General features: G+C 40.4%; 2 protein-coding genes, 1 long non-coding RNA gene and 1 pseudogene across 6 annotated transcripts; 2 read left to right on the top strand and 2 right to left on the bottom strand.

Moving 5' to 3' along the window:
• Window positions 1-1,384: 1,384 nt before the first annotated feature.
• ldlrad4b (low density lipoprotein receptor class A domain containing 4b) lies at window positions 1,385-48,086 on the top strand. The gene is made up of 4 exons (XM_015000461.2): window positions 1,385-1,985; window positions 31,495-31,649; window positions 34,003-34,053; window positions 39,321-48,086. Exons 1-4 carry the CDS (start codon window positions 1,892-1,894, stop codon window positions 39,921-39,923), a joined length of 903 nt encoding a protein of 300 aa, XP_014855947.1. The 5' UTR covers window positions 1,385-1,891; the 3' UTR covers window positions 39,924-48,086.
• Window positions 48,087-55,763: 7,677 nt separating this feature from the next.
• Window positions 55,764-61,194, bottom strand: mims1a (mitochondrial inner membrane scaffold 1a). 2 transcript variants are annotated; one of them, XM_015000460.2, is made up of 4 exons: window positions 61,045-61,194; window positions 57,954-58,436; window positions 57,689-57,800; window positions 55,764-57,583 (listed from the first exon to the last, which is right to left on the bottom strand). In XM_015000460.2, exons 2-4 carry the CDS (start codon window positions 58,385-58,387, stop codon window positions 57,302-57,304), a joined length of 828 nt encoding a protein of 275 aa, XP_014855946.1. In that variant the 5' UTR covers window positions 58,388-58,436; window positions 61,045-61,194; the 3' UTR covers window positions 55,764-57,301. The 2 variants fall into 2 exon arrangements, with proteins under 2 accessions (XP_014855946.1, XP_087862172.1); XM_088006046.1 differs by lacking the exon at window positions 61,045-61,194 and adding an exon at window positions 59,645-59,931.
• A 28,599-nt stretch (window positions 61,195-89,793) lies between these two features.
• Window positions 89,794-115,059, bottom strand: LOC106925899 (NLR family CARD domain-containing protein 3-like; annotated as a pseudogene). Its single transcript, XR_015763130.1, has 7 exons — window positions 114,943-115,059; window positions 113,301-113,634; window positions 110,887-112,693; window positions 103,610-103,783; window positions 93,603-93,761; window positions 92,361-92,404; window positions 89,794-92,220 (listed from the first exon to the last, which is right to left on the bottom strand). The product of XR_015763130.1 is annotated as an NLR family CARD domain-containing protein 3-like (transcript).
• On the top strand, window positions 109,744-110,326 carry LOC148158506 (uncharacterized). 2 transcript variants are annotated; one of them, XR_015762983.1, is made up of 3 exons: window positions 109,744-109,879; window positions 109,971-110,173; window positions 110,251-110,326. It is a non-coding gene; the product is annotated as an uncharacterized LOC148158506 (long non-coding RNA). The 2 variants fall into 2 exon arrangements; XR_015762982.1 differs by having other exon boundaries at window positions 109,971-110,326.
• Window positions 115,060-121,896: the final 6,837 nt, after the last annotated feature.

Genomic DNA, 121,896 nt, shown 5'->3' with positions numbered 1-121,896 from the left:
TATATTCTTATGGTCATTGTTCTACTGAAGCATAAAGCCGTATCAAAGTCTAAAATGTCTGGGAGACTCCAACAGGTCTCATTTAAGAATTTACTTATGATTTGCACTGGTCATCTTTCTCAGTCTCCGCTATGAAGAACATGACCTCAGGATGATGTTCCACCACCATGTTTCAATGTTTGGATTGATTCATTTAAAAGAAGATGAAAACTGTGATTTTCTAATTACTGAGAGAATTGCAATCTAAAACCAAATTTAATCTCAGCAAGTTTTGCATTCAAACCCGAAACATGCTCGCGATAGGAAGGTGTCAATATAGTTGAGTAAAAATACATAAACTACCAGACGAGTTGATAACTGATTTATTTTTAGTGCAGAAATAAATCATTTCAAATGCATGGCAGCCATGTTTGATTTTAAGGTTGATGTTGGTGAGAATATTATGTTATTCCATTGGTCGAACTCTTTGACAGCTCTTCATGTTTTCTCTGGATTGTAGTTTGGGTACTTTGATCCAGAGCCTTTCTGCAGATATGGCTGACCTATTTTTTTATTTTTTTTTAATTTTTTTTCAGACTGCAAACTCCAGATTGATGATTGAGTTTAAATATTTTTGGTTCAGAGTTGTGCTTATTTGTTTGGTTACATTAGCAGGGACTGTGTTTTGGTGAAGATTCTTCCCTCTCAGCTGCACATGTGCCACTGAACCGCAAGACCAGCACTGGTGGGGGCCAGAGGGGGTCACCTCAAGGTTAGATCCCTAAAACAAGCATCTCCATTGGCTGTGGTCTGCTGTAACAAGGGATTGAAACTTGAAACGCTCTCCCCACCCTCTCTAAATAACACACCAGACCAACTAGTTCTCCTTCCCCCTCCTCATCTCCCCTGTTCTGCTCTCACACAGCCATTGTCAGTTGTGACCCGGCCGTCTGCCGGTTTTCTGTGTCAGGTCAACCTTCCCACAACCCCAAGCACTGACACACACTCACACCAATACAAATACTTACACTTTTGAAAAAAAAAAAAAAAAAAAGAAAAAAAAAATGGCTAAGGCACACAAACATGCCCCTTCACCCAGACATCCTCAGGAGAACTAGCGTTACCCTGGTGGTGCTTTCACGTACTCTTCACGCATTACTGCATAGTGTAGTGATGAATGTCAGCAGCACACATTGGGGTGCTTTTGATATTGGGTTATAATTGTATGAACGTTGCGACAATAATAGTATTCGAGCATGCCAGGTTGTCACACAAGCCTAGACTTTATTAAACAACCAATTTCTGCTTAAATAGTTATTATTTAAATATATCTTTCATCACCTAAGCAAACATGAAAAATAAATGTAAAAAAAAAAATTCTATGCCATAATGAGTCATGCTGCAGTGATTTTATTTTATTTTTTGTTTAGGAATGCTTTTTCTCAACTATGTCAAAATTCTGACTTCTTTTCAGTACTTGAAGGTAGCGGCTTCTGAGCCATTGAGTCCCTCCCTTGCAGAAATGTGATTGGCCCCAGTGAAAATCTGTCTGTTGTGGGCGGGGCCAAAACCCTCTGTGTCTGCTCCGCACTAACAGAGGAAGGACAGCTGCCCTCAGCAGCGGAGGAAGGGAAAGAAGAGCTGTTGCCAGAATGCGTTAAGCGATGGCTCGAACCCGTATTTTAGCTCCAATTCTCCGTCTGAGCCGCCCTGGAAGAAACATGGCGTGAGACGAGACGTGTGACACTAAGTGCGAAGGCTGTCGGGGGAGTTTACTCGTAGCGGCAGACTGCGTGCTGCCGCTGCCTGGAAGTTTTTCCTCCTGTTGTTTCTCCGTCGGGTTGTCCCGACGGCGGCGGCGGAGGTGGCGGCGGCTCTCTCCCCGGAGCGGTGTCCCGGTCTGCCCAGCCCCATGCAAAACGTAACGGCCCCTGGCGGCCCTGGCAACTCCAATGTCACCTGCTCCTGCAACTGCACCGCTTCCCAACCACAGGGAATGGAGATATGTGAGTAACATTCGCTGCTCCTCTCACGGTCTCCTGACCTTAAAAAGCTGCCGAGAGACTTTAGTGCTTAATGCGTTTTGTGTAGCCACAGAAGGACAACATGTTAGACTTAATCTTTAACAGCTACACGGTGGGTTGAAAATTCCTCTCATTAAACCTATAAGTCCTCTTTAAGGAGCTCCAGTTTGTTTACGCTGTCTGGAGCAAACTTTTCGCTAACTTCATGCAAACCTACGGTTTTCAATGCGTGTATTTCAACGAAAGTGACATTGTCTGCTATATTAAAGACGCTTTCGAAAAATAAAGGCTCTAAACATGTAATAGCTGGCTTATGGTTGAAATAGTTCCGTAACTTAACATTCGGGGTTACTTTAACGAGTTGCTATAGTTTTATTGTAGTTTTCTAGAAGTATTCCTTGTCCTCCAAGCAGCAGCGCATATGCTGAGGAGGAATGACCACAGAGGGTTAAATAGTTTGCCTGTCAGCACAGACAGGAAACGCTGGAATGGTATGTTATGTCTGTCTGCTCTCCCGAGTAGCCCAGAGAGAAACTATCATTATCAGCTCTGCCCTGCTGCTGGCTGCCTGCTTGATCCACTGCAGATGTTCCTCTTTATGGCCGAGGCAGGGGCGTTTAGGAGAGCAGACAGGGCTGCTAGCAATACAGGGGACAGACAGACAGACAGACAGACAGCCATGGGATGGGGGTATTTGTTGGCAGTGTGGCAGATCCACTGACAGACAAAGACAAACAAACAGTAGAGGACCACATAGCAGACAGAGCAGACAAGGCGGGTGGATTCATAACCAGTCAGCCAGACAAGTACCGACAAAGATATAAACAGAGAGGCACAGACACCTCCTAAGCCAGACAGGCGTATGTACTTACTGACAGACAGACAGACAGACAGACAGACAGACAGACCCACTGACAGTCTACAGACAGACAGACGGACAGAGTTACTGTGATGTGTAATTTCCATAGGTGCTGAGGCCAGAGCTGGGCAACATGAGATGAACACAGGATATTAGATTTAGATCTGGCAGCTGAGTGTGGTTGTGCTGACGCCACATTGTAACCAAGAAGTGTGTTTGCTTACTTGTGTGTGTGTGTGTGTGTGTGTGTGTGTGTGTGTGTGTGTGTGTGTGTGTGTGTGTGGTAGAAAGGACGGTGTTCCACTATTCTGTGGCTCCACGGTGATGCTAGCCAGGAAAAATACACATAGCCGGGCTTGGACTATGTGATACAACAGGGCGCCTAATTAGCTCACCAAGGGATGGATGGATGGGAGGATGGGAGGTTCATGAAGATTGTGCTGATTGACTACTGTGCCAACATGAAACAGAAAAGCAAACCCTGCAGCATTTTGGGTTAACACACGCGTGCGTGTGTGTGTGTGTGTTCTCAGAGATAAACGACAGGCGGCTGATTTTTCACTAAGTTTGCTCGTCCCCAACGTCTCACTAGTCGGAGGGAGCTCCATTCACAAGTGGTTGGAAATAGCTCTGCCCTACTGTAGTGGCCGTCTGGTTTGAAAAGAGCTCTTGTTTGTCGGCTGTGTTGTCATGCAGACTCTGCAGGGCTGAATAATGCAGCTCATGCTTTGATGATTTATCTGGCTAAAGAAAAGAGCTACAGTCAGGCTCTTCTCTCCTTTTTTTTCCTTTTCTTCTTTCCTCCCTCCCTTTTTTTCTCTTCCTTCCTTTAAACCAGAGTGAGCCGTCTTGCTTGTGCGTTCCCTCTTTTATTTCGACAAGAGGGGAATTGAAAGAGACCTCAAACACAGAAGGATCACAGCTCAGACGGCGTGTCACGGCCAGGAACCGAACCCCGTCCCACACGTTGGGATTTTCATGTAGGATTTGAAAGGCAGGAACCCTTTAACAAGTGTTCTTCCCCTCGCTGTTGCTACGTTCTTATTGTAGTTGTAACGTAATGGAGCCTCGAAGTCGGAACAGTTGTAGGCGCGCTTTCTCTGCTGTTAACTTGCACTCACTCGTCAGATGGGGGGGAAGGCTTTTAACTAGATGCCCGGCTGCTGTGTTTTGTGAACATCCGGTGCCCACAGGGTGAGTTTACAAGCCCGTGTTCTGCAAACATTTTCCACTCTGAAGCCATTTAATCTAGAATTGATTCTATCGCCTTGTGTGACTCTACAGCCTTGTCTTTCTGTTACCCTGCAGGGAAATGCTGTGAGGGCGTTTCACTTAAAGCTAATGCAAATTGCCCCTTTCATTTCCATCAGGCAATGTCACATTCAACACAGTGCAGCAGGGTTGTTTTGTAATGTGGATCCTGGTGGACTCTGGGATGGAGGGAAAAGTAAACTGACATTCAGGAAAATGTAGGATTTGACTCAATGCTCTGGGTGGAGAAAGTTTGCAGCAGAGTTGTGCAGCTCAACAGGTTGAAGTGAGCCACTTATTCAGTTTAAATGTCCTGCGTGGTAAAACCCAAACCATATTGTCAACAGTTATGACGGGTTCATTTTCTGTGTGGAAAACAACTAGGGAACTAGGGGTGCACCGATTGTAGTTTTCTTTCTGATTGAAGATCAGTTATAAATCTGATGATGATCAATAAGCCTGCAGATGGAAATTTTGTCCAACATTGATTTTTTTCTTTTTATTATAATTTTTTTTTGTTTGTTTGAAATGTTGCTAAATATAGCAAGAAAGTTGCTGAGTTGGCAGTGGCTTCACATTTATGTATCGGTCGGTCACCCAAAATGAAGGAAATTGGGGCTGATTTATCTGTGCACCACTAGTTCAGACTGTGACTATTTTTTAGTGAGGAAAGTAACAATGCTCTCACATCTTCTTAAAATAAAAAGTAAAAGCACTCAGTAATATTTTTATATCATTGATATTACTGAAGTATGACACATACAGTAGTAATGTTGGTGAGTGTTGCAGTCATATGACTTGTGTGGTAAATAATTAGTGTTTATCTTCTTTCTTTGGGTTTATTCAGGGTGTCTGAGTATCCTTAGAAAGTCTTGAATTTGTGTATCTAAAATGTCTTGCATTCTTAAAACGTAAGTTGGCCTGAAATAGTTAATCACAGGTCATACATTTTGTCCTCACGTGACAATTTAATCTTCTGTATTGTGCGTAGTTGTTTTTCTCACAGGACTTTTCTATGAGGCGAAACATTGTATAAAGATTCGGTTACTTCAGACTACCACTAACTAACTGCTAATATACCCTTGCTAGGTACATAGCTAGCTTTTATACATTTTTGGCAAAAGTGTAAATTTATTGCTAGTTGGCTGGATGAGGTTTCATTACTGGCTCTGTTGCCCACCAACCTCATGCAGCATGAGAAGCACAAAGCTGCAGCCAAAGGCCACAAACAGAACCCAGAAGTGTCACTGCTTTTGTTTTGCTTGACTGTAATACAGTAGGATCTCCCATCCATCTCCAATATTTATGTTTTTTTGGTCTTAAATTTAGTTTAAAGGTCTTAAAAAGTTTTAGATTTGATTTGATGTAACTTGTAGGTATGCTGTTATCGGATACATAGAGTCCAGGTAAGGAGTTGTCTATCTTGCTACTGGAAAAAAAAAAAAATTCATCTCAAAAACAAGAGTTTTATTGTTGTTTTGGCAATAAAACCACTTGGTTATAATTCTTTAATGACTTCACCAGTTCAAAATCTATATCTCAACAACAAACACAACATCTATTATTGCACAGTGGGGCTGATTGCCAAATACTTGAATAATTAGCTAGCAGTTACTGCAGCGCTAGCAGTCCTTTGTTATATGCATGTTACGCTAATGATAAATTAACAATATATTGTGCAGTCTACCAAATCATATTTCAAACTTTTTCCAGCATCATCTCTTTAGGCGTTATAGTAAACACGTCACCCTTCACCCCCTGCGTCCTGGTAGCCTTTTTTTTTTTTTTTTCCTTAGACGTATGACTGTCTTTGTGTCTGCAAATGGAACCATTAAGTCTGCAGCAATCAGATTATCCACCTGAAACTCAGTGAGGTATTATAAGACATTTCCATCCAGATACATACAGCCTGAGCTATTTATTACTGTAGTTTCCTGCCAGAAAGCTACATTTCAGTACTCTGAGAACATTCTTGCTCTGTGGTTTGGGTTGATTTGGTGCGTTTACAAAAGTAACTTTTCAAGTTTTTATTCAGTTTCATTATTAATTAAAGCTAAGATAAGCTTTTGTTTAAGAGAAGTTCATTATGACTTTGGGTATGAATGGAAAGTTTTGCACCTTTTGTGAAGGGAAGCTTTTGACTTTTTTTTTTGTTTGTTTTTTTGCAGAAAAAAAATTTCCTTTCTCTTGTAAGTAATTTGAAGACACGGGGATTTCTGCACATATTTGGTGGGTCTCTCTGGAGCCTTAAATAATCCACCACATCTCCTGAGCGGACGGCTTGTTGCAATGAGTTGGCAGTTCATAAAATTTGAGCAATAAGGAGTTCCTTGTTAAACATCAGGATGTAGTGGTGCGCAGTTCCACATTTCTGGGTCCTCAGGGGTTACATAGAGTCACACTGTTGGCCTGAGGAAGTTGTGACTTTTTATTCTTTTTTTTTTTTTTCTACAAACATGTTCAAGACGGGGAGATTATTTACAGAAAGAGTTTGTGACAGTTGTTTCGTTCTAACTTGAGTAAAATCAATATTTAGTTTTTACTGTTATGTTTGAAAACTTTGGGCTTATTGTATATTGGATGGGATCAGATTCTGACTGAATGAAGACCTAAATGCTGGAAATACCAGATGAATTGAAAAAAAATCCATTATTTCACAGTATTTAAAGAAAAGTTTCAAACAAAAATTATTAACATGGTTAAATTTTTCTTATTCAAAGCAAATATTTTACACACTGTTACAAAAAAAATTACAATATTTTGATTCTAACAATATTTTTAATTCAATTTAGTTGTCATTGTTTTATCTTATAAACTAATGCAAATAATAGAATAAACACACAACAAATGTTAGTAGTAGTAGTTCCCAATAGTCTGAGTTGGGTAAAGCCTTTTTCTAGGTTCTAGTCCGTGTTGTTTTGGACTAAAACTGTTATTTGGGAGTCTTCTGTGAGCCAATTGACCGGCAGTTTGCAGCAACAGGTGGGGAGGGGGCAGTACTGTGTTATTCTATGCTCCATACAGATAGAGAAAACTCTAGTCTCTTGTAGTTTATCTGGAGTCACAGGAACAGTGATGAAAAGTTTTTGCTGGTTGAAACTGTAATTTCTTTTGAAAAAAAAAGAAAAAAAAAAGCACAAAAAAAAGATAAATATTTGTATACCTCTACGGAGCCCCCCAGGGGACATGGGGAATTTTTTTTCTTTTGCGTTCCCTCGCAAAACTTTTGCGTTCCCTCGCAAAACTTTTGCGTTCCCTCGCAATACTTTTGCGTTCCCTCGCAAAACCTTTTGCGTTCCCTCGCAAAACCTTTTGCGTTCCCTCGCAATACTTTTGCGTTCCCTCGCAAAACCTTTTGCGTTCCCTCGCAAAACTTTTGCGTTCCCTCGCAATAATCTACTGATCAGTTCATGCGGCATAATTGATACTATAAGCCTTTTTTACGGTGGAAGCCGTACTTTCTGCTTTAATACAAGCTTATAAGGTTTTTCAATGGACTATTGAGTTATTATCGCGGGGTAATAAGTCATCTGATTGTGTCTCTATTGTGTTCGTGTCTGAATGGTTTAAAGGGCTGCTTTCTGTGCCGTTCCATCTGAGCCTTAACAGACATAAACATGCAGTAAATAAATCGATTTTCAATCAGTTTTTTGCACCAAAGCGTTAATAATAATAAACACGTTTTATTATTATAAAACACAGCAAACTAATGGTGGTAGACGGCCGCACTGGATTAACTTGGGGAATCTCATCTGTCCGTGTATCAATCAACTCCTAACCTCTTCTTTGTTCTGTCACAATTATCGATTTTTTAAATTTTTATTATGCTCCAAACTTTGCGAGGACTGACCCCCCAGCTCACCCGCTGCCTCACACACCGAGCCAGCAACGTCACCTTCCCATTCATACTTCATGACAGTCACTCCCACATCGACACGCCCACCACCAGGTGTCAAAGCCGCTGCTCCTGTCATATCAATAATTACTTATTTCATTCATATTGCTCTTATAGAGCCTCAGTGAAAACGTGTTTATTATTATTAACGCTTTGGTGCAAAAAACTGATTGAAAATCGATTTATTTACTGCATGTTTATGTCTGTTAAGGCTCAGATGGAACGGCACAGAAAGCAGCCCTTTAAACCATTCAGACACGAACACAATAGAGACACAATCAGATGACTTATTACCCCGCGATAATAACTCAATAGTCCATTGAAAAACCTTATAAGCTTGTATTAAAGCAGAAAGTACGGCTTCCACCGTAAAAAAGGCTTATAGTATCAATTATGCCGCATGAACTTATCAGTAGATTATTGCGAGGGAACGCAAAAGTTTTGCGAGGGAACGCAAAACCTTTTGCGAGGGAACGCAAAAGTATTGCGAGGGAACGCAAAAGTTTTGCGAGGGAACGCAAAAGAAAAAAAATTCCCAATGTCCCCTGGGGGGCTCCGTATACCTCAATCCTAGGGATGCACAATTGGAGAAAAAAATATTACTGAAATAGTAATTAACCCTCATTTTAATGATTGTTTTCTTTCTTTAACATGACTCAGCATCCCCACTTCTCTGTATGAGCTTTAGGGTATCAGCCACTAACATGAGGTATGAGCAGATAGCATATCCAACTGGCAAACATAAAAGTGTGATACCCTACCAAATAATCCAAGCTGACCCCTAGAATTGTGATATTGCAATCATGGTTCAATATAACACAGATTCTACAGTACAGTTCTACTACATTAGATTTAATTCAAGTAGATATTTTCAAGTTTTTTCTGTTTTGTGAATAACTGGTCGACTTGTATAAACACTGCCGATGCTTATGTGGTGTTTTCATACAGGTGTTTGGCTTTCCAAAAAATGTAGAGGAAGAAACTTGACGTTCCTATATTGTGTACTGTGTCAGTTGGTGTTTTGTGAACTGGATGTGACACCCCTGGCAGCTCTGAACCCCACCAGAGCTTACCTACTCTCACTTTTCCATTCAGGCTAACTTTAGTCAATGCTTAAACTCTATTCAATGTAAGAAATTGCACTTGGTTAGCTCTGGTCTCTCTGCTCAGCACTCCAGTGTCATCACTGTCTGCTGGGACTCCCTTTGTGTCTAGATTTTGCACCCCCAACACACTCTCAGCCATGGCCCAGACCTACTCCCTGAGTTCCCAAAATGCCCTTGGGACTGGGACAGATTTGTATTTGTAGTGTGTTTGAGGACATGCCCATCCGTCAAGGACGAGAACGACACTGATGGCTGTTGGAGGAGGATGGTGGTGGTGGTGGAAGTTGGGGGGGTAGAGGGAGTGTAGAGGTCTGATGTCTCGGTCAGCATCTATTTACACACAGTTGGACTGTCTGAGATGTTAAAGAGCTCCTTTCTTCTGACTCCATGTTTGTGGGCCTGGATTGGAGCTATTACAGTCAAACAAGATGCTGCTCTGCAGACATGCTGGCAGACAGTACAAAGGCAGCTCCCCCCACCCCCACCCCTGCTTGTTGTTGATTAGTTTTTCCCAGCATTCAGACAAATGAAATGGTTGGCGTGTTTATTAGCCTCGGCGAACCTCCGTGCTTTGAAATTACTAATGGTGCATCGTATGAAACAATGCAAGCTCCAAATGATAAAAAAATAAATAAAAAAATGCTGCACCACCCGCTGTTTGTCACATTTCTGTTAATCTGTTTGTTTATGTGAGCTGGAACACCCAGACAGAGGAATAACAGCATGTCTCTTCAAGTGGTTAGAAGGGTTTTCCTTGGATTTTAGGGGGCTTACATGGAAAAGATTCCAGTGGCATGGCGCTGGGGTGGGGACGGTTCGGAAGCCTCTGTGATTACAGCAGTACAGGACCTCGAGTGTTTTAAGCAGAATTTAAAAAATTTAGAGAGGCACCAAAAGCCAACCATTTTCATATCACTTCCAAGGAAATGTTTTGCATGAGTCCTTTACAGTCAAATAGCCCGATATGGGTGAGTGGACTCGGACAGAAAGACCGATGGTTTAGCAACTTCTTAATAGTGAGAACAGAGCGCCTTGCACAAGTGTTCATACCCCTTAAACCTTTTCACATTATGCCACAGTACAACAAACTTTAACTTTAGTTGGTATATTTTGTGGTAGACTAACATGATTGTGAAGGGGAAAGAAAATGTTTTAAATGTTTTTAAAACAGCCAATTTTTAAGATTTACATAATGTTATAATTTTATTCCCTCACCAAAAATATGCCAGGATTGTTGGCTTAATTCTTTTATGCATGTTTAAGAAATTCTATCATCTCCATGGCAACCATTCAGCTGTGCAAAACGCCTGGATGGACCTAGCACCTCCTTTAAGGACAAAGCTCCTCCTCAGAGCTGCAATTTCCAAGTTTCCAATCTTCCACCTCACAGAGCACCACCCCCTCTTCTAGAACTCCCCCAGTAAGCTCCTTAAGACTAGCCAGCAGCAATTAGCAAACACCTGGTGGAACTACACATCTGCTGAGCTCATTACAAGTGTTCCTTCTCAGTGAAACGCTGGTTGTAGTATTTTGTAGAGAAATGCATGCTTGACCCTTGGAAGTTCTTGGGTTACTCTTAAACATCCTATCCAGATGTCTTTGATCATAGGCTGACAGTTTGGGTCAGCTGGTTGAAACCTGAAAGGGATTGTCTAAGATATAAATTCCGCTCTGTTGGTATGCTGCAGTAACCACAGAAAGGCACTGGAGTAGTTATTAATCTCACTAATATATATTTGTTTCAGAATTTGACCCAGTTTAACCACACGGCAGGGAGTCAAGTGGCTCAGGACAAATGTGGGAGACAGGAAGAGAAACCACAGCCTTGTTGTTGTCTAGTCGCTCCTCTCTGTTCATTAGCAATTCAGATGGCTGTCTGTCTGTCTGTCTGTCTGTCTGTCTGTCTGTCTGTCTGTCTGTCTGTCTGTGTGTGTGTGTGTGTGTGTGTGTGTGTGTGTGTGTGTGTGTGTGTGTGTGTGTGTGTGTGTGTGTGTGTGTGTGTGTGTGTGTGTGTGTGTGTGTGTGTGTGTGTGTGTGTGTGTGTGTGTTTTTTAAGTCTGTCATCGTCCAAGTCCAGACACACAAGTCAGACAGTGGTGTCTGATATGTACCTCCCACCCCCATCTCCCTCTGCTACCACCGCCTCCTCCTCCACCCTTCGGCAGCCACCAGCTGACCCCAATCAGGCACAGGGCCTTCCCTATTGTCTGGCTTGGGGATAGGGGGACACACTGTTGGACACATGCATACACAGACTCAGACGGGGGTCAGGAAGATAAGAGGCTGTCTGGTCTAGTCTAGCCTGCTGTGCTGACTCCCAACCCCCAACCATAACGCAGCATTTCTTTCTTTCCACCTCAGTCTTTGCTTCTTCCTCCCCTCTTGGCAAGTGCATCTGATGCTTGTTGTACAAAGTGTTACGGATCGGCATTATGTTTGGAAAGAACATCAGGGTTAAAGGTGCTGACACTGAATACTCGGTATACCAACACAGCACCAAAAATACAGACTGGTGCACTGGTTGCAGATGCATCCACACCTGAAAGCAGCCCCTGGTAAACTGACTGTTTTCAGTCTGTGTGATTATGTAATCATGTCGACTTGAAAGTTATGTGGGGAACAAGTTTAGTGTTCACCCTGAAGCTGGTTGTCATGGAAATAATTGATCACTGAGTAAAAGGAAGTTGTAGATTTTGTAGCAGTTCCTCTGTCGTTTTGCGTGGGACATCTTGACGAGGAAAGGGACGGCAAAGGGTTTGTCCCTCTGTGACAGCTTCCTGGAGGCTTACATGTGTGTCTTCTGGCTAGTGTTGCTAATGATAATTAGGGCTCCCAGTCTGAGCAGCATGGAGATCCTGTGTGTAAATTATTAATATAGGTCATAGTCACAGCATCCGGCTTGGCCCGGCCCAGTGCCCGTCCCAGCACTATTACAGTACATGGCCCCTGCTTACCCTCTGCTTACCCACGGCCTGCCCCATCTGTCAGCCAGATTAACCCAGCGGATCACAAACACCCGTGTCTGCAGTGGGTGTGGATTCTGAACGGTGACTTCACCGACTACCGTCGGGATAGTTTTCCTCCCGTAGTAGACCACAAACGTGAACCGGTGTGGTTAAATATCAAGGAGCTGGATCACATGTCCGCTGTTGGACTCCAGCAGAGTCTGCAGCAACATTCAGCCAATGAACCAGGGATTAGTGTTGTTTTTAAAGTGTCTCCTGAGGTCAGTGCTAAAGCATGGCCTCCATCTGACCTCTGCCCTCTTGACACCAGCCAAAATTCTCTGCTTTAAACAAATAAAGGCAACAGGTATTACAGTGTGGATCATACTTGAGTGACATTTAAAACAGAGATGCACCAGTTTGATATTAAGATCTAGAGCAATCCTGATATTGAAGAAGAAATATGACAGTGTGCTCAATTCATAAGGGCAGATCTAGTCAGTCTAATTGTAAAGCACATCATACTTTATCTATTTTACATTATATTTGGAATTCCTAGTTGCAGTTTTTCAATCACATGAAAGAAGATATGTTAGTTTATTTTTACTAAGGTAGTCAACCTATTGTTTTTGTCCCTTTCAGTTTCTTTATTATTTATTTTCCATTGGCTGTTCCACTTCTAGTTGCACTGACTGAACAGATTAAAGTTGTATTGTTTTTACATGTTTGACCAAGCTTGTGAAGCTATTGGTGTATTTAAGTGTGCTGTACTGGTGCAGGGTTATCAATCAATTTGTAATTCAGTACATTTAAGTCAAGAAAGACATGCTTTAAGTGAATTCACCACTGTTTTTTGGTATTGACTGATGCTAAACTGCAAATATCAGTATCAGAAATGAAAACAGTGGATGGGTGCATCCCTAATTTAAAGACAACTAACTAAATGCTGAATTGTGGACAGTTAAGAACTGAAGTGGAACTGGGCCTTCTGGGCTCTAGTCGAGAAATAAAAAAACAAGAAAACCTTCATTTAGTGGTTTTCTCTGTGCTATTCCCAGATGAGGACAGTAGAGTTATAAAAATAATACAATAATACACTTGGTAAAGATCCACCATTCATGGTAAAGCATACAAGTAAGGCCAGAACATGATTCCACTGCTTGCAAAACGGCCTTTGCAGAGAGTAATCTGCTTAGTGTCTGCAGAAGAACTTTGGTCTACTATTCTTTACAACATTGCTTCAGTTGACTGAGTTTTGCAGCCATTTGACTCCCTTGCAGTCCCACCACAGTGACAGGTTGAGGTGTGGACTTTGACTGGGCCAACACCTACACCTGATAGCACCCTCAGTATGTGGTACAGTAATTGCCAACAGGGTGGAAAAACCATACCAACATCAGACTGAGTTGGGTAAACATTTCTGGGATATTAGCGGAGAAGTTTTACAGTCTTGAATGTTTTCTACTTGTCATTCTCACTGTACAATAGTGAAGCTGGAAAAGTTTTAAAAACCCTCTACAACTGCTGTTTCTCTAAGATCATTGCTGATTGCCCTTCCACATTGCTAACATTATGGCAACTGTCAGTGCTTAGTTTTCAAAAAATTGACTGGTTTAATGTTGCTCTTTGCATCCAGCAAAATGAAGTGACATTTATTTATAACTTAAAAATCTTGAAAAGGCTGGGTATTCAGATGGCATATGTTAATATTAGGAATGAACTGATGTGAAATGTTTTGGCCCATACCGATATCTGACGTTAATATTGCAGTTATGGCTGATGGTTGATATTTACCTATTTTATCTATACCTTTCAACCTCCCACCTACTTTCAGTTCAACACAAATCCCACATCCTGCATTGCATCACTGTCACATGACCAAACATGACCAGCCCCTCCTCCACCCAAAAGATATTTACAAACAGCAATAAGATGGAGATAAATATCTGCTGTTACTTATTATTAGTAGTATTATCACTATTTTTGTTGGGCCGATGCCGATATGTTAAAAAATAACTAACAGCTGCCGTACCCATGTTAATATTGCTACTTAATATAGATATTAAAGTGGTCTGTTTCAGTGGAACTCCAGAGAATATAAATGAGTGTTTTAGTTAAAGTGTAATAAAAGAAACTGTAACTTAACTGTATGTATCATTTAGGATGTTTTGCTCAATGTCTTCATATTGACACTATATATTCAGGTAATTAATCAACCGAACATGCAGGAGAAAATAGGGGAGCAGTTGATGTGTCTACATCAGCAGCTTAAAGCCATGAATCCTACATCTGGGTTCATCCCTGCTGTTTCTAATGCTGGTCGCTGGGCTGCTGAGGGTCGTTATGAAACCTTCCAGACTTTTATATTCCCACTCTCGTTATAGAGCTATGAAACGGTACATCTGGCAGGCTTTTTGTGAAACGGCAACACAGACGACTGGAACCAAAGCCCTGACTGAATTAAAGGCATAGACGCGATGAAGGACTCTCTGCACACACAGCGTTTAGAGGAAGCTGCGATTTTTCTGGTAGAAATTTTGAGAAAATAAAGATGAGAATCTAAAAACAGTGTGTGGAGTAAAAATATTGATGTTGACAGATTTCTTTGGCAGCATCAAGGTCAGCACACCTGAACACTCCATCAAACTGCTTTCCTGCAGTCACTCCAACCTGCTGCAGATCTTCTGATCGATACATCTGTTTGGTGCTCCCTGACTGCTGCTAACTCACCCCTAGTCCTGGTTTTGTTCCTGTGAGTTTGTTCTTGTGGAGGTTTGGGAAGCGTTCGGAACCAGACGGGTCGGTTTACCTTCCCACCTCACACTTTATGGAGTATCTCTCTCCTCACCTTTTCACAGGGCAGCAAAACTTGTGCCTCCAGAAGTCTTTCATTCGCCAAAATACAGCTGAAAGACCAGCATGACCAAACCCTCCTCCAGTGATGTCATGACCTATATACAACTTGTAAATTCCTGCATCGGGGCTGTAAAATTCCCTTCGTTCCTGCCCCGGTGCCAGCTGTGTGAAGCTGTCAGCTGCCGAGGCATCACTTACACCATGTTTCTGCACCGTCTGGCTGGCAGGGTGGACTCTTTCCTTTCTTTCTTTCTTTCTTTTTTCCCTGGAGTGTGCCAGGTTTGCTTTTTTTTTTTTTTTCCTCAGAAAGACACAAGTTGTTCTTCACCTTCTAACGGTCTTCCCTTCTGTTTTGAACTCACTCTGTTCCGCTGGCGCGCTTCATCTGTGTATCGTTGCTGTCAACAACGCTAAAACATCCCGACACGTGAAGAAACCAGCGCTATCATTAGTGTGGGGTGCTTCCTTCACCCCTCCCACCGCAGGTCTTGCCAGCCTGTCTACCTTTTCTTCTTTGTGTGCGCGTGTGTGTGTGTGCAGTTCTCTCTGTTGTCGGCAGCTGTTGCTCAGCACCGCTCTAAAGTTCAGCTTGCGGTCATGGCAAAGTGTTCCAGCGAGGGGAAAACTTTTTCTATTTTTTCCCCCCTTCCCTCTCCTACTTATACATTCCTTAATCTTGCTTTGTAGAACTTAGCACTTGCACACTACTCCCTCTTTTCTGCTTTCCTCCCAGACTCTTTATCCCTGCTTCACTTTCACTGTCTTTTTGCTCTTGCTTTCTTTTTCTGTTCCTTCCCCTCCTTTCTGCCTCTGTCCCGCTCCTGCCTAATCCTGCCTGCCAGGCATTGCTTCATGGTTGTTATGCATCTCAACCCGAAGGGGCCGCAGAAAAAAAAAAAAAAGCCAGAGCGACTAACGGCAGGACGAGGAGGTTCTAGTCATCTGCCGAAGCCTATTGAGCAACTTAAGCGTGGTTGTTTTGCTCTGTTGGCTCAGCACAATGAGACCGCATGTGGAAGACATGTTTACACCCCTTCATCTCCGAGTTGGAGGGACTGGGAGAGGTGGAAGAAGTGGGAGACGGAGGAGGAGGTGGGATTCAAAGTGAGGGAGGCAGAAATAATGACAAAAGTGTGTGTATATATAGTGAATGGAAAAGAGAAGAGGTGGGATACAGAAAAGGCTGAAAGGGAAAGAAGAGGAGGAGGAGGAGAAGAGCAATAGATGATGAAAGGGAAGGATAGATGGGTTGAACCAAAAAAATGCAGATGGAATAGAGTGAGAGGAGTGTGACAAACACAGAGAGGGACAGACATAATGAGAGAGAAAGAGGACAGACTAAAATAGAGAGTCAGAGAGACGGTCCCCGTTGGAGGAGAGAAAGCCAGTGTGACAGTGAGTCATAGCTGAAAAACTGCCACACAAGCATATGCTGCGGCTGAGGGGCCGTTTTTCTTTAAAATGGAAGTTAGGAACGTTGTAGACAGGGATGCAAAAATAAAACCTTTGCGTGTATCATGGTAGAGTTATTACAACTAATGGGAATGTGGGATTTTTTTCTGACACCTAAAACTTTTCATTTCCTAATGATTAATTCTGGATGTTGAAAATGTATCAAAGTTTCTCTCGTGGCTTTGTGCCAATTGTGAACTAAAGCTGATGACTTTAACTGTCGTGTTTAGGGCATGGGTGTCCAAAGTGCAAGCATAGGTGGTTGACATTTTTTCATTTTGTACAGCAAGAATTTTTTTTTTTTTTTTTTTTTTTACAGATAAGTAACATCATCTTAAAAGAAATATGAAATACAAAAAAACAGATTCCTGTTTATTAACGAAGTCATGTTAGCTTTTGGAGTAACTAGAACCACAAAAACCGATCTTTCTGAACTGTTTCAAACAGTTCATATTCAAACCTTTTTCAACGAAGGTCAAAGTTTGGCCCCACCCCTTTCTGATGCTGCCCTGGGCAACTGCCCATATAAAAAACTGCCACTGTGTGCACGTTTTCTAAAAATGTTTAATTGACCAAACATGTCTGAATGTTCTCAGTTATCCAGGGTTTTTGTATTAAGGAAGGTTTAAAGGAAGTCATTTAGTTTTAAACATTCATTTAGAAATGCCCCTCCATTCATTTCCTACAGAACTTGTGCGATGAGGTGACTCTTCTGTCCTCATCCAGCCCGGCGTCCAGCCTAATTCATGCAACTTTGAGCTCGTACACGTAGATATGCACACGAGGGCTAGCGACGCAACATGAGAAAGTTGAAAAATATTCAGCCTTTGCTGCTGTCATGGAAAAGTTTCATCTTTTGCTGTAGTTTGTCACTCTGTGTGTATAGCTACTGTGAACTAGATAACCCCCTGATGGAGAGAGGCTTTTAGGTCAAGATAGGTAGTTTGATTTCACTGCGTTATGTACTATTAATGTGTGATTAATCTCATGCGTTAAAGTTGACAGCCTTAGTTAATACCTGATCACGTAGCTTTAGTTAAAGCTGGTTTAAACTCCCCCCGCTGTCCCAGCAGCAGCCTGTCTGGTGTGATCCCAGTACCTCCCCGTTACCCCAGGAGACGGCTCGGCTCCGGTCCGTTCCCATGTTCCACCCACAGCCTCTCCTGCCGTCTAGCTTCAGCTGCTCACAGCAGCCACCCAGGGTTTGCAGCACATATGCAGCATGCAGCCTACGTCTGTGAGGTGTCTGCTCACCCCCCTGATGTTGAAAACCTGTTTCAGAGTTGCGCCATGAATCCGAGAGTGGAGGTGTGTGGTAACTGGAGAGCAACGGAGGGGGGGCCGGAGGGGTTCCTGTTTCTCTGCCAATCTCTCCGTCTCCCTCCATTCTGAGTTATGTTCTCTATTTCCATGGCTAATTCTCTCTGCCTCTGTGCCAGTCTGGCTGCTATTGGCTGCCGCTTTCAAATTATTTTTGTGTCGCTTAGCTTTTTTCTTTTTTTCCCCTCTCTTTTTGGTTCTGTTCTGCCAGATCATAATTTCACATTTTGGCCTTCACCAGCAGCAACACTGCAAAAATACAGGAGCTCTGCAGCTTGACTAGGCCTGATACTTAGCCACTCCTCTGAAGTTTATCTCAGATGTAAAACTCGTGAGCTCAAACAGTCCAAAGAAAACTGTCCACCAAATGTAGATGATTAAACTTTCTTACAAACGTATTCACACCCCTGGAGCTTTGATTCTTTACAACAACAAAATTCAGTTGGGACTTCATGTGATTGGCCAACTCGGAGTTGTGCACAATTTGGAAGTGACACATGGGTTTTCACAGAAAATCTTTTAATTTAAATTTTTTAAAAACAACCAAAAAAACACACACACACAAAATCAAGATCATAAAAAAAAAAAAAAAAAAATGAATCGGACGACTCCGTAAATGAAATTGCCCATCAAAAAAATATTAGTCGTAAGAATGGAAAATTATCAAGCTATTAATTGATTAATTGAATAATTGCTCATTGTGACATAGTTGGATGTTTTTTGGGTGGAAAGCAACCAGAACTGCATAAGTACGGAGTGGTGAAATGAGCAGCGGTCCAAAATGTGACTCAGTGCCTCCAGTAGGAGAGACCAGTCAACTCTTCCTGCAGCTGATGGAACTTTCTGCACACAGAGAAGATGAATTGTCTCCACAGTGTTACTAAACAGCTTTATGTTCCATCAGACTGCGGTTTACATTTCAGCAGCTCACCATCCTGCTGCATACAGAGCTCTAATTGTAAACACACACATTCTCCTCCGACGCCCTCCTGCACAGCGACCCCAGCTGACCCTGATTACCATCCTACACACACACAAGCACACACACACACACACACACACACACACACACACACACACACACACACACACACACACACACACACACACACACAAATACACACGCACACATACACTAGCGCGTGTGCACTTTGACCCTGACATCAGTCTGACCCTCCAGTCTGGTTCAGACATTCAGAGTGCAGTCAGTCTGGCTTCATGGCAGAGGAGTGGGATGGGGGGAGGGGTTGGTGTTTCAGACACTCTCCTGTCTGGCTCTGATCATGTCCACCAGTCACACATTCACCTGAGAAACTGCAGACCAAGAGCATGTGACAGCTCAGCCAATGAATTCTTTAACACTGCCCCCCTCTCCCCTTTTACCGCTCTTCATGAATATTACAGCACTGGAATATTGATCATATTAGACGACACTGTAATATTCATGATATGTTATCACAGCCTAGCCTTTTCCCTGTCTTATTAATGTTATATTCATGCAACTGGAGATGATACGACTACGTCAGGCCTCCTCACCAGCCAAAGTAACCATTTATTGCCGCCTCAGCATTAGGTCTGATCATTATGGGCCCCATCAGCAGTAATCAAAGTTCAGCTTTTTTTGAGAAAGGGGTAGAAGAGACGACGTGTTGGTATGCAGAATGAGGGATTCATGTGGTGGATAAAATGGCCGAGCTGGTCTGTTGGAATCTGAGAATAGAAATATTATTGTCCCTCAATGTGGAAATTTCTGCGACAGGCAACAAAAGCAAGTAGATTCACACAAAGACGTATGAAAACTCAATAAGAAGCAAAATACTGTAAGTAACTTGGGAAATATTTCAAATTACTGTGTAGTTCTGTATTCCGGTCCACAGGAATGTGCAACAGAGTAGGTTAATTCAAAAATGTACAAAATGTGAATGTGTATTTGATATGGCTGGAAATTTAGCACATTTATTTCGATTCACTAATTACTTAGATTAAAAAGTTTGGTAACACTTTATTTGAAGGGGGTTGAATAAGACTGCCATGACACTGTCATAAACATGACATAACACCTGTCATGAACATGAATAAGCCTTCATGAATATTTATGACTGTTGTCATAAAGCGTCATTCGGTAAATTATGACACTTTTAATACAAAGTTGACATTATTCAAAATGTCTTTGTTATGACAACTTGACATTAACCAATAAATCATTACTGTTTAAACTTTACCTTTAATAACATAAAGATACCTAATTTTTAAAGTGCAATCAATAATACTTTTATAACAAATTTATATCAGTAATGATTTCTTGGTATAAAAAAAAACTATATACAATAACTGACAAAAAATAAATAAATCTGCAACAACAAGGATATAAACACTTATCGGGTTGATGGTTCTAGAGGTGGAATGGAAGGATCTCCTGTACACCTGTAACACTCCTTTGTACACCTAGGATGTGAGTAGCAAACTGTGTAATCTAGGGCTGAAACGATTCCTCGAATGATTCGAGTACCTCGATTACTAAAATTCCTCGAGGAAAATTTACCTGCCTCGAAGCTTCGTTAATTTATGTTTAATTAGTTAGCGCACGTGTTCCGGCCGGGACTTCATTTGCGTTGCGCGGAGCTCTCACTTCCGCCTCTGAGTTGTTGACAAAAGCTAAGTCTCAGCGGCATAAAGTCCAATCTTCAAGATTGGCCCGTGGGGATTTTATTGATTGATGATAATGCCCGACTTTTTATCGTTTTTGGGGAACCAATAAGCATCCTTAAAATGACTGGGGGAATGCCTGGAGTACGGCAGCATTTCTCCTCCGGGGCTGCTGGTTGAAAGCGAACGGCGGGAAGAGCCCTGAGGTGAGCGGATAGACTGAACAGGGCGGGCGGCTGAGTAGCTGATGCTTACCGTGTAAATGTAGCTTTACCGACGAACCGCACAATAAATTTCATATCCCGGTCTGAAGAAACGGGTGGCGGAGCGCATCGTACATGGCTGGTAGATGAGTTTCTGAGTGTGACCAGTGAAGGTGTCGTAAATATCCCGTATTGCTTCCCCCCGTGTTCGTCCCCCGGTCTAACGGTTCGTCAGTCCGCTGGTCTATTTCCTCCCCTCCACCCCATGTTCGTTCATTCGCCCTCTCCTCCCACTCCAGGCGGCATTTCCCGTATTTTCAAACCCAAAGCGTGACAGGTTAGGTGGCAAGGTGAGTTTAATTAATCTATTAAACTCACTGAAGATGAATACATAAACTAAAAGCTGGATTGTTGACATTTTTTATAAGCATATTTGTGAGCCTGCCTCTTTGTTATTAAATTCAATATAATTTCAGATTTTTCTATAACTTTTCTTCTGGTTAACTTAGAAAGTGAGCTATTATTGTTACAGGTTAGTTTTCTAAACTACAAAAAAAGCAACTGTTAGGGATGCTCAAATATGAAAAATTGGACTGATATTGATATCTGATAGTAACACCGGTATTATGCCAGATTTACCAATATTTCATTTTATAATTTTTTTTTTATCCGATTACTCGATTAATCGTAAGAATAATCGATAGATTACTCGATTACTAAAATATTCGTTTACAACAGCCCTAGTGTAATCAGAGTAATGCTTTAACTCCACTCTGATGGATCATAACAGCTTGAGATGATAATGGCAGAATTCTTTGACTATTTTCAACAGCCTTCAGCTGGTTAGTCTAAATCCTGTGGCGCCCTGAATCCAGCTCCATTTTTTAGTTCACTAATGATAAAATGGATGTGTTGTCATCGAGCGAGAACAAGTCAGAGGCAGTGTGTTCTGTAATCCAGACAGCCTAGAGCTGGTGCTGTGTGTGTGTCCCCTGTGCTGTGTGAGCACGAGAAGAAGGTCTGGATAGACGGAGGGGGGAAAGAGACGGAGCTGCAGAGCTGTAATTGTTTTTTCTCTTGTTGCCCTAAGTCCCCACAGCCCGTCTGGCACCTCGCTCGCTCGCTCTCTTCTTCTCCTCCATTCTTTGTCGCCGTCTCTCCGTTCTTCTCACTCATTACATCCACCCTACCTTTTTGTCCTCACCGTCTCCTTCTCTTTCCCTGACTCCGAGCTGCGTGTCTAATGGGTGGAAGACGCACACGCACAAGTGGGCAGCCCTCTTCTTGGGGTTAATCACAACTAAACTAGTTCACTTGTTTCCACAGAGAGGGCTGGCCGACTGTAGCAGAGCGCCGCCTCGGCAGCGGCTGTAGCACATCCATCCGGACTGGCCTGGGTTTCACCACCGTCTAGACGTCGCAGAACTCAGCGTGTGTTTGTTGCATCATTTCTTCCTTTTCGACCAACTCTTTCTGTCTCCTCATTACTGAGAACTCTTCCTCCTTCCAGCCTTTTCAAGTCTGTCCCTTTCCATCTTTCTCTGTGCCACAGCATACTTGTGTGTGTGTGTGTGTGTGTGTGTGTGTGTGTGTGTGTGTGTGTGTGTGTGTGTGTATGTGTGCCAGCCAGGTCGCTGCCATGGCGCCCCAGCAGCTCCGGGCCTTGTTGATCACGGCACCGTGCCCAGGGGTTCCCATGGCAACGGCAGTGGCAGCAGACAGGGTTCTGTGTAGAACTGTGTGTGTGTGTGTGTGCGCGTGTGTGTGGGCCCAGTGTGGTGGGCAGCAGGCTGTGAACTCAGCAGGCCTCTATCTGGGCAGCAGGAGAAGGACGAGCGAGTCGGAGCAAACAAAGCGCCCTCTATTCGCTCATCTTCCTTCTCTTTTCGCTCAACACACACATCACTGCACAAGCTATCACCGAAATGCACACGCACAAACACACACACACACACACACACACACACACACACACACACACACACACACACACGCACACACACACACACACACACACACACACACCCCCACACACACGGCGGCTCAACGTGAAAACCCGGGCGTTGTAAGGCACAGGGACATGGGCACCCCCGCCACCCATCACATCTGCAAAAGTGCTGCGTTTTACAGCCAAGTGCGCTCTGGATTGCCAGGTGTGGCTGAGAATGTAACAGTTTTTCTTTTTTTCTTTTTTTTTCTCTCTTTTTGCTCATGACTGAGATCTGGAGAGCAGCAGGAAACTGTAAACGGCAACAGAGGAAATGAGGCAGCTGCGGGGTTTTGATGAGTGGGTTGTGTTGTATGCAGAAATCCAATCTGAACTCAAGACAGAAGCTCAGCTTTAGATAAAGTTTTGTGTCATTCCTAAGCTGCTTCCTGTTGTCCTGTGGCCTCCCAAGGCAGCAGCCAGTCAGAATGGGAGTTTTTCCTCTTTTAGATTATTTAAAGTGTGTTTTTTTGTTGTTTTTTTTTGTCCAGCCACACAGGTTCCTGACAGCTGAAGCTTAGAGGGACGGCATTTCCTTTTGCTGGTAGAAGGAAGGCTCCTAGTCCAAATTAGCAAGCAGCTAGCGTGCTCTTCCTCCTGGCTGTCAGCTAAATCTGCTTTCAAACCTGCATCTCAGAACGCAGCCTGCTAGCTGCAGATAAAGCAACGTTTCCAGTGTGCAAACTAAACCAGACGCCCCTGATTCCTTTACCAAAGCGTCTAAGGTCGGCCCATCTCAGATGTGAAGTTTATTGAGCAATAACAATGTTAGAGGCCCCAGCTGAGTGAACGCAGTCTCCATAGATGGCCATTAGCCTGATTCTTGTTTCAGGGCCAAACAGAGTAAGTGTGCATGCCCTCATTATTCACAGAAGGAAGTTTTCCCTGGCATTAACTGTCTGGTTACCAGCAGGAAGGAATCTGCACATATCCAGACTGAGGCTGAGCCGGTTCACTCACTTCAAACTGCGACTCACCGCATCATTATCATCATCACTTTCCTGACCTTCATCTTGGTGTTTTATTTTCAATACTTTGTGTATTTCGAGAGGAAACACATTTTTGATTCCTAAGTGGTATTAAATATGTATTTCCTGATCTATAGATGCTGAATTCCTACCCTGTTTCTCTGGGTGCTTTCATCCCTGATAGTCCCATAGACTCTGTTCAATTGGGGACCAAACATGCAACATTTGTTCCACTTTTAGCTGCTGTGGTTCTCTTTCACATTGGACCGTGTCGAACCATCCAAACCTTTTCGCCTCCTCACCTGTGGTGGCGCTGCACCAAGAATCACTGAAGGAAATGACATAGAAACCTCTGAAGAAGTCACTGAGCGCAACTTTCTTCTTCATGAAATGTAAACAAAAATGGGGTGGGATGAGATCTTAGCGATTGTAGGATTTCTCTTTTCTCTTTGGCAAAAGCCCATGAACCATTTCTCCCTTTTATCGCTAGACTCATTGTTTTATTTTTTTGATTACATTTACCCACAATGCCCTGCGCTGTTAACTTCTTGGTTTTGAAGCGGTCTCCAGTCTGGTTGGCATTAATATGTCCATTCAAACCATAGAAACGTTGACTTCATCCAAGCCCAGACCTGGATTTTTAGGTGGACCAGAGTTTGCTTTTTTGGTCCACATCAGAGTTCGATTCCGCATCCCCAAACCAACCAGACTTTGTAGCCAAAAGGACTGGAGTTGAATAAAAGCGGTCTAAACGGGGCTGATGTGAATGCGACCTAAATCTTCCCACTGGCTCCACCCATATGTTTACATTTTAATTTGTTAAATCTGTTGAGGCATTTGAATCTTTTCCTATACAATAGTTTGAGATCATCATATAATCAAAGGACTCATGTATTACAGGAGGCCTCTGCCATCACAGACTTACGTTTTGATTCAGTTTCAGAGTGTCTTCAGACAGAGCTATGCCCTGATATTGTTGCTGATGTTTGCCATGTGTCTGACGGGAGGTTTTCACCAGCAGGTCAGCTGAACTGTCTGACTTCTTGCTGGCCCCTTTTTTTAATCTCTCTTTATAATACACACACACACACACACACACACACACACACTGACTCATAGAACAATCATTGGATCACTGTCTCTGTGTGATGATCTTTCAGCCTCTAATTGCACATTATTTAATTCAATTGTTTTTCTCTTTTTTAATGTGCTGCTAGACTTTGTTGAGAAAAAACGTTACTAAGGCATTAAAACATTCTGACATTTTAGGCTGGCACAGCAAGGGCTGCTGGGGATTGTATTTCCTGGTTGTTATATAGTTATTAACCATCATTGGCTGTTGATTCTAGTTCTAATTTGTAGTTAAAAGTACAAATTATACAGAAAATGTCAAAACTCAATAGGGTTAACAATACATGAGGCTTTGTTCACAGTATGGACGGTCACCACTGAAGCATTTTTACATTTTGGAGAAGAGATTGGAAACCTCATGCTTGTGCTCATAACTTATTTCCACTATTTAATTTCCACATCATATTCAGTATATATTAAGTTGAGAAAGTGTCTAGGTTTTCATAAGGGAATTTAACGTTTAGTTTATAAACGTTTTTAAAATAAATTTCATAAGTTATTTTTAGTGGTGGGACTCAATTAAAAAATTTTAATCGAGTTAATTTCAGGGTTTGTAATTAACCACAATTAATTGTATTTTAATTGAAAACTACATATCGAGGAAAAAAAGCAACATTTTCAATTTAAAACTTCTTTTGCTGCAAATTTATTGACTAGATATATCAGCTCAACAACAAAAATATTTGTTGATTTGAATCTGTTACATAGATTATTCTACCATCAGCTTGGTACATAGTGCTAAATACTCTGTGGACGCAGACGTTAGCGTTGGGGACGTCTGCTGCATATGAATGTTTATCATTCATATGCTATTTTAGGCTGCTTTTAGCACAATTTGAACTCAACAATAATCTTTCACAGCATTCCATCATATTGTTTTTTGAAGCAAAAATTAACCTCCAGTGGGTTAAGAAAACGGCTGTGCCGTCCATTGCTGTTTGTGGATGTTGCTTGTGCGTCAGATTTACGACTACCGAGAAACACAAAAATACTAAGAACCTGGTCGGAAACCTCAGGTGTGCGTTTGTTTGGTTGTAACCACACCAGGGTTCACTTCAATCGAACAGAGAATAGGTTTTCGGGCAGACCACAGTTTGCTTTTTTGCTCCGCATCAGAGTTCAGCTATCCATTCACACCTGCTCAAACAAACCAGACTTTGTGGGCAAATTAACTAGACTTCAACAACAGCAGATTAAACAGAACTGGTGGGAATACATCCTAAGACTTTATATTCATGTGGAAGGGTGAGCTAGCCTGTGTCCAAACCTAAATCTAATTGAGATTTTGTGACATGACTTGAAAAGTGATTGGAGATGCTCTGTATCTGTTTTGCAAAGAGGAATGAGTAAAGATGGTGCAGACATGCCCTAAAAGACTCCCAGCTGTCAATGGAATGAAACGAGGTTCTTCAGTGTCAACTTAATACAAATGTGTTTCACACTTTTAAGCGTCATTTTTGTAAAGCCTTTTTTTTCCCTTTCATTTCATTTATGTTGTACTTTGTTCTGTCAGAATGTGGAGAAGTTTCAGAGGAGGTGTTTACAGAGTTTTGCTTCCAGATGAGTAATCATATGTAATCATATGAACGGCTTCCAGTAAATTTTTAGCATTTCTGTGTAAAGATCTCACAAAGACATAACTAGTTGGTCCCCGTTTCCCCTGACCAAAGCAGAGGAAACCGTGAAAAGGGGAGGCAGGTTTTCAATGCAAATGATTCAGCCCGCTTAAGGAAAAAGGAGGCTGCAGACAGTTGGTTGATATTGTTTTGACAAGCGGATTACAGTAGTAATAACATCAGACTGCTGCTGGTAATGCAGACTGTAAGCGCACACTGTTCTCCATGCATGGTGTTCTGCATCTTCTGAACTTCAGCAACACAGACCTCATCTTTCCTCCTCCTCCTCCTCCTCACATTTCCTTCAGTTCTATCAGCCTCACCCCTCCTCGTGGTTTCTTCCTCGCTGACATTCAGAGAGCAAGCTGTTAGCTAAGTCAGGTAACTTATTTTGCTTGAACAGTAACCTGCAGGAGGTAAAAAAAAAACCCCCAAAAAACAAATTAATAGCTAAATTCGGCTCACAGGTTAGCTTGGTTCCTCAGCATGGTGCTGTCTGAGTAAACCTCTCTCCGTCTCCTTCCTGTGGCTGCCAGGACAAACTCACCATCCCAGGCTGCTGGTGGCAACAAGCAGTCTGCCAACAAAACATTTAACATTTTCTGTTGTATTTATTTTATATCCTAGTTGCAATGTAAGTATATGGATTGTGTATCATTAAACCTGATAAATGTAACTTTTATAGAAAATGTTTTTCTACGTCAGAGGGAACCCTCACACACCGTACCAAACACTGTGCAGCATTTTAGCCGACTTAAAGTTGTTTCAGATGAGTAATTTACTACACTGTGGAATGAGCCGTATACCTTATTGCTGTTGAGAAATGTGGACATGAAGTTATAATTCAGTTCACCTTTCTTTCCCTCATCATCTCTGTGGCTGAGTGACGGCCTTTAATGTCCCCACACTTCGGTCTACACATACATTCTCGGAGCAGAGATATGGAAACTATCAGAGAGAACTTTGGACTTTCCAAGTGCAGAAGGAAGACTTTCTGAAGATGTTTTGTTTCCAGTAAATGCTGAGGGAAACTACAGCAGCAGCAGCAGGACACTTCTGTTTGGAACTCACTAACATGCAGCTACTCTAGTTCATCTCTTAACTACTTAGCTGTGATTGCTAGCATTACAACAGAGGCTCTGATTACACCGAACAGAATGGCTAAAACAATAACATGATGGTCTATGGCTCTATTTATAGCATCAATACTGCAAACCTTTTACAATAACATCCTTATCCAGATATAAAGCGCTCTGAACTTCAAATAGCATAAAGCTAATTAAAGCCGCTTACAATACCATCTTCTCTAATAACAGCACAGTGAATGCAGTGTTCATTGTGTGTTCGGGCTGCAGGCTGTAATTTATTCATGCCACATATTTAATACTGAAGACTTTCTAAGTGTGATAAAATGATAAAAAAAACTCCGCAAATACTACTGCTACCAACGGTGATTGTAACACTGATGGTTACAAACTGATAACATTTTCACACAATACCTATACTAATCAGTTTTGGCTTTACATGCATGTTGTTTTTTATTTTCAAATTACAAGTAGAGCTCTGACTAAGGTTTTTTTTTTTTGCTATCAATTAATCTATCATTCTGACAATTAATTGGATAAAGAATTGGCACATTATGCAGATTTTTCATTAAAGCCTTTCTTATGCAGTCTTAGTAATAATACATTAGAATATGCAAATACAACAATAATTCAATTCCCTTCATAAATTTGAAAATAGACATTTAATTGCCTAAATTTAAATTACAGGATTCCTTTAGTGAATGTGTGATTTGTAACAAAGCATGCATCTACAGTCAACACAATACTTCTAACATCAACATGTGAAAAGATCAGTTCTTCTGCTTAGCATCAATACAGGACTGTAGGACTGATATGGTGATTATATTTTGGATTAGCTGATTAATAAATGAATAACACAAAGTGCTTACTCAGACTTTATTTATTTTGCAGAATTTGAACCAGGTAAAACGTCTACCTGTTTTTGTTTTTGTTGTTGTTGTTGTTTTTGTCTTTTTATCTATATTTTCTTTACAGTTTTGGCTTAATTATGGCTTTAAATATATCATTCTTTAGGTAGCTGGCCTTTTTTTGAGTCGGTGCACTCCAGTTAATCTTTCTTCAATTTCTAAATTGGTTGACGATAATTTCAATAATCAATTCATCACGACCAATACGATTAATTATTTCACACCTCTGCAAATACTTTTTCAAAGCGCTGTCTAGGTTATATGTGAAAACATTTGGCTGAAGTTTTTTTCTTTTCTAAACCTGACCCTGAAGTAAAAAATTAACACTGACTAGTGTTTAATAAAAGGACATTTTCCATTAGTTTTCTCTGTATTTGCTGTTTAGACTTGGCAACTAAGTTAAAATTGAATTTAGCATTGCAACCAGCTAGACTTTGTTTCATTGAAGGACTTTGAAAACATCTGGCCTTATTGTGAATAGTCTTACATTATTTCTTTGGGAATGAAGCAGTTCGTTTGCTGGAGAAAAGATTCATTTGGGCATTAGCACCCGGTTGTTTATGGGGCTTCAACCGGAAGAAACCAGGTAGTGACAGTTATGAGTTTTGTGAACTTCCGGATCAAGTCCTGTTCCTCAAGGCTTCGCAGGATCATCTAAAGTTTTATTCAGCACTGATTTGTCAGTGAGTTTGCTCTTCTGAAAGTTAAGGAAGCCATATTCTGATCCAGTATTTTCAGTTGCTCAACATTTGCTTCTCCACTAAAAGACAGATGTGAGGATCTCGTGTTGCTGGTTTCCACATGGTACCACATTCCTAAACGTTTTGTCTGTGGTTGGTTTTTATCTCATTTTTCCTCCTACTTCAGTGTGGCTGGTTTTATTCCTGCCAGACCTTCCCCTACGGCTGTTGTTGAAGAATGCAGGCACGTTTTTGGGTCGCATTATGTTTCAACTGAATTGTTGCCAGTTTTTCAAAACTTCAAACTATGTTGCTAAAGCTTTCCTGGTGGACTGTGGATGATGTGCTCAAGAAATGTGTTTTTTTGGAGAAAATATGCACCAGAATGAAGCCTTAGTAAGTCAGATTGCTGCATGTGAAATGTGTCATCCACACAGAGACACAAAGAAAGTCACTTGAAATGCACAGTTTCCAGAAGGGAGTCAGAGTGTGAGTCAGAGATCAGACTGCAGGCTAAGATGAGGTCAAAGTGAGGCAAAGGAGAGAAACTGGTAGAAAGAGAAACTGAAGGAGAGATTGTAGGCAAGAGAAGGATGAAAGGCAGCTGATGAAGATTGTGGAGTAAGGAAGATGATAGAGAATGGATGGGAACCGTTGGAGGGAATGTGGATGAAGAGGCAGCAGGCAAGTGAGGCAAATCACAAACCAGTGGAAAATGACAAAATGCAGACTTGACTGGTGGGCAGTTCTACCCTGATCGGGAAGGTCATCCCAGATGTGTGTGTTGCCTGTTTGACACATACACACACACTCGCACGCACGCACGCACGCACACACACACACACACACACACACACACACACACACACACACACACACACACACGTGCACACACAGTCATTCAGCATTCTGACAAAGAACCACTGTATGGTGGGACAGTCACTACACATTCAGATCTCTGGGTTGGAGCTCTCCCCTGTGAAGTCTTTCTGAGTGTACACACACATACACACAAACACAATTTTTATTAGAGCTGAATCGATTAATCGGTTACATTGTGATGAATAATTACTGAAATAACAGTCAACTAATTTAGTAATTTGATTAAAGAAAGTCAGTAATTAAGACAAAATGGTACAGAAAATATTTTTTTTTCATTTATGATGATGATGATGATAATAATAATAACAATAATAATAATCTTTGTATGTAAATTTGTTCTACTCAGAACTCCTCAAATGGCAGTTTTGCTTCACTTGGTTCATATTGTGTTAAATAAATAAAAATCTCCTATTAAGCACCTTTTGCTACTCAATTATAAATTGGTTTATCCAGAAAATAATTAGCAGATCAGCTCTGCTCTGTATTGACAATAAGTCAAGCAGAAAGGGCTTTTCACATGTTGATGTTAGAAATATTTTTTAGCTGCAGATGCATCTTTTTCTTTACATGATCAAGTGTTCACTTGAGGATTGCTGTTACTGCATTTGAGATAATAAAATGTTTATTTTCTTATTTAAAAAAGGAATCAAATTGCTTGCATTTTAATGCATTTTTAATATTGTGTAAAACAAGCGTAAGTGGTTAAATTAATTGATTTGATTAATCAATATGTCATCAGAATAATTAATAGAATAGTCAATTACTAAACTAATCATGCAGTCCTGGTTTGTGTTTCTACCCATATTAGGACTTATTTATTTTAGAAACTGAAGTTATGCTTCATTTATGCTAACCATTACCTGTATATTCCTAACCCTGACCTCAAAAATTAATTTGCACCATGCTTATAATCTAACCCTAAATTAGGCGGTTCATTTCACTAAGACTGGGCTTTGGGCACCATGTGACCCCATGTGGCCCCATGAGGCCCCTCTGTCTCCAGAAGGTTAGAGAATATGCCAGAAAAGGTCCAAAATAGGTAACATACATGAGTACACACACACACATGCATACACACTATTACTGAGTTTGACCTGTGCTACCCCCTGCTGGTAAACAAACGCTACAGCACTTTTCCAGAGTAGGATTCAAAGTGAAAATGGTAGTCTATAGTGTGCTGCATCTGTGAAATCAAAATATAGAGATACAACACTGACTTATTTTTATGGTTAAAAAGCTTTTTTGTTTTACTGTCTATATCTGTGAATTGAAATTGAGTCCCCAAAGTTCAGCTGTTGTTCTGAACAGGCAGCCTCACTGGGGGAAGATGATTGCTGCAACAAGATCCAGCCCCATTTTTCCCAACAAGTTGACGCATTTAGCACTAATTTCAAGTAAATCCGTGTGCTGTGGAGCTTTCACTTAGCACCAGTTAAGAGTTGTAGAGATTCTGCTTTAGCATGTTTAGCAGACAAGAGGGCATGCATCAGTTTCCTTGTGAAACAAAAGTTATCAGAATGACTTGATACAAACTGTCCGTCAGAATGTACCGTGTGTCCGGACTGCCAAAAAAATGTTTCTCTTAAGCTTGTCCTGTAAATGTCACACCTGGCCTGGAAGAATGGTGTCCCATCAGCAACTCAAAGATCATCACCGAATATTTAGTTCTAATCTCTTCCCTCTCTCTGTGTCTTTGTGCAGCTGAACTGGAGTTTGTTCAGATTGTCATCATCATCGTGGTGATGACAGTGATGGTGGTGGTGATCATCTGCCTGCTCAACCACTACAAGCTCTCCACCTGGTCCTTCATAACACGGCAGAGCCAGGCCCGCAGGCACGACCACGCCCTGCAGCAGGTCAGGACCGCTGCTTCTCACTCTACAGCTAACCTGCTGATCTTACTATCACCATTCAGTTCACATCAGTTCAGTTTATTTCAAAAGTACTGATTCATAACATACATCTTCTCAAGACACTTTATAAGATAACCATCCAGTTTATATACTGATGTACAGAATAGAATACTGTCTTGTCTTTTAAATCACATCTTTGAGAAGAATCCACACCTAGCTCATTGTAAGCAGCTGTCTGCCGCGATCAAGTGGGAGTTTGAGAAAACAGAATGGACGCATAAAAAACAGAAGCACTTCTGGATGTTAAAGAAAAAGAGAAGAGTTAATGACAGCAGTAGCTGCTCTGGTAGGATCTTCTTTAGTTACAGCAATATCTCCTTCATCTGCATCTATTAGAAGAGTTAACAGGAAGCTATCTGAGCCGCTGGTCCCCTCCAAAAATGTACCACAGCTTAAACTGAAATGCATAAAAACAGAGAGAGAACATGATGTTAGTGACAGCAGTAATGTAAAGTAGTAGAAGAAAGTAGCAGAGGTAAATGTGGTCAGTATGCCCTCCACCAACCTAAAGGGCAATGCACATTGGTGACATCAGACACCTGTCAAAAGTCAATCTCCTAATGGTTCGTTCAGCCGTTGCCGTATGCCCAGCAATCGTTTTTCAACCTGTTCTGTGGAGGAACTCAACTGCATTGTGGCTCCCATAGCACCACTTTGGAAATTCTTCTTGTGCTTTTTTGTGACGTTGTTTCTTGTTGGAAAATAAAAAATAAAAATAAACATTTTTGAGGTTGAAAAATATCCATAGATAAAGGACCTGCAATCCATCACTATAGAGATGATGTGGCTTGGTGATAACAGTGGAAATATGTCCTACCTGATCATTTCAGCGAGGCCTTCAGGGTTAAAATTCATTACAGTACACTAAGAACATGTAAGAAAAACATGGATGGCTTGTTTGGAAGTGTTACCAGGAAAAAAAAAAACTTTTAATTGGTCTTGCACTCAAGTAAATAATGCCTTTAACAATTTCTTTTAGACACAGTAAATCAGTGGAGATGTTTGACAATAATTCACAACAGTGAAAAAAACTATACATAACTTAAGAGCACAAACTACTCTAAATACTGCAGCACAGTGATGGTAGTGGGGTAATGGTTTGGGCCTGTTGAAAATTGACTCACTGGATCATCAGTGATCCCAAACCCAGAAACAAGTCTAAAACAAAATGGCTGAAAATACAAAGAGTCAAGGTGTTGCAGTGGCCTATTTAAAGTTCAGATTGAAATGTTCTTTTGGGGCTTGGTGCAAAACGAACAAAAATATTAGATCCTTTATAGAAGACACTATCTAAAGGACCACTAAGATAAAATGTTTCTCTATAATCCTCCAAATCATATAGATCATCATATAATTTCACTTTGGACAGAATTAGCTTAAGTGAATGTGTAACAGCATTATGACATTCACTTGAGGTCACATTTATTTCATTCCAGTGCTGAATTTGTAAAACGATTCCTCATTCTGAGAACTCTTTCCCCCTAGCTGCTGTAGGTTTGGTAGAGTAGAGTCTAGTCTGTGCCGTCGTTTTGATCCGAGCTGATGGTGAGTGAGGCCCTTTTTGTCTGGCTGTCTGCTCATCTGTTCTCACTGAGTGTTCCCGTGCAGTCATTGTGTTAGTACATTTCTGTATTTGTGAAACAGGACAAACATAGCCTTACCAGTATGTTCCCAGTAAAGTACAGTGCAGCTAAATGAATCTTTTTATCCCACTTAGAGCTTTTGTCCCAGTTTTACACTGGTAGCAGCTTTGCTGCAGTCTGTTAAGTGAATTTGCTGAATTGGTTTGGGTGGAACCGGTCTCTATATTGTTTTTTAACAACACAGCTGTGAAATATTGGCAGCCAAACATTCTCCAGTTCAAACTGGCTCAGCTGAATCAACTGGGCTACAGCATTCTCATTAGCTTGGGTTGTGATGTGGAGATGTTAGCTCTGTCTCAAACCTGCAGAGCATTTTCAAAGTGGGGATGTGTAAAGAAAAAAAGGAAACCAAAAGTTTACATACATCTTTTTTTCTGACTGAAGTTAAACCAGATTAAATTTATCTGGTTTAATTCAGGACTGATATGAACATAAAAAACATAGGCAGAAGTCAAAGTCGGGTCAAAGTTTATGTTATAGAGCCCACTTACAACTACATGAGTTGACCAAAGTGCTGCACAAGTCATAAATGATCAGTAGTATACAACTTGCATAGTATTTGCTCAGAAAATCTACCAGCTGTCAACAGCTAAACACTCAAGCTCCTGATCTGTGAGCCAGCAGCTTGACCTGTGTTGTTTTCCTGTCTTTAGGATGGCTGTCTCTGGCCTTCAGACAGCGGATCCCGACAAGGTGCCTCAGAGGTAAGACCACCACTCTGGTCGTCATGTTAGACACAGTGCTGACTCCTGCACATCATGAGCATGACTCAAATGTTACATTGAAAAATAGAATATTTCATAAAATATCTATTTCAAAAACAAGAAGTTGTCCTGAAATAATTTTAACATGTTTCTTGTCATAACGTTTTGAGGAAAACTCATTTCAGCTCTGTATTTGCCAGGTTAGTTTGGGGAATGCATGGAAGGTCAAATAATTGCAATGGCTATTTTTATGTTTTTTGTTTTTTAAATCTTGCAAAAATGTCAGAATAAAACAAAAGTTGTAATGCATGTATATATGTAGACTTTTTCTCTTTTTCCAAAATCAAAAGCACAACATACAAAATAAGGAGAAAAAAGACAACAAGCAAACAGATCACCTCTACTTGGAAGAAAATCAATAATCTTCAGACACTTCATTGTTCCATATGGATTATGTTCCATGACACAATTATGTATCAATTATTGACATAATGGCCCCACATACATACTGCATACACACTCCCCCTCGCCATTGGGGGCGCTGCACCATGAACCACTGAAGAAAACAACAGAAACATCTGAAGAAGACATTGAGCACTTCATTCATTACAAAGGCTAAACAAAAATGGAGTGATGTCAGATTATCTCTTTTGTCTTTGGCAAAAGATATTTCTCCCTCTACTGTTAGACTTGTGCGTTTATTTGGGCGTTCCTCAAAATTAGTTTTTGGTACTAATATTAATGACAACCGAGTTTTGGTCTTTGTTAACCCAGTCAGGATCGTTCAGGTAAGCATTTGGATTGATCAAAAAACAGATTTTGTCCCCCACCCCTAGTTGGTTGTGCTTTAGAATAAAACTGCTGTGAAACAGCCAAACATTAACATGTCTGATCAAATGGTTCCTTTTAAATGCTTTAATCTCACTACCAGGGAATCTGTTTGCAACTTCAAGGTAGACACACGCAGTAGATGTATGAAGAAATGTGCTCTAGATGTACTCCAATGGAACCTGTAAATGTCGAGCATTACAACAACAACAACTGCAAGGTTGAGTGTTTTTATTTATGCCTTGAACTTAATCGCTTCAAAGTACATTCAGCGATTAACACCGACACTGAAGTGCTGATGTTCACGCTCAATATTCTCAGAGCTCTGACTCCCTGTTTAATTCTGGAACTGTGTCGGCCACCACACCTAAGAGTAATGTCTCTCAGCTGATTAACGGCAGATGAATGACTCAGTTTGAAAGATGTACTCAAACAATAACTCTGAGTTATTGTTTGAGTACATATAGTACTGAAACAATGTACATATATTGTTTACATATATACATATAGTACTATATATACTCTTTAACCCCTAGAACCCGACGGACCCACTGGTGGGTCCAGCTGCCACGTGACCTCGCTCGCTCTGTAAACAAAGGCTCCATGTGCCTTTAAATTTTTTTTTTTTTTTTTTTTTATCCGCTAAAAGAGGCTTTAATCTTTCAAAAACTATTCCGCATAAAGGTTTTGCCCAAAATGTTAAGATTTAAATTTATTTATACCCCCTGAGGGTGCAAGTGTTTTAAAGAGCTATAGTGACAATTACATGCAAGATGACTGGAACTGAAAGTAGAAAACAAACATAAGATGTTTGAGTCTCACCGTCTGCCCACCAGCTTCCCTGGGCCAGTTAACTTATTCTCATCATCAAAGTGGAAAAAAGTAATCCGTTCGTTCCGACACCTTATATCGTCAGCCTCACAACATAATTCACCAAGTCATATTTTGACCAAAATGAAATATTCGTCATATTGATCTTACACGTCTACATCACCCTGCCTGTCTGTCTTCATCCAATCAGAACAGTCGTTACAGTCCAAAATCCGTTTTTTTTCCATATTCATGTTTTTTTTGTTTTCTTTTTTCAAATAATCAATATCTTGATATAATCAATACTAGTAAAAATGAATTATTTAAAGACTAATTTCCATGAAAATTGACACAAACTGACCCATTCACATTTTCCCAAATTTCTGCATTTCATTTTGCAGCAACACTGCAATTCAGACATGTTCACAAAGCAGCCAATCAAGGACTTGTTTAGTTTCCTTGGTGCTTATTGGCTGAAACCCCAAGAATGAATTAAGGAAGACTGTAGTTGTTGGCTCTGCTGTAAGATTAAGATGATTTCCAACATATGTATTAAAGCATACTCAGGAATATTTGTTGTGTGAACTATTAAAACATGAAATTATGAGAATTTTTAGAGGGATTCTCAAGTATCAACGGATTTTAGACTTTTGGCAGGTGGCTGTGGTCCCCAACCTCCGCAAATACCAGGTGCCCAATGTAGTATACTTAAAAGCAAATCTGAAACCGCTCCAGTGGGTCTGTTATCTAATCAGAATGCTTTTGTTCAGCAAATCTTCTCAGTATCTGCTCTCAGCTCTTTATTTTGTTTCCTTGCCGACTTTTCTTGGCACGCGGCCTTCTGTAAATGTTCAACGCTCACAGGAATACAGTTGAGGTACAAGGAGCCTGACATTTGCATTCTGGCTGCTTGTAAATATTTGATCGTCCAGGAATGGAGCTCATATGCCGCACCGGGCAAGCCTGGCACCGTACATCAGATATGATCAAAGCTGGCATGTTCTCAAGGAATCATGGGTACAGATATGTAAACTAATGCCAGCATACTTGCCATGACTGGTTAGCTTAATGATTGTTTGCCTGGTGAAAGAGTTTGAGTCCAGGTGAGAAGAGGGAGTTGGAGAGGTAAAAAGAGAAACACGTGACGCATAGTGTCATTGGAGCGATGAGTTAAAATGCTTCTAATGTGCTTCCACATACACATCGGATCTAAAGCTGCAGCTCTCCCTCAGTGAGAACCTTAGAGGAAAAACACAAGAAATGAGAATGGGAAGTGACAGGAAGTGGGGTTTGAGAGAAACCAGCGGCTGAAGAGGAAGAGAGTGACGGTAGGTGGAAACAGTGTTGGTGCTGAAGCAGCTGGAGAGGAAAAGACAAACACAGAGGGAGACACAGCCAGTGAGTGTGGGTGGCTGGTAGATGCAGGGATGCTGTCTGAATCTCTGTGTGTGTGTGTGTGTGTGTGTGTGTGTGTGTGTGTGTGTGTGTGTGTGTGTGTGTGTGTGTGTGTGTGTGTGTGTGTGTGTGTGTGTGTGTGTGTGTGCGCGTGTGTGTGTGTGTGTGGCAGTTTGGGCTGAGGAGGGGGTGGGGGGGCCAGTGGATTCTGGTGCGTCATTAATCAGCAACACCTCCCCTGACACTGTCTAGACAGCCGTCTGAGAGCTGCCCTGCTCCGCTGCGCTCTGCTCCCTCCATCAGCTCTACACCTTTCTCCCCCTCTCTGTCTTTCTATCTTTCCGTCTCCACTTTCTCTCTTCTGTTTTTTTTTTTTTTTTTTTTCCTGTCTGGCCCTCTCCATGGCTCTTTTTATTCCCTTCGCCTTTCTCTCCATCCTTATCTCAGCAGCCTTTCTTTTTAAATCCTTTCAGATTGACTCTTTCTGTGCTTCAGTCTCTCCATTTCAGCTGCCCAGTTCCTCTCTCCCCTTCTCTCCCCCAGCTTCTGTTTCCAAGCCTATTGTTCTCTTCACCCAGACCGCTTTGTCAGTGGGGGTTGATGATTAGAGACACAGTCCCTAATTGAAATAAGTTCCCTCTGATAATGAGTTGCTGCAGCAGCAGGGAGTGGGGCTGGATAGAAATGTTAGATATGAACACATGGATCATGACGTTCCAGTCTGAGGAGTTAATTGAAGTGAAGAACAAAAGCTGGCACATAAACTAATTTGTGATGGTTGTTCTGTTTGAGTGAGGGATCTCCTTCCTCTCCTGTAATCAAGCTAAAACATCTGTAACCACTAACTCTGGTAGCTCACTGGTCTGTGTGGAGGTACATCACGATGATCCACCATCGTTTGCATCAAAGCCATTGAGCCTGCATCTGTATTTAAGCAGTTAACAAAAATAAGACAAAAAATGATCTTGAGAGGCTGAGCTATAAAATAGCATCATTAACTCAGTCAGTAATATATTTGGCAGTGTTTGTTGTTTTGCTGCTAAAAGTGTTTTGGGACTTTAAAGAAGTTCTATAACAAAGCACTAAATGATACTTTTTGAATTAAACCATGTTGAGACAGACCTAATGGATTTATTTCCTTGGATGTTATTCTCATGATGAGTAGAGTTCTCATTGTCTGGACTCTGTTTGCAATGAATAAAAAAAGTATTTACCATTTTTTAGTGTAGTAGTTGTGCTTTTTTTTTTTTTAATCACAGATCTTCATTGCGACATACACTTACTTTATTGCATACAGTGGACCACCGGAATTTGTGGGGCTTAGGGACCGCAGCCACCCGCAAACAGCTAAAATCCACAAATATTTGAGACCTCCTCTAAAATTGTTCAGAACTTCCTGTCTGTATAGTTTAAACTCCAAATTGACAAAAATGTGTATTATACGCACAACGAAACCCTTAACACCACTGCATGAACTAACATCCACAGACTTTATTTCTGCTTGGGGATAGAGCCAAAGGATGTCAAAAAGATGATTGGCGCTCCTGGATTATCTGCTTCCGAAGCTGTATTTTCTATCATATATTTCAGATATGCTCTACCAAATAAATCAGTGAACTAACTTATTTTCTGCAAATAATTTGATAACACATTCCAAAGAAAAGTTGAGGGGGTCTCCGTCAATATGCATGGGGTCAGCTGTATTGCTTCCCCCCGAATTGTAAAGCCTGGGATTTGATTTATGACTGTAAATTTTCTGATTTACAGTCATAAAGCAAATCTGACCCTGACATTTATAGAGCGTTGAGTATGCTGCCCTGGAAGAAAGGATTCAGAAAGACAGAACATTTGCTCTGTTGTCAACCAACAGTAGGAATAGCAGTCCAACAGGATGAGGTTCATTTTGCCTAGACCTCTCTGATTGTTAGTCAAGCTTGCATAACTGACTTACTTCTACTTTTTTTTTTTTTTTTTTTTTAACCAATGGTATTCATGGTCAGCAAGCATATCCTGCTGGAGGCTGGGAACTTTGGTTTGTGATGTCACGTTGCAACATGTCTAAACAAACAAAAGTTCCTTTGGCCATTTATAGATTCTTGTTTTAGAGGTTCTGAATGAGTAAAACTCAGACATTTGAGTTAATTTCTTTGTATGTTTTTTGTTTGTTTTTATGTTATCGGTGTCCCTCCTCCTCTTAAAGCTTTGTTTTCCTTGTGTGTTTCTCTCTGATCCAGGTATTATACGCTCCCCAGGCCAGGGATCGCTTCACCGCTCCCTCCTTCATGCAGCGCGACCGCTTCAGCCGCTTCCAGCCCACCTACCCCTACATGCAGCACCAGATCGACCTGCCGCCCACCATATCGTTGTCAGATGGCGAGGAGCCCCCGCCGTACCAGGGGCCCTGCACGCTGCAGCTCCGCGACCCTGAGCAGCAAATGGAGCTGAACCGGGAGTCGGTGAGGGCGCCCCCCAACCGGACCATCTACGACAGTGACTTGATTGACATAGGGAACGGCGGCGGCCTGGTCGGGGCCGGGGGAGGTGGGGGAGGCCTGGGAGGAGGGGGCCCAAGGCCGCCCAGCAGTAACTCTGGCATCAGCGTGGCCAACTCCTGCAGCCACGGGCGCATGGAGGGGCCCCCGCCGGCATACAGTGAGGTGATGGGCCATTTCCCAGGCTCCACGTTCTTTTTACACCAGCACAGCAATAACCAGAGAATAGGGAGACCGGGGGATCCGGGGGGACTGGGGAGCAGGACGATCCAGCAGCAGGGCCAATCAGAAAGCACAATAGTACCTGCCAAGGCCAAGGATGGCCAACCAGAGGACCTGGTGTGAGGAAAGGGGGAGTGGGGCAGGCGGGGGCCAAGCACCCCGGTCTCAGCACCGTCTCCTATGTTTACGGCTGACATGGAAGTATCGGCCTCTGTATCGCTCTGTCGCTCTCATGTCCTCTCTCCACACTCCCACGCACAAACAAATCTCGACCCGAGCTACAGCAAAACAAGGAAGGAGAAACCCAGAGTTGATTTCATTTCACTTTCTATCCAGCCGGCACCGCTGGGGAATTTTTATTTCCTCCTTCTCTTGGAGAGAGAGAGAAAAACTCTAGCTAGCACAGCCTTTGGGTTTTTTTCATTCTATGAAATCTCTACCATGGGGATTGAGGAGAAAGTTCCTTTTTTCTTTTGTCTTTTTGATTTGCTTTTCGGACCGGGATCTGTGCACAACGCGAGAACTGAGAACCCAGGACATACAGAGAACACAACAAAAAACAAAACTAAAGACTCACAAACCCAAATCTTAGTGCCAAGGTTCACGAGGAAGCAAAGCAAAGAGGGCAAATAACATCTTCTAACATTCACAACACAACAAAAAGAAAAGTTCCCTAAAAGTTGCACTATCTCTTTTGTCGTAAGAGAGGAGGGACATGATGTCATGTGATGCTGATGTTTGTGTTTTCATTTTATTTTTGTTGCAGGGTTACTCTTTGCTTTTTGTTGTTTTGTTTTTTTTGTTTTTTTTTAATCAAGGTTTTCTTTTCAAAGATGGACTGACTGAATGACTGACTGAAGACTCGCTCCAAAGTTGTCAAAAAAGAAAAACAAACTGAAAAAAACGAGAAAAAAATTGAACAAAAACTAACAAGTATAAGCTTATCTCCATCCTTTTCTGAAAAGCGCAAGAAATCCTTGAACCCAGCCTAAAACATCTGTTCACACAACAGGCACACTGAAACTTAGTAAGAGAATAACCGTGTACTGCTTTACGTCTGCTTCCTAATCAGGGAGAGAAATCTGTCTTGTGACCAAGCAGTGATGCTTCTTAAAATCAGACATTGAACTGACTAACGATTTAAGCCAAGCTTAAAGGGGCCGTATTATGTATAATCGAGCTTTACATCATGCTGTAATGTTATTCCCTCACCAAAACCATACCTGGATTGTTGCCTTGATTCTTTCATGTATGTTTAAGAAATTCTTTAATCTCCATGGCAACCATTAAGCTAGGCAAATTTCCAGGGTGGACCTACCTCTGCCTTCAAGGACAAAGCTCTCCCCAGTTTCAGAGGTTCCACCTCACAGAGCAGCCGATTCCCCAACTCAGCTCCTTCAGACTAGCCATCAGCAGTTAGCAAACATTTTGTAGAACTGCATATTTCCTGAGTTCATTATTGGTAAAAACTTTGTTAAAGGGTTAATAGATGAGCCATGTTGTGATGACTTCCTGAAGGTGGAGTTTCAGAAAGGGTAGGAGTTTTTAAAGAGACAAAGGCCCAATTTCAAGGTGTTAAGTTAAAAAAGTCAAATTTCTTTTAAATCATATTTGCTATGTACAACAATTTTATAAGAACTGAAGGTAACATAGTTACTGGATTGTGCTATAAAATGGCACTGAAAAACGCATAATACCGCCCTTTTAAAATTGTGTTTCAACTCCATGGGTAACATCGTGTGTTAGGTTTCAGTTGGCGTCTTGGTCAAAAGAGGTTCTTCTCTCCAAACCTGTCCTGTTCTCTGAGCACCTGACCCTTTTCTTTGTCGACCCACTCAGTGCATTCTGCCACACGGATCTCAGAACCCTCCCGCAGTTCTGCCAACCAATAGAAGGCTCAACGCTCCGTCTTCACATCAGCAACGACCCACACATACACAACAAAAAGATCAAGTAAAGATCGCTTAAATAAGGATTCCACAAAAAAAAAACTGACTGTGGTTGAAGTCAAAGGGCTACCAGAGGGTCCTTTTTGATAAACTAGAAAATCTAGCCTTTTTTTCACCTCATTGTTGCCTTCAATCTCTGCTGTTGCGCTTGCTCTATCTCACTTCAGCACATTTCAGTGCACCTTCTTCCCCCTCCACTCCCGCCCTGCAAAGATAAACTGCTCATCGCCCATCCTGCCATTTGTGTGCAAAGATGATGCAGAGTCAGCCAAGCCCTTTAAAGCTGAGACTGGAGTGGAGTCGTCGTTTGGCAGCATGCTGATGCAGTCTCCTCCTTGCAGTACGAGTGTGTCAGCGTGTTCGTTGCTCAGACCCTAGGCAACACTGAAAAGCACTTAAAGCTCCTGCATGGGTATGGTATGTGTGCATGTGCGTACAGCTGAGTGATTTCTGATCTGACTGCTTGGGAGTTTTTAACATTTAACTACATGTTTGTTTGTTTTCTCCTGTTTGAATTCAGAAAAGCACTTCTTAAAAACCCAGGAATGGTCGAGGGTCAGTAGCCAAAGAGACGCAACAGGTTCCAGTAACATTCACAAAGTTAGCTTCAGATTCAGTTTCAAGCTCCGGCAAGATGTCAACAAATCTCATGACAAATTTACTTTCTGACCATTCCAACCCACTCAGATCTGGTGGAAATAAATTCAGATTTGCAGCGACAGAGAAGACATGACTCACGAGATCAAATACCAGTTCTCAGATCACGTCATATTTATCTAATTTGCTCAATCTAGTATCACACAAGCTGCGTTTCCATTGACCATAAAAAATGCGCAAATTGAAATTATGTAAATAAATTCTCATAATGGAAACACTAATTCTGAAAAAACTCAGGTTTTTCAATAAAAAGTTTTAGCGCTAGGATGAGGTGGTTTTTCAACCGTATCAGAATATATGTATTTTGCAAAACTGTAATAGAAGTAGTTTTTTTCACATCACACAAGTCACGTTATCAACAGCCTGATGTTACTACTGGTGGAAATGACAAATGAGCTATTCTTGCTTCTCTTTGCATACATGTTTCTATCTAACAGTAGGGAACATTGTGGAACATCAGTATTATTCTATACATTTTTGGTGTCACTTTTGATACATCCCTATGTAAAATAATGTATGCAGATTGGGCTATATGGTGTGCATTACAGTGTTTCTTCTTTTCTGACAGATTAGGCTACTTTTATCTTGACATCGCATTTTATTGTTTTCCATTCCTACAAGTGAGTGATTCATGCTGCTGGCAAACTTAGTTGTTTTCATTCAACCAAGAAGGGGAGAGGGCCAAAAAACTGAGTTTAAATGGCTCAGACAAAAAGATTAAACAGAACACATCAAGACAATGTGTGCCCCTCAACTCAGCTGTTTTGAATCACTCGTAAAAATCTCTGTTGGCATTACCACAATCAAATCATCTTAGAATTTCTCATCTGGTGTTATTGACCAGTTAATAGTATTACTTCCAGTTAGAAGAAACGGTAACACTTTATTTGAAGGGGGTTGAATAAGACTGCCATGACACTGTCATAAACATGACATAACACCTGTCATGAACATCAATAAGCCTTCATGAATATTTATGACTGTTGTCATAAAGCGTCATTCGGTAAATTATGACACTTTTAATACAAAGTTGACATTATTCAAAATGTCTTTGTTATGACAACTTGACATTAACCAAGAAATCATTACTGTTTAAACTTTACCTTTAATTACATAAAGTTACCTAATTTTTAAAGTACAATCAATAATACTTTTATAACAAATTTATATCAGTAATGATTTCTTGGTTAATGTCAAGATGTCATAACAAAGACATTTTGAATAATGTCAACTTTGTATTAAAAGTGTCATCATTTACCAAATGACACTTTATGACAACAGTCATAAATATTCATGAAGGCTTATTCATGTTCATGACAGGTGTTATGTCATGTTTATGACAGTGTCATGTCAGTCTTATTCAACCCCCTTCAAATAAAGTGTTACCGAAGAAACACTTTCATTAACTGAAAATATTTTAAGTGTAAATCTATCAAAATCTTAAATAATTTTGAACCTAGCTGTGTCTTGGGGTCTTTGAATGGCCCCTGTTAGTGAAGCACTTCAAAACAGTGTCACTGCAATATTGGATGCACCTGAAGGCCACAAAGCTGAAGAGCTGATGATATTGATAGTTATAATGCATCTACTTCCACAACTGAAAAAGAGGGCAGGTAAACCGAGTATGATGAAGGTTTTCAAAATGTTTGATGTTGACTTCTTTTTTTTTTTACCAACTAGAACTTTGTGCTTGAGATCTGTTGGACGGGTCGGAGAATATGGATATGGCTAAATGAATTTTGACACTGTTTAACCCTCACCATTGATTTGTGTTGGGTAGAGATGGAACATACACATTTCCAGGTGCAGTGACGCCTTAACTTCCCTGGAGTTCAGCCAGGGGCTGCTGCCTCTTGATGCAGCCTCTTTACAGTTTAGTGCGACTTGAGCAGTACAGATGCAGTGAGAGTGAATTAGAAATATCAAACTAAAACAGAAAATGTGCCTGGAAGTCCACTTGTTCCTCCACATTGTGTTTTTTAACCCTCCCGTGGTCTTAGCACGATGCTCAGGAGGACCGCGGCAGATGACACGGTTGGACAGTGGAGAAGCTGTCAGACCGTCGGTTCCCAAAACCACACCCAGAAAAAAAAAAACTTGTAAAAGTGCGAAAAGCTTGTGGGGTTCGAATGGCCCCGTCTCTTAAGACCGCAGGAAGGTTAAGCTAAAGCTAGATTTTCAGTTCTGACGTCACAAAGAGGGACGTTTGGCTCACTTTGGGCTAAAGCGCCTGAATCCCTTCTACTTCAGTGAGTTTGAATGTATGTATGCAGATATCCGGCTTGCGTCTTTCTGCTTGTGTGTGTGTGTGTGTGTGTGTGTGTGTGTGTGTGTGTGTGTGTGTGTGTGTGTGTGTGTGTGTGTGTGTGTGTGTGTGTGTGTGTGCTACTACATCGCTGCTGCTATTGCTGTTGCTGCTACCACTGTCTTTGCTACTGCTGCTTCTCACACCCGTCCCTCAGCCAACCTTCCCCTGTCTTGTCCATCCTGTCCTCCTCCACTCATCCTAAGCTTAGGAGAGAAAGCTGCAGTGAACCCCACAGGTACCTGGGACTCCTGGTACTTTTGGTCTTTAGCTGCAGGGAGCTGCTTCACACTCAAATCTCTTCTATGGTTTTCTTCTTTTCTCCTCCTTCCTGCCCTCCTTTTTTTCTTTTTTTTAGCTTGTTCGTACTGCGCAGTCATAAGCTTGTAAATGGAGGATAAATAAGATAAATTTTATGTTTTCTACAAGGAGGTTTGCATGTTACTAATATATGAGTAAATACGGTGCCTAATATTCATGTTTGAGCAGACCACGCCTCTGTCACACTGCTTCTCGGAATCCAGGCAGGCGCCGTCTCCGGTCTGGCGGAGTACAGCTGAGGTGTTCAATGTCCTTCCAGAGTAATCTATTTCTGGGCAATCAAAAGCTTTCTGAACTGAATCTGATCCCAAATTTCATCTCAAAAAGTCCAGATATCAATCGAGCTCTTGCCCCCTCCACCCCCCAGTTCCCACCTGAAAGCACCCAAAGGTATTCTGAGCAGCACTGTAACGGGACTGTGGAGCAGACATAGGAACCCACTTGCACTCAAAAAGCTCCCACCTTCGTTGTGCCTCACTTCCAACGGTGCTTTTTTCAGTAGTCTGTCTTTCTTTATGTTTGTTTGTAAGGTGCTGTATATAACTTGAATATATTATGCACATATCCTACCCAATGGGTAGAAACCACAAAAAAGATGTTGTGAATAATGTAATATACTGTATAGACAATATAAAAATTTTAAGAGGGCAACATCGAATTTGTAAATGCCTACAGTTAAAAATGTGCTTTGTCTTTTTTTTTCATAAGAAAACATGTTTTTCAAAGTATGCTCAGAATATATGGTTGCAACACAAATTTACAACTTCTGATATTTTCTTATTAATAATAGTCTGTTATGATATGGCTGAGCTGAGCTTCAGTAGCTGGTTGATGGGTTTCCTCTGTCGCAGCGCCAGCCGTCACTCAGAACCCGGACACCAGGTGTCGGGTTCATCCCGACCGACGAACAGATGGAATGTTCTATCAAAATGATCTTTTAGTATCACAGATGACTCTATTGGACATTAAGAATATGTGCAAATGTTTGAACTAAATCCAGATTTACTTCCAGCAGCTCAGTAAACATGAACAAATGCAACCTTTGTATTTTAGAGCATTTATTCAGTGGGAAAAATGCAAGTAAAGCAATAGTTAATTTTTTAAGTGTACACTTTTTTTTAAAGTTGATTAGAATATCAAAGAATTTAGAATTAGTAATCCATGATATTCTGTTACTCTGGGGAAGAAATAAGAAGTAACAGATCCTGTTGCTGTCCAGCATGGCTGGAGGAACCATGTGGGATAAGAAGGTTGGATGTAGGAAAAGACCTTCTGTTAGGTTTGGCAGAGGATCTGTGATGCTGTGGACTTGTTTTTCTTCCTGAGAAACCTCATTAGCCTGCAAAAACATAAAGTTTTTAATATACAAGAAAATCCTTTTTCTGATTAAAAATCTGTTGAACTGTTATCTAAAAATGGGTCCTTAGTCCTAGAAGAGATTTAAGACTTTTCTAAAAAGACCATTATGAATGGAATTTAAGAACTATATCTCCAAAGAAATGTACGAATGTTGTCCAGAAAACTGGCGATAAATTCGCACTGGCCCGTGATGGACGCCAAAAAGCTTTCTTGCTAGCTAGAAAGGATATGTTAGCATAGAGTCACAGAACACAATCAAGATGTCGGTGTGTCTCAAGAAAAAAAAAATACATAGAACTTACAATTAAATAGTCCTGCCAAGATCAAATTTAAGACCTGTGATTAACATGTTTAAGGCCAACTTACTTTTTTAAACTAATTTAAGGTATTTTAAGGCCTTCATTTTTAGACACACAAATTTAAGGCTTTTTAAGGATGCACTAGCACTCTGTTGTTAGAGTGGTGGAAAAACGCAGGTGTATTTACAGAAGGACCCTCAGTAGACTGAGGCAGTAGAGGTTCTGCAAAAACAAATAAAAAATATGAAATCCCCCACTGAATAAATGTTCTCAAGTTCATAATTTTCACTGCTGCAGCTAAACTGGATGTATTTGAAGTTTTGATCTTTTATTTTTATTTTTGGACATCCTTGCCAGGCGTGCCCACGAATGAGCCAGGCTCATCAGCCTCTGTGACGGCAGCAGTTAGGAACATTGCAGTATGACTGGAGCTTTACTTCCTGTCGGCAGGAGACTCGTCGTCAGGACGACAGCAATGCGAAGCGCCAGAGGAAGTTAGCTTCACGAGGTTGCACCAGCAGCAGGAAACAAGCTCCGGGTTAAAAACTATCAGTTACTTTTACTCTATTATTTAGTCGCTTATTTTCTACATAACAGCGGTATATGTGGCACAATGTATAATGGGCGTCATGTTTAACCTGCAGCCATTTACTTCTAATATGTACTAAAAAGAACTCCACTGTACAATAACTGCAGAGCATGTTCATTCTTATCTATAGATGATGTACATAGCTATGCGCCATTTTTTTTCTTCTTCTTTTTCTTCACAGCACCAAATAAGTGGCACTTGTGTTGTTTTGATTTGGGGATAAAGTTGCCTCTGCTCTCCTGTTTGGATGTTTTGTTTCCTGGAAGAGAAAAGACTGACACTTCCTCTTCCCTCCTCTCAGCAGTCTGTACTCCAGTGCTGACAAGCAGCAGCTGTCCGTATCGTTCCACCTCCAGTAATAACGTCTCAACAGTTTGTCCTGACATTTACCATAGGACTGCTTCCATTATGGGTTTTGTAACATCAGTTTGCTTTATTTACAAAAATGAATCCTTCTTGTGCCCCTCCCACGCCCTCTGTGCTGAAATATATATATTTATATATATACATGTATATAGATATATATTTATATGGTCATGCTTAGTAACCATATATCTATATATATATATATAAATATCTATATATATGTAACACAGAGGTAAAATTGTTGTGTATTTTTGCCTCTTTATTTAAGCAATTGTGATGTAATAGGTTTTAGGCCTAAGGTCTGTTATTGCAATACTTTTACAGAAAAGCAGAAAAAAAAGTCAAAAAATGTCGCTCTAAGTGCTGTTGTAGTCAAAGATTTTATGCTTGTACTTATGCTGTAGTCAGACTGCAGCGTAACAAATAAAACTTTAAAAGTGATCCTCCTGCTGGGCCTCCTGTCTGTTCACAGAAACATGGCTGCTGCTGCTTCCTGCTCTGCTCCCAGGGCCAAGGCTTGTGACTTGTTGAAAAATAAATAAAGCATTAGGAGTTAGCTTATGGGCCTGGCGTTCCTGACAGGCTTCAGTGATTAGATTCAAAATTTAGTCTCTAACGTAAATTTCGTGGTTGGGTTTTGGCATCACAGGAAAGTCCTGAAGTGATCTTTATTATTCCCAAAAGGCAGTTTGTTGTGCAGACAGAACTGAAGACATGTTAACAAAAAACTCATACAAAATACAAGTCCATGTGTTTATTTTATGGACTAATAATGACATTGCAAACAGTGCTTAATAAGAGACTTTCAGAATTTCAACCAGGTGAGGCTAAATTTGCTATTTGAGGAGTTCTGGGTAGAACACATTTACAGACTAAAAGGTTTTTATCTTCAATGTATATATTTTTTGAATAGTTTTTGGCTTAAAATCTGCTCAGCAAACAGCATTTTTTGAGTCTACACTTAATGACTAATTACTAAATTAGCTATGATGGGCATTTATCACATTAAAGCGACAGTTTTAGACATTAATTTGAAATTTATAATGTTAATGATGATGATTCTAAAAATAAATATTAAAATAAAAATGTTTTTAATAAATTCATTAAAATAAATTCATCTTAATTCACTTATTAAAATAAATAATTTTAATAAATGTTTTTCTTTATAATTTTGAATTGTCATAACATTATAAATTCCAGTTAATGTTTAAAACTGTCCATATTGTCAGAATTTGAAAATACGATTAAATACAGCTGTGTGTAGTTTAGTGATAATAAACACACTTTGATGTTGCTGGTATATTACAAATGGAAATCTTTTCGATATCAGTGTTTGTGTGTCCAGTTACCTAAAAAAAGAGGCAAGAAACGGTTCTTATTGTCACTTTCATTGTTATCGGAATAGCACCACAAAATATCATGATAAATATCGTCCATATCGCCCAGGCGATGATTGTTTCAATAGTCGATTAATCCGACCCAACTCTTCAGCCATTCCTTTCAGAGCGTTTCTTTCCTAAATCTGCTGATTCTTCTGCTTCTTGCACAGTGCTGAGATCCGAAGAGAAGCATCACTCCTCATTTTTCTCTCCGTTTTGTTTTCTAGAGAGTCATCAGCAGCAATCTCTCTGAGCAGGCAGGAAATGACTCACTCAGCCATGTAAAGTAAGGTTATGCATAAAACATGCGTTTCTGTATATTTAAGCCAGAATGCTTTATTTATAGACAGGCTCCATCTGGCGACTTGTCGTAACATCCTCAGGAGTGAAACAAACCTCGTGTTCAAAGCCCTTCAACTCACTCACAACGTCTTGTCCTCTGCGTGAACCTGGAGCTGCAAAATGCTGCTGGGAACAAGATCCCCTTTTAACTCATTTTTGTCAGACTGCACACACACACATACACACACACACCTCTAAGACAGATGTGCGGCATGCGGAGAAATCCCGCATACATCAGTCTTTCAGCCGAGTAGGCAGTCTCCGAGTCGGAGCGTCTTCCAGGCCTTTAGCAACACACAAGAAACAGGAAGTGGAGGAGGAAACTGTAAGTTTTAAGCCGTCATTTTTCATCATCAAGCTGTGGTGAAATGTTTTGCTTCCAAGATTATTTCTGGCCTCATTTTCTTCTAACCTTGCATTGTCAGGAGGACCACAAAGTCATATAATAAGGTCTTCGGCGGGACTCTGGACAACCTGAGGTGATTCAGCCTTTGATTGAGCTGCGTTGGACAAGGGACACATCTGAGGGTTGCAGGACTCCGGCCCTCGTGGCCTGGAGTTGAGGACCCCTGGCCCTTAACAACTTATCCTCACAGGGCCCAAGGGTGTCTAATTCTGGTGGTCATATGGCCACCATATTCAGAGCTCTATAACAGTGGTTCTTAACCTGGGTTCGATCGAACCCCTGGGGTTCGGTGGAGCCTCTGCCGCGGAGGTAAAGACACACTTGTGTAAAGTCGTGATGACTCTCCCCGCTTTGCCATCACTTGCTGCAGAGGATCACGTTACATTGCTGAGCCAATCAGAGCTGCGGAGGAGCACTGATTGGAGGAGCTCCACTCTCAGCATGGATTTGGACATAGACATAATATAAGGATAGACGCCTCATGGACCGCTCTCGCCTATTGTCGCTGACGAGATTTAGGGCGGCCATCTTGGAGCGGTACTCCGCTCCACTCAGCCTTATGTGTTTAGCAGGCACAATGATGTATCAGCGCATTTAATCGATCATAACACACTTTTTTGTTTCTGTAAACCATATTCAAACATCTATCAAAGCAACATTTATAAACAATTGTATTTTTAAGTATGTTTGTAATACATAGTTCATTATATTTAAATATGCTTAGTGGCTATAACAATAGAATAGGAATGGAATATTCTGATATCGATGTATGAAGAGCATATTACAAAGCACACACCCGTTCATAATTTATTTAATACATTTAGTAATATCAATACATATTTATATAACTATACAAACACTAATAAATAAAGATTAATAATGGCACAAATAAATAATGATTAATACTGAATTATATATATATATATATATATATATATATATATATATATATATATATATAAAAAATAAAAAAATTATATATTTATATATATATATATATATAAATATATAATTTATATATATTTATATATAAATATATATAAATTTATATATTTATATAAATTTATATAAATATATATATAAATATATATATAAATATATATATATATATATATATATATATATATATATATATATTATATATATATAAATATATAATATATATATATATATTATATATATATATATATATATATATATATATATATATATATATATATATATATATATATATATATATATGTATATATATATATGTATATATATACATATATATATATATATATATATGTATATAATATGTTTTTCAGCCGACGAGTCCAAAATCCGATGTGAGATTCATCCGTGCTGCAGTGAATCCGTCTCTCTTTATAGATTTCTCCCTCTTCTTCCTCACACCGTGTCTTTAGGAAACTTTCAAAACAAAAACGGAAGATTTAGGATGTATCTTACTTTTGACAGAGTGAAAGAATATAAATAATAGTCTTTACCACCTGTGTAAACTTTGCCGGTGAATGTTATAACACATAATATAAGTTTTATAATATGTGTTATATTGTTTCATTTCTAATATAGGCCCTTGTGTCAGATAATCTAAGCCAATGTTAGAGAATAATTAATTTTTTTAGATTAACAGAATCTCAGTTAGCCTTCATAGCGGGGCTGAACCCGTATTACACCAAGCACTGTAGCTAATATTAGCTGGTATCTCGCCGGTGGACATAAATACAGTAAAGTAATATTCTAATCACAATATATACACAATAATATGTCCATCTTACTTGTGAAATGTTGTCTGTGGAGCCCTCACATCAATAATCCATCGACCAGAACAACAATATCCCTCAGTGCTGAGGCATTTTCTGCTGTTTTGATTGAGCAAAGTAGGAGGGTATACCGCTCCAAGATGGCCGCCGTATTTCCTGCGCAGGAGCGGTTCATGAGGCGTCTATGCTTATATTATGTCTATGGATTTGGACTTGTGTCTTTAATTACTTCAGCAAAACTCACCGTTTTTACCAAATTCTGTAGCTTTCGGTGTACTTCTAAATCTGCTCCATAGTCGCATCTTTTCGGGGTTGGTACTGCCTCTAGTGGCGTGGGGGTGGTAACGCAGCTAATATAATTACATTACTAAATCAGAATACCGCAAAGTATTTTGTGTGTGTGTGTCGGAGGGGGAGGGGGGTATAAGAAGGGTTCAGTGAATGCGCATATGAAAGTGGGGGGTTCGGTACCTCAAAAAAGGTTAAGAACCACTGCTCTATAAAGAGCTCTGAATATGTTACAAGCATCTCTTCTAGCCAATGAAAGATTATAAGCAAAAATAAATAAATAAAAAAAATGAGCAGAAAACAGTCTACTCAGAAATCTGAGCACAATCCAGCTACAGGTCATCAGTCCATCACAGGGCAACACAGACATGCAACCATGCAAACACACACACACACACACACACACACACACACACACACCTGAGGGCAACTTTGAGAAACCAAACTATGGTGAATGGGGGAGGGTTGCCTCAGAGCAGAAACTTGAAAACCTAGAGTCTGCAGCTCCGAGGAGGAGCTTCGTCCTCAAAGGCGGGGCTAGGTCCAACCAGGTATTTTGCACAGCTGAATGGTTGTCATGGAGAATAAATTACTTCGCAAACATGCATGAAAGAATCAAGGCAACACTCCAGATATGTTGATGATGAGGGAATAATATGATGACATCATGTAAGGCCAAAAAAAGTGGATTTTATATAATACTGACTCTTTGAAACTTTTACAAGTGCAATTTCAGTGCATTGGTGTGGCTAAAACCCAGGGGGATTGTTTTATATAAAAAAGAAGTACATTTGTTGATTAAACCAGTTTTTCAATCATCTTTTCCATCTATCATTCCACAGAAGTGGGCCTGACGTGACCTTTTCCTCAGGCATCCACATTAGAATGCTTTAGCAACGTTTATCGTACAGATTTTCAGGGGACAGAAAATGTTGAAGATCTAACATGTTGAAAAAAGGATTTATTTAAGTGTGTCTGGGTCTGGACCTGCGTGTAAAACCACTTTCATAAATGTTAAACTATTGAATATTTTTGCCAACGCTCAGGAAACCTAAATGGCTTTATAATATCTGATGACACTTTAGATCTCCAGGCCTTGGGTGCATTTCTAAAGCAGAACCTGACACTGAGAGTGTTAAAAATAAAAGCAAGGTGAAGAAAGCCTGAATATAGAGCGGTGAAAAGTATGGAAAATGTGTCCCTGTAGAAAAGACCGGGTCAAAGTTAGAGTCATCGTATGGGGAGTGAAAAACATGTTACTGCTCAGATCTGGTCCGGAAGGTTAAACAGATTCTTTGACATTATGGACAGAATTCCTCCAGATCGTCATATCAGAAATTGATATTACAAAACTCATATCAATTTCTGATATGAGTTTGGTCAAAATAAAATCCTCCAAGTTAACAGAAACTTTCCTGAAGCATTCACACCTCAGCAGTTTGAAGGTGACCAATCCATCGTTCCTTGAAGAACGACCATCTAAAACAACACAGTACATGTTAGTCCTGATGATTTTTTAAAAGATGAGGCCACAACTAATGGAGGCATGAAAAGAAAGAATGTTTAGTTCACCTCTGAGCGACTCACAAAAATCAAAACAGTTGTACTAACTTGTTCTTAGTACAACTGAGATGCTAGGCTATACGAACCAGACAAACAAAATGTGGCGTTTATGCCTTAAACAGGCTCAAGAAAGAAGAGTGGGCTAAAATTCAACCACAGTAAGATTAAAAGCAATCTATGACAGTTATTGCCTCCAAGCGTAGCACTTTCCGTTTTAACCATCAGCTTATAATGTTTAACAAACTGGATCCAAAATTGACTCATTTACCGTCTTCTGCTGATAAAATTTGCTTAAAGGTCTGAATGTCGAAGCAATAACATAAATTCTTTAAGAGGGATATTTTCTTCCACCGCTGCACATTGTGACCATCAAGGCACACACAATGTAGAGACTATGAGTGCATTGTATGGAAAACCATAAGTGCCACAAATTGAACCTTTCACCACATGTCTATTTAAAAAGTCAAGCAAAAAACACAGGTTTACTGTTTAATTTTTTTGCATGACATTTTAACCAGACATTCGTTTAAAAAATAAATAAATAAAAATATTAGTGGCCCTTATGACATTCCACAGGACTGCAACTCATTAAGTTTAGTGCCTGCAGTAGGAAGTAGTGCTCCTCTTGACTTTTGGTGTAAATTTGATGCCACAAAAATGTCAGGATTTGCCAAAACGTTTTAGGATTCTTTTTGTGAGAGTTTAAAATTATTTTATCTGTTTTGGTGTTTGTGCCTTTAGATGCAACCATTTTTCATTTCTGTAAATGTCATGGAGATTTCTTTAAGTGTCTCTTCAGTTAGTAGAACAGTTTGCTAAACTCCAGAGTAATCCACACACATGCACGCACACGCACGCGCGCTTACACACCCACGCACACACTCATACAACAGATTATCTTAATTTTTTTTTTTTTTTTAAAGAAGGGAAGCTGCTGGACTATTTCATGTTATTCTTTGAGTCATGTTGCTATTTTGAATATTTTAGAACTTCCCCTACTTTCATTACTTATTTCAAATGGTTTTTTAGTTGAAACAAATCTGACCTCTAATGTAACTGTTAAATAATGCATCAGGAGAGTGAAAACTTTCTGAACACAGAGGACAAAAACCTGGAAAAATGACTTCCCACAGTGGAGTCGTTGTTGTTTTCTTTATTTCCCTCCTGACCTGTTGGTCACCTCAGGTTCACTCTGACACCCTGCGACTTGAGTGATGTTTAGCCACAGATTCACACCTGAGGAACACAGATTGGCTTTAGCCGATAAACATCTCAGAAGTCAAAGTGGTGCTGTGTCCTTTGTGCCACGCTCCCTGTGGGAGAACGCAGGTGTTAGTGTGAGGGGCCGTGGGCTGCATAAACAGCTGTTCATTACTTCAGACAGCAGAGGTCATTGTCGCTTCTCCATGCACGTTTTTATTCAGAGCCACGGCGACAGGCTGGAGCAGATTACCTGTGGAATGATGGGATGTTTGCATCTGCTTAGCATTTCTGAAGGCCTGTTCTCAGGAACTTTAACCGCAAACTTTCTGATACGCATCATGCAATCTGCTGCTTTGACTACAGTACAAAAATATTTGCTGGATGAGTTGCAAAGATAATAAAAAAAAAAACATGAACAAAATATCTGCTACTCCTTCATGCTTTATGATGATGACTGCAAACATTTTGGATTAATTTCCAAACTGTAGAAGTAAGGGATGAAATCGAATATGTCAGATTTTTTTTCAGGTATTTCCACTTGGATCTCAAACAATTTGGAAAATATTTTTTAATGCATTAAATCCATGGAATATTGTGTATTTGGTGAACAAAAATTTCAGAACACAGACTTAAAATAGAATGTAATGAATAATACTCGGTGTCTATTTGCAAATCCTTCATCACTGGATGAGCCGTGATGGTTGGCCAAGCCAACTGTCTTTCCTGCAATGCTTTTTCAGACTTTCTCCTCGGCCTGTCAGCTGCTGGCTGTTTTGTGAGGTCAGATCCTCCAGGTTTCCTCTGCAGTGGGTAAACTGCTGCTCTGGAGATGGACTTGATCGGATCAGAACCTTCCACTTCCTGATAAACCTGTGATTCAAGTGGAAATAAAAGCTCAAAGGTTTATCTCTCATCTATATTGAGTTTGGTCTAAACTTTTTAGCAGCAAAAACAAACTTGATTCCCACCAATACTCTTGAAGGAAAGTCCAACCTAGAATGGCCCTTCACCATCACACACCAAGCAATTTTCTTTCATCAAAACAGGGAATAGGAAGAAATATTCTCTCCTTACTGCTTCCATAGGAAGTCTGATTTTTTTGCCATTTCTTCAAAAACATTTGGCTCATCATGCTGTGACTCTGTTTCCCAAAAATTACACACAAATGTGATGATTTTCATATCACTTTTATTCAGTGTGTTTTTGACCAAACATCAGAGTGAATTTCTGGTGAGGACATTAGTTTGTTTACTAAATGAAACAAGTCATTTCTGTCACATTGTGAAACTGTAATATCCACGTTCTACACAGCAGTCCTTTTACAGTCCCGGTCAGAAACTCCTGCTCCACGGCCCAAACACCATGAAGGCCAAAGTACTCAGGCGTCATGAGAAATATGAAGTTTCTAATAATAAAGGCTAAATGAATTAATCATGATAAATTCAATATGCAATAAAACTTATAGAGCAGTCATATTTTTGGAGAAACAGGATCTGCAAATGATTGTGAAACTTGTTTTATGTCTCAAATTTAAAGATTCGCATTTTTATAAGAAGTTCATATAAGTAGTTTTTGGTTTAATGGGAAAGTTCACATTTTTTAGGTCTATAATTTTTTGTCCCCATTCTCAGCAACAAAAACAAAATATAGATCACTCTCTCAATGTTACCAAAGTTTAATGAACAAGTTTTTTCCCATATTAGCTGGGTTCCCAGCAGCCATGTTGGTAGGACTGCTGCCTTGCAGACACAAGGTCCTGGGTTTGAATGGTTATTTTGTCGTGTCTGTCTCTGTGTTGTCCTGGCAACCTGTCCAGGGCGTACCTGCCCTCCTGGCCCAGATGGATGGATGGAAGCTTTTTGAAGCTCTTTTCTGATTCATTGTCACTAGATTGAAATTTTAAAGTTTTGTGATGACAGAAAACTTCCAACAATTATTATAGTCTCCTGTCTCAACTACCTCTACCAGCCTAAACATTCAGGTCCAACTCGTTCTCCTCCATCTGATCAGAACCGTGTTCCTCCTGGAGCTCTGACCAGGACTGTACAGGTGTGCTTACCTCATATAAACTGTACCAAGCCATCCTCCACTTTAGTCCCAGTTCAACTCGGCTCTCATAGTTCAGAAACCACAACAAAGGTGATATATTATTTGACTATCAAGAGAAAAAGTCATTAAAAAAACATTATTTCTGGTTAATTACATTAAAGACACAAGGTGAAATCTCTTTCTCTGTCTTTTAACAAACTATGAGACGGTTAACGAAGAGCTTCAAGTTTTATTTTCGGTTCAGTCAGAAGGATTAGCACAGCTCCGTGTCTCTGGCCGTCTTCACCTGCCTCTCCGAGTGTTCAAGTAAAACTGGCAGTCACTTCGCAGCCAGGAGACGGCTCAGCCCAGATCCCGTCTGTGGAAATCCCACCTGAGACGGCAGAGCCAGGAAGCGGCGCTGCCAGCAGGCGACTAAGCCGCTTGCTGCTCTACAGTTGCAGTGCATTGTGGGAGGGTTCAGACAATTAGGGACCGATTTGACACATAAATAGACACCAAAGTGATAACTGACGGGTGTCAAGACGGGGATAGTGCAACGTCTCACACCTCCAGACAGTCAAAGAAATGAAGTGTTACTCGCCCCCACTCTGTCAACTCCACAAAACGAGATCCTAACAGGACCGCTCAGCAGCGGGCGCCTCGTGTACGTGTGAGCCACTAGTCGTTCTTCTTTCGAAAAAATGATTTCCCCTCTGAAACTCTGTCTTTGGTTTCCTGCAGCTTCTCAGACAGCTTGTCTTTAGTCTCTTCCATTTTCTCAGAGATGAGTCCTTTTGTTTCCTCCATCTTTTCTGTGAATCTCTCCTTTGTCGCCTCCATCTTGTCCTGGAGGTAGTCTGTGACTGGCGGCGGTGTGGAGAGGTAGCCATGTTTGCGGAGGTACTGAATGGACAGCGAGGTTCCGCCTAGTGTCACTGCGTATCTAGCTGGGGTTGCAATCTGTAGAGGAAACAAAGGACAACACCTTAACCTGATCCCATCTGAGAGCCATACTTGGATCATTCTCAGACCGGTCTGTTGCCCAAACTGCAGTATTGACGTTACCTTGAACATGGCGTAGGCGGTCAGTGCATAGCCACTAGAGGAATCTCTCAAAAGGCCAACTATAGATTCTGGGAAGCCAATCATCTCTAGGAACGGCACTACATTCACACCTCTGTGGGGTTCAAACAACAGAAAAATTTTAGAAGATGTTAAAAACATTATGCTTCCTGTACAGTCAGAGAACTTTAAAACACTCTTCTCAAAGTCATCATTAAGTTTCAACCAGCGGCTGATTTCCAGGCTAAAAGTCTTAAATGTTACTCACTTCATAGCAGCGTAATAGAAGGTTCCAAACCAGACAGAGGACGTTGCCAAGTGAACCGGGATCATCACTTTCCCGTACTGTTTAAACGTCTTCTTAAACCTCTGGACCAGGCCGATAGACTTGTCTTGCAGCGGGTCAACATCCGCCTTCTCCGGCTGACCTTTGGGGCCGTCCTGTGAAGGCGGGGCGGACGCAGGTTGTGCTGTTTGTTCCTGTGGGGATTGGTGCTTTGGCTGATGTGCTGCTCTGCTGGAGGCGGACGCTGAGACCCATCTCTGGGCAGCGGGCTGCAGCAGCGACAGACGGAGCACGCAGAACCTGGATGCCGCCACTGTCGCCGCCGGATGCTCGAGGACGGCTGCACCCCCCGCCAGCGAGCGCCATGCCACCACCCGCCAAAGGGTCCCATGGGTAAGGATGTGCTGCATCATCATCCTCCGCCTCCACTCCTAGTCCTTCACCGTCCTGATGGTCAACCACAGTCTGTGGGGAAACAAGTAAAACATGACATGGAAGCTACACTTTCATGTCTTCCCTCCACTAACCACACCCAGGCCTGATCAGTAAAAACAAGAAATCACTTAAAGAGAACCTTCCTGACAACATGAAGTAGACCAAAAAGATTAAAAAAAACAACATCTTAGTCTAAAAAAACAAAAAAGAAGAGAAAGCATTCAGTGTGATGTTAAGGACTTGTTGGTTAATGCTAGTTAATGCTAACAACAGCTAGCAGTCATTGCTTTCTAGAAAGCAGCATGTAGAGAAATTCCTGGCCTTAACAATACTATGCACTCTGGAGCGCTATCATGTTTCCATGGTCACACTGAGCTAATCTCTGAGGCGGAGCTGCAGGAAAACTCCAAACAGATTTTACAACAGTTTATAGGTCTTAAGTGACCTTTGACTCTCTTGTTAAAACATAACATCAGTATATTTCTGCTAAATGAGGAAACACACGACCCATTTAATCATTCTTAAAGCCACTACCTTATTTAGGAACTACAGGTCAGTGTTTCAGTTAGTTGGATGAGTCAGTCAGTGTTTGTGGTCTGACCAGGCTTATCAAGTTGTCCTTATTCCTCTTTTATCCACATGTTCAGCTCATATTGTGTTAACTGCCTCTCTAAAGTACATAGTCAGAGCTTTTGTTTGTCTTCCACTCTGGTAACTAACATTCCAGCTTTAGGCCTCTGGCTCCTGATCCTGACATACCAGCTCCTTGTTGGGTGACTGGTCGAATTTAGGAGAGAGTAAAAAAAATAAAAAAATAAAGTAGCAGGTGCTTTAACTCCAAGGAGCTCCATTAGGTAATCAGCTAAAGTGTGACAGAAGCTCCAAAAGCAGAGATGTTCACTGTTATGTGTTCACACAGTTCATCAGCAACAACCTTAGAGAAAGCAATTGTTGCTGTCCAACAATCTGGGAATATTCTAAGGGATTTTTCTTTTTTTTATACTATTCCAAGTCCATCACAGATGACGGGAATGTGCCAGCATTTCATCCTAAGGTCATGACCTTGGATGCTTTGCAGCTGAAAGAATTTTTGCTTTCAATTTTTTTATTATTATTATCTTCAGGTAGTTGTTGGATGCGTAACCATCTAACAACTAACTGTAGAAAACAAAAATCTATTTTTGTTTTGTACAATTAAAAGCAGCTGATTAGCATCTCAAAAGTTTGAATAATAATACCTGAACTCTGACCCCAAATCCCAGAGTGGAAAAGGAGGCTTCATGGATGGAGAGAGGACTTTGGAACCGTCTCTTCCATCCATGATAACAGACAAGGATCATATCCCCTACTCCAACGTCTCTCTGCCCAGCTTTCTAAGGATACAGCTTGATCAAAGAGGAATAGCAAAAGCAAAGGAGGTGGATTAGCGGTGCTTGCCAACAACCCTGGTGTCATCCAGGACATGTTACTAAGTAATATTGTCTCTATTGAGCTGTTAGCATGTTATTATAGTCATGAGGTCATAATACAGCAACAATCTTTAGTCACAGGCCTCTTAAGATTTGTTGCAAAACTGCTACTGCGGATCCTTCCTGGCCACAGCATCAGTATGCACAATGACTCTTTTTAACATACTTTGATGAAATAAGCTATGGGAACATTTAACTTCCCTTTTAATTGAATTGAAATTATATCTGTAGCTAAATATCTACAGACCACAGTTAACATTCATGACAGTAATATTAGAGACTAAAGTAGATATGACTGGCCATAATGTACAGCACTAAATTTAGTCAGAAAATTAGCTGTCCCTATGACTAATTTTGCAGCTACAGAAACCTGGAGCCCTTACAAGCACTGGGCGGACCATGAGGTTTCCTGTCTGACAGCTGAAGCTTGATCCGGATTGGCTCATACAGCAATGAGGAAAAGTTTCATCCACAGAAATGTTCGACAAAGAGTAATGATGAAGTCATTTCCACACCCAGGTTTGCCATAAATTACATGTTTTTAGACACGTGAAGATAAACTTAGATGATTTTAGATCCTGGAAAAGACTAGGTAATTTGTTTTAAAACTTAAACTTGCCATTTAAACTTAAAAAGAAGGGGATGGGGGGGTGGGAATCCAAGACTTTAAGACAAGTTTACTATTAGTGACAAAACTTTTAGCAGCTAAAAATAACACTATTGTCTGCAGTCATTACAACTTTCTTTTCCTTTAAAATAAAGCCATTTTGTGACGCTATCATATCTACTGGGGTTAATTTAAGCAATAACCAGAAGATTAAAGCTTCAGTAAAGCTGTTATTTACAGAGTCATGCTAAGCTAGCTGACATTGGACAGGTGGTGCTGGAGGACAAGAGCCACCGTTCTAGTTCCCTCTGTTGAAAGGAGCTTACCAGCAGATTATGGACCACAGAGGGTTTTATCGCTGTAAAGAAAACTCGATACCCTGGCTGAAATTGTAACACGGGGGTCAGAAAACACAACAATCTGAACAGCTGCCAACTTTGCTACTGACGTTAGCTAGTTAGCTTACAGCTAGCGGCACTGCTAAAGCTAGTTATCAGTAAAATCAGCTGCGATTGGCTGAGCCAGACACTTTGCAGCTATCAGAATACAGCGCTGAACTTACGCGCTGCTGGAGTCAGAGTTCAGCAACACGGCGGAGTCCTCAGGGCCATTCAACACTCACAAATGTTTCAGAACCACATTGACAACTGGACAGTATGGACTCCAAGGAGAGCAGCATGTCCCCGAGTGCCCCACCCCCAGCCGCGCATGGAGACAAGGGAAATGTAGTTAATAATGGCGCCAAACGTCAGTAACATCTGGAGGTTGCAAAATACAAGTCCCAGCGTGACTTTGTTAAAATGTCTTCTTTTCGAGGGCAGGGTTTGGGTCACGTGGTTTGTTTATCACTTACTGTAACAGTGGGTCCGCACCATTTCTCACCTGGCGAGAAAAGTTCAGACCCACCAGCGAGAGGGGCGACCAAGTTGTGTTCCTTCTAAGATTTAAAAAATGTGTGGCTTTATTGTTTTGTTTGTTTTTAAATAGATAAGAAAGTCAGAATTAGGAGCAATACAACAAATTAAGATCAGTGTATCAGAGTGCAAGTAAACCCAAAATAGTTGATTTTTTATTATTGCTAATTTACTTCTTTAGTCATTAACGGCGCGATACACTGATTCCTTTCACAGGTCATTACCTACTTCATTCTATCAGCAGAACTGTCCATTCAGAAGGAAATCACCTCCCACACTACATCTCCATCACTTATTTCTGAGTTTTCCGCCGGGTGACTGTAAAGGAGTGCGCCCAGGGTTCCACTGTTTAGCTGCCATGTATTCCAGACGTAGTTCTGTTCTAGATATTGCAAATAGTTAAGTCTGTCTGTCTACAAAATCACCTAGATATAGCGCACATTTTATTATCCAGTTTGTTGTTTACAGATATACGCACATAAACTCATGCAATGTACCAAATTGTCCAGCAGAGGGCGGCACGCTTTCAGTGTCAAACCATCCACGAAGGAAGAATGCTGGGTTACATAGTTACATACATGGTTACTTAGTACATCTCAATCCTTTTTTCCTTTACATATGTAGTTTTTAGATTCAGATTAAGAATAAAATGTAAATTTAAAATGTAGTTCTATGTCATAGTAATACGTTTCTGTTTGATACTTTACCTGCAGGCAGCTCAGGGTAGACGTAAACTTTTGACTTAACCCTTGTGTTTAGAAATGGGGTCCAACCGACCCCACACATGTAAAACTTGTATCATTTGCCTCAGTCCTCACATGCACAAGGGTTAAAATCAGAGCATGCTTTCTTTCATACTTGAAAATTTGTTTTGTGATTTTTTTATTGGCCAGTCTTTGCTTTCTAACCTCAGTTCATTCCTTAGTCGTACCTATGGTCAATACTTAAGTATTTGTATGGTTTGTAGACAGGGCCAATGAGAAAAAACTGGAGGATGCAGCGCTCAAGATGTCGAGGTTTTCTTTAGGAGCAACAAGGATGTAGGATTAGCAATCAGTATATCAGAAAGACAGATCATGTAAGATGCTTGAGAAATAGTCAGAGTCCAGACTGAGGTGAAAGGTAAACCATAAATCGTCAGCCTTTGCACTGAAATGACTTCTCTTTAGAAAGCAAGCAGCAAGAGTGTGACAGAGTATTTCAAAACGGGCAAAGATGATTATTACAGCCCTGAAAAATGCTGGGAAGGCACTCAGTGATGGATTGTTTGTGCCACTGGTTTTAAAAGGCGTACCAGGAACATTTAAAGCTTTTTCAGTTCATGTAGCACAAAGCTAATCTGAAATAAAGTTTGCTGAATTGAAAACAAAACTTCAAAGTTTCCAGGATACTGAGGAAATGTGTGTGGTGGAACAAAAAGATATTGATCACAAAGTGTTAACCGACATAGACTACCATGTGCAGTGTCCCTTCAGCATTCAGTGAAGCTGAAGACACTATCTAAACGCTGAAGAGTGAAAACAGCTATGGGTGAAGAACTGCAATCTTTAAAGGAGAATTACACTTTTTTCCTAAACAGTCTGCCTGAGGAAAATAAAAAGTAAAGTAGTGAGGGGTAAGTGGGCGTATGCAATGTAGAATATTACTACTGGAACTGAATAATGTAAGACTAGCTACATTGGTTACAGCCAGAGCTTTGGAGTAGACTGTGAATTTTTTTCTCTCCAACTGTTAACCTGATAAGTAACATAGAACTGAAGCAGTGTGTGGCACAAAACAACTTGATTTTACATCAGATCAACATCAAAACTGCCTGCCTGCAACGACCCAATAGATTTTGAGGCTTCTAAAGAATAAAAAGAAGCTATGAGGTGGAAATGAAAAGTTGGTCTATAAGCTGAATAAGTCACTTTTTTGACTTTTTGGACAGAACATTGCATGAATATTTGACAGAAAGGCTTCAGGTAAAATATTGCAGAACACTGTTTACACGAGGAAAACAAGAAATAACACTGATTATAATTATATGCGTTGATAATGTTGCTTTTGTAGCCAGTGATGGAAGTGTTTTAAACGGACAGTATTATGTAAAATCAACTTTTTTCATGTTATAACATTATTCCCTCATCATAAACATACCTGGAGCTCTGACTAATTTGTTTATTTTTAAGATGACAAAGAGAAGCACAGGTCTGTCGGTTGATAGACGTGCGAACATTCATAGTGAATGTTCCAGAAAACGCTACACATTTGGTGTTTTAATAAAAACAAAAAAGAAAGTATTGCCATTGTAAATGCTGATTTTGTTGACAAACTAGCCTCTTTCAGCAGGTATGCTGCTAAATATTCAAGGTGTGCTGGAGGCAGAGTGGTCTCAGTCAGTCACTCCACTCTGAGGCAGACAGCTGCTCCACCACTTTGATGGAAAGAAACCGTACCGCTTGTGTCACCTGAGAAACACATCAACCGCAGGTCGAGCCTAGCAGCTGGATCGCTCTCATTTCTGCTCAAATGAGGCTGAAATCAGTCAAATCAGTGGTTTCTGACAGAGATTTGTTGTGGAGGTTTGCTACAACAACCGTTTGGAGGCTGGTTAGCAGGTAGAACCTCAGTACTAAAGGAAAATTTTTGCCCTTGGCCTTTGGAGGTGAAATCTTAAACGCGTCATATTAGCCTTAGCCGGGAAATATGAATTTGGAACAAAGCTTATGTGGAAAGCCAAATGCACCACCATTCAATCACACTCCCAACATGGATAATGAAATTGATTTACGTATGTGAAAATTTTAATAAAACTTTAGATGCATGCACCATACCAATTACTCTGGGTAACTAAATACTTACCTACTCTCACAGTTCTTTGAAAAAAGTTTTCACACCTGCTCAGATAGATTTTATCGCATAACATCCATAAACTTCAGATATTTTATTGGGATTCTGCGTGTAGGTTCAGCACTAACTAGTGCAAAGATATGAAGGAGAATAGATTAAATTAATTTTGTACAACTAAAAGGTCTTAAAAGTGTGGAATGCATTTATATTTGGCGACACTCAGCTAATGCTCTACAAAACGATCTTTTGCTGCTGCTATACATCTGCAGCAGCAGCATTGCACATGTAAAAATGAAAAGTTTTACTCATTATTCTTTGCCAAACAATAAGACTGCATAGATCAGAGGTTCCCAAACTGTGGGGGGTGTCATTGCAGGGGGGGCGCGGGAAGCCGTCTGGATGAAAAAAAAACAACAAAAAACATGAACACTGTATGCGCTGGGTTTTTACCTTAGAATGGCCAACTCTCTGTTATTCCTATGTCTATTTGATACAGTAGAGGCTTCCACACTTCCCATATTTGTGTCCTCTGTCACTTTTATCAGCAGTTAAAACTGTTTAATCCGTTGTTAACATGTTGTAACCTGTTTTTCCGAGCCGCCTTTAAACGCAACATGAGCGCTACGACGCTCGCGCTGGGTTTCCACCTGTGAAGGAGACCTGCTGCTGCTGGGCGGAGCTACGTAGGTTTGTGTTAGAATCACAGCAGCAAACCAGCAAAACGCAAAGAACTTTTCACAGTTTTTCCCTCCAAACGAACCGACTGAGTTGAGTAAAGCTGTTGGATGCAGGTAATGTTAGCTAAAAGATGATGAAAAGAAAATGTTTGGAAACCACTGGCATAGATGGTACATTATGAAACTCCATTTTCAAATACTGTTATAGATTCTCAGTGAGATTTAAGCCTTTGTTACAGTTCAGTTTCTTGCTATAGTCCCAACACATAGAAAATGTCATGTCAAAGGCATTTTTCAAAGAAAGAAAATAATTAGGAAATTTAAGCAAAGGCAGCTGTGATGGCTTATTTTGCAGATAACAAAACAAAACAAAACCTGTAGTAGTCATATTTTGTAAAGTACTTTATTCCAGCACACAATATAGTGTAAAGGTAGTTTATAAGACTGAAAAATAAACTGGTAGTACATATTTTATATATCTAAATTTAACTAGGGCTTTCAGGAAACCTTTAAAATGAACCAGTGTGCAAAGTAACTCTAAATGGAATGTGTTGAAACATCTGCTCACATTGGAGTGTCTGCTGTGAAAAAGGTCTATTAGTGGTAAAGCAGACTGAAAAGTGTTCAATGTCACGAATCAATTAGCGTGTTTTACTCACTGAAGCATAAAATATTCCTGCTTTTAAGTGTAGAACATCTAATAGAACATGCATTATCTGAATATAGCTTTTCAGCAGGTGGACAGCGTACACAAACTGAAGTGAGTAAAAACAACAAGGAGGAAGACTTTCTATCATTTGTGGTAGCTTTTTATATTTATAGCTGATACACCAGTGAAATGTACGTTTGACCATTTGTAGTTTTGTTTTTGTTTTTTTAACCTCTCCAAAGCATTTTGTAATAAATCTGTATGTAGAAAAAGATATAAATCTGTCTACAACTCCAGTCCTCCAGTCTCACTGTCCTGAAACGTTTAGACATAGCCTATCTCTGCTCTAACACAACTGAATCGGAGAAGCTGATTTACCTCCTTGGCATGTTAGCACATTTTGCAAAAATCTTAATTTTTTTCAGGTGGATCAAGAATGAATTCAAAAGTTGCAGCACAGTGGCATTCAAAGAATGGAGTTTCAGGTTCCTGTAAGAATTGCATCTCATTGATAAGGCACACACTCATTCTGCTAACTGAGATTCTACTGAACCGCTATTAACCTGAGCATGTATGCTTTTAGACAGGAGTGATGAAACCAGAGAATGTAAAGGACATTCTGAGCCACGCTTTGGGAGAACATGCTACCAAAAAGAGCCTAGATGGGATTTGAACCAAGAACCTTCTTTTTCTGGAAAAGTATTTGTCCATATTTTTCTTCATGCTGAAATATTTCAGATAATCAAGGAAGTTTTAACATAAGACAAATAAACTAGATAAACTATAACTAAGCAAGTGACTTTGAACTTGTGGGCATTAGGTGGGGTGGGGGTGCGTCTGCTACCTCTACTGTAGCATGCGGTCTCTGGACTCAGCGCTTCTGTTAAGCAACCATTAAAGCAGTTGAGGCAACAACAAACAAAACAAAAACCAACAGAATCTACAATTAGCATATTATAATGGTACATTGCATTTACCTTGGAAGTCAGAAGTCGTTTGACGTCAATCCTCAGTGATCAGAGTTCCAGTTAGAAGCCGGGGTTTCCACATGGCAACGCTCAAGTAGCCATTGTTCACAGTACAATGAAGAAAACAATAAGCGGTAGCTGCCATGAACAAACTTAACTTTGAATTTTTCCAGTTGAGTTGCAAAACTTATATTGATTTTAGATGTGCTGTTACATAAAACAAAACATGCTTCACTAAAACTTCACATAACTGGTGCGAGAAGCATGAATTAGATATTGATATGCGACATCAGCCTTGGTAAAATTCTCAGACTTTCCGAGGGGAAGCCTTTAGCTGATCTAACTCTTTGGAGTGGGCTATGTGATTGCCTTTTTAAAAGTTAGATCTGGTCCTTGCATTAGCAGATTTTCCCATACTTTTGGTGAAATAGTTCAAAACACACTTCTCCTACTCCATGTGTTGTTTATGTCTGCCTTTGTTCCCAGTTCATGGGCAAAAGAAATTTTAATTCTGCATATTGCTTGAAAAAGAATCAAGTCCCAATCCTCCTTAAACAGAACAAGCTTTGGAACTTTGACGCCACGTTGTTCCTGCAGCTCCGTTTAATAATCAGATGCGTTCACAATTAGTTGAATTATTTTACTCCATTCAGAAGGCATATATATGTGACTGGAGCTAATAACACAAGCAAATAAAATTGCTTAATGGAAACACGGCAATTTCAAAAAAAAAAAAATCTTGTTTCAGCTATAAGGTGAGGGGATATTTTTTTTTGGCCACATCAAAATGGTTTATTTCACAAAACTGCTATGGATCATGCCACACGAATCACAAGAAACATGATGAACAACAGGATGTTGCCACTGACGCAAACCACAAAGAAGACGACGACAGGAAGTAGAAGGAGGATCATAACGCGGCATGGGTTTTTAATTTAACATTGTAATAGAAACGTATCTATTGACATGCTACTTCCTTCTAGTAGCTGAAGTGTGCTTCACAACAGGAGTCACACCAAACCCTCATCAAGGCTCACATCACAATGCTTCAGTTTGACTCTGTGGACCACAGGCTCGTCCAGCCCTGTCAGATGTGTCGTGACAACAGCTGACTTGCTATTGCAGTCCAATGAATCAACAAGCAACAGCGAATTAAACAGAATTGACAAGAGAAGATTTGACAAGTGATTCCACGCCCATAATTTTTATTTTTTTTATGTGTCTTGTTTTAGCATTTCAGACAAATCATAAAGAGAAGCTGCCCGTCAACACCGAGGATTGTTGACAGTTTCTTATTTTGAGTGAAGTGTCCCACTTTCCCTGGGAAAAATAGCAATATTTTAATATTAGAAAAAACAAAAAGCTTCTGCTGTTTTCTGGGCTTTAAAACTGGCGATGGCACGGCTGTTTCAATTTTAAATATATAAATGCAATCTTACCCCAGCACAGTGTAACTGTCTGTGTGTGAGGGGCCAAGCAGTGAAAGCATAGAAGCCTTAGTAAAAACATTGCCAAAGTGAGTTTTTATTTAACCCTAAAAATGTTCAAAAATTGCTCAAAATATTAGTAAAGGGACAATAATTCAGATCAACCAAACACATCTCTGCTCAAAAAGAAAAAGAATGACCCAAACAAAGTATTTATACACAACTTAATTCACAAAACTGACCTAACATGAAGGTACAGAAGATACGTGTCTACTACTTTGGCCTGACGTTAATGTAAATGACCATGTATCAATAATACCTAAAGTAAAACCAAAAAACTGAACTAAAAACTAAACCAAACACTTCATCTTTGCTTACTTGATTGGTTCTGCTGAGCTGGCCTCAGCTGTTGGTCATGTGACTTACCCAGACAGGAAATAGCTTACCTCCCAAAACAGGTAACCAGGTAAAAACATAGAAACATATTAAATATGACACAATAATTCAATTTCTTTTGACTGTATTGTACAGCAATACAGTTTATTTATTATTAACTCATTAAACTACAATAAACAAAGTGAATTGAAACCCAAAAATATAAATGGGTGAAGAATGATTCTTCAGTATTTTAATATACTGAGGTGATGTTATTGTACAGAATTAACTTTGCTGTATAATATTATCGACCGATTAAAGATATCTTGTTTTTTTTTTGTCTTGCCTACTTTTTTTTCAGATTAATCAGATTTTTGACAAAAATAAACTAAATGCTGACATAATATAGTTTTCCAAAGTTATTTTCCTGTGTTAAGGGAAATAAGTTGTTTAAACTGAGCGGAGCCTCCCTCCGTCCCATCGGCACAGATGGAATTTGGCTCGTTAAATATTTGTTCGTTGCTTTTCACAGTCAAGAACATACTATTACTGGAGAACTCCAGTTGAAAAAAATATACACTACAGCACTTAGCCATTCCTTTTTTTTATTTGACATTTGTTCAGCCAAAAATCAAAACTATTCCATGTGGCCTTTATATAATTCTGGTCTTAAGGGGGCTAATCATCAGTACTGACCTTTACTGAACCAGCACTGAAGAGTTTGTTCTTTAGTGACTTTGGGGATGAGTTGGTGATGTTCTCTTGTTCTCTTGGAGTCCTTTTTTGGTAGGCTGGTCCCTCTTAGGAGGATTTACCTTCTGGGGAAAACAGGGAGTCATGTTCCCTGTTTGGATCCAGTTGTGGATTGTTGGGTTTCACAGATCTGGAGTCCTGGAAAGCACATAAATGGCGTCGTAACCCTTTGTCTATCTGTCCTTTAGTCCAGAATACTTTTGTTTACAGATTTAACTTTTCTTTACCTACTTCATGTTGCCAAACAGGTCTATTTAGGGATTTCTTAATTCTTTACTGTTCAGGTCAGGTATGACTAGTAAAACTGAAAACAAAAATTAAGAAAAGGTAATAAGACTTAATTGTGCCACTAAATGTTGCCAGCCTTGAGGCATCTTAATAAACAATCTTATCACAATCCTGCCAAACTCCTTTTATTATTGGTATTCTTTTATGAGTTCATTGATAGACTGTCTGACAAATGAAGAACTGAACTCGGGTGGGCTAGTCAAGAAATGAAAGAAAAACCCAAAGCAGTCACTGTGTGGTATGGAGCAGGACGAAACACTGTTTCAGAAACGGTTTGGACCATGACGAGATGGAAGCTAACGGCTCAGTTCTTTGATCACCAACCACATTAAACACTAAGTTTCCTTTACTGAAGAGGAGCGACTGATTAGAAAGTATCCTTGATCTGAGGATCTGTCACTCTCACTACAAAGCTTTTTTCATACTGACAGCTAAATGTTTCTATGCTGATGTTTCAAATTCAGTCTTCTTTTTCTTTCTCTTTTTGTTAACAAACCTTGTTGTACAACCAACACATGTGGTGGTGTTCTCAACCGGGGTGATGAGATGAAACAGGTCTCTGGTAGCTTTCCTGGAAATAAATAAATTAATTAAAAGAAAATTCTCAGGGATAAATTGGACATCTGTAGCTGTGTTTTTGGTACAAATGTGAGCAAATATTTGTTTATATTGTGCTAATGTTGAAAGGATGCAATTTTGCAATTGAAATTAAATTAACATCACACATGAATAAACTTATTCACACGATAAGTCATTAAAAATGGTGGCAGCAACGGATGTACACAGTTAAGAGACATATTCATAAATCAGCTTTGGCTCTAGTGCTCGTCATCTACCAGTCAGAGGAGACGTTGGCGTCTTCTCCAGGCGTTTTAGTGACAAGTTGCTTATACTTGGGAGCATATAGTCGATATGATGTGTGCGGCGTGTTGGGGAAAGTGTAGACAGTGATTTTACACAAGAACTACGGATTGAACACGTTGGAATGACACACAACTTTTTATGAACTGTGTGATGCTGTGAGAGCTCTGGTGGAGCCGGATCCACATTGTTCAAAAAAACTAAAACGAAACCATCATCCTCCTACTATTTCCTGTCGTCTTCTTTGTTGTTTCTGCCAGTAGTAACATCAGGCTGTTGATCAAGACAGCAAAAGCTTTGTTCAATACATCTGTCTTGACACAGATGAAAAACCACCTCATCTTGGAGCAAAAACGTGAGTTCTTTTTTTTTTTTTCCGAAATTGTTTATGTTAAGCAAATTTATTTTCATGATTTTAATTTGCTCAATTTTATGATTAATGGAATCACAGTCAATGGCAGAAACAAAAAAAAAAAAACGTACTGAAAGGCGAAGACAGCAGCATGACCATCTCTTTACAATGCAGTGACCTGCAGGGAATGACTGGTATATCCGCTTCTGTTGCTGCTGGGATGTTTTGCTGCTGGCTTAAAGAGAAATAAAAAAAGAGAGGCTCTCAGAGCTGCCGGGTAATTACCATCAAATTGAATTTTACAAGGCTGACATTGCTTGTTTAAAAAATGTAAACCATTCTTTGTGTCGCCTCTGTTTTCCTCTGTCTTGTTTGGTTTCAGTGTTCTCTTTTGATCTTTTTCTAAATTAGCCATGGGTTACCAAGGTGCAGAAGGTGTTTCTAACAAGGAGCACTAGCAGGTAGCCTGTCCACCTGCGGCATGTTCCCAGAGACATCAGCGGCCCAGGTAGCAACGGAGATGGCCGAGCGTTAAGCCCCCCAAGCTAATGTCACACAGCTTCAGCATTTGAAGCTGCATTTTTTTTTTGTAGATATGTTACGTGCCACTGTTATTCAGTCAGCAGGTGATACGCACACACACACACACACACGCACACACACACACACACATTAGGGCTGTCATAAATCTTAGCTGCGACTGTAACCTAAAACTGCAGCTTTCATCTTACATTCACCATTTCCTCTGAAGTGCTTTAATTCTCACACGATTGTTTGCAGATATATGATTTTGGAATTGCAGCATGCTCTTAGCGCACACTGTGGCGGTACATAAGAATACGATGAGAAGTGTTTTGTTTTGTTCATTTTTCTTGATCTCTTTTGGCACCACTTTGCCTTCAGTAGGCTTTTTGACTACATCTGCTACTTTGCTAAAAAGCCCACAAGCACTTTCGTTGGTTTGCTCTTCTTCTCTGGATTTTTCTGATGAAACTTTGCTTACAAAGCAGCTGACACTTTGGAGCTGGTGTTGTTTCAGTGAACATTTACGTTCTTTTTTGTCATTTTCAGCAGAACAAGTGAAATATTCCAGATCATGGATGATACTAGAATAAACTATGGTCTCCTGGGGATGCTACAAGAAAAGAGAGCTTTACATATTTATTATGATTATATTCATGATTATGCTCTAATTGGATGAATTGAATTTTGAATTGTGGTCTTTTTTTTGTCTAGTTCACAAATAATCAAAAGTATACATAGAAAAATACAGACTCAAATATGTATTTACATTCAGGTGATTGTTGATTCTCAGGTTTCTACCCTTCACACATTAAGTAAGGAAATGTGTGTTTGGTGTATTAGTTGCTTGTTGTAACAATATTTCTTGGTAATGCATTTTATACTGTTGGAAGGCCAGTTTATTTCCCTTTAAATGTACCAAATTTCTAGACTAGCAGCAGCAATTAGCAAGCAGCTGGTGGAACTGCAGAGCTTATCATTCAAAATATGCTCCATTTTTAACGGCATGCTAGAGAAACATTGTTATGCTGACATGCTGAAGGCAGAGTGTCAGAAAGGGTTGGAGCTTCTTAAAGAGACATGTCATTTTTTTTAGATACAACTATGATGAGAAGTCAAATTTTTCTTAAGTTATGCTTTATATATGCAGCATTTTCATAATAACTGGAGGTAACATAGTTACTTTATTGTGCTATAAGATGGCTCTATGAGCCTGGAAAATGCATTATGCCTCTTAAAATGTAGATAAATAACTACATCTGATGACAGGATCATGTTTGGCTATGTGTGGAAAGAAGAAACTTTTTTGTGGAAATCTGATTTTTAAAAAGGTGATAGACTGGGTGACCTAACCTAAATTAATTTAGATTTATTTCACAACATTCAACAGTCTAAAAATGGACTGAAGATGAAAAAAAGAAAAAACATATTTTTCTTAAAACAAAAAGACAATGTGAAAATGTCTTTTCACATTTTGCAGGTGTGGAATTTGTCCTTCAATGTAATTTCAGTGTTCCAGGAATACCTAATGAATTCACCAACAACCCCCCTTACTGAGAACCCTCTAGCTTTAACACTGCAGTTTAATCCAAGTCCCCAGTTCTTCATGTCTTTTGATTTCTTCCTGCTCCAATTAATGGCTGAATTTCCTCCTCAGTGTGTAATCATGTCCTGCAGAGGCCTGGTAATGAACCCTTCATTTCATTCGGTTGTGATGATCCTGGGGGATCCCAAAACATGCAGGACAGCGAGTAATGAGGACTGGAGTTGGACACCGCTGTCCTCGTCTGTCCTGTTATGTCATTGGCAACATGTGTCTATTAAAATAAAGTCTGGCGCCTGGCTGCACGGGGCCACATGACATAAGTCAGCTCTAGTCTTTTATCATGAAGAGTTGGTGCTTAGCTCTGACTCTTTCACCAACACATCACTGGTTTATTTCCCATGGAAACATAAAGTCATGGGTTATTCAGCAGAATCTCCTCAAATCTGCAGATGATATAAAAAGTAAATTATTAAACCACGCTTTTGTACCATTTATTTTAAATGTCTTGTTAAATGTAACAATACTTCTGCTATTTGGGATTTTGTAAAATACATTTCAACAGATTTTTTTGCCTCATTCAAGGCAGATTTTTTTTTTTTTACATTTTCAGATTATTAAAGTTTTTACACAGCTTTACCATAACTAAATTTACACAAACAAATGTGTCACCTGAATGTTGTTGTAGGACTACAGAAATATGCAGTAAATAATAGCTAATCAACTCCAAATGTGACAAAGTATTTTAGTGTGTTTGCTGGTCAAATTCAAGGAAATGATAGAGAATCCAAAGCTGTTCTAAATTTAATTTTACATTTAAAAATGAACCTTTATCAGTGTCACTGTGTCCCTTATTAACTCCAGTTTTTAGCCGTTAGCAAGGTCTCAGCTCCACCACTTCCTCCATTCTCTGTTTGGCTGCTCTTCATAGTGACCTTTACATGAAGATTTATTCTGTTCAGAGTCAGCAGCTGGAATTTCTGAGATGGAAGCACAATCACTTTTCTATTGGAAAAGTAAACTGGAATGATACTCTGATTTCAAACTACCAGAGTTTAATGATCAATACGGTTCCTCAACGTGTAAAAATGAATGAAACTTGTTGGCATATCCGTCTGTGCAGGTTTATCAAGTCAATGATAGACACAGTGCTGTACGTTTATCTTTTCTTCTTCATGTCTCACTGTATGTGTGGAGAAACACATTTTTATCAGCTTGGATTGTAAACAGTTATTCTGACGTTTACATTGTTTTTCTGAACAGCAGGAAGAAAAAAAACACATTCATTCTTTTTATTATAAAAAAAAAATCACTTATAAGAATCATAAAGTTTATGACATCATTAAATTATATGTCAAAAAGGCTTCAAAGAAATTCAGCCACGCAGTTTAGAAAATATGACCAACATCATATATTTTTGTGACCAGCGTATTAACTTGTATTAAACCTTTTTTGTGTCTTATGTTTGAATATAGAAATATAAATGTATAAAATCTGTATGAAAAGCTTGGCACACAGTTTTAGCTGTGATTGTGTTTCCATCTGGTATAGTTAGGGACAGTTAGCAGAACAAGTTGGCAGTAAATCTGTTGAGGGCGTGAGCCGGGATGAGGACCGGAGAACAGAACCGACCCAAACTCAGCCACTCAATGAGGTTTGATGTTTCCAGGCCAAATCTGGATATTGGAGTAATCCAGTATGTGATTGATTACTGATCCAAGTGCAAACGTATTGCCAACAATTAATTGGAAATTGAGGCAGAGACACATTTTAAGATGAGGTGTTTTTTTGACTGCTTTGAAATTGGTTTATTTTCTTTGGTTAGCTTAAAAACTGTTGTTGTGCTTGGCTGGCTCTGCTTGGTTTGATGTCGATCCTGGTCCCACAGCAGGTCAACTTGTCACCTGCTGGGACCCCCATATGATCCCCAACTGACTGGGGATCATATGTTTGATCCCCAGTCAGGTTTCTGTAAAAGGAAACTTCAAGTCTTTTCTGAACCTGAGGACTGGGAAAGTTGTGTATTGTGTCCCAGCTTCAGGTTTGTAGACATTGACATAAAAAGATGAGGTGGAGACCGTCCTGCACACACACGGTCCACATGTACTGCTTTTGGTTCTGAAGAGGATAAAATGATTAAATATGGCTAACACAGAGCAATGGTTACATCAGACTGAAACGTGTAACAGGACATGTGGGGTGTAAGCTGTTATGGTATGCGTGTGTGTGCGCGATGGTTTTTTTTGCTTTGATTTTGATAACTTTGTATTTGGTGCTTCAGTTTATAGTTTGCTTGTTCTTTGCTTTGTTTTCTTGATGCTTTATGTTGTTTTTTTATATGCACTTCATGTTTTTCTCATTCTGTCTGTCTTGCTGCTTCAAATACAGAAATTGCGCTTCAAAATAACTAAGCCTGTCTTTTGTTATTCATGACTTCCTTCAATGTAAAATACTTTCTTTGTTCTCCTTCAGATCCTTATTTTGCTGCTGAATCCAATTTATTCTTATTCCTCTTGTCGTATGGTAATACAGCACTTAGTCTAGCAACTTTGGATTTCTGCTCGCTGGTTTCTAGATGGATTTGGTTTTTTTGAAACAGTTTAGCATTTATAACCTAAACTGCACACAGAGCAGAATAAAAAACTTTTTCAATCTCCTTTGTTTTAAATACCTCTTTCAAGATAAAATCTGTTATGTTAAAAAGTGAACAGATCAGATTTTATGAGCGTCATGATGCTGGAAATAGACTTTGGTGTGAGTATTAATTACAGACACACTGAAACGGAAACAGATTTATTTTGAATGGGATTATGATTAGTGATCTGAGCATCAATCAATAAAGGTTAGTTGTGTAGCACATTTCAGCAACAAGGCAGTTCAAAGTATTTTACATCATAAAAACACTAAAATACAAAGTCATAAAACACACAGTCAACAATTGACACATTACATTTAGTCAATTATCATCAGAATGTGGATTAATGTTTCATTTATTATGTTACAAAAGCAGCCCTAAACAGGTGGGTTTCTAGTATTTAAAGGAAGTCAGTTTTTTTGTGGTTTTGCAGTTTTCTGGAAGTTTGTTCCAGATTTGTGGTGCATAGAAGCTGAATGCTACTTCTTCATGTTTGGTTCTGGTTCTGGGGATGCAGAGCAGAACCAGAACCAGAACCAGAACCAGAAGACTTGAGAGGTCTGGAAGATTGACACAACAGCAGATTTTTAATGTATCGTGATGCTGAGCCGTTCAGTGATTTATAAACAAACAACACTATTTTAAAGTCTATTCCCTCAGTAGAAGGACTGTAGAACTGGGTTGATATGCTCTATCTTACTGGTTTTAATCACAACACCAGCAGCAGCGTTCTGGACCAGCTGTAGCTGGAGGGTTGATTTTTTATGCAGACCTGTGAAGACGCTGTTGCAGTAATTAATGTAGCTAAAGATAAACACATGGATGAGTTTCTCTAGATCTTGCTGAGACATTAGTCCTCTGATCCTAGAAATGTTCTTCGGGAGATAGACGGCCGACTTTGTAACTGTGGCTTTGATTTAACTCATGAAACATTGAAGACGGGATGGAGACAGTGTCAAAACGGAAGTTTAAGGCAAAATGATGGAAGGACTGATGACAGAGGGAGTACATGGTAAAAAGACCTCAAAATTCTTGGATGGAGAGAGGTCTTTGGGTGGAAACCTGATCTGTTGGTCATGTGAGTTGGAAGGAGCCAGGATACATTTATGATCGGCCCTGCTGTTTTTGGCAGATGAGCAATAAGAAGCTGCCCTATTCTGGTTCCAGATTATGGGCAGGAGGGCAGAAGAATTGATGGCTGGTACCCAACAGATTCTTCAACAGGTGACAGACGGGATGCAGCCAAGTGGAGCGAGTTGTCAGCATATTCCATCTGAGGCAGATGGATGCTCCACGGATGAAGTGGAGGGGATTTTCTATGTCTTGGTTCCTGCAGACTTCTTTCCAAACTTGTGAAATAAACTGGGCACCATGATCAGAGAGAATTTCAGATGGGATGCAATGAAGTCTGAAGATGTGGAAAAATTTGTTGGTTTAAGTGGCAGAATGAAGTTGGTGAGGGAAATGAGGCAATGGCAGGCTTTAAGAAACAGATAAGTATTTTATTTTTGCAAGTGGGAGACTGGTGACAAAGTGAAGGGCGATGTGAGACTAGGGTCAGCTGGGGACAGAGAGAGTCTGTGAGTCCCCAGCAGGAAGATGGAGAGAGATTTTACCTCAAGTCTCAACAGCAAGAAAACCTTCATGGGGGTGGCCAACAACTGATCAGCGTCAGAGTCAGTTCAGAGTAAAACATCTGGGTAGTCCAAATAATTCAATAAAGAGAAAATAATTTCTTGAAGTGAATAATAATGTATTTCTAAATGTATTCTATCAAAGAATATTTCACTGCTACCACCAACAGAGTGATGAATCTGAACATTCAGAGCCACATAAAGACAGTTACAAAGTCGGCCTTCTATCACCTGAAGAACATTTCCAGGATTAGAGGACTAATGTTCCAGCAAGATCTAGAGAAACATATTCTTGTATTTATCTTTTAAAAGAAAAGTCAGTCAGACAGCTGCAGCTGATCCAGAATGCTGCTGTTAGTGTTCTCAGTAAAACCTGGAAGATAGAGCAGATCAGTTCTGGTTCTGCTTTGCATCAGAACCAGAAACAAACATGGAGAAGCAGCATTCAGCTTCTATGCACCACAAATCTGGATCAAACCTCCAGGAAACTGCCGAAACACAGAGTTCCTTTAAATCATTACTAGAAACCCACCTGCTTAGAGTTGATTTTGATGAATAATAAGTGAAACATTGATAAATATATCTGATGTGTATTGATGATTTTGATGATGGAATTAGACAAAATGTAGAGTTTTTTGTTTGTTTCATATCTGATGATTGCATGATGTCTTTATGATGTAAAGCACTTTGAACTGGAATTTCTGGATTCTAGAGTGTTTTAACCAAAAAATTCACCAGACGCACACATGCACACACAAACATAGACACCTGCAGTTTTTGTTGAAGTTTCATAAGTTTTCTTCTTTGAAATAAACTGATTTGGACAAATTTTCTTTTGCCTGATTTTATTATTTTTTGTGATTTATATATTGTCATTTAAATACCAAAATGTCCTCTTAACCTTATATTTTGGTCCATTTGATGATGTAATTTGTCAATATTAAATGATTGATCATTTCATCAGTCACTCAGTTCTTGAGCAGACTTTTTTTCCCCAAATACTTTGTTACTCTTACTTGAGTAATTTCTTGGATGGCTACTTTTTACTTTCACTTGAGTAAAAATTTGCTGAAGTACAGCTACTCTTCCTTGATTAAAGTTTTTGGGTACTCTGCCAACCTCTGCCGACAGGAAATATTTGGATTACAATCAAAGAATGACCAGCTATGTGGTGAATTTGTAATTTTAAAAAATTATTTAACAGTGTCATTTTATTTTTTATTTTGCTGTTTGGTCTTAATCAGTGACATGTTTTTACTCTAAATTGTATTTACAGACTGTAATTTTCTTTATCTTAGTGTTTCATCCTGCTAAAGGGACATCTAGGAACAAACACAGCAGATTATCTTAGATTACACATATTCAGAGTTGATCAAGGACACTATTATATTATATTAAATTTTATTATATTATATTATACTAAAAGCATGAATTATGCTCTCTTCATGCATCCAACAGATTGTGACCTTAAGCTCAAGTACACTGGGGTTATGCAGCAGGAAATCAAGCCATTGTCCTAATCTGCTCTGAAGCACAGCAGCAGGTGTGTCAATGAATAGAAAAAAAGCAAAATAAAGGTTTTTGAGTGACTGAGTCATAGTAGCCTTTGATTTTAATTGAGATATTGCAGCATGACCTTAAACAGGACTTTGGACTTTCAATGCATTTGATTTAAAACCATTCTGCAAAGAGGGCTGGTCTGAAATTCCCACACAAGCTAAGGATGTAAAAGACTCTGGTCAGTTATCACAGATGCTTGAAGTTGTGAAAATGCCCCGAGGTTTCCGTCTGGTTTCTGTCTGCTGATCAGACATTCAGACCGCCTGAGCGGATTCCTGATGGTCAAAGGAAAGCTCACAGCCGCTCATCTTATGTCTAAAGGACAGGCCTGTCGCAATAAATCACTTAATCACATGATAAATTAAAATGGGCTCAATCATTTCCATTTGCACAATTTATCATGTATCTCTTTTCTTTCTATCAGAAACTGGATGATAAAAAGTCTTCAGTTTGGTGCTTTGGTCTCAGCTAGCTCTTTGTTTGAAAGACAAGTATATATTTTTTTGCTGTTTCTGTTGTTTTGTTTATTTATTTTGGATGTTTAAAATGTCTTCCAGTTGCACTTTCAGAATGTGTTCTTGCATTATTATGCCATTATCATAATAGTACTCAAAAATGGTCTCAAAACAACAATATTATTGTTGATTGCAATAACTTCTGGGACAATTTATAGTCCAGGAAAATTTGTTACATGCCTGCTATGACTGCTATATGCCAGTGATACTTGGTATGATTAGCCTCCACCATTCTGAAGATTTTTCTAAATTCTTGATTTTTCAAAAAGACCTCACAATGAACACATCACATTTTTTTTATTTTCTTTTTATGTATGGATTACTTGGGTTGTTCCCCTAAGCTGGTGAAAATGTTCTGCCAACATCACCTTTAGAAATATGTTAATGAAAAATTATGTGTTCCCTGCTGCATCTTTTGAGGAGATGAGAGTTTCCTCCCAGAACAGATATAAACATCTGATAACTGCATTATTTTTTGAAGTGTCTTCCTCAGTTACAATGCCAGTAAGGTTCTGATAGAATGAAGAGTGATGCAGTCTCTTTTGTACCCAGCAGTAGTAACAAAATCTAGACATGTTCTGGTTTTTATGAATGAACTTTTTGTTATTCTATGGAGGCTTCTGGTAATAATGGAAATCACTCAAAATTCAAAGTGCCCTGTTCCAGAGTCAAACAGCATTCCAGAGTCCTAGCATAGCATTGCTATTGCTATGCTAGGACGTCATAAAAATTCAGTAAAAAAAAATAAGAAGGGGAGATCACAATTCGCCAATTTAGCTTCGCTTCGTTAGTATTTAAATTATTCTCCTCACGTAAAACGCTCTGAAGACTCGAGCTTGGCCTTAGATAAAAATGAGTATTCCATGTTTCCCACAGAGATCTCCAGTCTTACTCTCACAGTGTGCTGGTAGTTTTTAGAGCTAGAATGGCAGAAAGGCCAATTATCAGCGTCTCCTCCTGTTTTAGTCAGCTCACAGTTTTTCCCCCTAAGGTAGACACCCCGTCTACTTTCAGGATGATGTTTAAAGCTTTCCTTTTTGATGAGCTTAGGTAAGCCAGGTTATGCAGATGATACCCAGAGTTTCTGTGTTAGTTGCATGTCTTTCCTGTTCCCCTGACCCTCATGTAGTTCAGACAGACACGGTTCTCCTGGTGGTTTCCTTCTGCTACAGGAGGAGCTTCCTCTGCACTCTCACTCTTCCAGGACATTAAAGTTTCATCCAATCTGCTGACTTGCATAGCTAGATTTATTGCTACAAGATTGATAGCTAACTGAAGTCATATTAATGTTTTAAAAATATGATGGTCTCATAATCTACTGGAAAAAAAGAAAGAAAGTCAGTCCATTACCCATTTAAAATAAAAGAATGAAGAGAGTCCTGCATATTTATCAATATGTATTTTAAGAATTTAATTTGAAATACAATTGAAAGTGAATTATTGCCAGTTCACTTTCACTTATTAGTAATAATGAAATGACTGAATAAACAAGACAATGCATGAAATAAATTGAAATGGAAATGAACAGGTGAAAGTCATCAGCAGCAACTTTCCGCCCAGTTCAGTCATTTTTGTAGTTCGCTATGATTATCCAGCTCCACTAAAACATTTTTATTCCCAAACTGATTAAAATATGTCTTCACCAGAAGGAAAAAACAGCACAAGCAATTCCAAGCTGCTTATGTAACAATAATTCTCAAAACACAGCAAGGCTATGTTCTTAAGGAGTTAAAAGTAAGCACACAGCACTGTTAGTAACCAGAGTGATTTATTATATCATGTCAAAATAAACTGTCTTTGGTTTTCTTCTTCTTGTATGCTTAAATCCCTCCTTATTTCTGTGTGCTGAATTTTTAATCATATTTGTGTTTTTTCATGAGACCAATTTTGTTTCTGCTCTTCTGAATTAGGCTTTTTCAGTTTAGCTAACAGATCCTGTATTTACTTCAGCTCTCTCTGTGTTCTCTGGTTTAATTAGTTTCCTTCCTTTCCTCATTTTTTCTGCTCAGTACTCTTCCTCAGTAGTTTAACATTCCCGTGAAAAGACGCCACTCCTCATCACTATTCAAACTGTCATTATTTCTTGTTGAGATCTGCTCATCTCAGTCCCATGTCCTGTTGTTCCAGTGCAAATCCTACAAGTTTCTTTGTTTCCATTAAAACCCATTTTCACTTCATGCTGGACAGATTTGGGTTCTCCTTCATCTCATGTCATTATTAAGTTGACATTAGTTGTATTTCCATTAGCCATAAAATTGCGTAACTTGAAATTACAAAAATAGATTTGCTTAATGAATGTGCCAATTTGGATAAAAAACCCTCATGTTTTCTGCTAAAAGGTTTTCACATGAATACTAGATCTGAAACTAATGAAAATGAAGCAAGCGCCATTCTTTAGCTACTCTGTTCTGTGTAGATAAAGAGTTATAGTGAAGTGCTGCTTTAATGTTTTTCTTTCCACTTTTCTAAGCAAAAACAACAACAAAAATACTGGGTACCAGATATTGACTAATCACATGAAGGGATTTACTGTGTGGACTAACATAGCCAACAGGAAAGAGAATTTTAAAATATTGCCTTACACTAGTGAACAGATGAAACACGTTTTCTTCATGTTGTTCCTAAATAAAAATTTGAATTAAAAAAAGGTGGGTTTTTTTAGCCACATCAAAACACTGTTTTCCATATCACAAGAGTTACATTATCAACAGCCGGATGTTACTACTGGTAGAAACCACGAAGACGACGTCAGGAAGTGGTAGGATGATGAGTTTTTTTTTTTTTTTCTTTCCAGGCGATGTGCAGCTGGCTCCACCAGAGCTCTCACAGCATCACACTTCATAACGAGTTGTGTGTCATTCCAACATGTTGAATCCAGGGTTCTTGTGTAAAATCACGGACTACATTTTCCCTAAACGCCTCATACATTCTTATTCGTTCTCAAGTAGGCGGGGCTTGTCACTCCTATACCTGAATGAGACGCAGATATCTCCTCTGATTGGCTTATAGGTGATCAGTGATAGTACCATGGCTGAATTACAAATATATATCATGTAACAATTTACATCGATTGGTGCCATGGTTTTTAATTACTTACTACATGAATAAGTTTAGAATAATAATTATAAGTTTGTGATTTTATTTCTTGCTTAATTTTTATTTAATTAAAATACCACAAATTGTCCTTTTTTGATCTTAGCAGAATATAGTTAAAGATTTGCCATTTGTAATGTAAACACAGCTATTGATATAAAAATAGCCTTTTTTATAATTTCTGATGGATGAACAGACAGATTCTCTGGTGCTCTGATGTATTGATTACAATTTAAATGTTAGATTAGGTGTTACACTGGTGAGTTCATTGTGACACCCCGGTTACCATAACACCAATAGCTCCTAATGTCTCTCCACTGCAGAAAGTGAGTTCCTTGCAGTGCAGCTTTCAAGGCAACGCAGGATGCATTTATACGACAACTGGTCACAGAATAACTGTGACCAAACCAACTGGTCACAGAATAACTGTGACCAAACCAACTGGTCACAGAATAACTGTGACCAAACCAACTGGTCACAGAATAACTGCATCTTGTTCTGGGTCTCCAAAAGATACCGAATGAAAGTTGACTAGTGATATATTTTATGATCTAATGTTGGTTTGGGTTTAAAAACCGAAACCAACATTAGATTAATAGCCAACAACCATCTCAGTCTTTTGGATGTTAACACTGTAATGGAGCGTCCATTTCCTTTAGTATTTGCTCATTTTGTATTTCACTCTCAGAGCTGCTCTGCTGTTAGTTTTCCTTTTTGTTTTTTTCCAAGTAACAACTGAAAGTGGATTTCTTTGGGGAAACTGACAACATCCTGCTCAGCTGGATGCTTAGGGAAAAACAAGGACATTGAAATCTAACTAAATCCCAAAACAACGTTTTACACAGAAACATAAAGACATAACTCTAAATAATTAATATAGACAGTTTGTCTTTACACATCCTAATTTATCTGTTGTTTTAAAACCACTGCTGACTCTAAACTATTTTGAATATGGCATGTTTATTATTCACTTGAAACTGTCTCCGTTTGTGTTTAGATCATTTATAAATATGAGAGAAGTCATGCATGAGCAGCATATTTGGAAAAGTGCTCATGTGTAAAATTGAGATCTGTTCGTTCCTAAACTGCTGTCAGACGAGTTAAGTGTTTCTGCTGTACTTGCGTTATATGCAAATTCAGTAGCCCATGTACATTGGTCATTTACACATTTTAACCTCAGTTAGTTTAATGCAGTGTTTATGGAAACAAGAAACTAATATTCTACTGCATCAAATCTTATGTAGTATGCATTGTAGTTTATGCAGTTTATGCATGAAAAGCTACATTAATAGAAAACTTGCATAATGTTTTACAAAGTGCTTGAAATCAATTTAAGTTTGGAAAGAAATTAGACTCAGAAGGAATGTAAATGGATACAGAAATTTATGTGAACATTTTCACAGCCACCGTTGTTTCACTGTGGTCTGAATCAGTCGGTGAGTTTGTAGATTTGTAACATCTTGTGTTGGTTTGGTTACTTTTCCGACAGAGAGACCTCCAAACAAACCAAAAGCTGCCTTTACATTCTGCGTGAGAACGTCCAGTCTGTTTGTTGGTCAGATTTGTTCGGGTCAGTAACAAATGTATATACAGGAAACTGATGCTGAGAATTTAATTATGTCATTAGTATTTATCTGTACTATTTCAGGCAAAGTGATCTGAGAAGTATAAAAAATGATTCAGAGAAGATGTCTTGAAGGATCCATGCGACTTTGTGCTTTACGGAAAAGATCTGCGGTCATTGTTTATTAAGGAACGGTTGTTAATCAGAATTAATTCACAATTTAACAAGGCAGTCAATAAGTCAATACAGTTTGTTTGTGTAGCTTATTCCCCTCCATGAATGAAGATGATGTTGATTTACTTTGGTTCTGTGTCTAACACTATACTTCCATGATCTGAAACATTTTGGTGACAAACAGTTGAAGAAATCTATAGTACACAACCAGATTTCACAAAGAGAGCCCTGGAAACACAGGCCTGCCTGATCTGAATATTGAGACGCTGCTCAGTTACTGATGTCTGAACTCACCACTCATTAAAGCAGCAGTATTATGTGTTTTTCAGGCACCTAGTGCCATTTTATAGCATAATGAATGTTAACTTCAGTTGTTATAAAAACGCTATTTATATAAAATATGACTCAAAAGAAATTTGACTTCGTAATTTAACTCCTTGAAATTGGAGTTAAATTACTCTTTAAAAATCCCTGCTCTTTCTGAAACCCCGCCTTCAGGAAGTTGTCACAACATGACTTCCTGAAGTCATGTTGCATGATTTGTTCAACCCTTTAAAGTGGACATATCATACTTTTAAATTCTTCCTTTTCACATATAAATCATTCACTTGTGGTCTATATAAAGTAGAATTTCAACGCTTCGGTCTGAGCTATGTAGCTCCACAGACTCATTTAATTTTTTCTGAGGCACATTTTATAGAGCAACCCATTTTGTTGCAATTTTTTATTTTTTTTTTTAAATGTCAATGTGACATTTCACGCCCCCCTCACCTCCAGGTTGCAGAGCATTTCATTCCATCCTGTTTGACCATTTTGTAGACTGATAGCAGCGATACAGTAATCTACCGGCAGAGAAACCTTTTATTTCTTTTAGTCCTTCAGTGTTCTGCCAGCGGACTTTTCCCACTGATGTGGCACATTCCCGAGAAAAATCTAATTTAACCAGATACCTCAAAGAGGTTCTAATCCTGGAAGCCTGGAGGGCGATGTGGGTTAACACACGCTACAACCAAATATTTTGACTTGTCTGCTTGCAATTTCAGCATAACTGAACTTGGACTACAAAAGTTGCTGCAAGGAAAAAAAATGGTGGATTCAGAAAAATTATTAGATGGAAGTCATGACCTTTTTTGGCGGTTCCACTGCAAATGTGGTGACATCATAACCAAGAAAACGATATAGCAAAGAGAGAAAAATTAACAGACTGGAAAATTTAACCAAAAAAGAATGTAAAAGATATCTACGCAGCGCTGGGAAAGAGTGAATACATTTTATTTGCACACATTGACACTCAAAGCACACATTGACACTCAAAGCTAAAAAGTGTCTCTCTCTCGAAACATTTGCTGGAGATAGGCACCAGCACCCATCCTAACCCCACTAGGGATAAGGGTGTATAGACGATGGATGGATGGATGGATGGATGGATGGATGGATGGATAGATGGATCCATCCATCCATCCATCCATCCATCCATCCATCCATCCATCCATCCATCCATCCATCCATCCATCCATCCATCCATCCATCCATCCATCCATCCATCCAAAAAAAAAGGGGGATTTTGCATATGTCTCCTTCCACAACATTTTTCTCAAAGACTGCACTTGGTCCACCCCAAACAGTTTTGCACAGCTTAATGGTTGCCCCGGGAGATTAAAGGATTTCTCAAACATGCAAGAATCAAAGCCAGGTATGTTTTGGATGAGGGAATAACATTAAAAACATACTAAGCTGAAATTTTACATAATACTGCCCCTTTAAGTCAGGTGAAATCAGAATCCTTTCCTTTAGGGTGTCGGTGTCGGTCCTGAGCATTTACCTTTTGTGTTCAGTACAAGGTTGCTCCACCACAATGAATGATGTTCAGTCCACCAGATAATTAGCCAATGATGCTCTTTGGATCCCAGTAAAGCCCACTGCGCTGGAGGGCTGGCCAGCATATCAATCTTGTAAGTTAAACAGTGAAAACCGAGGGCTGTTAGTTATCACTTGCACTGAACAAGGCCCTCTCTCTGGTGGCGGTTCACAGCCTGAGGCTGTTCTGAACTTATTGACCTTTGTCTAACTGGATCTATTGTCTTTTGTTTAGTTGGTATTCCAGTGACTGTGTGGCGCTGACTCACTTTTTCTGTCAATTTACTGCAACACCTACTGATAGTAGTTAATTTTCTCTCATTTGGCAAAAAAAAAAAAGGCTGCAATTAGACACTTTTTTCTCATATATTAAAAAGGCAACAATACAAAGAATAGCTTGGACAGTTAATAAAGGAAAACACTAAACGATTTATTGGTTTTCGGATGGCTTACCCAAAGAGACAGATTAAACATGGGAATCACTCGTATTGACTTTGTGAAGAGGATCCTTTAAGAAGTTGAGTTCAGGAACTTTCTTCTTCTCGTTTCGATCGCCATCATGAGGGAAATCAGGGGCATCAGCAGGGCCAGCATGGCAACCCAGAGCAGAGCAGGAGACACAGACTGAGCCACAGCTCTGCTCCTCAGCAACCTGTTCACATCATTAGAAATGTGTTGGAATATTTCTCCAGAATGACTTTATCTGTGAGGGTACAATACGCAAACATACTAAGTTTATTGTGATTATCCCAGTTCAAACACTTTTTATCAATACTGATGTGCGCTAACTTACGAAGCTGTTTACTCACCAGCCTGCAACTCTCAGCTGTTGCCCACTGAGAGCAAGAGACAGACCGGGAATGTTAATCAGTCTGGGCTTTTGATCAGACCAGCAGCGCAAAATTACTAGCTATTAAAAGTTGTTTTGCCCTTTAATCTGCTTTATAAATAAAATTGTGATTGTTAAATCTGGCTTGCTGAGCAATATTTTGCAAAAAGCTTCCACATGTGCTGCCACAGTCTTGCTGAGACATGGCTTGCAGTCTTGTGGTCATTAGTCAGTTGTAATTTTATTGTCTAATGGGAAATTACTTTGCAGCATATCCACACAAAGAAGCACATAATTTATATAAGAAATCAAAATCAGTCAGCATCAGCAGCAGTACAGGCAATAACTGGTAGCATTTTTTGTAAAATGTGACAATAACAGGAATAAAGGAGACTCTTGATTGGGCTGTTGGAATAAAATAAAATTCCTGAAGAAAGAAGTTGAACATTTCTCAGAGGATGTTAGGAACATAACATAACTGTTGTTTCCTTCTTCAGAACCCAACTGTGGAACAAGTCCAGAGGCTCAGCCTGAATCCCACCCAGCCACTTTAACCAGGTTACCAAGTCTGGTTTTAGTGACCAGAGACTGATTAGCATAACAATCAGTGATGCAAAACACAAAAACAGATCCATAAAACTTTTCAGATTAAACACTTAAAGCTCTCAATTTTCCTAAGAAGGGTGGCTGTTGTTGGACCTTTTGTGTTGTAGCAGCAAAATGATACTTAACTACCCACCAGTTCAATGGCTGCATCAGTTTTTGCTGTCAGTGAAGGATGAAGAGGTGATTTTCTAAAGTCAATTACCATGTCATTGCCAACTTTGCATGATTTTGTAAATTATGATAATTTAATGCAAAGTTGGCATTTTTAATGGACTTTTAATGCAACTTTTAGAGCAACTTTGCATTAAAAGTGTCATTATTTACCGAATGACACTTCATGACAACAGTCATAAACGTTCATAAAGACTTCTTCATGTTCATGACAGATGTTATGTCATGTTTATGACAGTCATGTCAGTCTTATGCACACCCCTTCAAACAAAGTGTCACCAAAAAGTCAAGACTCAACACAGAATGGTTGATTTAGAGGCAGGGTTTTGAACTACTGAAGTCCCACTTTGATAAAAATATAATCACAAGAAAGAAAGAAATTACTCTCGGTAGAAACAGATCAGAGTGGTAAACCTCTCTTCCTTTATAGCAGTCATGCATCATCGACACGGCAATGAGGAGTTGCATTTTAAGTGATCTGACAGCTAAAGATACGGCTGAGATTTGTGAAGGGAGAAAAGTTTAAAGGGGTCGAATTGGACTGACTTATGTTGCAGACAGAAACATTCAGTCATGATGAAATTCTGCTTAAAGCTTTGAAATATTTCTAGTGTTTTTAATAGCTTGCGCCTCCGAGGGACGCAGTGTGATAGTCCCAGTAATCAAAGAGATCTGACAGCAATAAAAGTCAAACCTAATGGCTAAACAAGGACAGGTTGCTGTGAGAAAAGGTGGAACTGCAGTCTGCAAATGCTGGGGACACACTGCATAATATTTTTGCCAAATTTAACAGCAGTTTGACAGCCAGGAACACACTATTTTAGTCTGCAGTAGCTGCAGACAGATAGCAAGGTGAGCTGGCACAAACATCTGGTGGTGTGTGTGAAGATGTGAAGGGAACTGGCCCAATCTCATTTGCATTCAAACAAACATTGACATTCTTTGACAAACCCGTCTGGAGTCAGAGTGATCTGATTACTGACCCAACTGCAAACAGCTAATGGACAAATAGAAGCTTCTTTCTTGAAAACTTTATGTGTAACTGTAAATCTTTCTAAACACAAAACACCACTGGGCACAACTTAAACTGTCACCTAAATAATTACAATCACAAAAATACATATAGAATAAGCAATTTTCTCGGAAAAAAAGGAAATCCTTTCAACTTGAAGGTAGGACATACAAAATGATGAGTTCATGGTCAAAGTGTTCAGATTAAAATAAATCCATGCCATCAGCCTTTCAGCACCATGCCTGACTCTTTCTATGAAGCGTTTTACATCAATTGTGACCGTATGATTTGAAACAATCATTGAAGAAGAAAAAAATAGAGCTGCTTGTGGCTTCTCCCAGTGCTAACTAGAAATCAGAGCCAGGAGGCGGGCCTGCCTCCTGGCTCTGATTGGTTGTTTTTGGTCAGGAGTGGTGCATTTATTCAGATGACAATAGCAGCTTTCTACAAGTTCTTAAGTGTATTTCCAGGTGGTGTGTGAGGTGGAGCCATCAGTGTGCACTTCATGTTGAAGAGAGGCACCTGTTGCTTATTAAATATCATCAAGCCTGATCTTAAAAGACTGGTAACTCTAGCAAAACCTCACTATCTCTTCAGTTCGTTATACTGAACACGCAAATTTAAGTGAAGTCTATGGGTTCTTGTCGAGTTTGAAATATCAACTAATTTTTATGTCTCATCTCAAGAAGCTTGTGCCACCTCAAGTTTCAAAGCAGATTAGAGAACTGTCCGCTACAGGCTTTTAGCTCTTTTCCACTAGCGCCTTCTCAGTGCGGCTCAGTGTGGTTCTGTGTTTAAAAGGGTTTCCCACTAGTACCAGCTTCGTAATACTAGCCCCTACTTTAAGATCTGCTTTGCTGGTGTCCCGAGTGTGTAGAGTCTGGCTAAAAACACATCAGAAGACTGTTGATCATTGATTAGCTCCCTCACAACAATCCAACCATTCATACAAACACAACAGCAGCTGAGTGTATTTGGAATTAAGGACAACAGTAGTCTGAGATGAATGTTCACTGTAACTTTCATGTCCTTCATTTTTGTGTTTCTCATGTACAGACTCCGTCATGCTAGTTTTTAGGCTTTAAGCCAGGGGTGCCCAAAGTCGTTCCTTGAGGGCTGGCATCCTGCATGTTTTAGTTCTCTCCCTGGTGGTAGAAACAACCTCTTCAGCCTGTCAATGTTCTTCTTAGGCCTCTAATGAGCCATCACTGGACCCAGGTGCGTTAAACCAGGGAGACAACTAAAATGTGCAGGATGCCGGCCCTTGAAGACCAACTTTGGGCACCACTGCTTTAAGTCTTCAGTCGTCTGTCTGTCTTCATCCTGAGCTTATACTTGGGTTCAGTATCTCATCCTTCACACCAGTGAACTTTTTCTTTGTACCATGATCACAGAAGTAGAAATTAATCTTTCTAAACAAATGCCAAAAACTCTTTACTCAACTGAATTAAAAATAAAGAGACTTGATAAAGGAAGGGAAATTTATTCATTATTTAAAGCTTTTTTTTTTTGGATTTCTTTAATGGTTTTAATAGGTGTGACTTGGAAAGAAAAGTGCAGAGCTGATTAAATTACCTAACACAGTATGAAGAGAGATTTCCAACAGACTCAAGCTAATTGGCTCATTACCTAACACAAGTTAGCCCGGCCTTTGCACTATAGTAATGTTACTTTTACCTTTTGAAAGAAGTGTTTTGATTGTACAGCATAAGTTCAGACAAAGTCCTCAAAGGTCACCATGCTACAATGAGCTCAGTACAGAGAAAACAATGTGCTAATACAAGACGAGATAATAACTGAGGGAACTGCAGAACTATAATAACCAGTTTGTGGGAGATGTAGGGAGTTCAACAAAGGTCGAATGCAGCATGCTAACTGAGTGGGAGACTGAAGTGGAGAAACAACAACAATATCACACTCTGTCCAGAGTTGTGCAAAGAAATGCTAGAGTTGGAATTACAGAGGACCAAAGTTGTTGGAATCATAAACAACTTTACTATCAGATAAATACATTTCAGTTTTTCACCTTCCTGAGGTTCATTCACATGCAATAAACACGTTAGTTCTACTAATAAAGTTGTTTTTAGCACTTCACGTGTTACCTTACGATTTCTGACCATTTTCATGCACCTTGGAATTCTGGGAATTTATGCTAGAAACATTTTGGATTTAAGTTTATTTAACATCAGACTTAGTCTCTTTACTAACTGTGGGTAGCCCAGACTAAATCCATACGTTGGATCACATAAGAGAAAACATTCATTACACTGGGTTTATTTATAAAATAAACTCATTCAAAACAATATCTGTATGTTTCTTGTCTCATCTTTACAGAAGTGGAGTGGACATAAGGAAGAGTCATGAAGCGCCTGTTTGACGCATCAAAGCATCGAATTGGTGCGTTACATATGTCACAGGCAAACGTTATTGGTCATTGTTACGGCCAGTGGCCTTTTCTGTGTTTGTTTGCTGCTGTAAACTTGCTTTGTTAGTTTTTGCCAGCTCTGACAGCTTTGTTCCCTTGTGTAACCTGTCTTGTCCCTGTGGGGAACCTTTGTCTCTCTGTTAGAGATTTGTAGTTTGTTTTTGTTTATCCTGGACTTGAAGTCCATTTTTGTTTGGTTAAGATTTTTGGTTTACTACTCTGATTGTTCTGTGGATTTTGTTTTATTTAGCACATTTTGTTGTAAGTCCTTACATTTTGATTATTAATTTTTACCTTTTATTTTTGTCAGAAACCCAAACAATAAATCTTTAAATTGTTAAACCTTAACATCTAGGTTTTCTTTAATGTTACTTCCCTTTCCCCTGGCCGAGCCGGGTCGTAACAGTCATGCATCCCAGCTGGACTCGTTCTGGTAAATGGTAGATCTCTTACAAACAAGACCTTTATGCTAAATGTCTTCACCTCAAGACACCTGGATTTACTACTTTTAAGAGAAACTTGGCTTAAATTGGGTGACTTAAGCCTCTTCTGGTTATTATCAGTTTAATTCATTAACAGAGTGGGGTAGAAGGTTAAAGACGTTTTAATTGCCAGCAACTATAGTTGACCTACTGGCTCCCGTCCTTTGTGAGCTTGTCTTCAGGCAACCTAACAACAGCCAGTTTTCAGATTTCCTGAAAGAAAATGATATGGAGGTCTGACGCTGTCTTCATTAGGTGGGATGTGTCCCAGTGGATGTTTGCAGAGTCTGAACTTTGTGGCAATGATGCAATGATGGCGTCCAACACAGAATGCTAGCGTGAGAGTCCAGGCCCTCTGGATGAAGCAAAGTGTAGGACAAGGGACTGGTTTTTACCAGGCTAGACTAAATAGCATGTTTGATTGAGACGCATGTAGAGACTGAACTATCTGTTCAACAGTAAGATAGTTTCTCTGACAGAAGGAGACTCTTTAGATTCGAGACAGAAACACTGAGGAACCAGAATCAATCCAGAATCCTGGATAAAGAGGTTCGGTGAATGTGGTGTGGAAGGTGTGAAGGTGGATCAGTGAGTCAGAGGAGACTGTGTAGAATGACAGACTACCAGCAGAACAGTCCACATACACTGCCACTCTGTTAGAGACAACGGAGGAGGAGATAACTGTTTCTGTGAGTTTGTGCCAGACAGAGTAACCTTCAACATCAGAGCATCTCAAACTCCAGGACCAGTCATTCCATCCAAACACAGTGCCATCTTTAATTCCTTTCCTTTTGATTCTTCTGTAGCTCACTGATATAAAAACTGCTCCTCTCCACTCAATCTCCCAGTAACAGTGACCAGTGAGACCATTACTACACAGCAGCTGAGACCAGTCATCAAATCTGTCTGGATGATCAGGATATGACTGAAGCTCCTCTTCATGTGTCACCTTCCTGTTGTCTTCAGACAGTTTGAGCTCTCTGTGCGCTGTATTTGTGTCGATGGTGAGTTGACAGGAATCTGATGGGGAGAACAAACACAATCCAGCTGCAGCTTTTCATCATTTTCCAACACCTTAATGATGACTCCTGAATGACAGTTTGAATATGGTTGAATGTGAGCTGCTTTGTTGCCATGAATCAAATGAAAAACACACTTACACATCCTCAGACCTGGTTTCAACCATCGGACTCCAGCAGGCTCCCTGAAAGGAGGAGGAAGGTCAGAGCATAAGTTCCTATCAGCAAATAAACATGGACATTATAATGATTCAATTCAATTTACTTTATTAGGTCCCCAAGGGGAAATTCATTTACAAGTTGTGATGGCTGCCAACACATTCACACAAGCCTTTACACAACAATTAATAAAATGAAGTATAAGAAGATCCATCTGGAAAGCATGTTAAAAAATAAAATAAATACATATTTGGATATTAAACTGAGAGTGTATGTGGAGCATGAGTGGAATCTACAGAGACATTTTTGGCTGTGGATACTGAGCTGGACTTTAATAGGTCCAGAATGTCATTCAGTTGTATCCCTATGATTTCTCTGCATTTTTTGGTAACGCCCCATTATTAAGCGCTAACAGTTTTTCAAATTCTACAAACCAAACCAGTGAAGAAAAGGGAAAGTGAGGACAGATTTAGTAAAACACTTTAACAAAAACACAATCGACATTCAAGCTCCTGAACTTTGGAGGAAATGCATCCTGTGGTGGGCTTTGCTGCAGATTCAGAATTCTTATCATATATAATTCTGATGTGTTTTAACTAAAACTCTGAGGTTTAAGAATCCTTGTCAAATGGCGTTTTGACTAAAAATCTGTAAATTCCATCCTGTCAGGCGACGGGGCCTGGATAATACCCATGTTAAATGGACAGCAGAATCCGGCGATGACAGGCACTTAAATTCCATAACAAAAGTATGTTTTTATCTTTTTAATTTTTTAAATCTTTTTCTTTTTTTTCTCTTTCTCTTTCTTACTGTTTATTCAATGTCACATGCTGTTCTTATTTTTTTCATTAATTATGTAAAGCACCTTGAAATGCCTTGCTGCTGAAATGTGTTATACAAACAAAATTTGATTGATTGATTGGTTTGATTGATAATATAATTGATAAACCAGATGATAACCATTGAGCTTGGTCACACCCTTAACCCTCACCCCTGGAATACACAATGGAAAAATGACACGTGAACGTTCAGCTGCATGCTAAGGGGTTAAAAATAAGACGGTGAAGAAATGAAGTAACTGCTGTCTGTTCCAACTGAGAAACTAACAGCTCATAAGATTTACCAGAAAATCCAAAACTTAGCATTTAAGCTATTTTAAATTTACGGAACAGATAATATCTTTCCTCCATAAAACCCAGAAGAAAGATTTTGATGAATCCTCACCTGAATATCTCCAGAGTACAGTTTGAACCTGACAACTTCTCCTCAGAATCTTGTAGGTTGTTGTTCCGCAGGTCGATCTCTCTCAGACAGCATGACGGGGAGCTCAGAACGGATGACAGAACTTCACAAGTTCTCCCTGAGAGCTTACATGATCCAAGTCTGAAAGGCAAACCAGTCAAAAGAAGAACAGACATGTAATTTGTACATTTAACTCTGTCTCAATCCATGAGTGGTCAGGCTGATTGAAGTTTGGAGTTTTTTATTTCCCTTTCGGATCCAACACTGGTTACTGATGTGAAACACCAGAGGACCTGGTGAGGTCCTTTATCAAACCCGACTGCCAACGAACTGACTGACTGCTATGCACCATTGACTTCACCAATTTTCACACTTCAAATTGTAAATTTTGATTTTAACCTTGTCCTGCGACAGACTGGTGACCTGTCCAGGGTGACCCCGCCTCTCGCCCGGAACGTTAGCTGGAGATAGGCACCAGCAACCCTCCCGACCCCACTAAGGGACAAGGGTATAAAGAAAATGGATGGATGGATGGATTTTAACCTCAGGTTCTGATGAACACGGTTTTTAAGGAAGGAAAACACTGAATATTTTCCTACTTTCTTCAAAGTTATACATTGACATACACTAGTAAAATTACTGTCCCTAGACACAGATTTGCAAAAGCCTTGATGATGATGATGATGATGTCATGGCTTTGTGAACTTCTGACAGGCTAACTGTCTACATCTGACTTGAATGGCATTATTAGCAAACTAGCCATCATGTTTTGTATGAGCTCTCCTAACAATGCTCGCAGGTCTCCACCAGATGGCGCCACGGAGTAGTGATGGGCAAATGAAGCCTCATGAAGCAATGAACCTTTCCAGCCCTTTGCTTTGCAAAAATTTTGTTACTCGATGCTTCATTGATTGCTCTATAGTGACATCTGCTGGTGAAACTGTAACAGTCTTGTCACTCAGTTGGATCATACTTCCAAAAATTACTAAATGCAATATTATCACAAAGTTTTCATCAAACACATGTTTAGTAACAGGATAATCAATGAAACCATATTTAATTGTCATATGTTTTAATTATTACAATTATTTGTAACCAATCTAATCCTGGTTTATGTTGGACGTTAGTGGTTGTGTTGGGTTTTCTTTTATGTCATGGATGGATTTGACAATAAAGACAATTGATGTTTAATGTCTTGAGAGTGCAGTGCCTGTTGGGGCGTTCACTTTTTCTTGGATTTCTAATTGGCTCTGATCCCTCATATTTGGCTACATGCTGAATTTTAGTTCTGCAACAAGATTAAATCTGTTTCTGCTGTGCAAGACTGATATATCTTTGCTAATCAGACAACAAATAATAGTGGAACTTTGCAGAAGGTGAGAAATTGGGAGGTGGAGGGTTAATTATTGTTATCTAAGAAGAATTTTACTGCGAGGATAATCTCAAAGTATTCCCAGATGTTAGATTTTCCTCTTGCTGGCTCCATTTCAGACAATAAAGTTTATTTGTGTAGCACATTTCAGCAACAATGCAGTTCAAAGAGATTTACATCATAAAATCACAAAAATATAGTTATTAAAAAAAACAACATAATCTACAATTGAGAAAACCAGTAACAAACAATACATTTTGATGAGTGCCATGAATACACATCGAATATGTTGGTCAATGTTCATTTTATTTGGCCACTGAAGACAAATATCATCCTCTGATGCGTGACCAAATGGACAACGACCCATGACACAGCAAGGCTCATCGCGCTTTTATTTTGAAAACCGACATGCAAAATGAAGCAGTCACGTGACCCATGCAATGCGAGGCCTCGTTTGTTGCCAGTCACGTGGTTTTCAGCAAGACGACACAAGCCTCGAAGTGGGGCTTCATCGGCCACGCCCCCTTTTTACTCGGTACAAGCCTCGAAGCCTGGATTCAGATAGCCCACCACTACCACGGAGACTGGCTGCGCACCTGCAATTCATCAGGCTAATCCAGTCATTTGACACTTGAGTGCTATCCACTGTGGTTTTTCATGGTGCTTGTCTGGTCTCAAGTTCATGGTTCTTCCTGGATTCACTCCTGCCAGATCAAAACCTGTGAGAAACCCTGTTTCTCAGTGCCCTGACTGATAGCCTAACGCTCCTTCCTCATCCATACTGCCTGTATGGATGAGGAAATTGCTTACGTCTTCATTGTAAGCAATTTATTTCCTCCTGGTTCCCCATGTCGCCTTTCATCCCCGGATAACCACCATTGCACATGTCCTATTTTTGTAAATAAACTTAATTTTACTGATTTAATTTCTCCTGAGTGGGCCCAAAACCTAAACAAAACTATGACAAGTGGCATCTGTGAATATACTGTTATCACTACGTGTTAGATACTCTGTATGTTAACGTAGGTCAACAGCAAGCCAAACTCAATTTCATGAGCCAGGAAGCTGAGCGTCTTGCTCCTTTAATACGTTTTCTTGACACAACTTGAGCAGTAGTGTAGAAAGCTCAATGAAAAGTTGAGTGAAACTACAAGAAACAGAAAAACAAACATACATCAGCTCTGAATACAAAGAATAAACCTCTTGTGTCTGAACAGAATTAACCTGAGCTTCAGTTAAAAAGCAGTTATGTAGCAACTGTTGCTATGTAAATAAAAACTCAGAATATGGCTTTTCTAGAACAAAAACACATTTAAAAAACAATCTCAAAATAAACCAACAAAACAGACAACACCAAAACAGAAGATTGACTCACAGCCATTGCTTTCGGAGGTGCAAGCAAAGATTGACAACAGAGGAGGTGCAGTTCACACATTAACAGGCAGGCTCTCTCTCTACCAACAGGTATTCCAAAACTGCAACAGCCTCTGCTACCCACAATGCACTGTTCTCTAAAAATTCTCCTCCAAAATAAAACAGAGAAATCAATAGAACTTTCTTAAAACTAATCAAAACATCCAGCCTGGGCAGAACACTCCCCGCCTGGCATTACTAATGCCACTACTTTTTATCAGTCACTTCAGTCTCTAAAAGCATAACAACATCTGAGATGGGACGCAAATAAGTCTTAGAGACGCCCTGAGATGATGTCCTCACTTCCACCTTTCTGACTTTTCCGTCACTGCTTGGAAAGGTGGTTGTGATGATGGCCATTGTCCATTCGTTCCTGTGTGCTTGATTTTGCTTCAACAACACAATGTCACCTGGCTGTAGGTCGCGGCGCAATCTATGCCACTTGCGTCTTGATTGGAGGGTGTTGAGATATTCATTCCTCCAGCGACTCCAAAATTCATTGGCAAGTGCTTGCACTTGCTTCCACTGGCTTTTGAGCATGTCTTTTCCACAAAAATCTCCTGGTGGAGAAGGAACGTGCTGCTTCTGGGTCAGTATCATTGCAGGACATAGTAGGAATGGTGAGGAAGGATCCATTGAGATAGGAACTAAGGGCCTTGCATTGACTATAGATGACACTTCGGCCATTAGGGTACAAAGCACTTCGTGTGTCAGACGGGTGTGTTTGTTCAGCAGGAGCATAGAATCCAGTATTCTGCGAGTTACCCCGATCATCCTTTCCCAGACGCCACCCATGTGGGAGGCATGTGGAGGATTGAACTCCCATGTGCAACCATTAGCGTGAAGATAGTTGACAATGTTGGGAGGGTTTTCACTCGATTGCGTCATACCAAGCTCCACACTTGCTGCAATGAAGTTGGTGCCTCTATCTGATCGCATTTGTTTTGCAGGACCTCGTATTGCAAAGAATCTGCGTATTGCATTTATGCAGCTGCAAGTGTCCATAGATTCAATGACTTCAATATGTACACCTCTTGTGGTCATACATGTAAAAAGTATTGCCCACCTCTTACTTTGTGCTGCTCCACCTCGTGTGCGTCGAGTGACCACTGACCAGGGACCAAATACATCCAACCCAACATATGAAAATGGAGGGCCAGTGTTGAATCTCTCAGGTGGAAGATCTGCCATCTTTTGAGTCTCTAGTTTTCCCCTGAGTTTCTTGCACGTTATGCAATGGTGGATAACAGACGAAACCAGTCTTTTGCATCCTACAATCCACAGACCGGCCTGCCTAACCGCATTTTCTGTGAACTGCCTTCCTTGATGCACAACCATGGCATGATAGTGCAGGACAAGCAACTTTGACACATAATGTTTGCTTGGGAGAATGATTGGATTCTTGAATGCTTTATCTAATGAAGCATGTTTGAGGCGACCCCCAACTTTTATGAGGCCTTCATCCATATAGGGGTCGAGAGTTACGATGGAGCTTGAGCTGTGGACAGTTTGATTGTCTTGGAGAGAAATGTATTCGTCAGGAAAAGCATCCTTCTGAACAGACTGGAGAATGAGATTACTGGCAGCATCCAGCTCCTTTGGAGAGTGCGGCTGTCTACATTCATGCCAGCCTCTGCATGAAGGGTTTAATGTGTTGCTTGATGAGTGAGAACGAGCTTGGTGGATTAAGAAGGCAATGGCACGTACCAGTGATTTCCATTTTGAGAAACGTTGGAAGCGTTCTGGTGTGAGTCCATTCTCTTGAACCTGCGTGGTGAAGGTAGTAACTCGGCGGATTTCAGCATCCACTTCAGGTTCGATCAACTCGAACGACTCTTGTGTTTCTGGTTCAGGTAGTTTGTAAAGGAAGTCTGGTCCTTTAAACCACATTGTATCCATGAGCTGGCGTGCAGGTATTGACCTTGTAGCTAGATCAGCTGGGTTTTGCTCTGATGTGACATAATGCCACTGCTCAGGGGATGTAGACTGGCGTATTCTGTGAACTCGATTATGTACGTAGACATAAAAGCGCTTTGTATCGTTGCACACATACCCAAGAACCACCTTGCTGTCACAGTAGAATTTAACAGCGTTTGGTTTGTGGTCAAGTTCTTCCAGAATGAGCTCTGCTATCTCCACTCCTAGAACTGCTCCACAGAGTTCCAGGCGAGGTATAGTAGGTTCTGGTTGTGGTGAAAGTTTTGCTTTTCCAAGCACAAATCCAACTTCACACTGTCCTTCTGCATTGACTGTTTTCAAGTATGCTACTGCTGCAATAGCCCAACTTGAAGCGTCACAAAAAACACACAATTCAGTGTAAGTGGACTTGGAAAAGGAGGCTGGAACGTAGCAGCGTGGCACTCTGAGGCTGCTCAGATCTTGGAGGGATAATTTCCAACTTTCCCATGTGTCCATTTTATCTGCAGGGAGAGGAGCGTCCCAGTTTTCAACTCCATTTGACAGTTCACGTAGCAAAAGTCTGCCTTTTATTGTGACTGGAGATGCAAGTCCCAAGGGGTCAAAGATACTGTTAATTACTGAGAGAACCCCGCGGCGGGTGTAGGGTTTGTCATTAACAACTACCTTGAATGTGAATGAGTCAGTGTTTATGTTCCAGCACATTCCTAGACTTCTCTGATCTGGTAAAAGGTCATCACCGAGACTCAAGTCTTTGATGCCAGAGGCCAGATCTTCTGGCTTGAAGGCTTGCATCACAGAGACACTGTTTGAGGCAATTTTGTGAAGCTTCAGGTTGGACTCAGCCAAGGATTCACATGTTCGCTTGAGCAGATCGATGGCTGCTGATTCAGTGGGAAGCGAAATCAGTCCATCATCCACGTAGAAGTGTCTCTCGACAAAGTGTCTCGTATCTGTTCCAAACTTTGTCTCGCCTTTCTGAATGGCTCTTCGTAGGCAATAGATGGCTACTGCCGGTGACGGGCTGTTACCAAAAACATGCACCCGCATACGGTACTCCTGGACCTCCTTTGTCAAGTCATTGTCCTTATGCCACAAAAATCTCAAATAATCTCTGTGGTCTGGTGAGACTAGAAATCCGTAAAACATCTGCTGGATGTCAGCAGTGACTGCAATGAGCTCTTTCCTAAACCGAATCAGCACACCAAGGAGGGTATTGTTGAGATCTGGGCCCGTTAGCAGTACAGAGTTGAGTGACACACCACACTGCTCTGCACTAGAGTCGAAAACTACCCGTATCTGACCGGGCTTCTGGGGATGGTAGACTCCGAAAATGGGCAGGTACCAGCAATCAGTGTTGTCGACAGTGGGTGGAGCTATCTCTGCATGATGGTTCTTGAACAGCTTGTCCATAAACTCTGAGAACTGTTCTTTCATTTGGGGTTTGTTGTTTAGGTTGCGTCTCAGTGAGCTGAGTCTAGACAGTGCTTGATCTCTGTTATTTGGAAGTGGCAAGCGAGGGGACTTGAACGGTAAAGGAGCAACCCAGTTGTTGTTTTCATCCTGATGAACTTCCTTTTCCATTATCTTTAGAAACGTCTCATCCTCAAAGGACAGGGCACGCTGGTTGTCATTCTCTGTGCGCTCAAAAACCTTTTCTCCAAGCTTTTCTTCTGCTGCATGAAGTTTTGAGCTGTGTTTAATGGAGTTATTCTTGTGCTCCCCGCCGTAGCATGGTTTCTCTTTAAGGCTGATGCTGTTAGGACAAGGAGTGAAGAGAGATGGACGTCCATTGGAGAGAATGTGCGTCTTGTAGACGTTGACAGTTGGCTTATGAGCGTTGAGGCATACTTCCCCAACAATTACCCAACCCAGATCCAGGCACTGGGCAAAGGGAGCGCAGGGGGGTCCATTTACTTGTTTTCGCACTTTGTGGACTTGTATGATGTCTCTGCCGAGTAAAACTGCTATCTCAGCATCTGGATCATACTTTGGTATGAGAGGAGCGAGGTGTTTCAAATGAGCATGGGCCAGAGCAACTTCAGGCGTAGGTATTTCATCTCTATTAAACACTATCTCATCGCATTCAATGAGAGGAGGGAGGTCTAGACATGGACCTCCACCTACTGGCTCTATTTGGAACCCGACTGCTTTCCTGCCACACATTTCAGTTAGACCAGCACATGTTCTCAAGTGGTATGTCAGATGACTTCCCTGGATGCCAAATAGCTCAAAGAATTCGGGACGAGCCAGTGAGCAATTGCTCTGATCGTCAAGGATCACATACATCTTGACGGAGCGTTCTGGTTGACCTTTAGGGAAAACTCGAACTAGGCATACCTTAGAGCAAGAACGTGGGGGACAGCCTTTACCGCAGATCTCAGTGCACCGTGACGTTACCTCAGGTGGCGTGTTGTCTTGGAGCTGAGGCTCTGGTTCAGGTGTGCTTTCTGGCCGGGGTTGTTGAATCACATCAGGGTGCATGGCAGAGCAATGTTTTTCACTTTGGCACTCCTCACAACTGACATTCATATCACAGTCCTTTATTGTGTGCGTAGGAGAACAACAACAAAAACACCGTCTGTGTTCTTTGAGTATGTTTCGTCTTTCTTGAATTGGCTTGATCCGGAAAGCTCTGCATTTTGCTAGTGGATGTGATTTCCTGTGGACTGGGCAGTAACGAGTTAGATCCTCCTCTTTCGTACTAGGAAGAGTGGTTGTACTGACCTCTGTTCTGTTTACAGTTAGAGGAGGTTTGTAGCCAGTTTGTTTAAATGATGGTCTCTCACCTCTGTTGAAAGGTTGGTTGCTGCATGTCACAAAACTTGGATCATTTCTCGCTTTTGCCTCCTCTTGGACAAACTTCACAAAATATGAGAAGGGAGGGAATGTTACTTGATATTTTTGTTTGTATTTTGAACCTGCGTGAAGCCATTTATCTTGCAAACTTGGAGGTAGCCTTTCCGCTATGGGCTTAACACCTCGTGGTGTGTCGAGGTAAGCGAGGCCTGGGAGATAAGATTCATTTTTCGCAACCTCCAGCTCTAGGAGCAAATCTCCTAGTTCCCTGAGTTTTACATTGTCTCTATTTGTAAGGCGAGGGAAACTGTCTAGTTTTTTAAACAAAGCATTTTCTACTACTTCTGGTGTAGCGTAACATTCTTCTAACCTGTCCCATGCTAAATGAAGGGCAGCTTTGGGGTTAGTGGCATAAACAGCTCTGATTCTCCTGACATGCTCTGAGGACTCTTTACCGAGCCATTTCACTAGGAGATCCAACTCTTGACTATATGTGAGGTCTATGTCTTCAGTTGCATTCGAAAATGATGACTTCCATGCCCTGAAATTTTCAGGGGTGTCGTCGAACTTGAAGAGCCCTGTTGTGATTAACTCTCTACGTGCAAGGAACTTAGCAAAGTCAGTCATAGGTGGGTAATTGTGGTGGGGATCATGGTAACTGTTGGGCCTGACATAGTCTCTTGGTGTGTCAAAAGGTTCATCTTTTCCATACATTTTCATGAGCACCGGTGAAGAGGGAGTTTGACCAGATCTCCTTGGGTCGAATGATGATGCTTTCAATGCTGGTTCGACCTGAGGCATTTCTTCTTTAGACGAATGTGACCTTAGATGGGCTTGGTGTTGCACATACTCCACGGTTCGTTGTCTGACGACTTGTGGTTGGACTGCACTCTTTACACTGTCTTCTTTGTCTTGTTCAGCAGCTGCGGCAGCTTCTAGAACCTCTGCTCTCGCCGTAGCAGCTGCGGCTTCCTTTTCTATCTCCAGCATCTTAAAATCCAGCTCTAGATTTGCTTGTTGCTTTTTAATTTCCAATTGTTTTTTACTGTAGGAAGCTTTAGCATTTGTAGCTTCAGCAGAGGCTCGTGCAAAGATGGCTGCTTCAAATACACTGGACTTAGAGGACGACTTGTAGGATGAATGCTTAGAGCTAGAGTGTTTGGATCTCAAGCTAGCTTTAGATGATGCTTTAGTTTCTGAGTTAGCCATTTCTTCTGCCTTTTCCTCATGAGAGTTGTCCATCTCTGTGTCATGAGTTTTATCTTCCACCAACTGCTGACAATGGCTTTTCACTATACTGTTATCACTACGTGTTAGATACTCTGTATGTTAACGTAGGTCAACAGCAAGCCAAACTCAATTTCATGAGCCAGGAAGCTGAGCGTCTTGCTCCTTTAATACGTTTTCTTGACACAACTTGAGCAGTAGTGTAGAAAGCTCAATGAAAAGTTGAGTGAAACTACAAGAAACAGAAAAACAAACATACATCAGCTCTGAATACAAAGAATAAACCTCTTGTGTCTGAACAGAATTAACCTGAGCTTCAGTTAAAAAGCAGTTATGTAGCAACTGTTGCTATGTAAATAAAAACTCAGAATATGGCTTTTCTAGAACAAAAACACATTTAAAAAACAATCTCAAAATAAACCAACAAAACAGACAACACCAAAACAGAAGATTGACTCACAGCCATTGCTTTCGGAGGTGCAAGCAAAGATTGACAACAGAGGAGGTGCAGTTCACACATTAACAGGCAGGCTCTCTCTCTACCAACAGGTATTCCAAAACTGCAACAGCCTCTGCTACCCACAATGCACTGTTCTCTAAAAATTCTCCTCCAAAATAAAACAGAGAAATCAATAGAACTTTCTTAAAACTAATCAAAACATCCAGCCTGGGCAGAACAGTGAATGTATCTTAACACCTCTTAACCAGACAGTTTCCTTTTGTGGCATCTTTAAAAAAAATAAAATTAAATGATGTGAATTCTGAACCTTCATCAATCAAGATGGTTATGGCCAACAAACCAGACATTGAGATCATAGACAAGTAGCAGAAAACTATTGTTGTGATCCATGTGGTCATCCCAAATGATGGAAACATCAAGAAAAATGAACACCAGAAAGTGGAGAAATACCAAGGACTCAGGGAAAAACTAGAATGAGAATGGCAGGTGTAGTGCCCGTAGTAATCGGAGCACTCAGGCCAGTGACTCCTATGGTTACCTGGAGAAACATCTGATATCCAGTCCAGAACAGCTCAGTTCAAAGAACAGCTAAGATACTAAGAAGAAATCTCAAGGGCTCCGGTGGAGAACCCGACTAATAGAAGAAGTGCCACCCACACCCTAACCTCAATTCACACTTTAATCCTAAACCTAACCAAGAAACAACACCTCTTCCTGTGTCGCCTCTTACATAAGGATCTAGGTCCTTATGTAGTATTAGAAAAATGATGCTTACATTGTAGCAAAAGGAAGGAAACAGACCTGAGAATTTCCAGTTTGCAGTGTGGACTTTTCAGTCCAGAAGACAGCAGCTCCACTCCTGAATCCTGCAAGTTGTTGTTACTCAGGTCCATTAGTGTCAGGTTAGAGGACAGAGAGCTGAGAACTGAGGCCAGAGCTACACAGCTTCTCTCTGAGAGGTTACAGTCCTTCAATCTGAAGAGACAGAGATCAAAATTACTGAGAAAAATGAGATGGCATGAAGCAAAAGCAAAAACAGTATGTACCAATACTGAGAAAAACTTTAATAAGAATGAGTCAAACTTAAGAGCAGAGGAATGCATGTCAAAACCCTAAAACTGAACAAAATAGAATTTCATCCAATCTTTTCATGTGGAAAAATGGAATTTTGAATGATGATTTAATCGGTAAAGATTGAGCTGCAAAATGTGACTTGGGCTTTTTTGTGAATATCCCCACAGATGTTTGCAAACAGTGGGACACTAAATGATGGATTTACATAATAATACAGACGGAACCAAATGACATAATGTGAATAGTTACTTATCTTGCAAACACTCTTTCATGAATAGTGAAATAAAAATGATAGAAAAAGAAGGGACAGAACAAACAGTAAAATTAAATTAATACAAATTCTACTGTTTTTGGATAACAAATACATTTTCTGATGCAGGACATTTGCTCTTCATTACATAATTCCCGTAGCCATGTGACGATGTAGGGCAACAGTGGTTCAAAGTCAAGAGTAGCTGTGGCTGTAATGTAGTTTACTACTGTTAATGTGTGCATGAATGACTGAATGTTGTGTAAATGCTATGCAAGTACAGGACATTTACCAATGTAAGTCTACTTAACCTTTGAAGTTCTTTCGGAATCAAAATGGTTTATTTAGTTTTAATTTCTTTAATTTTTTTAAAACTGATTTTGTTCCACTTTTATGAGGGGAAACATTTTGGTACCAGATTAGAAATGTCAGACACATCAGATTTTTAAACGGTCTTTAGTACAACAACGTAAAGTTTAACGATCCCCCCAAATCAACCTTTTTTTGCAGATAAACTGTCTAAATTTTGACATTTTAGTGTAATGTTGTTTAGTTCCACATAAAACAGACTCAGTGCTTGTTAGGTTCTGGGTGGAGGTTGGGGTTGGTTTTCTCCTCTAGGTGGAGTCCTGGAGACGGCTGCTCGGGGGACGGACCTGTTGCGTCAGCTACACACCGGTCAGCAATTACGCTCTTACCTGCAGCTTAAGAGAGGCGGTGGCCAACACTTCGACGCCAGATTGTTGACTAAGTTTTGGTACTCACTCTCGGCCTTCTTGCCCTCGTTGATCGCTGTGTTTTTTCCTGTTTCGGCTCTCCGAGTAACCCACCCTTTTTGATCTTTGCAGACCACCCGAGCATCCGGATCAGGACGTTCGCCCCCCATCTGTAAGCGGAACGTCTAACCCATCCTCGCCGCCTCAAGTGGGTTTCCGTTCGCTCAGACGCTCTGAGGCCCTGGCCGACCTGTCCGCTCCCCCCCCCGAAAACCAAGGAAAGTGAAACCCAGAATCGCAGACCCCTCCAAGTCTTCTCTATACCTCCCACACCCGTAAGTTCTTCTGTTTATCTCTGAAGCTACGCAAGGTTCCACCACCTCAACTCACCATCTCCCCTTTTTTCTCTCAGTGTGCTGTTGGTGCTGCTGCCCGCCGCTCGCACCAGTTGATTTTCCTCCCCGCTACAATAAACCCATTGAACTTTTCTTGTTCTCCTGTCTGTGTACTTGCATGTGGGCTAATCGAGTTTCATCCGACATGACAGAACAATCTGGCCAACCCATTAGCCCCGCAGACGCAATCAGGAGGACTCTGTCAGAACAACAAGCCACGTTACAAAACCATGAATCCGTTTTACGTAAGCTCCATGCTACCAATGAGGAAACAAATCAGAAGCTAGAGAAGATTGCTAACTTCTTACAGACAAGTTTCCAACAACCTACCGCGTCAGCTCCGGCTCCCGCTCCAGCTCCAGAACCACCCAGCCGGTCCATGTTTTCTGAGTTTCGCCTGCCGGCGCTGGAGAGGTTTGACGGAGAGCCGAGTAAATGCAGAGGCTTTCTGATGCAGTGTTCTCTAGCCTTTAATCACGCTCCTTCGGGTTTTTCCCACGATGGTGCCAAAATAGCCTTTGTACTCACCCATCTGTCGGGGAACGCACTGGCTTGGGCGGAGGCTAAATTCCCTGATCTGGCTAATTTTGGCTGTACTTTTGACGACTTCCTGAAGGAGTTTAAGCAGATATTTTGTTATGATCCGGACAAGACTGCAAATTCCCGTGACTTGTGGAACCTAAAACAAGGAAATAAGTCTGTGGCTGAGTTTGCCATTGAGTTCCGTATAATGGCAGCGGCATCTAGCTGGAATCAACCTGCTTTGAGGAGTGCGTTTTTTCATGCCTTAAACGAAAATATTAAGGACGAACTCGCAGTATTGGATGATCCAGAGACCCTCGAAGATTTGATTAAATTAACGGTCCGCCTTGATAACCGAATCCGTTCCCGTTCCAAGGAGAGGGGGCATAAGGCTTTTGGCTCCGCTCCTCTGGCTTCAGCCTCACTCGTTCCAGTTTCGCCGCCGTCCACCGAGCCGGAACCCATGCAGGTTGGACATACTCGCCTCACCCCCGAGGAACGTAACAGGCGTTTTTCCGCGCGGCTTTGTCTGTATTGTGGAACCCCTGGACATTTCGTTGCCACCTGTCCTAAGAAGTTAAACTGTCGCGCCCATCAGTAACGGTGAGGAACCTGATGGGTCAGAGCACTGAAAATTACATCTCTCACCTTACACTTCCTGCTGAGTTATGTTTGGAGAATGATCAAATCCCTCTGTCTGTATTGATAGACTCAGGTTGTGAACGTTCTCTCATCGATTCTGAACTGGCCCATCGGTTAGCATTAGAAACCATCCCGCTAGCCACACCTCTTCGTGTATCTGCCTTGAATGGTAAAGACTTGCCACCTATAACCCATATGACCAAACCATTACAACTTGTAATTTCAGGGAATCACAGAGAGACTTTATCCTTTTTTGTTTTTCCATCAGCTAACTCATCTGTGGTTTTGGGTTTCGACTGGTTAACCTTGCATAATCCTCATATCTGCTGGTCTGGCAAGAAGATAGAATCTTGGTCCAACCACTGTCACTCCACCTGCCTTTGTTCTGCTGTTCCTCCAGGCCCCCTTCCGGCAGCGGGTCAGGAAGTCGATCCATTGGATTTGGCTACCGTACCCTCTGAGTATCATGACCTGGCACAAGTATTTAGTAAGACCAAAGCATGCACACTTCCACCTCACCGCCCATATGACTGTTGTATAGATTTGTTGCCAGGAGCTCCATTGCCATCAAGCAGGTTATATAACATCTCACGTCCGGAACGTGAAACCATGGAGAAGTACATCAAGGAGTCACTCGCTGCAGGGATCATCCGCCATTCTTCTTCACCTTTAGGAGCAGGGTTTTTCTTTGTCGGTAAGAAAGACGGCACACTCAGACCCTGCATAGATTACCGTGGCTTGAACCTGATAACTGTCAAGAATAAGTATCCATTACCACTTCTGTCATCAGCCTTTGAACCGGTTCATGGAGCCACAGTATTCACTAAACTAGACTTGCGCAACGCTTATCATTTACTCAGAATTAGAGAAGGTGATGAGTGGAAGACTGCGTTCAAGACTCCTATGGGCCATTTTGAGTATTTGGTCATGCCCTTTGGCCTGTCCAACGCCCCAGCGTTTTTTCAAGCTTTGGTTAATGATGTGCTGAGAGATTTTTTGAACATTTTTGTGTTTGTCTATCTCGATGACATCCTCATTTACTCCAAGACTCTGACTGAACACAAACAACATGTCCGCTCAGTTTTGCAACGTCTCCTAGACAATAAGTTGTATGTCAAGGCTGAGAAATGTGAATTCCACAAGCCATCAATCTCGTTTTTGGGCTTTATCTTAGAGGGCGGACAGGTCAGGCCCACCGAGGAGAAGATCAAGGCTGTTTTGGATTGGCCCACTCCTGCAACTCGTAAACAGCTCCAAAGATTTTTGGGGTTTGCTAACTTCTACCGTCGGTTCATCCGTAACTATAGTCAGACGGCTCAGCCCCTTACTTCGCTCACCTCCACTAAGATCCAGTTTCAGTGGTCCCCCCTTGCTGACGCTGCTTTTAGAAAGCTAAAGTCCTTGTTTTCCAAGGCCCCAGTCCTGATTCAGCCTGATCCTTCCAAACAATTTATTGTCGAGGTAGATGCATCCGACACTGGGGTAGGAGCAGTCCTTTCCCAGGTCTCTGAGGTGGACAACAAGACTCATCCCTGTGCCTTCTTCTCTCGCAGGTTGTCACCTTCTGAGCGCAATTATGAGGTGGGGGATCGGGAGTTGTTGGCCATCAAGCTGGCCCTGGAGGAGTGGAGGCATTGGTTGGAGGGGGCTGATCATCCGGTGCTGGTCTGGACAGATCACAGGAACCTTTCTTACCTCCGCTCTGCCAGGAGACTCAATCCTCGTCAGTCCCGTTGGTCTCTTTTTTTTCCCCGATTCAATCTTTCTATTTCTTTCCGTCCAGGATCTCGTAATGTCAAACCTGATGCCCTTTCTCGGTTACATTCCCCCGATGACTCGGAGAGGACCCCGGCCCGGATTCTTCCTCCTAGCTGTAAGGTGGCAGCCGTAACCTGGGAGATCGAAGACCTCATTAAACAGGCCCAGACGTCTGACCCACCTCCTGAGAACTGTCCTCTGAACAAGATTTACGTTCCGTCATCCATCCGAGCCCGCTTCATTCAGTGGATCCATTCAGCCAAGTTTTCTGGACACCCAGGTACTAGCCGCACCATCGCCCTGATTAATCGCAGGTTTTGGTGGCCTTCTGTGCATAAGGATGTCAAGGAGTTCGTTCAAGCATGCGTCATCTGCTCCCGTAACAAGTCATCCCATCAACCACCATCTGGTCTACTGCAGCCTCTTCCCACTCCGAAACGCCCATGGTCGCACATTGCTATCGATTTCATCACCGGACTTCCACCATCTAGAGGTATGACCACCGTTCTCACTATTGTGGATCGTTTCTCCAAGTCCTGTCATTTAGTTGCCCTCAAGAAACTCCCCACAGCATTTCAGACTGCATTGCTGCTGGTTAAACATGTTTTCCGGCTTCATGGTACCCCTATCGAAATCTTATCAGATAGAGGGCCACAATTTATCTCCCAAGTGTGGAGACAATTCTGCTCAGCTATTGATGCTAAGGTTTCTTTAACGTCAGGATATCACCCCCAGTCTAATGGTCAGGTCGAGCGCCTCAACCAAGAACTCGAGTCCATGTTACGCTGTTACACTTCCACCAACCCGACTGATTGGAGTCAGTTTCTGCCTTGGGTGGAGTACGCTCATAACTGTCATGTTTCTACTGCTACTGGTTTGTCTCCATTTGAGGTCTCCATTGGGTACCAACCCCCTCTTCTCTCCTCTGACGAGTCTCTTATTTCAGTCACGTCGGTCCAACACCACATACGCCGTTGTAAGAACATCTGGAGGATGGCTAACAACGCCCTCAATAGCACCTCTGCCCGCAACAAACGCTTTGCTGATCGCAGGAGGACTCCAGCACCCATCTACAGCCCGGGTCAAGAGGTCTGGTTATCCACTAAAAACATTCCGCTCAAATCTATGTCCAAGAAACTGTCTCCTAGGTTCATCGGTCCGTTTCAGATTGAGTCCGTCCTCAGTCCATTCGCCGTCCGTCTTCGTCTGCCGGCTGCCCTCCGCATCCATCCCACTTTCCATGTTTCCCAGTTAAAGCCTGTTCGGACCAGCACCCTGTGCCCTCCATCCGAGCCCCCTCCACCCGCCCGTGAGATTGATGGCCATCCGGCCTACACTATGCGTCGTATCGTTGACTCTCGTCGACGTGGACGAGGGTGGCAATACCTTGTAGATTGGGAGGGTTACGGTCCTGAGGACCGTATGTGGGTGCCTGGTTCCTTTATCCTGGACCCCAGTTTCATCTCTGAATACCACGCTTCCCTTCCGTCCGGTGTGTCTCGGTCGCCAGGTGGCGACCGTTGAGGGGGGGGTACTGTTAGGTTCTGGGTGGAGGTTGGGGTTGGTTTTCTCCTCTAGGTGGAGTCCTGGAGACGGCTGCTCGGGGGACGGACCTGTTGCGTCAGCTACACACCGGTCAGCAATTACGCTCTTACCTGCAGCTTAAGAGAGGCGGTGGCCAACACTTCGACGCCAGATTGTTGACTAAGTTTTGGTACTCACTCTCGGCCTTCTTGCCCTCGTTGATCGCTGTGTTTTTTCCTGTTTCGGCTCTCCGAGTAACCCACCCTTTTTGATCTTTGCAGACCACCCGAGCATCCGGATCAGGACGTTCGCCCCCCATCTGTAAGCGGAACGTCTAACCCATCCTCGCCGCCTCAAGTGGGTTTCCGTTCGCTCAGACGCTCTGAGGCCCTGGCCGACCTGTCCGCTCCCCCCCCCGAAAACCAAGGAAAGTGAAACCCAGAATCGCAGACCCCTCCAAGTCTTCTCTATACCTCCCACACCCGTAAGTTCTTCTGTTTATCTCTGAAGCTACGCAAGGTTCCACCACCTCAACTCACCATCTCCCCTTTTTTCTCTCAGTGTGCTGTTGGTGCTGCTGCCCGCCGCTCGCACCAGTTGATTTTCCTCCCCGCTACAATAAACCCATTGAACTTTTCTTGTTCTCCTGTCTGTGTACTTGCATGTGGGCTAATCGAGTTTCATCCGACATGACAGTGCTGGCCTTAGGATGAATGGTATCTGTAGCAGTTGAATTCTCCTATTTTTTTAAAATGGTACGTATTTATGTCACATAAACGTTCGAGTATAAAAGCATCTCACTCAGACACATGGCCATGCTTAGTGCAAATCAGAAATCAGAATAACAATGTGGACACAGAGTGGAATGAGTCTCCTCTGCTCTGACTATTGTGACGATCCTTGCAGGACGGACGACTGTTGGACTGACTGCAGTGCTGAAGGCAGCTCTTAATGTTCACTCAGGCCACAGCAGAGCAAACTTTTTAAGGTTATGATTTTTCAGGGGCGTTTCTTACACTTTAACAACATTTACAACTTTGTTATTGAACACATTCTGAGAAAAGTGTTTTTAACACAAATGTTAAAAACATTAACATTTATGTTTTCTAAAATATCTTTAGTCGTTGCCCAGAATCACTGGGTTAATGGTCACTCTTTGGTCACTCAGGTCACTCCTGATCAAAAGCCAGTACTTACTGAACTTTGTTTGAAACTTTGACTACTGGTATCAGTCTGAGAAGAGCCTCCTCTGAAGCACTGTATTTCTTTAGGTCAAAATCCTCCAGATCTTCTCCAGATGACAGTAAGATGAAGCCCAGAGCAGACCACTGAGCCGGAGTCAGTTCATCTGTGGAGAAACGTCCTGAACTCAAAGACTGCTGGATCTCCTCCACTAGAGAACGATCATTCAGTTCATTCAGACAGTGGAACAGGTTGATGCTTTTCTCTGAAGACACATTCTCACTGATCTTCTTCTTGATGTACTGAACTGTCTCCTGATTGGTCTGTGAGCTACTTGCTGTCTTTGGAAGGAGACCTTGTAAGAGAGTTTGATTGTTTTCCAGTGAAAGACCCAGGAGGAAGCGGAGGAAAAGGTCAAGGTGTCCATTTGGACTCTTTAAGGCCTGGTCAACAGCTCTCTGATGGAGCCTTGTTAGATTTAACTTAAAAAACTTAAAAAAAATACAATTAACAAAATTTTTAAAACTGGATGGTTGGTCTTCCATTAAGTTAATTCTTAAGTTAATGAAGGTGAAATGGACATGAAGAGCAGCCAGAAACTCCTGAATACTCAGATGGATGAAGCAGAACATCTTGTCCTGGTACAGCCCTCTCTCCTCTCTAAACATCTGTGTGAACACTCCTGAGTACACTGAGGCTGCTCTGATATCGATGCCACACTCTGTCAGGTCTGATTCATAGAAGATCAGGTTTCCTTTCTGCAGCTGATCAAAAGCCAGTTTTCCAAGAGACTCAATTATCTTCCTGCTCTCTGGACTCCAGTGTGGATCTGTTTCAGCTCCTCCATCATACTTGACCTTCTTCAGTTTGGTCTGAACCACCAGAAAGTGGATGTACATCTCAGTCAGGGTGCTGGGCAGCTCTCCTCCCTCTCTGGTCTCCAACACATCCTCCAGAACTGTAGCAGTGATCCAGCAGAAGACTGGGATGTGGCACATGATGTGGAGGCTTCGTGACGTCTTCATGTGAGAGAGAATCCTACTGGCCTGCTCCTCATCGTTGAATCTCTTCTTAAAATACTCCTCCTTCTGTGGGTCATTGAACCCTCTGACTTCTGTCACCATGCCAACACACTGAGAAGGGATCTGATTGGCTGCTGCAGGTCGTGTGGTTATCCAGAGGAGAGCAGAAGGAAGCAGTTTCCCCCTGATGAGGTTTGTCAGCAGAACATCCAGTGAGCTGGACTCTGTAGCATCAGTCAGGATCTCCTTGTTGTGGAAGTCCAGTGGAAGTCGACTCTCATCCAGGCCATCAAAGATGAACAGAACCTGTAAATTTTCAAAGCTGCAGATTTCTTTGGTTTCAGTAAAGAAGTGATGAACAAGTTCCACCAAGCTAAACTTTTTCTCTTTCAGCACATTCAGCTCTCTGAAAGTGAATGGAAATACGAGCTGGATGTTCTGGTGGGCTTTGTCTTCAGCCCAGTCCAGAGTGAACTTCTGTGTTAAGACCGTTTTCCCGATGCCAGCCACTCCTTTTGTCATCACTGTTTGGATTGATTGATCTCTTAAATGTGGGATTTTAAAGATGTCTTCTTGTCTGATTGTTGTTTCTGGCCTATGAGGTTTCCTGGATGCTGTTTCAATCTGTCTGACCTCATGTTCATCATTGACCTCTCCAGTCCCTCCATCCGTTATGTAGAGCTCTGTGTAGATCTGGTTCAGAAGGGTTGGACTTCCTGCTTTAGCAATCCCCTCAAACACACACTCGAACCTCTTCTTCAAGGAGGATTTAAGTTCAAGTTGGCACTTCTCCACAGCCTCTGGAAGTCAAAACAAAAAGAAAAGGGTCTGATCTGTTGTGGTTTCTTGATTATAGTCAATGTAATCCATTTTTCAAATTACAAACATTATATGTTCATTAAATGTAGAACTGTTACAAATCCAACAGAATAGTTTTCATATTGACACATATTCAATTTGAATGTTTTAATTAATTACTTCTCTGTAATTTGTCAATTGTCTTAAATATAATCTACAGCAGTTTCCTGGACTAGAACCACTCGTCTAAAGACTTCATAAGACTTTGCAATAACATATTTAATATTTTCTCAAACATTCTGCATGAAATTTGGGAGAGCACTGGACTGGGTCAATAGTACTTCAAAGGGGCTAATGTGGAATACAGAGTCTCAATTGTTCATATAAACTCTCTTCAGTAGTTCTTCAAATATTTGCATCCAAACTTTTAGTTTTTGCTTTTCCAAAGTTTAATCCCCAATGTAAATTAAAAAACACACACACTGATTTGTCCCAATAACTACACACACACACACACCTGTGTGTATACATAAACAAGAGCCTTTTTCAGCCACCTCATGAGAAAACTATTAAATGAAGAACCACCATTACGGAGTTATGTGAACTTACCTTCTGTGCAGGATGAAGCAGAACGTAAACGCAGGTGAGAACACAGGTATGAGTCAAGTGCTGTGAGGTGATGGATTGTCTTCCTGCAGGCTTGATCCCCTTTTTTAATCACAGTGTTGAATAAATCACTTGCTTTATTGGCTCTGGTTGAGTTCTTCTCAAGTATGGACTCTTTCTCCAACTCATTCAGGACACTATCTGCCACAAGAGCTTCAAGCAGTTGGGTGATGTTTTCTGTTGATACTCTTTTAACCAATTCCCTCTGAATTCTGGTAAGCTCACTCACTGCAAAAAGGAATAGAGATATAACTAAGACATAAAATACCGAGATATCCTATACATTTTAATCAATTCAGAAATACTGTATTAATCCCAAAGAAGGATCAAATACTATTGTAGCTCATTTAATTAAATAGTTCTGGTGTCGGCTGCCACAGCTTACTGGTACAGCTCCTGTGGCAGATTGAATATTGGATATGAATACGTTTATTTCAAACAAACAAAAAAAAACAAGAATATATATATATATATATATATATATATATATATATATATATATATATATATATATATATATATATATATATATATATATATATATATATAAATTCCCTTCTCACCCTACGTGGGTGGTCCTCTACCAGAGGCCTGGGAGCTTGAGGGTTCTACGCAGTATCTTGGCTGTGCCTAGAACTGCACATTTCTGGACTGAGATGTCATATATATATATATATATATATATATATATATATATATATATATATATATATATATATATATATATAATGTACACTTAAAACTATCACTGATTCAGTACGGCTTCAGTAACACTTGCCACAGATTCTGTCACTGAAGCTGCAAAATCTATCAGAATGAATGCATACATGTACATAGCTATCTATTGATCTATCAATCGATTGATCGATAGAACAGTCATATTCATAGCTGACAGACTCAGTCCTGGCAGTTTCCAGATGTGCAACCATAGTTAGCCACTGCCATGATTTGAGGTCTGCAATGTTTTTAGCCTCTTTAAATCTGGTTCTTTAACTTCCTGTTACCACAACAGATGACAGCAAACTATGTTTGCTCAATAGGAAGTGCCAAAAATAAAAGAATCACAAACGTTGTTCAGTAAATATTAATCAAAACACTTTCAAACTGTCAAATAAAAATGTAACAACTTTTATTTCACCCTTTTCGTCTATGATAATTCACAGCTGAATGATTTGTTCTTTTTAAAATTATTCCGAATTAATTTATTAAACCTCCTTAAATTTACGACAAACATCTTCATGTAGTTTTTCTTTTAGGTAACTTGGTCAGTTACAGTCTTAAAGTTTACTTTATTAAACATTTGGTTATTCTATGTCTCAATCAGTACCTGACATGTTTCGACGTTCTACTGCAGTCTTTGTCAGATGAGCCGCAGCTGTTGTTCCCAGAATAAGAAAACCTCAAATCAGCTATATGATGACCGCTGAAGAAGGAAATCAAGTCACGGACTGAGAAAAGGCCAAAATAATACACCGAGAGGACGTCAGCGTTTTACCATTGAGTAAATAAGCAATAAGGAAGCAAGCTCATATAGCCAGGAACAGGTGTTACGTCAATCCGAGTTTCCCTATCAGATACGGTCCACTTTCGTCTTCTTGCCGTTCCATCCCGCAAACGCGGCAAAATACGCGCGTGCTCGTGATGAGCACTGAGAAAGCACGCGCGTAGACAGCACACACTTGTTGGGCGCGCCCATAGACATAATATAAGGATATTATTATTATTATTATTATTATTATTATTATTTATATTATGTCTATGGGCGCGCCTATCTGGGGAACTACGGACACCGTGAAAGCTCAAGTATTATTATTAATTTCACGCAAAAACGTGAAGAAAGTGTGACAACTTTGCCGAAGCATGTTATTTGAGCTTTCACGGTGTCTGTAGTTCCGAAGATAAGCGCGCCGGACAAGCGTGTGCTTGCTACGCGCTTGCTTTCTCAGTGCTCATCACGAGCACGCGCGTATTTTGCCGCGTGGGCGGGGCGGAGCGGCAAGAAGACGAAGGGGGAACCGTATCTGATGGGGAAACGCGGATTGACGTAACACCTTAGAGGCAAATGCACCTGCAGGGGCGTGGACGGGTCACATTCCATACAATGGCCTTTTGACCGTTGCACTCATTAGATGAAGGCACTATTTCCATAACAAGTATGTCAGGTTTTTTTTCCTCTTGAAATCTTCCATGATTCCAGCTGTTAAAAACACAATAATAAACGACTTAACAGCTTAAGTTTTTAAAGAAAATTAGATTAATTACGCAGTCTCACAAAACCAGGATAGCAGATTTAAGGGGGAATTTCCCTGATATCCTGGCTGAATTAAGTCTGGACTCGGTTTCACAAAAGCAGTAGCACATGTATCCTGTTCACCTGCCTGCTCCAGACCAGGCTAATTTTGCTTGAAACATGTACTTAGTTGATAAACATACCTCTATCAATGGGGATTTCTGAATCCTGCTTTTGTGAAACAGTCCTCCAGTCATTGTTAAAACAGATTATGAAACAATATTATTTTAGTATTTTACTTTCCTTGCATTCCTTATTTATTAAAACAAGATTATCCTATTGTTACAAAACAATACAACTATTATAGTTTGTTGGTTGTACTATTTTTTTTAAATTACAACCACAGACAAGTCAACTTCATCATTTGCTAAGTGTGGATGCTATTTGTATAAAAAATAAATAACACTGTGCTGTACAGGAGTATGTCAACAGAGCCAACGCAAAAGGGAGATTTGTAAATGTGCATAAAACATTTTGTGTTGGAAATATTAGTTTACTTATGCTAGTTTTAATGATGTTTAACTTTAACGCATGTTGAAATATTAGACTAATCATGATTGTTTTGAGTAGGTTAGATTTAGACTCATGGTTTAATCAATACATAACTAAATCAGTAGAACATTTTTCTTAAATGTAATGATCATGGTTCGATTAAAATTAGTCCATATAGTAGAGCTTTTATAGTAGATCACATTTTTAACCCTGGTGCATGCGAGGACTGAGGCAACTGGTACAAGTGATATGGGTGTGGGGTCGGTTGGACCCCATTTGTAAACACAAGGGTTAAGAGTGTATAAATCATATATTCCTCTCAAAAATCTTTGTTCATTATAACAAAAGAAGTAGAAAACTAAACAGAGTATATTATGTGTAATAGATGTTTTACTACTGAAATTGATCATGTCTGTTTTATACAAGTTTGAAAATGTTATATGAAACTTGTGCTAATTTTTGCTATCATAATCTGCTATTTGATGCACCAGGTCAGAGGAGAGCTCTATGTAGTTCAGGATCCAGTTTGAGGGAGTTTGAAAGGATGAAAAGAAAACACGATTAGCTGATAAACTTCGGTCCCACTTTTTGAGTAAAATGTTTCCTTATGAGATACACACATCTGTTGTTCCTACCCTGGGAAAGTACGCGCAGAGGATGGCTTAGACAGGAGATAGATTCATCCCTTGACTTTGGTAACACCTGCATGGGCTCTGGCGTGCAAACAGCAACACGTCATTGGGCTCTATGTCAGAATGCATCAGACAGTAAAAAGTTAAATATAAAAATAATTGAGCTGAAACAGCTAGTCAGATCACTGGGGTAGAACTGACTTTTTTCCTTCCACAAGCGGTGGTCTCCGAAGATGCGTCTTCATATTTTGTATTTTTTCTCAGGTAATCAATGTTTCCTTTCTGGCTTTGATATCTGATGACACACCAATAATCACACCAACAGGTCAGCTGTTGGTGTGATTTTATGCATTTGATTGAATAAATTCTGGTTGATTGTGAAATTGAACTGTGACTGTTGTCTTTGTGGTTTCACTTTTACACATGACATTAACTGACCTGGGGAGACGAGAGAACAACAAGCAACTGGTAGAATAAAATCTTGCTTTCAACATTTGTTAAACAAAACAATATATGCACAATTCCAAAGGCTTATGCAATTCACACACACACACACACACACACACACGCACACACACACACACACACACACACACCCCCACACACACACACACACACACACACACAAAAACATTTAGTACAATAAAACAATGAACAAGAATGTGTGAAAACTAATGTGAAGCATCTAGAAAAGCTATAAATATTCTTGGTGCTTTCAGCATTGCCAGTCAGGGCAGTGTCCAGGTATGATGTCACAGTAACGAGGGTACTCTCCTCATCTTCCTGTTCCTGTTAGGCCCTCACAGTCTTTGTACTGTCGGTTGCAGGAAAATCTTAACACTTCAAAGGGAGTCCAGTTGTCTGACTTGAATGACGCTGAAAATTTACTGCAGTTGATCTCACCTGTTAATAACTGTTCATTTTCATATAGGTGAGATCTAATGGATTGGCATTGTTTGGTCTAACATTCATGCTATAGAATGTTTAGCAAAAAAAAAAAAAAAATCCATAGCTAGAATGTGTTTTTGCTAAACATTCTATAGCAAAAACAGACATTACTTTAGCAAGTTAGATACTTGTCAGTCATCTCATGAATCGGTATCCCGGCAAGTCGTAGTGCAAGAGTAGTGCTACTGTCAAATGTTGAATGTAGATTCCACAAAAATGAATAAATTAGTGTTGTTTGGTTTCAGGAGATTGCCTGTTCTCTCTAAGCATCACTGTCAGAACTGAACACAAACTCTCTGTATGCAGAAGCATTCTGGAGTCGAATGTGAGGCCATCTGACCCAGAGCCACTGGCTTAAATCAGATCATACCAGAACCACAGAGACAGATCTACAGCAGAATGTCTGAACAAATAGAGGTTTGACTTCTTTGTTGCATTGCGTAATTGTCCAAATCAAAATGACTGCCAAAGGTCTTATATGTAGCAATTTGTTGAGTTTTATCTACAAATGACTTGATTATCTTAAAGGAAAAGCTGGTTAGTGAACAGGCTGTCTCTGACTCTTCAGAAAAACACCAATAGTACTTCAGATGTTTTTTAAATGAAGTGCAAGTAAAATCTCTGACCTTTTGAAAGAAAGTAGTATTCCCAACAGTTCTGTCCTGGTAGGCACTTGTCACCCTGGCAACCAAGACACTGCAGGAAAGATGTGCTGTTCTCTGTATTTTAAACACATTACATGCCTCCATATTGTGTGGTTTTATTAGTTGTGTTCTCATTTGAACCAAGCTGCTGTAGGTTATTCTGAGAAGCTGTTGTTATTGACAACCATGTATACACAAAAGGAAAAAAACTCCTACAGCTTGTAGCGGTGGCTAACAAAAACAGGAAGAAAAGAAAGAACATTCTGATAAAGTTGCATTTTTATGGAGTTGAATTAATATGTATGTTTGCACTTACCCCAGCATGCACCGTGAGTAGCAACTTTGTTCAGTTCTGGTAGTGAAATAAAAAGTCCTACTCTACAGCTTGATCCTAATTAGATCAATATTTACCAGGTATTGTGAAAGTATTCTATCCTGAAAGCAATATTCTCTGTACATGCCAGACCTTTTATTATACATAAGTCAGATTTTAGTTAGTTAATTGTTATTCTTGCATAATATTCCCAGTAAAATTGTTTATTGTGTGAGGGTCACATCATGAACTAAAGCAAAAAACAAACAAACAAACAAACAAACAAACAAACAAACAAACAAACAAACAAACAAACAAACAAACAAACAAAAAGGTTTAATATTATGTGTTATTTCCTAATCCTATATTTCTACACTTTTTCCTTCACTCAGATTTGCATTACTGGGCTTGGATGAGCTGAAACTAAATTTAATTAGGCAAAAGAAGCAACACTGGTGTAACAGGTTAGACCTATTTCAACAGATTTATCAGAAAAATAAATAAACAGATAACAAATGGCGTAACACTATCAATGCTAATGCGGCTATCTGTGATTCATACAGAGTCATCTATAGATGCAAATAGGAAAATAAAACGCAATCATTGTTGGAAGCATCAGATATAAGATAAGAGTTACAGCTGTTATACTATTTAGTGACCTCTGCTCATAAATATTCCTATTGTCAAGGTTAAAATAGTTTTATAAAAAAATTCCCTGCAGTACAACTGTGCCAAGCAGCATTTGACAGATTATGGTTTAAAACTTCAACATAAGCTGAAAGCATTTATTTTTCATGAAGTGTAGTTTTAAAGTGAACCAAATGTAGAGAGGAAGAGGCAGCCTCTAGATGAAGATTTCATATATATATGAGCCAAGAGCAGAACAAAATCAGGCATCCAGAAGCAAAACAAAGAAAGGAAACAACAGGGAGATAACGGGATTAGACAGGAGGAACCAGCAAGGAGTAACTGAGAATGAGATTGATTACTGAACAAGAAACAGATAGCTGATTAGAAACGGGTTGCAAATGTGAGGGGAAGGAGAGACATAAACTAGAATAATTAAGGAAGGACTGAATTAAAGTAAGACAAAAACGAGACAGATCTAATAAAAAAAGAAACTAAGGAATACATCATTATTAAACCAGAATGAAGTAATCAAAACAACACAAGATCCTAATATTACTATCATTCAGTGTTTACAAAATACATCAAATAGAACTAGGTAGTATTTTAAGGTTTTGCCCATGGTCTAAATTGAAAAATTATCCAGTAAATTAAGAGAATGTTATGAAAATCTCACAAAAGAAAAATATGACTCCAACTGAAAAGAATAAAACCCTCAAAAATTACATTTGGTTTATTAAAAGAAAGCTCTCAAAAGGAAGACTTTACTTAGTGCCTTGACTTTTTGTCAGATGAGTTTTTTTGTCTCAAATAAACATGCCTGCAGCAGGAGGATTATGTTTACATCCAATTCAAATTAATTTACATTTTCAATTCCTCCCAGGTAATCTAATAACTACAGTTATTTTGACTATCTAACCATTTATGTTTTCTTTTCTAAACTTTTCTACATTTTCTAAATTACACAGCACTAAGGGTCTTGCTCTTCTGGTTGTTGTTCTCTTCCTTTGCTACAGGCTAGTCCTGGAGGAGTGAGGCAAGTCAATTACTAGATACAATCCGCTTTCTCTGTAGATAGAAGATGCTATAATCAGTTGGAATGATAGGCTGAAGTTGATTGCACTGTTTGATAACAAGGATCAGTTTGGAAAAGCTCAACTTGACTTTGAATCTGTCTGTTTGATTGTAATAAATTGCTTTTGTAAAGAGCCTTGAGACAATATTTCTTGTAAATAATATCAACTAAATAGTATTAAATTACTCAATATTGTTGTGAAAAATGGCAATCTGGATGAAATCATTCCAGGCGCATGCAGAAAAACAGATACGAGTCTGAGAAGAATGAGTGGTCTTGTATTTTGATTATTATTAATTAAAGAAAATTATATATTTCATATGTTAGTTATTATAAGGGTTGTTTTTGATTGTGTATATCATGTAATCAGGGTTCAATTAAATTGTTATCATTATAAGGTTTTTTTTAAGTCTTAAAAAGTTAAAAGTAATTCAATAAAGAAATGGGACATATAATATGGTTATCTGATATGTAATCCATGTACTTTGATTTTATTTGACATATAGTTAGGTGTGCATGGTAATACTATAAACTTGATTATACTATAAACTTGGTTATGTTGAAATGAGATATAATACCTGTGAAGTGTGTTATTGAATTGAATTAAAATGTAAACTAAAAGTCGTTATGAGGCAGAGAGTTGAGATAATAACTAGGGAGGCAGTGTACTCAGGAGAAGTCTGAAAGGAGAAGTGTAAACACATGTTCATGGTTGAATGGGCTAAGTAAAGGGAAGCAAGAGTAGGTGAAATGAAATGCTATAGATTTCAAAAGGCTAAGAGGTAACATGGGGCCCACCCGCATGACCGGATGAGTCGTCCTGTATGCCATCTGGCCAATTCACATACACAAACATGTAAACAAAAGGTATATAAACTCTAAAAAGGGGAAGCAAAGGGTTCTTTGTTCCTGGTGTCGGAGTAGAGCTAACATGATGCAGAAGGACCAACAGCAGAGGACGACTCCCTGGAATCCATGGACAGGCTAAAGGCTCCGCACCACCTGTAAAGGACAAGATCCGTGTACCCACAGCTCCGGGTTTCCTGATTTGACCGCTGCCCTGCTCTCTGCCCCAAAGACCCCAACTCTGCTGCAATGGACTTGGTGAATGGACAAAGGTCACTGAATGATTGGGATCTAAGAGTCTGAAGGACATAAAGGACTGGATCTACTTTGTTCCATTTTAAGGGGATTTTCGTCTCATCAAGACAAGATTCTGACCAAGAACGTCGAAATTTCTGTTGCCAAGGGACATAACATCTGCTGGGTATGAGTCCGACTGCTCCAAGGGGAAAATACTCCGGCATCGTTTCAGATCTCCTCACTAACCTCTCCAGCTCTTTCCTCTCCAAAGCTCTGTGTACTGTTGTGAGGATACTGGTGGGGAGTATTGTTTCCTTCAGTTTCATCAGTAAGTGCAGTCTCTAGTAAGGTGCTCTTTCATCAGGTGAGGTCAGAAGAATATACTGGAAAGTGTCCGGCACCGTTTGTCTGCTTTCTAGTCGGCTGCTACTGAGA

The sequence above is a fragment of the Poecilia mexicana genome, unplaced genomic scaffold (assembly GCF_051168715.1).
Source record: "Poecilia mexicana isolate PSO_F unplaced genomic scaffold, ASM5116871v1 scaffold_6, whole genome shotgun sequence".
NCBI classification, from domain to species: domain Eukaryota; kingdom Metazoa; phylum Chordata; class Actinopteri; order Cyprinodontiformes; family Poeciliidae; genus Poecilia; species Poecilia mexicana.
Note: the sequence above shows the minus strand (reverse complement) of the source record. Positions and strands in the feature narration are given on the sequence as shown.

What these genes read in the sequence shown, in the direction of transcription:
- ldlrad4b (XM_015000461.2), top strand. Translation starts at nt 1,892, where the DNA reads ATGCAAAACGTAACGGCCCCTGGCGGCCCTGGCAACTCCAATGTCACC. An exon ending in ACGACCACGCCCTGCAGCAG is followed by an intron (nt 31,650 to 34,002) that starts GTCAGGACCGCT and finishes TCCTGTCTTTAG; the next exon opens with GATGGCTGTCTCTGGCCTTC. An exon ending in CCCGACAAGGTGCCTCAGAG is followed by an intron (nt 34,054 to 39,320) that starts GTAAGACCACCA and finishes TCTCTGATCCAG; the next exon opens with GTATTATACGCTCCCCAGGC.
- mims1a (XM_015000460.2), bottom strand. Translation starts at nt 58,387, where the DNA reads ATGATGATGCAGCACATCCTTACCCATGGGACCCTTTGGCGGGTGGTG. An exon ending in TTCTATTACGCTGCTATGAA is followed by an intron (nt 57,801 to 57,953) that starts GTGAGTAACATT and finishes TGAACCCCACAG; the next exon opens with AGGTGTGAATGTAGTGCCGT. An exon ending in CCGCCTACGCCATGTTCAAG is followed by an intron (nt 57,584 to 57,688) that starts GTAACGTCAATA and finishes TTTCCTCTACAG; the next exon opens with ATTGCAACCCCAGCTAGATA.